The sequence below is a fragment of the Pristiophorus japonicus genome, chromosome 2, assembly GCF_044704955.1.
Source record: "Pristiophorus japonicus isolate sPriJap1 chromosome 2, sPriJap1.hap1, whole genome shotgun sequence".
Taxonomy (NCBI): domain Eukaryota; kingdom Metazoa; phylum Chordata; class Chondrichthyes; family Pristiophoridae; genus Pristiophorus; species Pristiophorus japonicus.
Genome location: NC_091978.1, coordinates 186,040,401 through 186,184,579, shown reverse-complemented (window position 1 = coordinate 186,184,579; position 144,179 = coordinate 186,040,401).

Sequence of the window (144,179 nt, the reverse complement as noted above, 5' to 3'; positions counted from 1 at the left end):
CCTTAATCTTCTAAATGCTACTACATTTTTAACAGTCTTTAACTTCTACCTTCTCTTAAAGCTAGTTCAAAAGTCGCTTACTAGCATCCTAGTATTGCGAGGAAGTTTAGTTTGGTTTCACCATGGGCTGCACGAAACCCAGGTGTCAGGAACCAGTGACACTGGCACAATTTGAAGCGCAATATAGCTATAGATACAATCTGTGTGGCATAAAGAAAACATCTGTAAGAAATAGGAGCAGGAGTTGGCCATTTGGCCCCTCGAGCCTGCTCCACCATTTAATACGATCTTGGCTGATCTGATCGTGGACTCAGCTCTACTTCCTTACCCGCTCCCCATAACCCTTTATTCCCTTATCGCTGAAATGTCTGTCTATCTCCGCCCTAAATATATTAAATGACCCAGCTTCCAGAGCTCTCTGGGGCAGAGAATTCCACAGATTTACAACTTTCTGAGAGAAGAAATTCTTCCTCATCTCAGTTTTAAATGGGCGACCCCTTATTCTGAGACTATGTCTCCTAGTTTTAGTTTCCCCTATGAGTGGAAATATCCTCTCTGCATCCACCTTGTTGAGTCCCCTCCTTATCTTATATGTTTTGATAAAATCACCTCTCATCCTTCTGAACTCCAATGAGTATAAGCCCAACCTACTCAACCTATCTTCATAAGTCAATCCCCTCATCTCCGGAATCAACCTTAATGCCCCACCAGCTAACACCATGGAAATCATGATGTTACTTTGCATACAATGTCTCCTTGACGTCAGTCTCACCCACCTTCTCTGAACAGCCTCCAATGCAAGTATAGTCTTCCTTAAATACTGAGACCAAAACTATATGCAGTACTCTAGGTGTGGCCTCACCAATACCCTGTACAGTTGAAGTAGGATGTCTCTGTTCTTATACTCTATCCCCCTTGCAATAAAGGCCTTCCTGATTACTTGCTGTACCTGCATAATAACTGCTTGTGTTTCATGTACAAGGACACCCAAGTCCCTCTGTGCTACAGCACTTTGCAATTTTTCTCCATTTAAAGTATAATTTGCTTTTCTATTTTTTTCTGCTAAAGTGGATAACCTCACATTTTCCCACATTGTACTCCAGCCCACCAAATTTTTGCCCACTCACTTAGTCTGTCTATATTCCTTTGCAGATTTTTTGTGTCCTCCTCACAATTTGCTTTCCCACCCGTCATTGCATCATTAGCAAATGTGGCTACATTACCCTCAGTCCCGTCATCCAAGTTATTAATATGGATTGTAAATAGTTGAGGCTCCAGCACCAATCCCTGCGACACCCCACTAGTTATTGTTTGCCAACCAGAATATGACCCGTTTAAGTAATGTTCATATCAGGAATACTACAGAAAAATATTTCCTGACACAATTTTATCAGCCACAAGTTGTGAGCTAAAAATAGGATTTTGCAACATACAGTATTGGAAATATTAATTGTTGTTCTGATTTAAAAGACATGGTTAGTTGCTTCGTACTTTTGCAAAAACTTCCTGCTAATTATAGCCCTGAGTTTTGATACTTCAGAGAAATAATTAATGGCTTAAGAAGGATTGAAAAGTTTCAACTTCCTTCATCATACTTATCTGTTTCAATTAGGCATTATATGACCCCAGGCCACCTAATTCTTCCCACACTATTGTACCTTTACTACAGGAGCCTCCAGCACCATCACTCATGTACTGCAGTATCAATCATTTGAGGTCCATGTTGGCTCCACACCAAAGGGTTGAGTCAAGATCTTGACCTTGCTCTTCTTTCATTCATCCTCCAACAGGAGACTGTTATCAGCTTCAAACAGTAAGTCACACATTAACACATGCTGCTTGTGACAGACATTTGGCAGAATTTTCCAGTTACAATCGACTTGAACAAGAATGGTGACACTGTGATGCAGTTTAATGCATAAATTTTGACAGTTAAAAATGTGCACTAAACTGGTCTGTGCATTTAACTCATCTACTATTGAAATAAATTGATAAGATTTAAGTGAGTGGATGTTTGCAACAGCAAATGGTCTGGCAATGTTTCTTTTGTTAACACTAATCACATGTTTTATATTACTATTTAGAGAGTATCAAACTATATTTTTTTAAAGTGCCATAAAAACATATAGCATGGTCCTATTTATTCGTTTCTCACTGAATTACTTCAATAGTGGATCAAAGCAATGAGATGTTTTAACTTATTTTCATAATCTTCCCTTTCATCCCTTTTCAATTGTTGCATCATAAACCTCAACTAACAGAATAGATAAGGGGAAACCAGTGGATGTGGTGTATTTGGACTTTTAGAAGGCATTTGATAAGGTGCCACACAAGAGGTTATTAAACAAAATTATGGCTCATGGGATTGGGGGTAATATACTCGCATGGATTGAGGATTGGTTAACAGACAGAAAACAGAGAGCGTAGGAATAAACAGGTCATTTTCAGGTTGACAGAGTGTAACTAATGGGGTGCCGCAAGGATCAGTGCTTTGGCCTCAGCTATTCACAATATATATCAATGATTTGAATGAGGGGACCAAATGTAATTCATCCAAGTTTGCTGATGATACAAAGCTAGGTGGGAATATAAGTTGTGAGGAGGATGCAAAGAGGCTTCAAGGGGATGTAGACAGGCAAAGTGAGTGGGAATGAACCTGGCAAATGGAATATAATCCGGAGAAATGTGAAGTTATTCACTTTGGTAGGAAAAATAGAAAAGCAGAGTATTTTTCAAATGCTGAGAGATTGGGAAATGTTGTTGTTCAGAGGGACCTGGGTCTCTTTCTACACAAAGCACTGAAAGTTAACACGCAGGTACAGCAAACAATTAAGAAAGCAAATGGTATGTTGGCCTTTATTACAAGAGGTTTGGAGTGCAAGAGTAAAGATGCCTTACTGCAATTTCTCAGGCCCTGGTGAGACCACATTTGAAGTATTGTGTACAGTTTTGGTCTTCTTATCCATACAAAGAGTGCAACGAAGGTTCACCAGACTGATTCCTGGGATGGGGGGATTGTCCTATGAGGAGAGGTTGAGTAGACTATATTCTATAGGATTTAGAAGAATGAGAGGTGATCTCATTAAAACATACACAAATCTTACAGGGCTTGACCGGGTAGATGCAGGGAGGATGTTTCCTCTGGCTGGGGATCTCAAACCAGGGGCCACAGACTCAGAATAAGGGGTCAGCCATTTAGGGCTGAAATGAGGAGCAATTTCTTCACAGAGGGTGGTGAATCTTTGGAATTCTCTACCTCAGAGGGTCATGGAAGCTCAGTCATTGAGCATATTCAAGACAGAGATTGATAAATTTTGGGATATTAAGGGAATCAAGGGAAATGGGGATAGTGCAGCAAAGTGGAATTGAGTTGGAAGATCAGCCATGATCTCATTGAATAGTGGAGCAGGCGAGAGGGGCAAAATGACCTACTCCTGCTCTTATTTCATACATACGAGAGTCCAGAATTTGAAGAGCACAGATATATCGGGAGTTTGGGGCTGGAGGAGAAATACAGAGATCGGGAGGGGTAAAGCCATGAAGCAATTTGAAAACAAGGATGAGAATTTTAAAATCGAGGCATTGTTTAAGAGGGAGCCAATGTAGCTCAGTGAGCACAGGGGTGATGGGTGAATGGTACTTGGTGCGAGTTAGGACACAGGTGGCAGAGTTTTGGATGCCCTCAAGATTACAGATTATACAATTTATAATGGGGAACAAAGAAATGGCAGGACAATTGAACAAATACTTTGATTCTGTCTTCACGAAGGAAGACACAAATAACCTTCTAGGGGACCAAAGGTCTAGTGAGAAGGAGGAACAGAAGGATATCCTTATTAGGTGGGAAATTGTGTTGGGATAATTGATGGGATTGAAGACCGATAAATCCCCGGGGCCCGATTGTCTGCATCCCAGAGTACTTAAGGAAGTGGACCTAGAAATAGTGGATGCATTGGTGATCATTTTCCAACAGTCTATCAACTCTGGATCAGTTCCTATGGATTGGAGGGTAGCTAATGTAACACCACTTTTTAAAAAAGGAGTGAGAGAGAAAACGGGTAATTATCGACCGGTTAGCCTGACACCAGTAGTGGGGAAAGTGTTGGAATCAATTTTTAAGGATGAAATAGCAGCGCATTTGGAAAGCAGTGACAGGATTGGTCCAAGTCAGCATGGATTTATGAAAGGGAAATCAAGCTTGACAAATCTTTTTGAATTTTTTGAGGATGTAACGAGTAGAGTGGACAAGGGAGAACCAGTGGATGTGGTGGATTTGGAATTTCAAAAGACCTTTGACAAGGTCCCGCACAAGAGATTGGTGTGCAAAATCAAAGCACATGGTATTGGGGGTAATGTACTGGTGTGGATAGAGAATTGGTTGGCAGACAGGAAGCAGGGAGTCGGGATAAACGGGTCCTTTGCGGAATGGGAGGCAGTGACTAGTGGAGTGCTGCAGGGCTCATTGCTGGGACCCCAGCTCTTTACAATATATATTAATGATTTGGATGAAGGAATTGAGTGTAATATCTCCAAGTGCAGATGACACTAAACTGGGTGGCGGTGTGAGCTGTGAGCAGGATGCGAAGAGGCTGCAGGGTGATTTGTCAGGTTAGGTGAGTGGGCAAATGCATGGCAGATGCAGTATAATGTGGATAAATGTGAGGTTATCCACTTTGGTGACAAAAACACAAAGGCAGAATATTGTCTGAATGGCAGCAGATTAGGAAAAGGGGAGGTGCAATGAGACCTAGGTTTCATGATTCATCAGTCATTGAAAGTTGGCGTGCAAGTACAGCAGGCGGTGAACAAGGCAAATGACATCTTGGCCTTCACAGCTAGGGGATTTGTGTATAGAAGCATGGAGGTCTTACTGCAGTTGTACAGTGCCTTGGTGAGGCCTCACCTGGAATATTGTGTTCAGTTTTGGTTTCCTAATCTGAGGAAGGACAATCTTGCTATTGAGGGAGTGCAGCGAAGGTTCACCAGACTGATTCCAGGGATGGCTGGACTGACATTTCAGGAGAGACTGGATCAACTGGGCTTTTATACACTGGAGTTTAGAAGGATGAGAGGGGATCTCATAGAAACATATAAGATTCTGACGTGACGGGACAGGTTAGATGCGGGAAGAATGTTCCCGATGTTGGGGAAGTCCAGAACCAGGGGACACAGTCTTAGGATAAGGGGTAGACCATTTAGAACTGAGATGAGGAGAAACTTCTTCACTCAGAGAGTTGTTAACCTGTGGAATTCCCTGCCGCAGAGAGTTGTTGATGGATATAAGGTGTTAGATGTGGCCCTTACGGCTAAAGGGATCAAGGGGTATGGAGCGAAAGCAGGAAAGGGGTACTGAGGGATTGATCAGCCATGATCTTATTGAATGGTGGTGCAGGCTCGAAGGGCCGAATGGCCTACTCCTGCACCTATTTTCTATGTTTCTATGTTTCTATGTTTCTAGAACATGGAAGATCAGCCAACAGTGCTTTGGAATAGTGAAGTCTGGTGGTAACAAAAGCATGGAGGAAGGTTTCAACAGCAGATGAGCTGAGACAGGAGTGGAGCTGGGTGATGTTACGTGGGCTGAAAAGGTGGTCTTAGTTATTCAATAGGTATGTGGTCAGAAGCTCATTTCAGGGTCAAATATGACACCACGGTTGCAAACAGTCTGTTTTAGCCACAGACAGATGCTAGGGGGAGGGATGGAGTTTGTGGATCTGGTCTGATTTGTGGCTTTGCTCTTCCCCTTATTTAGTTGGGGGAAATTTCTGTTCATCCAGAACTGGATGTAAGACAAGCAGTCTAATAATTTAGAGTCAGTGGACAAGTTGCAGCGAAGGTTCACCAGACTGATTTCCGGGATGGCAGGACTGACATCTGAGGAGAGACTGGAATAACTGGGCCTTTATACATTGGAGTTTAGAAGGATGAGAGGGGATCTCATAGAAACATATAAGATTTCTATGTCTTAGGACGGGACAGGTTAGATGCGGGTAGAATGTTCCCGATGTTGGGAAAGTCCATAACCAGGGGACACAGGCTTAGGATAAGGGATAGGCCATTTAGGACAGAGATGAGGAGAAACTTCTTCATTCAGAGAGTTGTTAACCTGTGGAATTCCCTGCCGCAGAGAGTTGTTGATGCCAGTTCATTGGATATACTCAAGAGGGAGTTAGATGTGGCCCTTACAGCTAAAGGGATCAAGGGGTATGGAGCGAAAGCAGGAAAGGGGAACTGAGGGATTGATCAGCCATGATCTTATTGAATGGTGGTGCAGGCTCGAAGGGCCGAATGGCCTACTCCTGCACCTATTTTCTATGTTTCTATGTTTCTATGTTTCTAGAACATGGAAGATCAGCCTTTGGAATAGTGAAGTCTGCTGGTAACAAAAGCATGGAGGAAGGTTTCAACAGCAGATGAGCTGAGACAGGAGTGGAGCTGGGTGATGTTACGTGGGCTGAAAAGGTGGTCTTAGTTATTCAATAGGTATGTGGTCAGAAGCTCATTTCAGGGTCAAATATGACCGCACGGTTGCAAACAATCTGTTTTAGCCGCAGACAGATGCTAGGGAGAGGGATGGAGTTTGTGGATCTGGTCTGATTTGTGGCTTTGCTCTTCCCCTTATTTAGTTGGGGGAAATTTCTGTTCATCCAGAACTGGATGTAAGACAAGCAGTCTAATAATTTAGAGTCAGTGGACGGGTTGCAGCGAAGGTTCACCAGAATGATTCCCGGGATGGCAGGACTGACATCTGAGGAGAGACTGGAATAACTGGGCCTTTATACATTGGAGTTTAGAAGGATGAGAGGGTATCTCTTAGAAACATATAAGATTTCTATGTCTTAGGACGGGACAGGTTAGATGCGGGGTAGAATGTTCCCGATGTTGGGAAAGTCCATAACCAGGGGACACAGGCTTCGGATAAGGGGTAGGACATTTAGGGCTGAGATGAGGAGAAACTTCTTCACTCAGAGAGTTGTTAACCTGTGGAATTCCCTGCCGCAGAGAGTTGTTGATGCCAGTTCATTGGATATACTCAAGAGGGAGTTAGATATGGCCATTATGGCTAAAGGGATCAAGGGGTATGGAGAGAAAGCAGGAAAGTGGTACTGAGGGAATGATCAGCCATGATCTTATTGAATGATGGTGCAGGCTCGAAGGGCCAAATGGCCTCATCCTGCACCTATTTTCTATGTTTCTATGTTCCTATGTCGAGAGAAGTGATGGTGCAGTAGATTTGGATGTCGTCAGCGTACATGTGGAAACTGACGCTGTGTTTTTGGATGATGGTGCTGAGGGGCAACATGTAGATAAGAAATAGGAGGAAGTGAAGGATAGATCCTTGAGGGACATGAGAGGTAACTATGCAGGAGCAGAAAGAGCAGTTATTGCAGGTGATTCTCGCTATGATTAGATAGATAAAAATGGAACCAAGTGAGTGCAGTCTCACTCAACTGGACGACGGTGAAGAGGCATTGGAGGAGGATGAAGGGGTCAATGGTGTCAAAGGCTGCAGACAGGTTGAGAAGAATAAGGATGGATAGTTTACCTTTGTCACAGTCACATAGGATGTAATTTTTTACTTTGATGAGAGCCTTTTTGGGACTGTGGCAGGAGGGAAACCAGATTGAAGGGATTCAAACATGGACTTCTGGGAGAGATGGGCACAAATTTGAAGGCAACAACATGTTCAAGGACATTGGTGAGGAAACAGAGATTAGAGATGAGGTGGTTGTTTGCAATGGCGGTTTATTTGAGGAGTCGGGTGATGACAGCAAATTTGAGTGACAGCAGAACAGTACCTGAGAAGAGAGAACCATTAAAAATAGTTGCTAACATGGGAGCCAGAAAAGAAAGTTAGGTAGTGAGCAGTTTGATGGGAATAGGGTTGAGGGAACATAACGTGCGTGTGATGAACAAGATGAGTGTGGATAGGCCAAGAGGGGAAATTGGAGAGAAATTGGCGAAAGATGCGAGTTCAGGGCTAGTGCAGAGGGAAACCTGAGAGGAAGTTTGGCCCAGTGGGCTAGGGGATGGATGGAAAGTGACTGAAGCAGCTGAACGGATGGTCTCAACCTTAGTGACAAAGAAGTCCATGAGCTCCTCGCACTTGTTGTTGAAGATGATCGTGGGGGAGACAGGGGAAAGAAGATGGTTTGCTGTACCGAAAAGAAGCTGGCAGTTATCTTCACATTCAAGAATGATCCTGAAATAGTGAGCAGTTTTTAGCAGACAAGAGCAGGACCCGGATAGTGCTTTTTGTGGTCCAGCCTGTTCTGTCAGTGAATGGCTCAACCAGTTGTCCACATTATCCGCACCAGTCTGCATCCCTCGAACTTAAGGGAGCACGGTTGAGGGCTGTACCAGGGGGAATGGCCAGGGTGAGAGAGAGAGATTGTTTTAATAGGGACTAGGGTATCAAAGGTGGTGGTGAGGATGCAGTTGAGCAAATCAGTAGCTGCAGAAATATTGTGGTGAATGGAGGGCCAAAGGCTAGACAGTTGGGGTATTGAAATTGAAGTTGTAAGTGAACTGGGAGAGAAGGGGAGGACACAGAAGAAAGTAAGGTTGGAAGAAGGAAAAGGGATGTTGGTGGAGAGCATTACAGGGAAGTGGTCAGAGATGGCCTTATCTGTGATTGACTCGATGGGAGTCACAATGCCACGTGTTATGGCAAGGTCAAGACCGTGAATATGCATTGAGGAATTTACGTGGAGGGAGAGATTAAGGGAGGATAGGGCTCAGTGAACTCAGAGGAGAGAGCATGATAAAGGTAAAGGACGGGTCAGACATTTTTATTAAAAGAAAGACTTGCATTTATATAGGGCCTTTCACAACTACCAGACAACCCAAAGTGCTTCACAGCCAATGAAATAGTTTGAAGAGTAGTCACTGTTGTAATGTAGGAAACTTGGCAGCCAATTTGCACACAGCAAGCTCCCACAAATGCTACATATGATAATGATCTGTTTTAGTTGTGTTATTTGGGAGATAAATATTGGCCAGGACACCAGCGATATCTCCCCTGCTCTTCCTCGAAACAGTCCCATGTGATATTTTATGGTCACGTGAGAGAGCAGACAAGACCTCAGTTTAATGTCTCATCTGAAAGACAGTACCTCTGACAGTGTAGTACTCCCTCAGCACTGCACTGGAATATCAGCCTGGATTTTATGCTCAAGTCTCTGGAGTTGGACTTGAACCTATAACCATCTGACTCCTAGAATCATAGAATGGTTACAGCACAGAAGGAGGCCATTCAGCCCGTCAAGCCCATGCTAGCTCTTTGCAAGAGCACTTAGCTAGTCCCAATCCTCAGCCCTTTCCCCGTAGCCCTGCATTTTTATTTCCTTCAGGTACTTATCCAATTCCCTTTTGAAAGCTGAGATTGAGTCTGCCTCCACCTCCCTTTCAGACAGTGCATTCAAGATCGTAACCGCTCGCTGCGTAAAAAAGTTTTTCCTCATGTCGCCTTTGGTTCTTTTGCCAACCATCTTAAATCTGTGTCCTTTGGTACTCGACCCTTTTGCCAATCGGAACAGTTTCTCTCTATCTACTCTGCCTAGACACATCATGATTTTAAACACCTCTGTCAAACCTCCTCTAAATCTTCTTTGTTCTAAGGAGAACAACCCCAGCTTCTCCTGTCTATCCATGTAACTGAAGTCCCTCATCTTTGGAACCATTCTTGTAAATCTTTTCTGCATCCTCTCTAAGGCCTTCACATCCTTCCTGAAGTGCAGTGCCCAGAATTGGACACAATACTCCAGTTGAGGTTGAACTAGTGCTTTATATAAATTCATCATAACTTCCACTCAGAGGCAAGGGTGTTATCAACTGAGCCACAACTGACACTTGATGAGAATTAATGTTCATTCTTATCGATTTTTGATGTTATCTATTCATTTTGAGGGTATTTACAGAAATGTTGACAAAAAGTTCTGCACAGCAATTTTGTTTTTTTTATTGGAAAACATCTTACATTCAGTCAATCATTCCAGAGCGAAAAATTTGACAGGCAGCTTATCAACACCTTTGGTTGACACATCTGCAGCGATTAAGTCTGATTGCTTTTCATTAAAAGGTGTGAGATGTTTTATTTATATGGGACATCATCATCATAAGCAGTCCCTCAGAATTGAGGAAGACTCTAAAAGTGAGTTCTCAGGTGACTGAACAGCCCAATGCGGGATTTACAATCTCTGTCATAGGTGGGGCAGACAGTCGTCGAAGGAAAGGGTAGTGGGGAACCCAGTTTTCCACAAGCTTCTTCCGCTGTCAATGCGCTTGAATTCTGTAGGCTCTCGGTGACGAGACTCGAGGTGCTCAGCGCCCGCTCGGATGCTCTTCCTCCATTTTGGGCGGTCTTGGGCCAGGGATTCCCAGGTGTCGGTGGGGATGTTGCACTTTATCAAGGAGGCTTTGAGGGTGTTCTTGAAATGTTTCTTCTGCCCACCTGGGGCTCACTTGCTACGTAGGAGTTCCAAGCAGAGCGCTTGCTTAGGAATTCTTGTGTCAGGCATGCAGACGATGTGGCCCACCCAACAGAGCTGGTCGTGCATTGGTCAGTGCTTCGATGCTGGGGATATTGGCCTGAGCAAGAACACCACTGACATTGGCGCGTCTATCCTCCCAGTGGATTTGCAGGATCTTGCGGAGGCAGCGTTGGTGGTACATCTCCAGTAATTTGAAATGTCTGCTGTATATGATCCACATCTCTGAGCTATATAGGAGGGTGGGTATCACTACTGCACTGTAGACCATAAGCTTGGTGCCAGATTTGAGGTCAGGTATGGCACAGAGGGTTAATGAACCAAGTGCATGAGTCTAGCCAACTGAATGGCCAATCATAAACTGAGAAAATATGTGCACTTAAAATGGATGTGCTTTAAACCAGCAGGGTTAATTGAAATGTTCAGATATTACATTTAGCATTTCTGTAGTTCAGATCTGGGATTCTGCCATCGGAATAAGAAAGCCAGTTTTAGTAATATAAAAGTGGGGAACCAGTGTAACGACATCAAATGCTCATGACCCAAACTGCAGGCACGTTAGATGTAAAAGCATCTTGTAACATTGAGTTTGTGGCAAAAAAAATGAGTTGTGGTCTGCTACAAGATGGGACAATGTGACCTGCTTCTCTGCACAGTCCTAAAGTAGATTCAAATTTCCTCTGCCATCCCCTCAATGGAGCCGTTGGCCCTTACTCTTTTTTCCAGCAGTTACACTGCTGATCAGATGGTAACTTGATTAGCTGCTGAGGCACTAAAGTATGGCAGAGAGGCACTATTGGCACAAATGCGTGACCTCATCTCTCTCATCGGGGAGGAGGAGAGCATGCCGGGAGATCTCACAGATACAGTAATCATGACCATCTTTAAAAAAGGGGGATATGTCCAACTGCAGCAACTACAGAGGAATCTCTCTGTTATCAGCCACTGGGAAGGTCATCGCTAGAATCCTCCTCAACCGTCTTCACCCTGTGGCTGAGGAGCTCCTCCCAGAGTCACAATGCAGATTCCGTCCATACGGGGCACAACGGACATGATCTTTACGGCACAACAACTGCAAGAGAAATACAGGGAACAGTACCAACCCTTGTACATGGCCTTCTTTGTCCTTACAAAGGCCTTTGACACTGTTAACCGAGAGTGACTGTAAGGGGAGCTTGGAGTGTGGGTTCGAAACCACACTCCCCTTGGGTTCTGTACGTGCGATTTATGAGGATGGGTGAGTAACGAGGCACCAGACACAGTGGGTAAGAGTACAAAATGGCTAATGTTGTTTATTTAGAATAGCAAACACAAAGATAGAGGGCATAGGAAGAGGTCGTAAATAGCAGTAATGGCAAAATCTCATTCAACAACCCGAATAATCTCGCAACAGAGAAGGGGAAAACAAGAGGTTAAAACATCCCACTCACACACAACCACACCTCCCACTCCCACCCTTCCTACCAATTCCTATCCTAAATTGAGTCTGTGAGGGGGTTTGGGCTTTACTCACAATCCTATCAACTCCAGGGTTCTGGGGGCACTTTTTCAGCTCGGGGTCCCTCTCGGGTGAGCTTTACGTTATTGTTCGGATTTCCTCCTCGATGTTCTTTTATCTGCCTCTCGGTTATCATCAGACTCCCGCTGTGAATCCAGGGTATTGAACCAGGTGTCCAGGTCTGCGCAGCTCTGCATGCCCCAGCCTGATGCTTCGGCTATTCTCACCCTGTCCAGTGTGTTCAGGGCTAACAGCAGCACCTGCTGCCACTTACTAACCAGGTTAGCTCGTGGGTGTTTAATCTTAACCAAAATCAAAGTTTGCAAAACTCTCTCAGTTCCTTTCCCCCCAGCAGCCAGCAGCCCTTTCAAGAACTGACCCCAACTGTTTTTCCTACAGCTCCAGCTGCATTCCCCCTCCAGCAGCCAGCCTCCACACACTTTTTCCAATCTCTGCTTTCCCAGTTCTTCTCCACCCACTTCTGCAAGTCTTTTCACACAACTGTTTTTTTCCACCTTTCTGCATGTTTTTCTCTCCACACCTTTCCTCCCCTGTGATCTCTGCCCACAACTGTTTTTTGGTGGTTCTGTGTCCTATATTTATATTCAATTCAGTTCTGGTCTTTTCACGCTCAAACCCAGTGGGTGGTCCATTGTGTAATTTGGGCGGGGAGATAGCTTTGAATATTTAATCAGAAGATGTCACAGGTACACGCAGGTGTCAGGACAAGGGTATTGTTACTGGGCACATTGGTGCCTAAAAGTCTGTAGGTCCTTTGTTATATTCCTGGGAATCAGTGGGCCATTCCTGCAATGATCCCAGGGCCATTGTCCATATTAATTAGGTAGATGATGGGCCACATTCATAGTTTGATTTGGGGGGGAAGTCATTTTCAAACTGGGCCGGGGAGTCCTTATTGGTTGAAGATTTCCCCGCTTCAGGCCCGACTCGACCCCTGATTGGCCTGCCAGAATGCACTTTTCCCCCATTGGCCAGTGCCTCTGTCTCACTTGTGAGCCAGACTCCACAATGTCTGTATCCGCCCACACGTTTTCCCAGCCTGCTTTTACTTGGCTAAAAATGTTCATTTATTGTATGGAACGATCCCATGTTAGTTTTCTTGTCCTTAGGGTGTTTCAAATGCGGCCGTGGATTTTCGACCCTTACAGGACTATGGAGCATCCTCCTCCATTTTGGCAGCCCCCAAAAGTTTGTCAGCATCCACCGCCTGCTCCACGACAACATGCAAGCCGTGATCCTGACCAACGGATCCACCATAGACCCAATCCACATCCGGACTGGGGTTAAGCACAGCTGCATCATCGTGCCAATGCTCTTTTCAATCTTCCTTGCTGCAGTGCTCCATCTCACACTCAACAAGTTCCCCGCTGGAGTGGAAGTAAACTACAGAACCAGTGGGAACCTATTCAACCTTTGTCATCTCCAGGCCAGATCCAAGACCATCCCATCCTCTGTCATCGAGCTATAGTACTCAGACGACACTTGCGTCGGCGCACATTCAGAGGCTGAACTCCAAGTCATAGTCAACATCTTCACTGAGGCATACAAAATTATTAGCCTTACACTAAACATCGGTAAGACAAAGATCCTCCACCTACATGACCCCGCCAAACAGCACTACCCCCCCAGTCATCAAAATCCACAGCGCGGTCCTGGACAACATGAACCACTTTCCATACCTCGGGAGTCTATTATCAGCAAAGGGCAGACATTGACGATGAGGTTCAACACTGCCTCCAGTGCACCAGCGCAGCCTTCGGCCACCTGAGAAAGAAAGTGTTCGAAGATCAGACCCTCAAATCTGGCACCAAGCTCATGGTCCACAGGGCTGTAGTGATACCCGCCCTCCTGTATGGCTCAGAGACGTGGGTGAACCATATACAGTAGACACCTCAAATCGCTGGAGAAATACCACCAACGATGTCTCCGCAAGATCCTGCAAATCTCCTGGGAGGACAGTTGCACCAACGTTAGTGTCCTCGATCAGGCCAACATCCCCAGCATCGAAGCACTGACCACACTCAACCAGCTCCATTGGCAGGCCACATTGTTCGCACGTCTGACAGAAGATTCCCAAAGCAAGCACTCTACTCGGAACTCCTTCATGGCAAGCGAGCCCCAGTGGGCAGAGGAAACATTTCAAGGACCCCCTCAAAGCCTCCTTGATAAAATGCAACATACCCACCAACACATGGTAGTCCCTGGCCAAAGACCGGGAGGGCGCTGAGCACCTCGAGTCTCGTCGCCGAGAGCATGCAGAAAGCAAGCGCAGGCAGTGGAAGGAGTGTGCAGCAAATCAGACTGCCCACTGACCCTTTCCTTCAACGACTGTCTGTCCAACCTGTGACAGAGACTGTAATTCTGTCCAGTCACCTAAGAACTCCCTTTTAGTATGGAAGCAAGTCTTCCTCGATTTTGAGGGACTGCCTATGATGATGATGATGATTAACTTTCTACCAGCTTCCTGGATAAATTACAATTTGAATCGTAGGATGGAACATAGAAACATGAGTAGGCCATTCAATCAAATCATGTTGATCTGTATCTCAACTTTATTTAACCACCTTTAATCTATAACCATTGATACCCTTAACTAACAAAAATGAACCTCTATTTTCTGCAGTATGTTCTGATCATCTCCCACAGGAAAAGCAACAAATTACCACTGAGACTTTGGGGCAGTGGACTAGCTCACATTTGGTGTTTCAACTTCCCCTGTGCTCCTTGCATTGGAATATTCTTCATGACCTCTATAATGGGGTCATCAATGTAAGTTAGTGCTCCTTGCTGCTCTAAACAATGCAACTGCTGCTTCTGGTGTTCACACTCTTCCTTGCTGCTGCTGCCCAAGTTTTCCACTGAGTTTTTTCCTCTGATTTTATTGGCTGTCTGTAGATTCTCCATCCTCTTTGCAGACCACAACTTTCTGAGACCTTCTTGTGGACAATTGTCTTCTCTATCTTCTTCAGAAATCACAAATCCTTCATCCTCCTCAGATATTATGACCTCCTCGTCCTCGCAGACCACAACATCTTTCACCCTCTTCACAAACCATAGCCTCCATCTTCCACACAGACAATGACCTTTCTTCTTCCTCGCCAACCCTGGACTTTTCCAACATTCCTCATCAACAACAACCCTCTCCATCCTCTCAGGAAACTGCCATCTCTGTTTTTCTCACACACCACAGCCATCTACAAGCTCTTTACAGACCAAAACGTTCTCCAACCTGCTTGCAGAACCTATACTTCTCTGGCTTACTTACAAACCTGGCCTCTTTGATGTCCTTACACGCTGTGGTTTTCTTCAATCTCACAAGGTAGCCCTGGAATTTTGTGACCTCTAGATCAAAGTATGGATTCCCTGACTTCCAATCTGCACTCATAACCTCATCCTCAGGCTGACTCTAGACCTGCCAACCTTCTGACTGTACCTTGAATCTCTGAATGTCCCTAGTCTCACCCCATCAAATCACCCATAGGCTCTGTCCACCAATTGCACAATTCCACCAACTGGACTTCCTTTTCTTTTTGTATCTAAGATTTTGCTATTGCCAATCTCTAATCTTATTAACCCTGCTCCAATGTGTGTAAATAATTACTGCTACCCTAGACTCTAGCACTTTCACCTCCTTATTCTTCGCCTCCTGACCTTGTTCTCTCCATCCTTACCACAACTATGCGGCAACAGTAATCCTCTTCAACCATTGCCCTAGGCTTTTTCCCTTGCTAGGCTGGCTCATAGCCTCTCTCTGCTACAATGCTTCATTGCACCCAGCTTGGCACATGCCACTGTCTTTACTCCATTAGTCATCCCATTTGTGTTATTTTCTTCTTCAGGCATTTTCACACCTGCCCAGCAACTCTGACGCTAATCACTCAAACCTCCTGCCTATCCCACTCTCCTTTGCTAACTCCATTGCATTTCCGCTTAAGCCTTCCAACTGATCCAGGAAACCTTCACATTGAACTCTCCCTTTCTCCCAAAGAGATTGTTCAGCAGTAATTATTACTTATTACGCTGTTAGAAATTCACTTACTCTTGAATGCAACAGCCCTAACTTTTTCAGGCATTTTTAATGTGGAACTAGTGGGCAAGTACAGCAAGTTCGCACCATTTCTGTAATTTTGCTGAGGATTGCAACAGCGCCCCCTGTGGAGGAGCAGGGTATCTCTGAAAGCAATTTCTGGATTTCCGCATTTAACTGCACATCTGCAGACGCCAGAAGTTGATGTCAGATTTACCTTATAATAACAGTGAGTGCTGATAAACACATAATCCCGGGTTATGTGTTTATGTGTATTTCTATATAATTCAGGATAGCCCCATTTTGGGAATTCAGGTAGGTTTCATCATGATTTTTCATCCATTAAATTTAGTCGACAAAATAATGCTCCACACCATGTGCAATTTGTTAAAATAACCTCAATAGTGTAGTTCAGTGGAGAATTTCATATAACCTGGGTGTTATCCAATGAATGCTGAAAGAGGTTGAATCTAATTCTTCTTCCTACTATTTTATCCATGGTCTTAATATGAGCAAACTAAATGCCCATGCAAGAACACCATTCACAATAACTTCCAGGCTTAAATATTTCCACCTTTTCAAATGCTGCTGGTTGTTTTTCATTTTACACTGTTGTTCTTTAATTCAATATTATTGCACTGATGAATTAATTGCACTTGAGCTCTTTTCTAATCATGCCACTGAATTTTAAGATTATGGACATTAAAATCTGCTTCACAGATTGAATTGAAGTGTCACCTTGGTGACAGCAGGTGTAGCTGATAATTCCAGCTAAATTTACCACCAGCTGTCTTTCTTAAACTAATAATTTATTATAGACTATTTTATTTTGTCTCTTTTGAAGCCACATTCATTTGGCAATATATTCTATAAGAAAATTATAACTTAATAAATCTAACACTGTTATAACATAAAGAAAACATTTTTTAAATCATGCGTTTCAGAAAAAATGTACAAACTGTAAGAGCACAGCTATTTTCCTTGGAACTAGGCACAGGAAGAGGCCACGAACAAACTGTTTTAAAGTAAAAACTTTTGGACAACCTGGGAGCTAAAAATGCAAAAGCCTGAGGCAAGTGGTGACTCATCACCCATTAAAAGCAATCTCTGATGTCAAGGACTATGCATAAGACAAAGAGATTGACTATCGATCAGAAGAGCCCCGGAGTTGATTGGCTGCAGGGGGGTAAAACAGTTCACCCCAGAGACTACAAGTCTGCAAGAACCCAGGACTACAAAGGACCCTACGAAATGCACATTTTTGGATAACAGGGCATTAAGGATAAGGAGTTATCTTTTGCACTGTCGACTCCGTGTGCAAATTAGTAGCCATTCAAACTCATCACCACAGCCAGTTAAACAAATCACCACATTGATCCAGATGCATTAATCGGACCCTGGCCCAGCGGGAAACTTATTCATACTATGGATATAAATATACGAACACAGAAACACAGAGGAAGGAATAGAAGCAGGAGGAAGAACAATGAAGAAGGACAAACAGAGACACAAGGACACAAAAGGAACAGCACTGTAGAGAATGGCCAGAAGAAGAACCAACCGGTCACGGAACCAATGACCACGAACCTACAATAGCTACAGCCAGGGCTGGTGATTGTATGTCTTAAGTCAATTTCTCTCAGAAGTCTAGTCCTGTAGTTTTAGTCATTTTTTGTTGCGTAATAAAACTGACACTGGGTTAAGCCTAAATTTTGTGTCACGTGTTGTCCTTTCCCACTTTATGTACTGAGGTCTAAGAATCAGAGTAGAGTGAAAAACAAACACCCTACAAAACTTATAAACATGTTTAACAACTTGCTAAATACCTTCAACATTCTGTGTATGAATAAAACAATCTTTACAAATATGATAATAAATCCCACAAAAGAGTACAGACTTTGTCATCTATTAAACTATTATCAGAATCTGAACATGAAGATCAATCAAACATTTGGGATGGGTCTAAATTTATGTCAGTTATCTATCTCTCGATCTATCTATCTCTCTCCCTCTCTCTCTCTCTATCTATCCATCAGCTGACACTCCAGTACAGTACTTAGGGAGTGCTGCACTGCTGGAGGTGCCCTTTCTGATGAGATGTTAAAGCCATGCCCTGTCTGCTCTCTCAGGTGGATGGAAAAGATCCAATGGCACTATTTCAAAGAAGATTCATTCCCTGAATCCCTCAATCAACCGAACAAAAACAGATTACCTGGTCATTATCACATTGCTGTTTCTAGGAACTTGCTGTCCGCAAATTGCCTGCTGTGTTTTCTACATTACAACAGTGACTACACTTGAAAAGTACTGCATTGACTATAATGCACTTGGCTTTTGCCCCAAACCCATTTGCCCCCTTTTCATAGTAAGACATGTAGTCGTTCTAGCAGGGTGCTGAGACCCGGTAAGAAGTTACCAAAGTAGTTCAAGAGTCCCAGGAACGACCGCAGCTCCGTCACGTTCTGTGGCCTCAGTGCATTCTCGATTGCCTTCGTCTTCGCGTTGGTGGGCCTGATGTCATCCGCCGCAATTCTCCTTCCCAAGAACTCCACTTCAGGCACCAGGAAAACGCACATCGAGCGTTTTAACCTGAGCCCCACGCGGTTGAACCGATTAAGAACCTCCTCCAGGTTCTGCAGATGCTCGACTGTGTTCCGACCTGTGACCAAGATATCGTCCTGGAAAACCATGGTGTGCGGGACTGACTTCAGTAAACTTTCCATGTTTCTCTGGAATATCGCCGCTGCTGATCGGATTCCAAACGGGCATCTGTTATAAACTAAAAGACCTTTGTGCGTATTGATGCAGGTGAGGGGCTTCGATGATTCCTCCAGTTCCTGCGTCATGTAGGCTGAAGTCAGATCCAGCTTCGTGAACATCTTCCCTCCCGCCGGCATTGCAAAGAGGTCATCGGCTTTTGGACATGGGTATTGGTCCTGCAGGGAGAAACGATTGATAGTTACTTAGTAATTGCCTCAGATTCTGACAGTTTCTGTCTCCCTTGAGGACTGGGACAATAGGACTGGCCTATTCGCTGAACTCGATCGGTGAGATGATGCCCTCTCTTTGAAGCCGGTCGAGCTCGATTTCTACCCTTTCTCTCATCATGTACGGTACTGCTCTCGCCTTGTGATGGATGGGTCGCGCCTCCAGAATTAGGTGGATCTGCACTTTTTCTCCTTGGAATTTCCCGATGCCTGATTCGAACAGCGAAGGAAATTTGTTTAAGACCTGTGCACACGAAATGTCGTCAGTGGGCGATAGCGCTCAGATGTCGTCCCCAGTTCCAGCATATCTTTCCCAGCCAGCTTCTGCTGAGCAGCGTGGGACCATCACCCGGTACCACCCAGAGTGGTAGCTTGTGCACCGCTCCATTGTAGGATACCTTTACAAGAATCAGTTCTTTCGTGTAAGTTCTTAGTTTCGTGCGAATTGGGGTTAAGACTGGCCTTGAGGCCTTGTTGCACCACAATCTTTCGAAAGTCTTTTTGCCCATGATGGACTGGCTCGCACCCATGTCCAGCTCCATTGACACCGGGAGTCCATTTAGTTCATCCTTCAGCATTATCGGGGGAAAATTTGTGGTGAATATGTGCACCCCATGTACCTCTGCCTCCTCTATCAGAGGTTCTGTTTTGTCATGATCCTCCGTGGATCTGTCCTCCTCTGCAACGTGGTGGTTTGCAGGTTTAGCAGGCTTTGCAGCTCGCCTGCACACTCGTTGGAAGTGTCCCATTGTTCCACAGCCCTTGCAAATGTATCCTTTGAATTGGCATGAATGGAAATGATGATCACCCCCGCAGCCCCAACAAGGTGTTAATGGCCTTGCATTCATCACCCTTGATGGTGGACTCTGAGACATCTGCGGACATGTAGCTGCAGGTATGTGTGACCTGCCCTGTCCATTACGATTCAAAAACAATATCACTTTGTTCACAGTACTTGTAGCAGCACTTGTGTGCTGAGAGATTTGCTTAGTATTGTCACTGATGACAATGAACGCCTGGGCTATCGCTATGGCCTTACTCAGGGTTGGGGTCTCTACTGTCAAAAGTTTGCGAAGTATGGTTCCATGGCCAATGCCAAGTAAGAAAAAGGTCTCTGAGCATGTGCTCCAAATGTCTTTCAGATTCACAATGTCCTGCAAGGCATCTTAGCTCGACGACATAACTCACCACTTTCTGGCCTTCAGACCTTTTGTAGGTGTAAAACTGGTACCTCGCCATCAGAGCGCTTTCCTTCGGGTTCAAATGCTCTCGGACCAGTGTGCACAAATCGTCGTATGATTTCTCCGTGGGTTTTGCTGGAGTGAGCAGATTCTTCATGAGGCCATACATTGGTGCCCCACAGAAGGTGAGGAGGATCGCTTTACATTTGGCAGCGCTCTCTTCCCCATCTAGCTAATTGGCCACGAAGCATTGGTCGAGTTACTCCACAAAAGTTTCACAATCATCTCCCTCCGAGAATTTCTCCAGGATGCCCACTGTTCTCTGCATCTTTGGGTTCGCTATCTGTATCTCGTCGCCAGTTGTAGTGTATGGAGAAAGAGTCAGACTGAACACTGTGAGCTCAAAGTAAAGTGTGACCATTGTCTTTTATTGCAGGTCTCCAGAGTGCATCTCCAACCTGTGAAGCACTCTTAAATTCCTGTGCTCCCAAGGAATTATGAGATCCCTTGGGACTCCAGGGAATGAGCCCTCTGGTGGCTGTACAGAGTAAATACATGTGCAAATACATAACATATCCATCTATGATTTAATCTGAGGAAGTTTCTCGCAGCTGATGCATTCAGTGAACACGTCTTCCAAGCATTACAAAAGGAAGAAATAGGACTGCTGGACAAACTCTGCAACCAACACGAGCTATGTCTGCACCATGTATGGCGGATTTTGGAAGGCATATTCCTCCTCTACTAAATGTGCTTATTGGGATATTGCAGGCATCTCCCTGCTTTTTTATTCATTTGAACACAAAACCTTATGGAACAGTCTGTGACTCCTGAGCTATTTAAAACTCAGGCTTTAGAACTTGCCAATCACACTTAAAAATAAGGAATTCAAGCATTTTATCTGGGTGCAAACTGCAGCAGAAAAAGAAAGGCCTAAAAATTTGAGTGCATCACAAAAGCTGCCAGTGCTACTGTGGCTGTGGATTAACTACCATCGGAAATGATGGCGAATGAAAAATTCGCATTAGGGACAAATAATTATTGGCCCAGTGCTAAACTGACAGTGTAACGCCGTCCGAGTGACATTCATCCTGGCACCAGGCCACATTGTGGCGTCCAGAAGCAATGTTGCAGTTTCGCACAGCCTCTGAAAGCAAAGCTGTAATTGTGCAAAGCATTGTGGCATATTAAAAGGGCAATGCATTGTCGTTAACTTAAAAGAGCAATGCTTTCTGCAATGGTGAAAATAAAGATGATTGAAAAATTTGCTGTTTTCAGTCCTGCAGCTCAATTGCATACATTAAAAAATTAACATTTGAAAAATTTCCCGAATTTCCTTCCACTACTCAAAAAAATGGGCAAAGTTCTTCAGTGCAACCACAAATGGCTTAGCAAACCAGGGAAGGGGCACCCAGGGTCTCGCACGCATCACTCCAACTTAGTGTAGCGGGTCAACACTGCAAGAGAGGTCCTGTACCCACAGGGACCAGGTGGGCTTCCAGTAAGAATGATGTGCGACCAGATCACCAAGGGTGTCACTGCCAGCAATGGCACCCCCGCGACCGGCTCCAGTGCCCAAAGAAGCTTCATGACATCAGACTAGTTGTCAAGGTCAGTAAATACATTTTCAAAAAGCTGTCTGCTGCCAACTGCACCAGTAGTCTCACACACAGCTCAATGCACGACTCCTCCCCACCCCCCTGTCAAGTCACTCACCTACCAACAATCTGTACCAATCACAAAGCACACCTCCCATTCCTAGCTTCACATCAACCTCTTGGAGGAGATGACGCTGGCCATTCTTGGCAGGAGTGTGGTTGAGCCCTTGGCCAGCAGCAGGACAGAAAAGTACAAGATGTTGGTATCCTCTTAAGTTATCCTCCTTTTGGCATGCACCTCTTGCTTTTCCGCCCTACCATTACCACAACTCCATCCTTTATTGCAAAATTTTGCCAGTCACAGGTGGCGTAAACACACACATTTTTAACCCTAAATTTTTTTAAATGCTAGGTCATTCCGAGCTGAAGCATGAAAATAACCTGCTCGCTCCAAAGCATATTCTAATCTAAAAGTTTCCTGACTGAATAATAATTAAGAGCTCTGGGGAATCTTTGAGCCTTTGTTGACATATCAACAATTAGAAAATGTTGACTTAAAGAGGCACAGATCCACCTTTACAGAATAATACATGTTATAATGTTCCTTTCATATGTATCGTTTGACTTACTATGAGTGAGACCATGGGGTGTAAGCTACTAATATTATAAAAACAATACTTACGCAGGTAATTCCTGTCTATCTCACTTTCTGTGCTATACCTTGGACGTCATATGTCACATCTTATGGTTATACTTCTGGTTTGTCAAGTTTGGGTAACACTCACACATGCAAATGATTATCATAAATTTCATACAAGTAAAGCAGCATAAAGTATCAGTAAAAAGACTCTGACAATTATAAAAAAATTGAAACAATCAAACTGCACAAATATTTTTTGCGTAATCGACTTTATTCTCAGTGACTGAATATTTCTAACGTCAAAATAAGTTTTTGTGAATATTGGCACGAGGGTCATCACACCCAGCACTCATATTTGCACACCATTTCCAGCAGTCGCTGAATAATATCCAGGAGCAGGAATCCTGCCCTGATAGTTCCCTTCCTAATCTAAGTGTACTGAATCCAGTTGTAGTGCCTACCTTGGCTGAGATCAGCAAACTCAAAGCACATGAGGATTGAACCTGCTGCTTTCCTCACCTGTTAGCTTGAGTTACTCACTTATTAAACTCCCTGACCTAATTTAGTTCCGGGGTGGGGGGAACGGTGGGGGCGGGGGCGGGGAGTGGGGTGGAGGGGGTGTGGGGAAGTGGCTGCCAGAGTAAGAGTATGGGGGAGAAATTGGGCTCCTTTGAGCCTCCCATTAGCGCGCTAGGGGGGGTGATAACAGGGCAAAAATGGGTTTGCGACCGAGCACGACGAGATCAATGACTCCCGCTAAATTCGGCGCGAATTTTGCTGCAGCGATACAGCGTTGTGCCACAATCTCCTGCGCCCAGAGATCATGACATCATCACCATACACATCGCCCCGGTAGTGCCACAGGCCCGAACTTGCGTTCCTCCCCCTGCAGCATCGCCGGGCAAAAACTCCGACAGCTGCAGGAGGTGTTCATTGGGGAGGAAGGGCCCTTTAAGGCCGATGCTTAAAGGTGAAGTGGCCGAGGTAAGTAAAAAAAAAATTTCAAGGGTCACTTTCCAATTTTTTCCCTCCTTTCCGACCCACGATCGATCAGCCCGGCACTCTGCTGCAGTGCATCAGGCTGATCGGGCTGGATTGCAGCTGACGTCAAGGAGAAGATTAATTCTTCTTTTGCAAAACCTGCAGCTATGGCCCTTCCCTTTAAGGGGGGGGAAGGAGCCTTTGAATGCAGCAGCGCTGCATGGCCCAGTGTGCAGAGCTGCACAGCTACCACCCTGCCTGCTACACCTTGCAGTCCAGGAAGGAAGTGGAGCGCTTGATTTAGCGCTTCACTTCCCTCCTAGAGCGCAAATGTTGTTTTTTTTTAAAGTTTGGTAACATTTGCGCCTGCTGCTAATTTTTCAAACTTGTAAAAATTAACACCCTGAGCGGGGTGCTCAGGAATTTCTCCCCCAAAATGTTTTGATTCTTTGATGAACAAATAAGATACATTTTTCAGTTTGTCCTAGAACAATGGCCTCCACACATTGTTCCAATATTTTAGAAAATATCGATATAAACCATTATGAAACTCGGGAGTGAAATTCTGTTGTGTCCCATTTCGGGTAGTAACATCCGGGAGGCGGGACATTTTGTGCCAGGTGCGGTAGTCCCGCACCACTCGAAAACTTTGGGTTACCGCCCCGAAAGGAAGTGGATAACGCAAAATAATGCACTCCACTTCCTTCTGGGGCAGCAGTGCAGCGGACGGTTTGGGAGCGGGATGCAGCACTATGCACTTTGCTGCATAATACTGCCTGTGCAGGAGAAGCTCTTAACCTCATTAAGGGGAAGGGCCCAAACACTGCAGAGATGAAATGAGCCTCCATGGACTACCGTGGAATGGGGATGCCATGCCAATAGCCCGACACGGACCCCGTGATCGATGCGCCAATGGGGCGCCGAACAAAAACGTCAGATTTGCTTTTTACATGGTCGCCATCTCCCCTTTAAGTAGCGCCCGCGAGTGGCCCAGTGTCCGGTTCACTTCCCCGAAGCTGTTTCTGGCATCGCCCGGCCCAGCTTCGGGGGGGGGGGGTTCCCCAACTTCTGTTCCGCGGCGATAACGGGGCCCTGCACATGATGATGATGTCGACATCGCCCGCACAGCGGTGTGAGGTGTAACAGGTTACTGCTGCAGCTAAACTTCCGCATAATTTAGCAGGTGTCATTAAAGGTGCCACGCCCTGGTGAAAATTCATTTGCACCTGGTTAGTCTCCTCCCCCAGGCCACTAACGGGAGGCACAAACTACCCAACTTTGGAGGCTTCGAGCTTTACATCGCCCTTTAGAATGAAGTTGAGAACAGGAGTAGAATTTATACCAAATCAAGAGCGTATTACTTGCAAAGATGTGATTTTAATGGTATTGTGCAGTATGCTGGTTCCACATGCGTGGACAACGTGGACCACTTCCCATATCTCAGGAGCCTCCTATCAACAAGAGCAGGCATCAACGACGAGATCCAACACCGCCTTCAGTGCACCAGTGCAGCCTTCGGCCGCCTGAGGAAAAGAGTGTTTGAAGATCAGGCCCTCAAAACTGCCACCAAGCTCATGGTCTTCAGGGCTGTAGTAATACACGCCCTCCTGTATGGCTCAGGGACATGGACCATGTACTGTAGACACCTCAAGTTGCTGGAGAAATACCACCAGCGATGTCTCCGCAAGATCCTACAAATCCCCTGGGAGGACAGGCGCGCCAACATCAGCGTCCTCATTCAGGCTAACATCCCCAGCATTGAAGCACTGACCACACTTGATCAGCTCCGCTGAGCAGGCCACATAGTCCACATGCCAGACACGAGACTCCCAAAGCAAGTGCTCTAGTCGGAGTTCCTTCATGGCAAACGAGCTAAAGGTGGGCAGCGGAAATGCTACAAGGACACCCTCAAAGCCTCCCTGATAAAGTGCAACATCCCTACTGACACCTGGGAGTCCCTGGCCCAAGACCGCCCTAAGTGGAGGAAGTGCATCCGAGAGGGCTCTGAGCACCTTGAGTATCGTCACCGAGAGCGTGCAGAAATCAAGCGCAGGCAGTGAAAAGAGCGTGCGGCAAACCTGTCCAACCCATCCCTTCCCTCAACGACTATCTGTCCCACCTGTGATAGAATCTGTGGCTCTCATATTGGACTGTTCAGCCACCAAAGAACTCACTTCAGGAATGGAAGCAAGTCTTCCTCAATTCCGAGGGACTGCCTATGATGATGAGGTTCCACATGCAACATTGCTTCACTATAATTTGTTTTTAATGCATTTACTATATCTTTTCCTATTTGCTACATATTCCAATTAATTGTGATCACACAAAGCTACTTGCATGATGAAAACATTACCCATTCAATTGAAACATTGTAATCTTTATTACTAATAATCATTTGAAATTTCACGTTCACATTATAACCATAATTGTAGCAATTATTAATGCCTCACAAATGGTCTGTGTACCACGTTGCGTGATATATTGACTGTGAAAGTTAACTAACAGGTTTTCGATCATTATGTGACAAAGCCTATCGGGCTTTTTTGCCTTATGCCATTTGCTTTTGTATTTCAGATTCCATATGTTCCATGGAACAAACATGCACTGCAAGACTGTGCCATCATTAGTTGGTCTTTGAAAAATAATGCTGCTTTCAATTAATTTTTATATGTAGAAAAACCTTGCTGCTAGTAAAAGTGAATCTTAATGTTCAACAAAGACCTTTTTTTAACTGGAGAATTCATTTTACAAAGATACTGCAAATCCAGCTTGGACATTTCGATAGAATTTTACAGGTTTGTGCTATTTCCTGAATGGGAGTATGTTGAGGCAATTAGCATAGATTCTTTTAAGGGAAAGCTAGATAAGTACATGAGTGAACAAGGAATAGAAGGATATGCTGATAGGGTGATATGAATTAGGGTGGGGGGAGGCTCGTGTGGAGCAAAAACACTGGCATAGACCAGTTGGGTCAAATGGCCTCTTTCTGTGCTGTAGATTCTGTGCAATTCTGTGTAATATTTTTGCTTAATTACCGATTATCCAGCCAACTGTTTCAGCTTACTCCAGGTCAACAGTACAGAGCTTCGTCACTTACAGTAGACTTTCAACATAGAGACGACACTATCACTAGTTATCAAGATCACTTGTGACCTCAATTGTTATTCCTGTCACACTCAGTCCTGCCTAGTACTGCAATATCAGGTACATATGCATCAAATAGGATGGCCAAAAACTTTCATCTCCTTTCCTACTGAACACCATGACATGGACACCTAGGTGCTGGATTTTTCCAATGCTCAGAAGAAGGGTTCGGAGGTGTAAAATTCTAAAAGATTGACAGCAGTGGCAGTATCCCACTCTAAACCCTCCTCGGTGTAAGTTTACCAAGTGCCGGGTCTGCCTGCATTTTACAGACCCGGCACTAAGGGGCGGGAGAGCCAATTGAAATAGTTAAGAGGGTGTTCAAATGTCGTTGAACAGCATTTTACCACTTCCTAACAATTTTTCCAAATTTTTACGAGGTTCCCCTCTCTTGGGGATCACGTCAGGTAAGTAGATCAGGTTTTCAAGGACTATCCATTGCTTTGAATAGCTGACAGCTGCAAAAGTGGTTTAAAAGTTACCATTTTACAGCTGTTCATTTTCCAGTGTTCGAAGCTGGAGCCTTCAGGATTTGGAATACACATTACAGCTTTAGGAAAGCAGGAAGTGTTTGAATTAAACTTTCTATCCAGTGTCACCTCCTTGGAGCAACTTCTCTCACCATTGACAGATCATATCTGTCATCTCAACTTCAGCTGCCATTTATTCCATCAGCATCGGTGCCCTTGAAAAAATCTCACCTTGCTCCTTAGAATACCAGCACAATCATCTCCAACACCAACATCACCAGGCACACCAGCTTCACTAACAAAAACACCAACCTCTTCCGCAATCACCTGATGCTGCAGAGGAAACAGGGCATCAGCACATGACCACATTGCTGCCCGGGACACCAGGGATGGTCTCACCATGGCCACATTTACTTCACTTGATGCTGTACAACCTGGCTGCGACATAGTTCTCCAGGTTGGCACCACCTCACTCCAACAACATAAAGCATCCAACAATGCCCAAGCTATTCCTTTCACACTCATCACCATTGCGGGGGTACCCTTTCATTTCACCATTCACTACAACTCATTGCACCACTTCGAAAGGATTACATGAATCTGTCCAAGAAGGCAAAATGTTGAAAATAAAGATTTCAACATTTGACAACAAATTACCAGAAACTTTACATGACATTGGATAAAAGACCCAAGTGCCCATCCTTGTGTGTTGTTAGTTGGCATGATTGGATAAAGATGAGGATGAGTGTGAGGGGTGGCTAATGAGATGGGGATGTGATTATATTGATAGAGAGAGAGGGATGAGTGGAGATGCAAGGTCAGTTGGTGTGAGTAAGGATGTGCAGGAGTAGGGTAGGATAGGCAGAGTAATGAGGATGTGATGAGAAGCACAGCAGGATGAGGTTGAGTGTGGCTTTGCAGTAATGTTTCGTGATCTACTGAGATCATTGAAAGCTTTGTGCCACTGCAGCCAAGTCTTCCTGATGACATCCCTGCTTGTGTCCTCCTATGCAATATGCAAGCAGGCTGTGTTGGTATCCTGGGGATATCTCTTCCGCCCATTGGAAGGGAAGAGAAACCTCCTGTGCGCTGTGACTCCCTCTATAAGCATATGGAGGGAGTCATAGGAGAGCCTGGGTGCAGCCATGCACCTTTGTGCAGTGCTCGTTAATGTTTGCAGAATCTCAATGCTGCAGAACTCTGACATCACAACTGTTAAAACGAATGTGGACATGGTCCCTTTAAGTAAACAGGCTGATGGTGCATCATCAAATGATGTCATCAGACCGGCTTCCTTTTAATTGCCCTGCTGAGGTTTTTTGCTTGTTTGTTTATTCCAGGATATAGTCAATGATGGCAAAACTGCATTTATTGCTATCACCTATTGTTCTCATTCATAGGCAGTCCCTCATAATCGAGGAAGACTTGCTTCCACTTTAAAAGTGAGTTCTCAGGTGACTGTACAGTGCAATAAGGGAATTATAGTCTCTGTCACAGGTAGAACAGACAATCTTTGAAGGAAAGGGTGGGTGGGGAGTCTGGTTTGCCGCACGCCAATTCCGCTGTCTGCACTGGATTTGTGCATGCTCTTGGCGACGAGACTCGAGGTACTCAATGCCCTCCTGGATGCTCTTCCTCCATTTAGGATGGTCTTTGGCCAAGGATTCCCAGGTGTTGGTGAGGATGTTGCACTTTATCAAGGAAGCTTTGAGGGTGTCCTTGAAACGTTTCCTCTTCCCACCTTGGGATCGCTTGCCGTATAGGAGTTCTGAGTAGAGCACTTGCTTTAGGAGTCTTGTGTCAGGCATGCGGACAATGTGGCCCACCCAACAGAGCTGGTCGAGTGTGGTCAGTGCTTCGATGCTGGAGATGTTGGCCTGATCGAGAACACTGACGTTGGTGCGTCTGTCCTCCCAGGCGATTTGCAGGACTTTGCGGAGACATCGTTGATGGTATTTCTCCAGCGATTTGAGGTGTCTACTGTATATGGTCCATGTCTCTGAGCCATACAGGAAGGCAGGTATCACGACAGCCCTGTAGACCATAAGCTTGGTGCCAGATTTGAGGGCTTAATCTTCAAACACTCTCTTCCTCAGGGGACCGAAGGCTGCGCTGGCGCACTAGAGGCGGTGTTGGACCTCATTGTCGATGTCTGCCCTTTCAGATAGTAGGCTCCCGAGGTATGGAAAGTGGTCCATCTTGTCCAAGGCCGCGCCGTGTTGTTCTAAGGAGGTGTGATGGGCTCCTTCTTGAGGGACTGCAGTCCTTGTGGTCTTCTGAATCCACAGTGGTGTTTGGTATGGAATTATAGAATTTTTATTCATGTCAAATGAAGCAACAGCAATATATGAACTCGGCCACAGTATACTGTAGGTAGGAACTCTCATGAAAATATTCTGTTGTCATCAATCAAACAGACTAGGAAGGTGATAGATCTGATCCTTGATCTGTGTTGTGTTACCCAATCTCAATTCAGGGCTACAATTGTCCTGGTGTCAGTGGAGAAGGTAGAAATACATGCAATTGCAAATGTACATGGCAATAAATTTGGTCGTATTTGCTGAACCAATAGAAGTAAAAATAAGTATGATGCTCGAATATCTATTAGTCGTGTCGCAAACATTAAGGAGGGTTAGATGTTGATCTATTGGATAGATTACATGCTAATAAAAACCTTGTTCTTGTGACATACAGTATTTATTGTTCATCCTTGGTTGCCCTGAGGGTATTAAAAATCTACATTGGCCCTGAAATTGTGACCGGAGGCTTCCCACAGACGAAAGCCTCCGACTGCAAACATTTCTACAAAAGTACCTGGTGGTCCCAGAGGTTCGGAGGCTTGCGGTCTTGGGCCTCTATGTAAAGGCCTTTGTAGGGGCCCACGTATCCCAGGAGCGTATGGGCTTCGTACACATCAATGGGATCAATCAGAGTAGGTGGATCCCCTTTCATACTTATGAGTTCCATATGTATGGAACCACCATAAGTACGAATGAGAATACCCCCAAAAACACACAAACACTGAAAATAACTAAAATAAAACATCACATATTTCAACTTAATAAAAATTGAATTTAATTAATTATTTACAACAAAAATTAAATTTTTGAAAAATAAATGTACATATTTTAAAGGGTCTAAAAATAAACTTATCTTATTTAACAGGATTTTAAACGTTTCAATTTTTTAAAAATCTATTTTTCTGTAAGTCTTATGCTGATAAAAGCAGACCTTATGCTTTAAGAATTTGAAGGACATTCGCTGGGCAGGAGTTGGGCAAAAAGACCAACTCTCCGCCCATCGAGGCCCGTTTAGTTTCGGAGGCGTGCGATCTGTCAAAAGCATTTTTTGACAGATAGGTTCCCTTCCCTGAGGATATTAGTGAGCCAGCTAGTCCACAGTTAACCAGATTTATTGAATTCAATTTCATAACATACAGTGCTGGGATTTGAACTCACAACCTGTGCATAAGTAAACTAGTTCAATAGTTATTAAGTTACCATATTCAGTGTGTGAGGCTCTAGAATTGCTACACATAATAAATACAGGCCTTGACCTTTCACCATCAATATATATTGCATTTCATTGGAGCTCGTGAGGTAATGATGAACTTTAAAAATAAATTCTGAAGAGACAGTGGTGGTCAACAAATAAATGCTGATTATGCTTATTGAGGCAAAAATGACTTTTTACAAATAGGAACAGAATGGGGATATCACAATTGAATCTCATGCTGTTCTCACCCAATAGCCACATACAGACTACCCAGCAGCGAGTTACTGTATTGAGTCCACGGCCTGGAATTCCCTGAACTGTTTCTGCGTAACTATAGCATAAGAGCGGAGTCTTGCAGTTTTTTTCTGAGGAAATTGATTTACGGCAGTTTTACACTGAGATATCTCTACAGATGATTTTCTTTGGTCATTTGTGCATCTCCTGAGTTTTGTCCACTAAAATCCCACTTGGCTCGTTAACGTAGATCCAACCACGTGCAACAGACCACAGAATGTGAGTTTCCTGCATATTCTGAGTGAGCATAAATTTACACACAAAATTTTTGGAGCACGACACAAAATCATTATTTTGTGTGTTTTATAGCGATCGTTTTAGTCTTTTAAATAACATTTCTTCTTACTGAGATCTGGTCTGTATTTTCTATACGTTCGAATACTTTTTATATATGGCAGCAGAATCTGTAACATTAAAAACAGAAATGTTTCCACAATTGTATTTTCTGGAACATGCTGTGTTTAATATGCATAAATGATGGTTTGATGGTTTCAAACTTTAATTTTCATAAAATCCATAAGATAAACATAGAAACATAGAAACATAGAAAATAGATGCAGGAGTCGGCCATTCGGCCCTTAAAGCCGACACCACCATTCAATAAGATCATGGCTGATCATTTCCTCAGTATCCCTTTCCTGCTTTCTCTCCATATCCCTTGATCTCTTTAGCCATAAGGGCCATATCTAACTCCCTCTTGAATATATCCAATGAACTGGCATCAACAAATCTCTGCTTTAGAGAAGTCCACAGGTTCACAACTCTCTGAGTGAAGACGTTTCTCCTCATCTCGGTCCTAAATGGCTTACCCCTTATCTTTAGACTGTGACCCCTGGTTCTGGACTTCCCCAACATCGGGAACATTCTTCCTGCATCTAACCTGTCCAGTCCCATCAGTATTTTATATGTTTCTATGAGATCCCCTGTCATTCTTCTAAACTCCAGTGAATGCAGACCCAGTCGATCCAGTCTCTCCTCACATGTCAGTCCTGCCATCCCGGGAATCAGTCTGATGAACCTTCGCTGCACTCCCTTAATAGCAAGAATGTCCTTCCTCAGATTAGGAGACCAAAACTGAACACAATATTCCAGGTGAGGCCTCACCAAGGCGCTGTACAACTGCAGAACAACATCCCTACTCCTATACTCAAATCCCCTAGCTATGAAGGCGAACATGCCATTTGCCTTCTTCATTGCCTGCTGTACCTGCATGCCAACTTTCAAAGACTGATGTACCATGACACCCAGGTCTCGTTGCACCTCCCCTTTTCCTAATCTGCCACCATTCAGATAATATTCTGCCTTCACATTTTTGCCACCAAAGTGGATAACCTCACATTTATCCACATTATACTGCATCTGCCATGCATTTGCCCACTCACCAAACCTATCCAAGTCACCCCGCAGCCTCTTAACATCCTCCTCACAGCTCACACCGCCATCCAGCTGAGTGTCATCTGCAAACTTGGAGATATTACACTCGATTCCTTCATCTAAATCATTGATGTATATTGTAAGTAGCTAGAGTCCCAGCATTGAGCCCTGCGGCACCTCAATAGTCACTGCCTGCCATTCTGAAAAGGACCCGTTTATCCCGACTCTCTGCTTCCTGTCTGTCAACCAGTTCTCTATCCACAAAAGTACATTACCCCCAATACCATGTGCTTTAAGTTTGCACAACAATCTCTTGTGTGGGACCTTGTCTAAAGCTTTTTGAAAGTCCAAATACACCACATCCACTGGTTTTCCTTTGTCCACTCTATAGTTACATCCTCAAAAAATTGTAGAAGATTTGTCAAGCATGATTTCTCTTTCATAAATCCATGCTGACTTGGACCGATCCTGTCACTGCTTTCTAAATGCGCAGGAGGACAAAGGGTTTGATTAGGGCAGGGAAAATAGAGTGCAAGAGGAAGCTTGCAGGGAACATTAAGGCGGACTGCAAAAGCTTCTATAGATATGTCAAGAGAAAAAGGTTAGTAAAGACAAATGTAGGTCCCCTGCAGTCAGAATCAGGGGAAGTCATAACGGGGAACAAAAAAATGGCAGACCAATTGAACAAGTACTTTGGTTCGGTATTCACTAAGGAGGACACAAAAAACCTTCCGGATATAAAAGGGGTCAGAGGGTCTGGTAAGAAGGAGGAACTGAGGGAAATCCTTATTGTTCGGGAAATTGTGTTGGGGAAATCGATCGGATTGAAGGCCAATAAATCCCCAGGGCCTGATGGACTGCATCCCAGAGTACTTAAGGAGGTGGCCTTGGAAATAGCGGATGCATTGACAGTCATTTTCCAACATTCCATAGATTCTGGATCAGTTCCTATGGAGTGGATGGTAGCCAATGTAACCCCACTTTTTAAAAAAGAAGGGAGAGAGAAAACAGGGAATTATAGACCGGTCAGCCTGACATCGGTAGTGGGTAAAATGATGGAATCAATTATTAAGGATGTCATTGCAGCGCATTTGGAAAGAGGTGACATGATAGGTCCAAGTCAGCATGGTTTTGTGAAAGGGAAATCATGCTTGACAAATCTTCTGGAATTTTTTGAGGATATTTCCAGTCGAGTGGACGAGGGAGAAACAGTTGATGTGGTGTATTTGGACTTTCAGAAGGCCTTCGACAAGGTCCCACATAAGAGATTAATGTGCAAAGTTAAAGCACATGGGATTGGGGGTAGTGTGGATTGAGAACTGCTTGTCAGACAGAAAGCAAAGAGTAGGAGTAAATGGGTACTTTTCAGAATGGCAGGCAGTGACTAGTAGGATACCGCAAGGTTCTGTGCTGCGGCCCCAGCTGTTTACATTGTACATTAATGATTTAGACGAGGGAATTAAATGTAGTATCTCCAAATTTGCGGATGACACTAAGTTGGGTGGCAGTGTGAGCTGCGAGGAGGTAGCTATGAGGCTGCAGAGTGACTTGGATAGGTTAGGTGAGTGGGCAAATGCATGGCAGATGAAGTATAATGTGGATAAATGTGAGGTTATCCACTTTGGTGGTAAAAACAGAGAGACAGACTATTATCTGAATGGTGACAAATTAGGAAAAGGGGAGGTGCAACGAGACCTGGGTGTCATGGTACATCAGTCATTGAAGGTTGGCATGCAGGTACAGCAGGTGGTTAAGAAAGCAAATGGCATGTTGGCCTTCATAGCGAGGGTAGTTGAGTACAGGGGCAGGGAGGTGTTACTACAGTTGTCCAGGTCCTTGGTGAGGCCACACCTGGAGTATTGTGTACAGTTTTGGTCTCCTACCTTGAGGAAGGGCATTCTTGCTATTGAGGGAATGCAGTGAAGGTTCACCAGACTGATTCCCGGGATGGCAGGACTGACATATCAAGAAAGAGTGGACCAACTGGGCTTGTATTCACTGGAGTTCAGAAGAATGAGAGGGGATCTCATAGAAACGTTTAAAATTCTGATGGGTTTAGACAGGTTAGATGCAGGAAGAATGTTCCCAATGTTGGGAAAGTCCAGAACTAGGGGTCACAGTCTAAGGATAAGGGGTAAGCCATTTAGGACCGAGATGAGGAGAAGCTTCTTCACCCAGAGAGTGGTGAACCTGTGGAATTCTCAACCAAAGGAAGTTGTTGAGGCCAATTCTCTAAATATATTCAAAAAGGAGTTAGATGTAGTCCTTACTACTAGGGCGATCAAGGAGTATTGTGAGAAAGCAGGAATGGGGTACTGAAGTTACATGTTCAGCCATGAACTCATTGAATGGCTGTGCAGGCTCGAAGAGCCGAATTGCCGACTCCTGCACCTATATCCTATGTTTCTATGTTTCTATGTTTCATCTTTAATAATTGGTTCCATCATTTTCCCCAATACCGATGTCAGGCTAACCGGTCTATAATTCCCCATTTTCTCTCTCCCTCCTTTTTTAAAAAGTGGTGTTACATTAGCTACCCTCCAGTCTATGGGAACTGATCCAGAGCCACTTAAAGAGGCACTTAAAGAAACAAGATGGCACACGTTCACGATTTCTTCGGGCCCCAATTGTCTATAATGATTTCCAATTTATTTCCCCAGTATCTATTTCTTAATCAAATTGTCTAAACATACAGAAAAAAGGGTGCTAAGTGTTAAGTATGAATAAAGAGTCTGACCAGATACTGTGAGCTCAAAGTAAAGTGTGACCTTCGTCTTTTATTGCAGGTCTCCAGACTGCCTCTCCAGCCTGTGAGATCTCCTTAAGTACAGGTGCTCCCAAGGGATTGTGGGATCCTTTGGGACTCCAGGGGATGAGCCCTCTGGTGGTTAAACAAGGTATTTACAGGTTTACATATATAACAATAAGGATGGACCTTTGGATGAATATTGTAACGAGATAATGTATAGCGCCCTCTAGCTGGTAGGGAGAGGTAGCTGCATTGAGCAAGAGGGTCTGTGAAGGAACGCCATCTTAAGCTCCACATGGCTGACTGAGATCTCCCAAATAAACAGAGTTAAGTTGAACTAAGAGTGTTCAAGAGTGTTCAAGAGACTATAAAATACAAATATCAGTTGAAAAGCTCTATGTATATAAATAGCAGTTTTTTTGGCACTGTAGTAAATTGGCAAACCCACTTTGTGACCCATCTAATTTCTCTATCTTCTGGTGGGGGAAATATTTTTATGGATTAATAGACCTGAAAGCAGTTATCCATTTAGCTGGCCCATATTATTTATGTCCTAGTTCTTTATGAAAGTGTGTTTTTGGAGAATCTCCGACACATTGCATAGAGTAGCAAAGTGAGTACATCTAACTTGCAAGCCTATTTGGATATTAATTTGTTGAGTCACAGCAGTCAATCCTGAAGTTGTTTATTTTTCACAAATGGGGGAAGGGATCAAAATTGCTTTTTGAGCATAAAATGGGCAATCATGAATCGCCAGCCTGTTTTACACACCAAAATCAATGGAAAAGAAAATCAGGCCGGGGTCAAATGGGCTGCCAATTCAATATTGCCCAAGGCCAATTTCAACACCGGGGCATCAAATTCCTTTATTGATGATTTGAATCCACATTTGCTTGTGCTGCTACCAAATGTTGAATTGAGCTTTCGCTGCTATTACACAAAAAATCATCTCAATACACAAATAAACAAAATTGCCTACAAAGTTCAGTTTGATTTAGATATTATATCCTACCTATTATTTCCAGTGCCTGTTTCTCTGTTTCTCTTTCCTTTGGATTCAAGAGATGCAATGAATGTTCAAAGTCTGTTTTTGCTTTGATAAAGGAATGCAGTAATTAGCCATTTAAATGTTTGTAAGATTAAGAATAACCACCCCATTAATTTCAAATAAATATTTTCAAAGACTCAACAGCAGGACACAAATTGCACCATGCTGTCCATGTGATTCTCTCCAATATATCACTTTTATAAATTTAAACCAGTTCTTTGATTTAAAAAGAGATACATATGAACAAAAATGCGAGCAGTTTTTCTCTTTTCAAGGAGTTTTAGAGCTCAATGTCTAATCCATCTGAGCACTACTTTTAGGTATTGTTTTCTCATCATCATCATCATAGGCAGTCCCTCGGAAGCGAGGAAGACTTGTTTCCAATCCTGAAGTGAGTTCTTTGGTGGCTGAACAGTCCAATACGAGAGCCACAGACTCTGTCACAGGTGGAACAGATCGTCGTTGAGGGAAGGGGTGGGTGGGATTCGTTTGCCGCATGCTCTTTCCGCTGCTTGCACTTGATTTCTGCATGCTCTCGGCGTTGAGACTCGGAGTGCGCAGCGCCCTCCCGGATGCACTTTCTCCATTTCGGGTGGTCTTGGGCCAGGAACTCCCAGGTGTCAGTGGGGATGTTACACTTTATCAGGGAGGCTTTGAGGGTGTCTTTGCAACGTTTCCGCTGCCCACCTTTGGCTCGTTTGCCATGAAGGAGCTCCGCATAGAGCACTTGCTTTGGGAGTCCCGTGTCTGGCATGCAAAATATGTGGCCTGCCCAGCGGAGCTGATCGAGTATGGTCAGTGGTTCAATGCTAGGGATGTTAGCCTTCGTGAGGATGCTAATATTGGTGCTCCTGTCCTCCCAGGGGATTTGTAGGATCTTGCGGAGACATCGGTGGTGATATATCTCCATCGACTTGAGGTGTCTACTGTATATGGTCCATGTCTCTGAGCCATACATGAGGGCTTGTATTATTACAGCCCTGTAGACCATGAGCTTGGTGGTAGATTTGAGGGCCTGGTCTTCAAACACTCTTTTCCTCAGGCGGCCGAAGGCTGCACTGGCGCACTGGAGGCGGTATTGAACCTCATTGTCAATGTTTGGTTTTGTTGATGCAACTGATTAAATTTTGACAAGAATGTACAGGTGCAGCGTCGAAAATCTGGAGTTCCGGAATCCAAAATGTAGCAGAATCCGGGACAATCGGTGGCAGGGTGGTCCGGAATCCGTAAAATGTTCCAGAATACGGACCCGCCGACCCTGCTGGCCTTGTGGTCCCACGGCTGCCCGAACTCGGGCCTCGCCTCGCCGATGCTCGTCTCACCTCGCCACCGATGCCCTTACCTCAACGCCTCTTCGCCAACCCACCCAAACATCTCCTCCGTGGGGCCCCGACCCTCCGTCCTCGGCGGGATACCCCCTTTCTGACGTTCCAAAATCTGGAAATACCTGAAGCTGGGCTCGCATGCTTCCGGATTCATGACATCAGAAAGACGAACGAAAGTCCGGAAAAGCCCAGAATCCGGAATGGCCTCGGTCCAGAGGGTTCCGGATTCTCGACACTGCACCTGTATTTATCATAATCAACACTTCTGTGTCTTCATCAGTTAACTCCACATTGCCAGCCACATAACCTTATCAGCCCTGAAATTCCGGTCAGAGGCTTCCCACAGGCAATTGCCTCCGACCGGAGAATTTTTACGAATCTACCTGGAGGTCATGGAGAGGCCCTGGATTCTGTTGTGGAGGCCTTCTCTTCCCGTGCTGCGAAGTGCACTCCCGTCCGGAGGGTTCCCATGCAGAAGATGCAGTCACATGTGACTGCTCAGCCAATCAGGTACAGTTTTCCACAGCTTTCTCATTAATAGCAATGAGAACTCCGTATCTACGAGTTCTCAGTGCTATTAATGGGAAAAAAAACAAACACACACTAATAAAAAATAGGCCTCACATAATTTAATTGAAATTAAAGTTAATAAATGCCTCAGAAAAAACAATATTTTTCTGATTTTTTAAAGTTTTGTAATTCAGGCTAAAAATAAATTTACCTTAGTGGGCAGAGTTTTTAACAATAAAATGTGTTTAATTCATTTAATTTTATTATGTTTATGTATGTTTTTAAACACTTGCACCTGTAAAATTAAGCTATGTGCCTGCTTTTTCAGGTGCAAGAATTTTGAGGACATTTGCTGGGCAAGATATGAGTAAATCCCGCAATCTTGCCCAAGCAAATGTCCTCGCTCCCGATCTGCGGATAATCTGTCAAGCTCCAGATCGGAAAAGCCGGTTTTCAGCGCATCCGATGTCTTCCCCGGTCCGTAGAAACTTCCTATGTACCCAGGGAGCTCAGGACTTCCAAGCCATCATGATTACAATTCTCTAATGGGTGACATTTCTTCCGGTATTTTTCTGCTGATATCTTTGAATGTACATGCCGTGAATATACATGCCGTGGAAAATTATGTAAGTAATGAAACTGTCTTCACTAATGTGCAAAAGATATAAATTGCAATTTCTTTGTTTCTCACTGTTTCTCTATATTTTCTGGCACCCTTAGTCCTTCTACTTTCAGACTCTGAATGTTCCTTACTCCTATTTCTTGTTGTTTTGCTTTGCTTCAATTTTTCTCACTTGCTACCTGTCCATTCTCGCATGTCACATTTCTCTTCTCAGAAACAGTTGTCCCTTGCTTCTGACAAGGACATACATCAGAAACAATTTTGAGGCTGAAATTCCGGCCTCACCATGAAGTGCGGGTGGACCCGACGAGGCCTCGCAAAAGCCAGTTTCCGGGTGCAATGCGCATGCACCGAAAACCGTCTTTTCTCTTGACAGATCCTCTGCATCCACACAAGAAGGATATTCACACGGCCGAGATTGAACTATTTGCCCAACTCATGCCCAGCAAATGTCCTTCAAACTCTTACGCCTGGTGAAAAGCAGGCGCATAGCCTACTTTTACCAAAGTAAGCATTTTAAAACATATAAAAATTAAATTTAAAAACACATTTTTACGTTAAAAACCCTGTCCGCTTAGGGAAGTTTAATTTAAACCGTATTAAAACACATAAAAAAAAAATTTAATATTTCTTTTCTCTAAAACATTTAATTTAACTTTAATTTCAATTAATTTGAAATATAGAAACATAGAAACATAGAAAATAGGTGCAGGAGTAGGCCATTCAGCCCTTCTAGCTTGCACCGCCATTCAATGAGTTCATGGCTGAACATGAAACTTCAGTACCCCCTTCCTGCTTTCTCGCCATACCCCTTGATCCCCCGAGTAGTAATATGTGTGGTGTTTTATTTATTATGTTGTGTTTGTGTGTTTTAGGGGTTTTTCTCGATAGTAATGGGAACTTGGAGAAACGGAGTTCCCATTATTATCAATGATAATACTGCATCGTGATTGGTTGTCCAGGCCCACGTGACTCCAGCTTGGACTTACGTACCTCGAAGACACGTCCCCATATGATGCGCAGCAAATGAATGCCTCCGACAGGGATTTGCGCGATCCTCTAGGACCACCAGGTAGATTCGTAGGTTTTTTCGGGTCGGAGGCGTTCGTATGAAGGAAGCCTCCGACCAGAATTTTAGCCCAATTAATCTGAATTTACTCTTTACAGGTACTAACATACCTGCTGTGTATGTCCAGTATTTTCTCTTCTTTTTTGAAATTTCCAGCTGTTGCATTTTTTCCCTTTAATTTTTCTTTGTCCCGCTTGGTATAAATCTTTTACTTTTCGTGGATTTTCCATTTTTACCTCACTTAGCAGAAATATACCATTATCCAGTGATAAAAATGGACTTAGCTGTGCTATCTGACAATTCAGTGCTATGATCGGAATTATCTTTTTTTTTCAACATGCATACTATTTGTATAACTTGGGATCCTGCTGCATTATCTGATATTTAAGTCAGCCTAGATTTTGATCATAGAGGGCTTAATCTTCTTGGTGACCTGTCTTAGGAAATAATATGAAGGAAGCGTTTGTGGTGGAACAAGGAAGCTTGTGGGCTCAGCAGTCAAGCATTCGGTTGAAAAGAGGTTCATATCACTAATCTAGGTAAGGAAACCATTTTTACAATTATGAAATATGATAAATGATCTCATTACTGATTAAATAAACTGACTAAATGAGTGTACGTACACTGATGTTAGGTTCATTGTGTGTGAATATTCTGTGATTAAGGATTTAAAAAAATATATTTTTCAGTGTCATTGAAATATGGCTGCAGGTTGGTATGTGTTCCTTTGCGCCATATGTTTTGAGGTATTCATGGCTGCTTGCTGGTATGCTTCTGTAAACAAATCAATGAAAACGAAGTTTAATTGATTTTCTTACAGAGGGATGATTTTACGAATGCACACTCCCAGTGGGGAGCCTGGCCCATCTGGAACACACATCAGGAAATGGTGGGGTGTGCACTCGTGTTTCCTGCCATGTGCTGCTGGCAGGCAAGACTCTGCAGCACAAGTGCACATTTATAACATTGTCCCGCAGATGCGCAGGATTATAATTTTACATGGAATGTTTTCCTGCTTATGAAAAAACATCCTTTTTGTCATTATTGATGCATTTTTGCACTTCTAATACTCAAATAGATATTACTGGTCTTACTAAAGGCTTTTCCAAAAATAGATAGGGTGTGGATATACACGACATGGTTAGAATTATTTTGAAAGATAAACCTATAATGACTACAGTTAAAAAGTAATTAATTCGCTGTGAAGTGCTTTGGGATTTCCTGAGGATATGATAGGCACAAGATGAATGCAAGCTTTTTCTTTCTTTCCAACTTACTTCAGGTGGTCAGTGATCCTTTTTGTTTATAAAGAGACAGATCATGAGGAAATGAAGCATTGGACAGAGGCTGGCAGTCTAAAGTTTTAGGGGCTGAAATTGGACTTTTTAGCAACGGCCGTTAGAGTAGGGCACAAAATAGAATTCGCCCGGGCGCAGAGCAAAAATTACCCCCCGCGGAATTGGGCCTGGGTTTTGCAGAGGCCCTACGAGCATCTCACTCCTGGTGGGAGCACACCCCTCGGTGGCGCGTGGCGTTGATGATGAGTGCATCGCCCACTTACCGTCCCGGAAGTTAAATTGCCACACACAACCTACCTTAGTGTCTGGCGATGACAATGACAGCTTGAGCTGCCGAGTTACAGTCGAGAACTGGATGCGTCAGCGTGATTTAAAGGCGACATCTTGGAAAGTTTTTTCTGTCAGCCATTACTTATTTCTGGTTTCCAACAGTTAAGCAGAGTGGCCTGTGGACCAATACCAGCGATTTTTTGCTCAAAGGTTCTTCTACCTCCTACCATTTCCCCAGTATCACTCACGGCACTTCGACATTCTACCATTTCTGTCTGGATGAGAAGGAGCAGGAGCAGCAACAGCCGTGACAGAGGAGGCAGCGAGTCCATTGCGATCCTGCAACGGAGGTCCACAACCATCTCATTAGAGCTCATTTCCACTGATTTCCATCCTACTTCCCGGTTCCTGTGGACGTCCCCATCACCACATCAAGTTTCCCTTCCCTACCGAAGCCCCAACACTGAAATCAGAGACATTTCTCATTAAACATTCCAATCACCATTTATGAAACAACAATAAAATGTATAACTGTGTATTTAAACATCACTCTTGTGCATTTCCTTATAGCCCCTTTCTCGTCCATCTATTCTACTACTTCACTGCAGTGTGTCCTCTGTGGCTGTAGCAGGGCTGGTGGAAGGCTGCTGTGTGTCAGGGCCAGAGACTACAGATGGCCTTGTAGGACGCCCTCAACCCGCTCTGGAACTGGAAGGTCCGGTTGCAGACAGCACCACCTCAGAGGGTGGCGGCAGTCTGGGCTGGATGGAGCAAAGATTGCTTGGCTGCTGCACCCTGTGATTCCCGGCCAACTGTGCTGGACCCAGCGGTGATGGCAGCAGTCAGGGCTTGCATGGCATTCAGCTGACACTGCATGACATCATCAAAGCTTTGTGTGGCATCAAGTTGAGCTGCATGAGATCAGTCTGAGCATCCATGCGAGCAACCATTGACACTATTGCAGCACCAAGATATCATGTTCCTTCCATCTGTGCTGCAATGGAAGCTGCCACATCACCTATGACACATGTCATGAGATTTGGAACTACACAGTCTGTCTGGGAGTCCACCATTGTCTGCACACCGGCAATGATGGGCTCCATGATGTGCGCATAGCTTTGTACAATGAGGGAGGTGGGCTCCTCCACACTCCTGACCACTTGCGACAGGCTCTCACGCACCCTTGCCATTGCAGTTATCATGTCAGAGTGCATGGCTATCACCCTTTTTGTGAACGCCTCGCCATCGAGGTCCTCATCTGAGTCCTGTGCAGCAGAACTCACATTCGAACTCGCCCTCTGGGGAGACAGCTCCTGAGGTTCCCTTTCCCCTTGACTGTGTTGCAGCCCACTAGGCCCGGTGCATCACCCAGTGCATACCCATGTACTAAGCTAACCTCTAAGGACCGTGTAGTGCCATTATCTAAGCTTGTGCCTGTGGGTGAGAGAAGCAATTATGTAGTGCTTGGCTCCTCCTCCTCCTCACCCTCAAGCCCCTCTTCTTCTCCCTTGTGACTGGGTTGGGGGGGCTCAGGTACAGGCTGCTCATCTGCTGGATAATTATCTGAAAGCATAAATGGCACAAGAGTCGCGTTAATGTAAGAGGCAGGTGGGCAGGAATAGAGTAAGGAAGGCAGACAGGAGGTGGAAAGTGATAAGGCCTTCTAGTTTAATAGGGAAGTGGGATGAGAAGAGGTGATAAAGATACCAATGTTGCCCTCCACGGGCTCAACGTCTTTGGCGGCAATGGGGTCCTCCACCTGCGGGCCAATGAGTTGCAGTACTGTAGGTCAGAAAGCTGCTGCAATTCAGCTCCCCCCTCACCCCACTACCACACCCCCCCCCCCCCCCCACCACCATGCAGTCCACTGCTGCTCCATCCTATTGTGTGCCATCTTGGCCTGCAAAAGAAAATAAGCTGTGTGAGTAAGATTCCAGTTACATACATGGAAGATATCCCTGACGTGGTTAACTAGCTGTGAATATAGGCAATGCGTGAAATGAGGCTGTGAGTAGGCACAGATGGTTGGTGGTTGCACGCTGGGTTAAGTGCTGGTTTGCAGAGTGTGCACAGACAAAGACTCAGAGGCTGATATGTAAGAATTGTGGAAACATGTACTCACTTTGACCACCCGAGTGAGGTTGTTTAATTTCTTGTGACACTGTCTAGGGATTCTATCCACAACCATGCTGGCCAACACCTCCGCAGTCACCTTTGCCCACATGGCTCTAAAATGCTGTGGAGTTGGCCTTCTCCCAGATGGAAGGAACAGTGTCTCCCTCCTTCTCTTCACTGCCTCCACCAATGTCTCTAGCGCCAGGTCGTTGAACCGAGTGGCCTTTGCATGAGCTCTTGGAGCAGCCATTGCAAACCTTATTTGTCGCTCTGTCAACTCAAGGAATGATGAGATTGACCAGGCGTTGCCTGAAACGACATCCCCTTTAAGAACAGGAATGAACAGCAGCCTCATTATCAGTGAATAAAAGGCAGCTGAAATTTGATGTAGCCCTGGTAATAGCACCCCTGCAGTGTCCCACTGAGACTATTAGCGCCTCAGATACTGCCTCGCTGCATTTCAGATGGAAAAGTGCCTAACTTTCCACAATTTTGCAGCCCATCTCACTGGGCGCTAAATGTTCAATCATGTATAATTTAGCACCACAAACCCAGCGCCACCAAATTTTGCCCCATAAATTTCAGCTGAAGGAGAGAATAAACAAAGAACTTGTATCAATAAGTGTAACTGTGGTTTATTTGCAGTCTTGTAGTAAGCGGGGGGGGGGGGGGGCGGGGGGAATAGTCTTCTACCCCATTTCGGGCAGATGATCCGAATTATTCAAATTATTACTGCCCGCTGGGAGACGGAGGAAATTGGGCTCTTAGTTTTCAACATCGCCTCCCACCGCTTTGGGGGGCTGTTGGAATTGGTGGAGGGGCAGTATAGGGGCGGGAGCGGGGCGGTGTCCATCAGCGCGATGCGGATGTACCGCATCATGCTAATATGTAGAAACGTCCCTCCGATTCACTTAAAGCAGCCAATGATGGCACAGCTGTGTTCAGCATAACTAAGTCTACATGTGACCTAACCAGCATTCCTCAAAGAGCTGCCAAAGATAGGTTTAAAAAAAAAATACTTCCTTATATGTGAAGCTGGGAAGAACACTTCTGCTCCCCCCGGCCCCACAGAAGTCCCAAAGAGCATACCTCAGAACCTCGCAATAGCCTCTCCAACTGCATCCCCCCACCACCCTGGGCCTACCTGAGGGCCACTGTTAGCGATGCAGTGGCCCAAAATTTTAATCCACTTCAGAGTGAGCGGCAAGGGGATGCCCAGCAGGCAACCACAGCTCGCCTGTCTAATTTAATTGAGACCTGAGGCCCAATATCGTGGCTACCCATTTCGGCACAGAGAACATTTCCCATATAACTCCCTACCTAACAGCACTGGGTTGCAGTGGTTCAAAATGAAGGCTCACCACCAGCTTCTCAAGCATAATTAGGGATGGGCAATAAATACTGCCTTGCAATGCCCATATCCCAAGAATGAATTAAAGAAATGAGGAGCTATTCGAGTTCTGATGAGAGATTACGCTTTGTTTGTCTCCTTTATATGTTGGCTAACCTATGCATTTCCAAGCATTTGTTTTAATGTCAAATTTACAGCATCTGTGGGCACACCAAAAGCTATCGGGCTTCAGCATATAGAGGTGAAGAAACTCCTAATCAGTTCTGTTATATTTCTATTTGCTACTGTCTCCAATCTTTTTAAGGGTTCTCAGTGCTGGTTATCCATCTTCAATTTTTTATTAGTTTTTGTTTCTGGGAATAGTGTAATAGTATCCTGATTCTCGATGCTATGATCCACTAGTTGTTAGACTTAATACATAAACCATGGGCATTAAGTTTTGTGATTCTGTACAGAAATTCCTGCTACCATCCTAGTGATATGTGTTTCTTTAGTGGCATCAATATTTTTGTAATATCTTACTTGGAAGGAAGATGGTCTTCTGCATAAATTGATTCTTTCTAAGTTCCTTTTGTCTAGCTTGATTGTGCTTCTGATTTTGAAGAAATTGTATATCATCTCAATGTTAATGCTTATTTTACAGAGTTCTCATTTTCTGTACTTTATGCAGAATGCTTCCAACAACAGTGGAACCATTAGGGTTGTTTTTTTGTCCAAATAGAATGGTATAATGTTATCCTCAAACTCCAGCAACTATAAAGAAATGAGGTGGAGAATAGCAAAGCTAACATGTAGGCCAAAATTCACCCGCCTTTCCTCTAGACGCGTCTGTTAGTAGCGGGGGACCTAATTGAAATAATTATCAGGTAGTTTACAGAGACTTAAGAGCCTTTTTTCAGTTACTTTTTAAATTTCCCTACACGGTCACAGGATTCACGCAGCTCGGGAAGCACATCTGTCAACCTGAGATGAGGGTTCTGTGGTCAATGCTCCAGCTGATTACTTGGCAGCATGAAATGTACAGTAAAAGCTCCCAACTGTCAGAAGATCACTTTTCTCAGGCAGAAACTGTTGGTCAGTCCAATTCCAACACAGATTCTGCAGGCTGCAAGTGTTTCAAGCAAAGTCTCCATCCAGTCTCACCTCATTGGAAGAACTCTATCACTATTGACAGAATGCTTCTGTCATCTCTACTTCACTTGCCATCTATTCCATCAACATGGGTGTCGTTTATACAATCAGTGGTAGGTCGGGTAGGACAATTGTTATTTTTGACAGTGGGTCGAGAACCCACTGTTATCTCGCTCTCACCCGCCTTTTACCTAGACGCAACATCAACCGCAACATCAGCAGCACCAACAATAACACCAACCTTCTCCGCAATCACCTGATGTTGCATAGGACACAGGGCATCAGCACACATGCATATTGCTGCTTGGAAGTCCAGTGATGACCTAATCATGGCCAGATTTAGTTAACTTGACACTACACCTAGCTGCTACATGATGTGCCAGGTTGGCACCACGCCGCAACAACAGCATATAGCAGTCCCACAATGACCAAGCCATTCCTTTCACATGCATCACCATTATGGGGCTGCCGCTTTGTGTCACCATTCACTACAACGCACTAAGCCACTTCCAAAGGTCCACACAAAACTGTCCAAGACCAGAAAGTGTAAAAAATAAAGATTTTTGTGTTTGACACCACATTAACAGAGACTTTACATAAACATTTCATAAAACACTCAAGTGGCTACCCTTGTGTGTTGTTAGTTGGTATGTTTGCACTTGGATGAGGGAAAGTGTGAGGGGTGGCTTGTGAAATGGGGATGTGATAATGCAGATAGAGAGGGAGGGATGGCTGAACGTGCAAGGTATAGAAACATAGAAACATAGAAAATAGGTGCAGGAGTAGGCCACTCGGCCCTTCGAGCCTGCACCACCATTCAATAAGATCATGGCTGATCATTCCCTCTGTACCCCTTTCCTGCTTTTTCTCGATACTCCTTGATCTCTTTAGCCGTAAGGGCCATATCTAACTCCCTCTTGAATATATATAACGAACTGGCATCAACAACTCTCTGCGGCAGGGAATTCCAAAGGTTAACAACACTCTGAGTGAAGAAGTTTCTCCTCATCTCAGTCCTAAATGGCCTACCCCTTATCCTAAGACTATGTCCCCTGGTTCTGGACTTCCCCAACATCGGGAACATTCTTCCCGCATCTAACCTGTCCAATCCTATCAGAATCTTATACGTTACTATGACATCCCCTCTCATCCTTCTAAACTCCATTGAACAAAGGCCCAGTTGATCCAGTCTTTCCTCACATGTCAGTCCTGCCATCCTGGGAATCAGTCTGGTGAACCTTCGCTGCACTCCCTCAATAGCAAGAACATCCTTCCTCAGATTAGGAGACCAAAACGGAACACAATATATTCCAGGTGAGGCCTCACCAAGGCCTTGTATACTGCAGTAAGATCTTCCTGCTCCTATATTCAAATCCCCTAGCTGTGAAGGCCAACATATCATTTGCCTTCTTCACTGCCTGCTGCACCTGCATGCCAACTTTCAATGTCTGATGAACCATGACACCCAGGTCTCGTTGCACCTCCCCTTTTCCTAATCTGCCACCATTCAGATAATATTCTGTCTTCGTGTTTTTGCCTCCAAAATGGATAACCTCACATTTATCCACATTATACTGCATCTGCCATGCATTTGCCCACTCACCGAACCTGTCCAAGTCACCCTGCAGCCTCTTAGCGTATGTTGGTGTGAGTAAGGATGTGCAGGAGTAGGATAGGGAAGGCAGACTGGTGGGACATGATGAGAGGCACAGAAGGATGCAGTTGAGTGTGGTTTTATACTAAAGTTTCCTAATCTAATGAGATCACTGAAATGTTTGTAGCACTGCACCCAGGTCTTCCTGACAGCATCCCTGCTTGTGACCTCTGCAATCTGCAACCAGGCTGTCTTGGTCTCTTGGGGAGGTCTGTTCTGCTGATCAGATGGTAAGAGGACTTTCCTGCATGATCAGACTCCCTCCATAAGCAAATTGAGGGAATCATCGGTGAACCTGGGTGTGTGGGAGCGAAAGCTTGTATTTTCCGAATACATCACTTTCAGCGCAGTCTAAGATGACACAAGCTGGGTTAAAAGTTTAAGCAGCTTTTCAGATGAGCAGGAGTGTAAATTGAAATTTAGAACAAAAAAGAAAATGTTTCCACAGAAACAGGTACTAGAAGGTGTGAAGCGTCATTCAGCCATTCAAATGCATCAATATGGTCAACTGTATGTTTATAGTAATACAATTCATGTCAAGAGTTGATTGTGGCAATGAGACCTGATTTCAGGACAATGGGAGCTGGTTGTTTGGTTTACATTGTCTGTTTGTTCGCATTTGTATGTACTTTTGATGTACCGGTGATAGTATGTATGGAATATAGAGTTCAAAGATCTGATTGATAATATGTATGAAATATAGGGCTGGATTTGGGGCTTTTGGGATTTCGAGGCGTTAATCATGGCAGGGCATTAAAGTTAGCGCCTGAAAATAGTTTGCACCTTCGACTGCAAGTTTCGGCGACAAAATAAGTTGGAGGAGCATTGGCGTTAAGGCAGGCATTGCACTACAGACTTTGTGTGCCCGAGCTGAAACTTGTGTCATTAAAGGAGGCGGCCATTTTGCGCATGCGCGGTTTTTTTTCCCAGTCGCCCCACTTTAGCCATTTCTGCAGAGATAGAGAAGCAGGAGGGAAGGCGCCTGAGCAATGAGGCTTGTGAAGCCATCGTCAATGCAGTGGAGAGGAGACAGTCTGCACTCCATCTTGCTGGGGGAGCCAGACCGCTTCCATCTTTGCACAGGAGGACACTGTTGCCCAGAACTGCCACACAGTGTCAAAAAAAGTTCAACGACCAAAGCAGGTTCATCAGGGTGAATACCATTTCCATTTATGTATGCCTCCATGACGTCTAACATGAATCTCACACTATGTGAAGCTTTTCATGCATATGGTCTCTTTCAACAGTCTGTGGGGTGGATTTTAGAATGCATAGGAAAGATAAAGGCTTATCTCTGCACCTATTGGCTTCTAGTACTCAAGTACTCTAGTACTCGAGTACTCAAGTACTCTAGTACTCAAGTACTTACATCCTTCCTCATTATACTCTCCCACTGCTGCTGTGCCTTTCAGAAAGATCACCTACAGCCCACTAACTTCTAACAATTTCTCACGAAGCACATGCAACATCCAAACAGATTGAACAGAAGCCACTAGAACATTCACATAGTCTCACCTATTGTACTATGGTAGGCATATGTGCCACAACAGCAAATAAACCCTTTCTGAACCCTTCCTATTTTTCTCTTTGCAGTTGAAGCACTCCCACAACAGGAGAGAGCAGCTATGTACAGGCGGGTGCTGCCTCAATTATTGTCACTCACTGATGTCGAGGTGTCGGCCCTCATTGGAATACCAGCTTGGGTAGTTGCCTGGGGCGATGCTAAGCCCCGTTCGGGTACTGAGGGTATGTGAATGGATAGAGACATTGAAGAGACTGCAGTGAGACATATAATGAAGTGGTGGCGGGCCTTCAAATGAACATGTGCAATGGCACCTTCCTCATGTCACCCTGCCCCCTCCCCTGCTGCTAGCCACTTGTCTGTTGTTTTCTGCTTGCAGATGACCAGCCACAAGTGCAGCATCCTCCAAGGGAGCCCCTTACATCTGGCCATGGGGGTGATGATGAGGGAGAGAAAGAGAATGTTCTACCTGAGCCTCAGAACCCACCAGTTGCCCCATTTGGCCTCACTACATCTGGGGATGATGAAGATTTTCCGGGGTTTGAGGAGTCGGAGGCTCTTGGCCCCAGTCGCCTTCAGCAACGCAGGTCAGCTCTCTGGAGGGTGTCGGCAAAGTCGGTCAATGACAGGCAGACATGGAACTGGACTTGGTGGAAATGTCCAGGAAAAACACAGGAATGCACTGTGAGCTTATGGATGCATTAGGATGAATCCGAGAGAGCATCGACATGCTTACTGTGACTGTTGCGTAGGCAGCGTCACAGATTGTCAATGCGACTTGGGAGTCCAGTGAGGCCACCATTGTCCACATACAGAGCCTGGTGGCCTTGAGCAGCAACAGAGTGTGTGGCGCATGCCAGCCTCGGGTGCACCACAGGCACAAGCTGTGCTTCAGCTTGGTGATGTCATGCGGTCGATTTCTGCAACCATACTCTCTGCGTTCCCCACTGTCCAACGGGGAAGGGAGGGTGCCGAATCAGACCAGTAAGTTGTGGAGACACATCATGCTCTGGATGCTGAGGCCCAGCCCCGTCGGAGAGACAGTGGCTCCCAGGAAATAGAAGGTGCTGTCCTTCCTCAGGATGACAGCATTCCGGCTCCCACCACTGACTCGCTAGCCATACACGGTTGACACCCCAGCCATCAGTGACTGCTCCCACCGATGATGAGGCGCAGCAGTGGTGGGAGCCGGAATGCTGTCATTCTGAGGAAGGATAGCACCTTCTATTTCCACAGACAGGCCTTCCAGGCCAAGAGTTGGTCCAGGGCATCCTCAGACGCTGTCTGCATTGTCTGGTCCCCTCAACACAGCAGCCCTCTAGCAGTCTTGCTGTAGGCACTGAGTCCTCATTGAGGAGGAGCAGCGGGCTGAGTGGGGGTTGAAGTGAAGGGGGGGACAAGTGTGGCTAAGAGCCATTAAGAGCTGTCACAAGTTTGTGCTTATAGATGATATAGAATTTTAAAAATTGTAAATAGTTATGTGGTAACAATTGACCCATCTTGAATTGTCTTGCTGCAGGAAACAGTTTACTGTTTATTCATCATCACAGGCAAACCCTCAAAATTAAGGAAGACTTGCTTCCACTCTAAAAGTGAGTTCTGAGGTGACTGTACAGTCCAATATGGGAATTACAGTCTCTGTCACAGATGGGACAGGCAGTCATTGAACGAAAGGGTGGGTGGGAGTCTGGTTTGCCTGTACTTGCTTTCTGCATGCTCTCGGCAACGAGACTTGAGGCGTTCAGGACCCTCCCAGATGCTCTTCCTCCACTTAGGGTGGTCTTTGGCCAAGGATTCCCAGGTGTCAATGGGGATGTTGCACTTTATCAAGGAGTGTCCTTGAAACATTTCCTCTGCCCACCTGGGGATTGCCTGCCATGTAGGAGTCCCGAATAGAGCGTTTGCGTTGAGAGTGTTGTGTCGGGCATGCGGACAATGTGGCCTGCCCAATGGAGCTGGTCAAGTATGATCAGTGCTTCGATGCTGGAGATGTTGGCCTGATCGAGAACACTGGTGTTGGTGAGTCTATCTTCCCAGGGGATTTGCAAGATCTTGGGGAGATATCATTGGTGGTATTTCTCCAGCGATTTGAGGTGTCTACTCTATATGGTCCACGTCTCTGTACTTACAGGAGGGCGGGTATCACTACAGCCCTGTAGACCATGAGCTTGGTACTAGACTTGAGGGCCTGATCTATGAACACTCTATTCCTCAGGCAACCGAAGACTGCGCTGTTTATTTACGTTTTGTTGACTGGACGAAGCAGATTCGTGTTTATTTATATTTTGTTGACTGCAGGAAGCAGTTTTGTGTTTGTTTACTTTTACTTTAACCATTGTATCGTTTGGGGTTTTGGGGGGGAACATTGTTAATTATTTATTTTTATATGTTTAAATGTTTGACCTTTGCCATAGGTGTCTTGTGTCTCATTGCAGAATTCAGTGTAGATTAGCCGGCATGGTGGTACAAAGTCACGAGTCAAAACTGCAACCTCACCTATCCCATTCACGCAAACTGGCCAATGATGAGCTGCCAATGTAAGGCTCTTGCTGTGGCCACATCTCCACACTGCCTCCCCTGTGGTTGTGGTGGCATCGCAATGGGTTCCTTGCCTGGCTCCTTTTTCTCATCTTCCTCTTCTTCCTGAGGTGGGCCTGCTATCCCCACTGGCAATGCTTGGCCCCTCATGATGGCTAAGTAGTGTAGCATGCAGCACACCACAATTAATTCGGACACCTAATGTGGGAAGTATTGAAGGCTGCCTCCAGAGTGGTCCAGGCATTTGAAGCGCTGCTTGAGCATGCCAATTGTCTGTTCGATGATGTTGCGGGTGGCTGCATGGCTCTCATTGTAGCGCTGCACGGATTCTATGGTGGTGTTCCGGAGAGGGGTCATGAGCAGGTGGCCAGGCCATAATGTTTGTCCCTGATCAGCCAGGCCTGCCCTTGTCTTTGTTGTTAAAACATTTGTGAGACACTGCTCTCACACAAGATGAAAGCATCACATGTACTCCCTGGATAGTGGGCATTTACTGTAAGGATGCAGTGTGTGCTCACATACCAGCTGTACGTTTAGGGAGTGGTATCCATTTATATTGTGTTCCAAACACAGATGGGACTGCACACAGGGAGGTTAAAGTAACAATGACCTCAGTCTTTATTAAGACACTCCAGAGTGAGGAACAGCCATTAGGGGCCGGCTTATATACAGTGCTCTCAAGGGATGCTGGGATCTCTTTGAACTTCAGCGGATGCGTTCGCTGGTGGCGGAACATGGGAGTGCATGCTTTACAGATACACAACATCATTCCCCCGCAAAGTCAAAGTGAAAACTATTTACAAGGTGAGGCGGTCGGGAGCCTTTCTTTCCCTGGTGGACCGTCTTGGTATAAATATCTGTTCTGGTGTGTTGGCTGTGCCCTCGCTGGGCTGGCGTGTTGTTGGCCCTGCAGGCCTGTTGGGTGAGCCTGGCCTTGCTGGGCTGTTGGGTGTGATTGGTTCGATTTCCTGGTCCCGGGTGGTGTCGTTGATCCTTTGGGTGTGTGTTGTAGGCTCGAAAAAGGTGGTATCTGCTGTGGGTTGTTCAGGGCAGTCTGAGAACCGCAGCCTCATTTGGTCCAGGTGCTTTCTGCAAATTTGTCCATTGTCTAGTTTGACTACAAACACCCTACTCCCTTCTTTAGCTATCACCGTGCCCGCGATCCACTTAGGACCAAGTCCATAGTTTAGCACATACACAGCGTCATTCAGATCAATTTCCCGTGGCACAGTGGCGCGACCATCATTTACATTTTGCTGCTGCCGCCTGCTCTCTACCTGATCATGCAGGTAGGGGTGAACCAGCGAGAGTCTGGTTTTAAGTGTCCTTTTCATGAGTAGCTCAGCCGGGGGCACCCCTGTGAGCAAGTGGGGTCTCGTGCGATAGCTGAGCAGTACTCGGGACAGGCGGGTTTGGAGTGAGCCTTCTGTTACTCGTTTAAAGCTCTGTTTGATTGTTTGTACTGCCCCTCTGCCTGCCCATTGGAGGCTGGTTTAAACGGGGCCGAGGTGACATGTTTGAACCCATTGCGGGTCATGAATTCTTTAAATTCGGCATTGGTGAAACATGACCCGTTGTCACTGACCAGTATGCCAGGCAGGCCTTGGGTGGCAAACATGGCCCTCAGGCTTTCAATGGTGGTGGTGGCGGTGCTTCCCGAGATTATTTCACATTCAATCCATTTTGAAAAAGCATCCACCACCACCAGGAACATTTTACCGAGAAACAGGCCCACATAGTCAACATGGATCCTCGACCATGGTCTGGAGCGCCAGGACCACAAACGTAGTAGTGCCTCTCTGGGCGCGTGGCTCAACTGAGCACGCACGCTGCATTGGCGTACATAGCACTCGAAGACAGAGTCGATACTGGGCCACTACACGTGGTATCTGCCTATCGCTTTCATCATTACTATCCCCGGTGTGTGCTGTGGAAATCCAAGATGAACGTCTCCCTCTCCTTTTTGGGTAGCAGTACGTGATTACCCACAACAGGCAGTCTGCCTGAATGGACAGCTCGTCCTTACGCCACTGGAATGGCTTGATTAGCTCTTGCATTTCAACGGGGTTGCTGGACCAGCTCCCATGCAGTACACAGTTTTTTTACTCGGGAAAACAGAGGATCTTGGCTGGTCCAAGTCCTAATCTGCCGGGCCGTGACAGGTGATTTTTCATTTTCAAACGCTTCCATGGCCATCAGCAAGTCTGTGGGCTGCGCCACCATCAACAAGTTTACAGGCTGTGCCATTTCCACCCCCGTGGTGGGCAATGGTAGCCGACTGAGAGCATCCGAACAGTTCTTGGCGCCTGGCCTGTGGCGGGTGGTATAGTTATATGCTGATAGAGCGAGTGCCCACCTTGGTATGCGGGCTGAGGCATTAGTATTTATCCCCTTGTTTTCAGCGAACAGAGATAGGAGGGGCTTGTGATCGGTTTCTAGCTCAAATTTGAGGCCAAACAGCTACCGATGCATTTTCTTTACCCCGAACACACACGCTAATGCCTCTTTCTCAATCATGCTATAGGCCCTCTCAGCCTTCGACAAGCTCCTGGAGGCATAGGCAACAGGTTGCAACTTTCCCGCATCGTTAGCTTGTTGTAATACACACCCGACTCCGTACGACGACGCATCACATGCTAGCACAAGTCTTTTATATGGGTTATGCAATACAAGCAGCTTGTTGGAGCATAAAATGTTTCTGGCTTTCTCAAAAGCAATTACTTGTTTTTTTCCCCCATACCCAGTTCTCACCTTTATGCAATAACACATGTAGGGGCTCTAAAAGGGTGCTTAACCCCAGTCGGAATTTACCAAAATAGTTGAGGATTCCCAGGAACGACCGCAGCTCCATGATGTTCTGTGGCCTGGGCGCGTTCCTGATAGCCTCTGTCTTTGCGTCTGTCCGCCACGATCTTTCTCCCCACAAACTCCACTTCTGTTGCCATGAAGACACATTTCGACCTCTTCAGCCGCAGCCCTACGCGATCTAGTCGCTGGAATACCTCCTCCAGGTTTTCTAGGTGCTCAACGATGTCCTGACCCATGACTAATATGTCTTCCAGAAAAATCACCATGCATGGTACCGACTTGAGTAGGCTCTCCATGTTTCTCTGGAAGATCGCTGCAGCCGACTGAATTACAAACGGGCATCTGTTGTAGATGAACAGTCCCTTGTGCATGTTGATGCAGGTGAAGCCCTTCGAAGACTCCTCCAGCTCCTGCGTCATGTAGGCCAAAGTCAGGTTGAGCTTGGTGAATATCTTGCCTCCTGCCAGCGTTGCAAATCGGTCGTCTGCCTTAGGTAACGGGTATTGGTCCTGTCGCGAGAAACAATTAATAGTTACTTTATAATCGCCGCAAATCCTGACCGTGCCATCACTTTTGAGTACTGGAACAATCAGGCTGGCCCACTCGCTGAATTCCACCGGGGAGATGATGCCCTCGCGTTGCAGCCTGTCCAGCTCGATTTCCTCTCTCTCGCTCATCACGTGAGGTACCGCTCGCCCCTTGTGAATGGGTCGTGCCTCTGGGACCAAGTGGATCCGCACCTTCGCCCTGGAAAAGTTTCCAATGCCTGGCTGAAAAAGGGAAGGAAATTTGTTCAGAACCTGGGTACATGAGGCCTCATCGACATGTGATAGCGCTCGGATGTCAACCCAGTTCCAGCAGATTTTGTCCAGCCAGCTCTTTCCAAGCAGTTTGGGGCCATAGTCCCGTACAATCCAGAGTGGCAGTTCGTGCACCGTGCCCTCTCTACGTGACCTTGACCATGGTGCTGCCCAGGACAGTTATGAGCTTTTTGTTGTATGTTCTCAGTTTCGTGTGGATGGGGCTCAGGGCTGGTCTGAGTGCCTTGTTGCACCACAGTCTCTCAAACATCTTTTTACTCATGATGGATTGGCTAGTGCCAGTGTCCAGTTCCATGGCTACAGGTAAGCCATTAAATTTTACACTTAGCATTATAGGTGAACATTTCGAAGAAAATGTGTGCAGCCCATGTACTTCAACATCTGCCTCCTCTCTCTGAGGCTAAAATTGCTTTGATCCACCATGGACCGATCTTCCTTTGTCACATGGTGTTTAGCAGGTTTTGCAGTACTTGCAGCTCATTTGCAAGCTCGTTGGAGGTGCCCCATTGGTCCACAGCTCTTGCAAACATACCCTTTGAAGCAGCATGAATAGATGAATGGAGGCCTCCACAACGCCAACAAGGTGTGAATTGCCTTGCATTCATCCTTTGTTGCGGACTCTGAGTCATCTGGGTCACCTGAGGCCTGCTGGCAGTTGCAGACTCGTGGTTTCTGCCCTGTACATTTCTGCTCGCAAGCACAGTTCCAGTTAATTTATGAACACTGCTAGCACTTGTGTGATGAGAGATTTGTTTGGTGTTATCACTGGTGGACATAAATGCCTGTGCTCTCACAATGGCCTTACTGAGGGTCGGTGTCTCTACAGTCAAAAGTTTTCATAGGATGATCTCTTGGCCAATGCCCAGTACAAAAAAGTCTCTGAGCATCTGCTCCAGGTAGCCATCAAAGTCACATTGTCCTACAAATCGCCTTAGCTCGGCGACGTAGCTCGCCACTTCCTGACCTTCAGGTCGCTGGCACGTGTCGAACCGATACTTCGCCATCAGCACGCTCTCCCTCCGGTTAAGATGCTCCCGTACCAGTGTACACAGCTCCTCATACGACTTATCTCCCAATGTGGTGTATCTTCTGGGTCCATACCAAATTGTGGTATTCAAGTCTAGTCTCAAGATCAGCCTCCCAGTCGAAGTAGCGAGGCTCTCTTGGCTGGTAGACGGTGGTTTTTTTCTCTCCATTCCAGATGGAGTGCTCGGTCCTTGTGCATTGCAAGCAGGTGCAGAAGAGGGGAGAGAGAGAGATGGCTTCCAACTGCCTTCTCTTATACCTGCAAGGCTGCTAAAAGTCCAACTGTCCTTCCCGCCTGAGGCTGTCCAACTGAAAAGCAAAAACCAAGTCATTGCCTGCCCCTTTGTCAAACTGAGCTGTCCCTTGATGGGTTGCTCCGATGAGTCTATGGTCAAACTCGCTTTCCTTTGTCTTTCAATGGCCTGAAACACCGGCCACCTTCATTAATGTCTCACTGATGGGTTCCCATTCCATGACAAAAGGCGCCCAATTAACCTGTTTTCAGCCATTCTCATTTCCGCCAAGCTGATGTGTATTCAGGTTAAAACATGTTTTGAATTGCCCAGGTTAGTTCTTCTGCTGTATAGTGAATGTGTCCCAGCAAAGTTCAAAACTTATAAGTCCAAAGGTTTACGCCGATGTTTTCACCGAATCTTACAAGTCAAAGGAAGGGTGCTTTCTGTCCAGGATATCCTGGATGGAATCATCTGCCTGTGGTACCTGTGACCACAACCCCAATTCTCATTTCAACATTTGACCCACACCTTACCTTCCCTCTGTTCTTGACCATCACAGCGTCCACTTGGCCACAATGGTTAAATAAAAGCCACCACAAAGCCAACTTTCCAATCCAACTTTATATATCTATCCATCCAATATTAGATCAAGAAATTAACTCGTCACCCTTTTGCATTTATCTAGTGACTGTCTTGTGTGTGCCTTTGCCTATCCTACTGATGTCACACAGCGCCACCCCAGTGGCTGCAGCATGGCTGGTGGAAGGCTGCTGACTTTCATAAGAACGTAACATGAGAAATAGGAACAGGAGTAGGCCATTTGGACCCTCGAGCCTGCTTCGCCTTTCAATAATATCATGGCTGATCTGATCATGGACTCAGCTCCACTTCCCTGCCCGCTCCCCATAACCCTTTACTCCCTTATCGCTCAAAAATCTGACTATCTCCGCCTTAAATATATTCAATGAGCCAACCCCCACAGCTCTCTCGGGCAGAGAATTCCTTAGATTTATAACCCTCTGAGAGAAGAAATTTCTCCTCATCTCAGTTTTAAATGGGCAGCCCCTTATTCTGAGATTATGTCCCCTAGTTTTAGTTTCCCCTATGAGTGGAAATATCCTCTCTGCATTCACCTTGATGAGTCCCCTAATTTTCTTATAAATTTCAATAAGATCATCTCTCATTCTTCTGAACTCCAATGTGTATCGACCCAATCGACTCAACCTATCCTCATAAGTCAACCCTCATCTCCGGAATCAACCTAGTGAAACCTTCTCTGAACAGCCTCCAATGCAAGTATATCCTTCCTTAAATACGGAGACCAAAACTGTATGCAATAATCCAGGTGTGGCCTCACCAATACCCTGTACAGTTGTAGCAGGCCTTCTCTGCATTTATACTCTATCTCCTTTGCAATAAAGGCCAACATTCCATTTGCCTTCTTGATTACTTGCTGTACCTGAACACTAACTTTTTATATTTCATGCAAACTTTAATGTATGTATGCTTGGGGTTACTAGCCACCAGGTGGCGCCACTGTCGGAGTTCATTGGGCTGTACGCACGTGTGTGCAGGCCAGGTGTATAAAGCAAGCAACCATGTAATGTGGGCACTTTGGGCCCGAATAAAGTTGAACCAGATTTGTACCTGAGTGAGTTTACAGTATTCAGTCTATCGAGTTATTACATACATAACACAAAAGGACCACCAGGTCTCTCTGGACGACAGCACTTTGCAATTTTTCTCCATTTAAATTATAATTTGCTTTTCTATTATTTCTGCCAAAGTGGATAATCTCATGTTTTCCCACATTATACTCCATCTGCCAAATTTGTACCCACTCTCTTAGCCTGTCTATATCCCTTTGCAGACTTTTTGTGTCCTCCTCACAATTTGCTTTCTAACCCATCTTTGTATCATCAGCAAACTTGGTTACATTACACTCGGTCCCTTCATCCAAGACATTTTTATAGATTGTAAATAGTTGAGGACCCTGCACCAATCCCTGTGGCACATCACTAGCCACTGTTTGCCAACCAGAAAATGACCATTTATCCTGACTCTCTGTTTTCTGTTAGCTAATTCTCTATCCATGCTAATATATTAGCCCCAATCCTTTGAGCTTTTATCTTGTGCAGTAACCTCTTATCTGGCACCTTATCGAATGCCTTCTGGATATCCAAATACATCACATCCACTGGTTCTCCCTTATCCACCCTGCTCGTTACATCCTCAAAGAACTCCAGCAAATTTGTCAAACATGATTTCCCTTTCATAAAACCATGTTGAATCATGCTTTTCCAAATGTCCTGCTACTGCTTCCTTAATAATAGACTCCAGCATTTTCCCAACTATAGATGTTAGGCTAACTGGTCTATAGTTTCCTGCTTTTTGTTTGCCTCCTTTTTTAAATACATTTGCAATTTTCCAATCCACTGGGAACTCCCCAAAATCCAAGGAATGTTGGTAGATTACAACCAATGCATCCACTATCTCTGCTGCCACTTCTCTTAAGACTCTACAATTTAAGCCATCAGGTCCAGGGGACTTGTCCGCCTTTAGTCCCATTATTTTACCTAGTACTACTTCATTAGTGATAGTGATAGTATTAAGTTCCTTCCTCCCTGTAGCCCCTTGATTATCCACTATTGGGATGTTTTTAGTGTCTTCTACAGTGAAGACCGATACAAAATATATTTTTAAAAACTCTGCCATTTCAGTGGGGTACACTGCAGATGGCCATGCTAGTCGACCTTGAGGAGCTACTGGCTGGGATTGTCACATCAATTTGTATTTGTTGTTCCTCCTTCTCCTCTTCTTCCTCCTTCCTCCTTCCTTCTTCCTTCCTCCCTTTTTCTTCCTCCACTGTGTGGGCAGGCTGCAATTCTTGGATGTGTGAAATGAGGAAGTCACAAGGGTGGAGTTGTGGTGATGGGAGTGCTGGAAATCAGGAAGTGCAAGGGGGTGAGGTATGGCTAGGAATGGGAGAGATGCCCTGTGTTTGGTGGAGATTGATGGTAGGTAAGTGATTGCTGGGGGTGGGGGGGGGGGGTGGTGGCGGTGGGATCGTGCATTGTGAAGTGTGGAGTTTTTAGAAGATGGCTCTTGAAGATGCATTCACTGACCTTGACCAGTGGTCTGAGGTCATGAAGCTTCTTTACGCACTGGAGCCAGGTGGTGGGGTAATACTGCTGGCAGTGACGACCTTGGTGATGTGCTCCCACATTTTTCTTTCTGAAGGGCCTCCTTCCCCCTTTGGGTAGTGGATATCTCTTGCAGTTTTGACCCTCTTCACAAAGCTGGAGTGCTGCATGTGAGACTCTGGGTGCTCCACCCTGGCTTGCTGAGCCATTTGTATTAGTGCGGAATCAATTTTCCCATTTTTTAGGTGAAAAAGTCAATTCAGCTTTAAGTGCCGAAGACAGCCATTTGGGTCTTATTTTTAATGTGTATTTATTTTTGTAGCCCTTTTAATTGCCCACAATTCCTTGCAATCTCTCCAGCCTTGCTCCCAGAGGCTGTAAGAGGCTGAAATACTGCACTTGGATGGGAGCTTCAGGTCAAATGCCTCCAGTTACCCCATCAGGAGGGCATTACATGGTAAGTTAGCACTGCGCTACAAATCTCCAGTCACCATCACAAATTTTGCCTGGTAGCACTGTGGTAATATAGGCAATTCTGCTGGTGGTAACAAATTTTTTCCCCTTGCTTTCTGTAAGGGGAAACATAGTTTACAGAATTTTTCACTTTTCACAATTCAGAATTTAGCTACTGCACGCCGCGCTGAGACATGGGACTTTCGTCTCTTTATGCTCCTGCTCCACTCCTGCTCCGCTGCTGTTCCCACCCAGGCCGGGTGTGCCTTCGCCGCCGTGGAGCGGGTGGAGCTAAATTACAGGACAAACAGGAATCTGTTCAACTTCCGCTGCCTCCAGGCCAGATCCAAGGCCGTCTCATCCTCTGTCATTGAACTACAATACGCAGACAATGCCTGCGTCTGCGCACACTTGGAGGCCGAACTCCAAGCCATCATCAACACCTTCACCGAGGTGTACGTGAGCAGGGGCCTTACGTTAAACATCCGTAAGACAAAGTTCCTCGACCAACCTGCCCCTGCCACACAGCACTGGCCTCCGGTTATCAAAATCCACGACGAGGCCTTGGACAATGTGAACCATTTTCCATACCTCAGGAGCCTACTATCAACATGTTCAGACATCGGCGACGAGGTCCAATACCGCCCTCAGTGTGTCAGTGCAGCCTTTGGTCGCCTGAGGAAGAGAGTGTTTGAAGACCAGGACCTCAAACCCAGCACCAAGCTCATGGTTTACAGAACAGTGGTGATATCCGCCCTCCTATATGGCTCAGAGACATGGACTATGTATCGCAGGCACCTCAAAACACTGGAGAAGTACCACCAATGCTGCCTCTGCAAGATCCTGCAAATCCATTGTCAGGATAGGCTCACCAACATCAGTGTTCTCGCTCAGGCCAATATCCCCAGCATCGAAGCACTGACCACGCTCGATCAGCTCCATTGGATGGGCCACATCGTCCACATGCCTGACACGAGACTCCCAAAACAAGCTCTCTACTTGGAGCTCAGTCATGGCAAACAAGCCACAGGTGGGCAGAGGAAACGCTTCAAGGACACCCTCAAAACCTCCTTAAAAAAATTTAACATCCCCACCGTCACCTGGGAATCCCTGGCCCAAGACTGCCCAACATGGAGGAAAAGCATCCAGGAAGGCACTGAGCAGCTCGAGTCTCTTCGCTGTGAGCAAGCTGAAGCCAAGCATCAACAACGGAAGGAGAACATGGCAACCCAGGCTCTCCACCCACTTGTTCCTTCAGCCACCATTTGCCCCACCTATGACAGAGACTGTAGGTCCCACATTGGACTTTTCAATCACCTGAGAACTCATTTTTAGTGTCATCCTCAACTCCGAGGGACTGCCTAAAATGATGACTGCACATAATGCCCATTTGAGTATTGTTTAGTCTTCATGTCTAAAAAAAATCAATGAGATTATCCAACAGTCTTAGAAAAATTGTAAAGTTTTGACATCATCTTGCTACTAATAACCGCAATGAAATTGCTTTTAATCTACTTTAAATAAGAAATGTAATAAAAGCGGAGAGAATTCCAGAATAACTGAGATGGGTGAAAATGTATTCAGTCATATAAGGGAACTGAAGTTCTTTTCATAGTGCACTAAAATCAATTTTACAGTAACTACTTCCTAAGCATAAAGCATTCATTGTCTAGAACTGGAGGGAACAAATGTTGAAGATGTTCAATATTTTTTAAATTTTCATGCTAAAAAACTATAAGAAAATGAGCATAAATAATACAACACATGCCATGATTTATTATTTATACTGATCTTTTCAACTGAAAAATGCTAACCTTGTCAGATTAGTGAAGTGCCACACAGATGCTGCTGCATAGGGTCTCTGAGGGTTAACCTTCAAAAGATGCAACTAATTAGAAAGATTTGCTTTTTGTTTCATGTAAATTATATATGACACATGATTAAAGATTTTCTTGGTAATTAGTAGTCAATTCGAGATTTCTTTTATATGCTGTGAAGATTGCTGGAAGGGATTACACCAAAAGCAATCTGTTAGGGTCATGCAATGCTGTTTTCCATCTGTCTTATTATGAGATGCCATAACGATCAAGTGTTTGATGAAGCTGTAATGTTTGTGTGCATAGATATATTTCAAATAATTATCGTTGAAAAAGAATAAAATAACAGAAGGTAACCTAGATCCAGAAACAATACAACAAATCAATTTTATGTTTAATTTAGTACAATTTCTTTTACATTTACTGTGTATATGATTCCCGTAACAACTCCAGGGGTAATGCAGGATATAACTATAAAAAAGTAAGTTTATATTATAACATTTTGCGTGTGAAGTGTTACCTATGTCTGACTGCACTACACCAAAAATGTCATGAATATTTAATCATTTGTCAACTACAAAAGCCTTCAAATTATAATTTGATATGTTGTATCGTTGATTAAGACAAGGATTGTCAGTTTGCCATTTATTTCTTCGAGGTGCATCGCTGATGATATCAGACATTAGTGACAGACCAGGATTAATATCTGACCTATGAGTGTGCTGGATGAAGATGAACAAGTTGGCTTCAGTTCAGAAATTGAAATAGACTGATCTAAACTGACACAGAACTATTGAACTTGAAGGTGGATTCAAACAAATGACTTAAATCAGTAGTCAAGACAAAAAGTAGGCAAAAGAACTTAGATATGAAGAATCCAGATCTGCTCAGACATTTCCAAATTCATCTAATTTACATCTACTGGTTCAAATAACACCAATAAATGGTTGAGGAAAGTGCAATGGAAGTAAATGTAAATGTTGCTGTATATATGTGTGTGTGCAAAGGGGAAGAATGTATAGGCACACCAGGAGGGAGACAAAACAACAAGGATTGCTTAGAAAACAAAAATAATTAGTCAATCCGCATCTCTATTAATTTTTCCAGTTAAAAAAATTCCATTGTTTAAAAGTGCCTACTCTTTTCATGCCATTCTGGGGTACATATATCACAACCGTAAAGGCAGTAGTGTTCATGTAGGCCAAACTTAATTCTTCGCACCAGTCTGATGCCTGCTGAAAGTTTTTGATGCCTCATTGTTGCACGATGTCTAAGCCCTCCATTCTCTGAGAAAGATTGGGGCTGTAATAGAAGACACTCAGGTCCCCCCTTCCACACAGAACTAAGTAGAAGAATACTGTAAACCATCATTGGGCCTTCCCCTTTAAGCGAGGGAAGCAGTCTGTGATGCTGGTAGTACTGCACTGCACATTCTTCAGCGCTCTGGTGCTACCGCCTGACTCACACATTTTAGCAACCTAACATAAGTGGTTCGCGCTTGATTTAGCATTTTACTTCCCTCTTGTAGCACTAAAGCTGAAGTGCCTGGGAACAAAATATTATCAGCTGCCGATACTTTTTGGAGATTTCGAAAATTATCGTCCCAAATGGGGTGCCACGGAACTTCTAGTCTTATATTCCAGGGAATACAAGCCTAGTTTATCGAATCTGTTCTCATAATGTAACCCTTGGAGCCCTAGTAACATTCTGGTGATGAATAGTGAATGAAACATGAAAAGATGTACAAAAATGATAGACAATTACTATCAATGATGGATGCTGATTGAATAAGTTGGTAAAGACCAGTGACTGAACTCAATGACAGAATCATCAGTTGATGACCAAAGTAAATAGATTCTGGTAAAAATCTAATTTCTCGGGTCAAACTTCTGTTTTGTGTATTGCAGCTAAATTTTTCACATGAGGAGTGAACCAAATCGTATCTGAATAAAAAAGACAGGTTTTCCTTAATTATTGGTTAATTATAAACTTGCTGCAGATTCGGAGTCTATTTAACTTTCTGGTTGGAATATTACCAGTGCTGTGAGTGCGAGTTTGGAGGCAGGTCAGCTGTCAAAATGGCCGTGATTGATAGCAGGGCGGAAGTCCGCTTTCAGCCGCCTTCAACCATTTCCCAAGTACCGGGACTGCTGCGGTTCACAGACCTGACACCAAGCGGCAGGGGAGCCAACTGAAATTGTTAACAGCTTGTTTAAAGATATTTAAAAAGCATTTTACCAGGTACTTACCATTTTTTAAGAGGTTCCTGGCACTTGGGGATCACGTCAGGTAAGTGTGTCGGGTTTTCAGCGAATCTCCATTGCTGTGAATAGTTGACAGCTGCACAAGTCGTATAAAAGCTACCATTTCACAGCTGTTCAATTTCCACTCTTAGAAGCTGGAGCCTTCAGGATTTGGAATACACTTTTCTGCTTTATGGAGGTTTGAAGTGTTTGGAGTGAACTCTCTATCCAGTGTCACCTCCTTGGAGCAACCTCTCTCACCATTGACAGATCGCTTCTGTCATCTCAACTTCAGCTGCCATCTATTCTAGCAGTATCTGTGCCATTGAAAAAATCACACTTTGGTGCTCAGAATCCCACCACGATCATCCCCAAAACCAGCATCACCAGGCACACCAGCATCACCAGGCACACCAGCATCACCAGGCATACCAGCATCACCAGCCGCGACAACGGCAGCACCAGCTTTCTCTGCAATCACCTGATGTTGCACAGAACACAGGGCATCAGCACCTGACCACATTGCTGCACAAGAGGCGAGGGATGGCCTCAGCAGGGCCACACATCACTTGCTGTTGTACACCCTGGCTTCCACATGATGTGCCAGGTTGGCACCACCCCACCCAACGCCATAAAGCATCCCTGCAATTCCCAAGGTGTTCCATTCACACTCATCACCATTGGGGGGGGGTGGTACCATTATGTCTCACCATTTACTGAAACTCATTAAGCCACTTCCAAAGCTGCACGCAGATCTGTCGAAGAAGACAAAGTGTTGAAAATAAGTGTTTGACAACACATCAACATAAATTTGACATAAGCCTTGGCTAAAAGACCCAAGTGCCTACCCTTGTGTGTTGTTAGTTGGTATGATTGGTCAAGTATGAGGGAGAGTGTGATGGATGGCTAGTGAGATGGGGATGTGATAATGTAGATATAGAGAGAGAGATGTGTGGAGGTGCAAGGTAAGTTGGTGTGAGTAAGGATGTGCAGGGGTAGGGTAGGGAAGGCAGAGTGATGGGGACATAATGAGTGGCACAGCAGGATGAGGTTGAGTGTGGCTTTGCAGTAACATCTCATGTTCTACTGAGATCATTGAAAGGTTTATGCCACTGCAGCCAGGTCTTCCTGACGACATTTCTGCTTGTGCCCTCCTGTGCAATATGCAACCAGGCTATGTTGGTCTCCTGGGGAGGTCTCCGCTGCCCATTTAAAGGGAAGAAGACCTCCCTGAGTGCTGTGACTCCCTCCATAAGCATATGGATGAAGTCACGGGAGAGTCAGGGTGCAGCCATGCACCTTTGTGCAGTGCAATCAATGTTTGCAGCACCTCAATGCTGTAGAACACTGACAGCACAAATGTCAACATCAACCTGGACTTTATCCACTTATGTACACTGGCTGATGACGCATCATAAAATTACATCATCCAACCCACTTCCTTTTAATTGGCTGGGAACTTCACTGAGTGGGGTTCACAAGGCCCATCATCTTAAAATTACGAGAGTGGGCTGCAGCCAGCAGCAGACTGAAACCTCGCTAATGTTGGCGGCCATCCCGGACTCGCCACAATTGGTGAAATCATGGCCATAGGGTGATAGAAGTGTGGCACTCTCTCACGCAAAAAGCAGTAGTTTTTGCTCAATTAATAATTTTAAATCTGAAATCAATAGAATTTGCTAGACAAAGACAATGACAAGGCTGTGGATGCAAGGCTGGTGGATGGAGTTAATATACAAATCAACCATGATCTCATTGAATGGCAAAACAGGCTCAGAGTGATGAATATTTCTATTATTCCTTGTATGACGTGCTTTGTAAACTGTCTAACATGCAGTCTATATACATAACCAAACCAGTCAATTTTCTCTCGACAATGGCCCAGAAATCGCGGCCTCCCCGGGTCTGTACAGAGTGTGCATGCGCTGAAAACCAGCTTTTCTGATCTGTTAAGTTCCAGCTTGACAGATCCTCTGCATCTCGGGAGCAAGGACATTTGCATGGGTGAGATTGCGGTAGTTACCCATATCTTGCACAGCAAATGTCCTGAAAACTTTTGCGCCTGATAAAAGCAGGCGCATAGCCTACTCTTACAGGCATAAGAGTTTTAAAACATACAAAAACATAACACAATTAAATTTTAAAAATACATTAAATTGTTAAAAATCCTGCCCACTATGATAAGTTATTTTAAACTATAATTAAAAAAACCTTTATAATATCGAAAAAAAAATTTCTAAGACATTTATTAACTTTAATTTCAATTCATTTTAATTATGTGAGGTGTGTTTTTTATTTTTTATTATGGTGTTTGATGTGTTTGTTTTTTTTCCTCATTAATAGCAATGAGAACTCGTAGATACAGAGTTTTCATTGCTATTAATGAGAAAGCTGTGGAATACTTTACCTGATTGGCTGAGCAGTCACACGTGACTGCATCTTCTGTGTTGGTACCTGGAGGACGAGAGCGCGCTTTGCAGCTCGGGAAGAGAAGGCCTCCTCACGGGAATCCCACGCTCCTCCTGGACCATCAGGTAAATTTGTAAAAATTCTCCGGTCAGAGACGTTCGTCCGAAAGAAGCCTCCGACCGGAATTTCAGGGCCAATATCAACGTAGGCCTTCTGCTGCTGCATCTGCTATCTTACCCCAATCTGATGATTAAATGCCCCTTTTCAGTGGTAGTATTTCATCTCATAAATCAGCATCCTGTGTATGAGCTGAGTATCCATACCTTAAAGGAAAATAGTACAGTCTTTGGCATTTTACTTGTTTATATTAAACTTTTCTTTTCAAATTATACTGCTTCACCAAAGCAGTTTATCGCTAATCTTCTTATGCATCTCTTCCACTATCCTGGCCAAGATTATTTACCCAGGCAATACCACAAAAAACAGATTAATTGGTTATTCACCTCATTGCTGTTTGTGCAACATTGCTGATGCAGATGGGCTCCCATGTTTGTCTACAGAAACCTAAACAGTCACAGAACAATGTATTTTCTGGTGCATTTAAATCATTTCAACATATATAATAAGCACTATACAAAAGCAAAATAATGTGGATGCCGGAATCTGAAATAAAAACAGAAACTGCTGGAAATCTCAGCGGGTTAGGCAGCATCTGTGGAGAGAAAAACAGAGTTAACGTTTTAGGTCGCCGACCCTTCGTCGACCCGAAACGCTAACTCTGTTTTTCTCTCCACAGATGCTGCCTGACCCGCTGAGATTGCCAGCATTATATAATTATATAAATGTAAGTATTGTAGTCCAGAAATGTTAATAGTATCATTGCACCCTGTGGTGGGGTAGAACTTCTGCTTGCTGCTTTGCTTCTGCAGTGACCCCAAACCAAATCCTGGGGATAGCAGCATTTCCATATTGAGGGTGGATGTCCATGCAATATAACAGGAGGCAGGATCTCTGGGCACACACTGCATCTGGGATTGATTGTCTTTCAAATCCTCAAAGGTGGGACCAAAACAGCAGCCCAGAGTGGCAACTGGGCCTGCTCTCAGCATATGTAGGTACCACTGGGCCTATCAGAAGCCGGATTCCTGGGGAGTGGGAAGAAATAGCACCTGCACCCTCTCAGAGAGAATTTATTGTGCACGCCGAACTAGTGGGGCTCTGGCGCATTTGAGTCATACCGCCTTTGGAATTCCGCCATTTCAAAGGAAAAGCAATTTTATCTTAATCATATTTGCCTTACTATTTCAATGGAAATCTGTTAAGCCAGCCATGCCAAAAAATGTATCTTCATTCACTGCGGGTGATTTAAACTCAGTCCTGAAGACACAATGGACAATGTGGGGGCTAATTTTAGGAGCCTGCACTGCTGGTTGGCAAGACTCCCCACTGGCAGCACAGACTCATAAAATTACTCCTCGTGTGATAAGTGTCATACCTGCAATATATTAAGCTGCAGAATATCATAGTTCTTTAATTATTACAAAAGTAAAACACTGCAGATGCTGGAAATTTGAAGTAAAAGCAGAAAATGTTGGAAACACTGAGCAGCTGTATCCGTTGGGGAAGAATAGCCTCACGAACATATGATCAATGATGGACAGGTGAAGACGATCTGGTCCATCGAGCCTGTCCCACAACCTTGATTTTAACTCCCCCTGCCTGATGGAAACTGGGCAGGAGGTGCAGTTAAAAGGAGGGGAAACACTTAACCTCCTGAGATCCCAGTGGCTACCCAACGGATCCCAATATTAACCTTCTTTGAGCAGGAGAGCATGACACCCACAGCAAGACATTGGGACCTGATCTGCAATTGTAGTTGGATGCCTGAGTGGGGGAGCAGTGACAGCTTCCCCATCAAGCCAGACCTGCCGGGAGGTGGTTTGTAGGGAAGATGAGGATCAGCAGGCAAGTTAATAATTTTTATTTTAGGTTTCCTTCTTGTCAAAGATAAGAAGGAGTGCTCCTCTGGACCTCACAAGTAAATCTTGGGCTTTCTTTAACACAAGCTTCCTTCCACCTCCCCGATAACCTTTGCCATAGCCCACTACAATCTGTAAGTTTCTTCAAAGAATCATTTTGAATTTTAAATAATGCTTGTATTCATTTTGCATAATCAGTTTTTTCGCAATTAGTACTCAGTTGTGTAGTAGTACTGCAGTGGAAGGAAACTCCTTAACAGTAAATAGCTAAAGCCTCTAATTTACTCCATGAAAATGCATTAGATGCATGAATGAGAAGTGTGTTCATTTTTTTCGTCTTTTCTTGAAAGCGAATGCTTGACATTTCATAAGTATTGACATTATTTTGATAAAACTGTTACATCATTTTATCAGATACCTAGAGATATACTGAGATGTATAAGTGATGATACGATTGTATTATTCTCTCAAAAGTGTATTGCAATTGTTCACACTGCAGCAAGTGCTATCGAACTACAGCTTTTGAAACAGGCTGCTTAGTTTAACTGAAAATTTCCTAAAACGGGCAATAATGCTCCTTTAAGGACTACTTCTTCTAATTACATTTCTACAGGAAACCACCTAAATGAATGAAACAAGAGATGTGAGGACCAATAATGTGACATTGAATGCCCAATGTACAATGGTGCTTTGGGCATCATGGCTCTGCATTGTCTGCCCACAATGTGCTCCATGCTCCATCACATGTGCTGACTTTGGGTTCTGTTGCTTAAATTTTAAAGTTAGTTTGATCAGCTTACAGCCCTTTTCCTCATTGCTGCTGGTGAACCTATGAATGGCTGACTGGTTCTACTTCTTTTTTCAGTTTCAGCTACAGCCTGGTTTCTGGTTAGTTTTTTACTCTCCTGGACTGAAGTACATTTCTCTGCCGCTTTTTGATTTTACGGTGGTCTTCAACTTCGGCATCATCTTACTGCCCGCAATCGATTCTGCACATCACCTGGATCTTCATTTTGATGGAAATAAAATTCATCTTCCGATTCTCTACCCTTCAAATAGCTTCTGGATTTAACTCGCCCGCTACACCTGTTTCCGAACTTGGACAACAGTTCATCAATGCTCCATGCCGATTCCACCCTGCCGACATCAACTTTATCCCACCTCGGGACCTCTGAATTTAACTCTGAACTCCCTACTATTGTCTCCTATCTATTCCCTGTACTACCAGGAAATATGTATCCTAATAATTGCTACATAACCATGTAGGTCTATGTAATCTGTGATTTTCCTGTGTCCATTTGTGTGTGCATTTTTGCTGCCACTCCAGACCTGACAAGATCACTTCTAATTCCACTTCTGTCTCCCCCCTTTCCTTTTCTCTCCATCCCTACCTGACCACTCTCTTCTGTCATCATGCCTCCTTTCATCTCTCCTCTCTCGGATACTCTGCCCTCCCAAATCCCTACCCCAATCCTTTATTACTCTTCTACCTTCCTACTCTCCTGCTGCAGTCCCAAGCTAGACTCCTTCTTAGATAAGCCCATAGCTTCCTTCTGTGCCTCTCTTGGCATCCTATGAAGTGCCCATTGAGGCACCCATCACTTTCTCCTTACGAGCAGCAAACCCAACCGTCCCATCCTACTCTCTCACCAACCTTCCCGCCCAGTGCACTCGCTGGGGGCTAATCTTGCCAATCTCCTCTCCATCCAACTCACCCCTCCACATGCTGACCCTGTGAAATCTGGCAGTGGATCAGCTATCACCGCCCCTCTCCACATTTCCCTCCAGAATGTCCGTTCACTTGTGAACAAGACCCTTGCCATCCATAAGCTTTTAGCGGATGATTACATCCCCATCATGGCCTTGATGGAAACCTTGCTGAGGGGCGATGACACCTTACCCCTAAATGAAGCATCACAGTCTGGCTGTACCTTCCACCATTTTCCCTGCCCATACTGTTGCAGTGTGGCTCTCATCACCAAATGACAACTTATTCTGTCGTCTACTCCTCTGGCACTTTCTCCTCCTTTGAGCAATTCACCTTTTTCCAACTCTCTCACATTTCATTTAAAATCCTTGTTTACTACTGCCCGCCAAGTACCAACATTTTTTTAATCATTGAAATATCTTCACTGCTTTCCTCCCTCAGCTTCTGCACTGAGCAACTTCTCATCCTCGGTAATTTCAACCTCCATCTCAATTGATCATGCTCTCTCTTCTCTGAGTTCACTGCCTTCCTATTATCCCTTAATCTCTCCATGTGAACTCCCCAACCCTTATTCACGGCCACCCTCTTGACCTTGCCTTTTCTCAAGGCCTCATTACTCCTAGCGTGTCAATCACAGTTAAGCAATCTCTGACTACATCCTTGAATCGCCCTCCACCCACATCCTCCTTCCCTCTCCCAATCCTATTTACTTTTATGTCTACCACTGGAAAAACCTCTCCCAACTCATTTTCAACTGCACTTTCAAAATCCCAACTGCCCAGCCTTTGGCCCTCCATTGACCATGATATTTCTGCAGATATCGATCTGCTCAACCACACCCATTAAAATCATACTCTTTCTCACCCTGGCCGTTTACTCCAGTACGACCCTCATCTCCACTTCCTTAATTCCAAGGGTTGCAGACTGGAACAGATATGGCAGTCTACTGGAGGAAACAAGATCTGGAAAATAGACTACAAGGAAGTTTGGCAGTGCTAAGTGGTATATACTTCAATGCAAGGAGTATAGGGGTTAAGGCAGATGAGCTGAGAACACAGATAGACACTTGGAAGTACGATGTAATAGCTGTTGTGTATCTGTAAAGCATGCATTCCCATGTTCTGCCACCAGTGAGTACATCCCCTGAAGTCCCAAGGGATCCCAGCATCTCTTGGGAGAACTGTATATAAGCCGGCCCCTAAGGCCTGTTCCTCACTCTGGAGTGTCTTAATAAAGACTGAGGTCACTGTTACTTTAACCTCCTTGTGTGCAGTCTCATCTGTGTTAGGAACTCAATAACTGGTGACGAGTATATGAATCCAATGCAAAGATACAGCAAACTGTTATGTAATGATGTGTGTCTCGGCCCAGTACCTTAAATGTAATGTAAGCACTATGACACACCACAGAGGGCGCTGTGGTGGAAAACCCTGGTAGTACCTGCAACAGGTGCTATATAAGGCTGACCACCACACCTGAGAGACATTCTGGAGCTGAACAATAAAGGACGAAGGTCACAGCAGTTAGATTTACACCAGATCGTGTGGAGTCAGTGATTTGTGTGGTACATACACCACACAAACTGTGGGCATCCTGGAGAAGTTCTCGGAAGGTGAGGACTGGGATGCCTATGTCAAATGGCTGGACCAGTACTTTGTAGCCAACGAGCTGGACAGAGAAGGAAGCGCTGCAAAAAGGAGAGCGGTCCTCCTCATGGTCTGCGGGGCACCGACCTACAGCCTCATGAAGAATCTTCTGGCTCCAGTGAAACCCACAGATAAGTCATATGAGGAGCTGTGTACACTGGTTTGGGAGCATCTTAACCCGAGGAGAGTGTGCTGATGGCGAGGTATCGGTTCTATGGGTGCCAGCGATCTGAAGGTCAGGAAGTGGCAAGCTACGTCGCCAAGCTAAGGCAACTTGCAGGACAATGTGAGTTTGATGGCTACCTGGAACAGATGCTCAGAGACGTTTCTGTACTGGGCACTGGCCACGAGACCATCCTATGAAAAATTTTGAGTGTAGAGACACCGACCTTCAGTAAGGCCATTGTGATAGCACAGGCGTTTATGTCCACCAGTGATAACACCAAACAAATCTCTCAGCACACAAGTGCTAGCAATGTTCATAAATAAAATGGAACTGTGTTTGCGAGCAGAAATGTACAGGGCAGAAACCATGAGTCTGCAACGGCCAGCAGGCCTCAGGTGACCCAGATGACTCAGAGTCCGCAACAAAGGATGAATGCAAGGCAAATCACAACTTGTTGGCGTTGTGGAGGCTTCCATTCAGACTATTCATGCTGCTTCAAAGGGTATGTTTGCAAGAGCTGTGGAACAATGGGGCATCTACAACAAGCTTGCAGACGAGCTGCAAGCTCTGCAAAACGTGCTAACCACCACGTGGCAGAGGAAGATCGGTCCATGGTGGATCAAAGCAATTTCGAGCATCAGAGAGAGGAGGCAGATGCTGAAGTACATGGAGTGCACAAATTTTCAACGAAATGTCCACCCATAATGCTAAATGTAAAATTGAATGGCTTACCCGTAGCCATGGAACTGGACACTCGCGCTAGCCAATCCATCATGTGTAAAAAGATGCTTGAGAGACTGTGGTGCAAGAAGGCACTCAGACCAGCCCTGAGCCCCATCCACGGGAAACTGAGAATGTACACCAAAGAGTTCATCACTGTCCTGGACAGCACCATGGTAAAGATCACCTACGAGGGCACGGTGCATGAACTGCCACTCTGCATTGTCTCGGGTGATGGCCCTACACTGCTTGGAAGGAGCTGGCTGGGCAAAATCCACTGTAACTGGGATGACATCCAAGCACTATCACATGTCGATGAGGCCTCATGTACCCAGTTCTTAACAAATTTCCTTCCCTTTTTGAGCCAGCCATTGGAAACTTTTCTGGGGCGAAGGTGCGGATCCACTTGGTCCCAGAGGCACGACCAATTCACCACAAGGCGCGAGTGGCACCTCACATGTTGAGGGAGAGAGTGGAAATCGAGCTGGACAGGCTGCAACACGAGGGCATCATCTTCCCAGTGGAATTCAGTGAGTGGGCCAGCCTAATTGTTCCAGTACTCAAAAGTGATGGCACAGTCAGGATTTGCAGCGATTATAAAGTAACTATTAATTGTTTCTCGCGACAGGACCAATATCCGTTACCTAAGGCAGACGACCGATTTGCAACGCTGGCAGGAGGCAAGATGTTCACCAAGCTCAACCTGACTTCAGCCTACATGACGCAGGAGCTGGAGGAGTCTTCGAAGGGCCTCACCTGCATCAACACGCACAAGGGTCTGTTCATCTACAACAGATGCCCGTTTGTAATTCAGTAGGCTGCAGCGATCTTCCAGAGAAACATGGAGAGCCTACTCAAGTCGGAACCATGCACGGTGGTTTTTCAGGACGACATATTGGTCATGGGTCGGGTCACTGCTGAGCACCTACAAAACCTGGAAGAGATCCTTCAGCGACTGGATCGCGTAGGGCTGTGGCTGAAGAGGTCGAAATGCGTCTTCATGGCAACAGAAGTGGAGTTTTTGGGGAGAAAGATCGCAGTGGATGGCATTCTGCCCATAGACGCCAAACAGAGGCTATCAGGAACGCGCCCAGGCCACAGAACGTCACGGAGTTGCGGTCGTTCCTGGGACTCCTCAACTATTTTGGTAACTTCCTACCGGGGTTAAGCACCCGCTTAGCGCCTCTACTTGTGTTATTGCATAAAGGTAAGAACTGGGTATGGGGAAAAAATCCAATAATTGCTTTTGAGAAAGCCAAAAACATTTTATGCTTCAACAAGCTGCTTGTATTGTATAACCCGTGTAAAAGACTTGTGCTCGCATTTGACATGTCGTTGTACTGAGTCGGGTGTGTATTACAAAAAACTAACGTTGCGGGGAAGTTGCAACCTGTCGCCTATGCCTCCAGGAGCTTGTCTAAGACCGAGAGGGCCTACAGCATGATTGAGAAAGAGACATTAGCGTGAGTGTTCGGGGTAAAGAAAATGCATCAGTACCTGTTTGGCCTCAAATTTGAGCTGGAAACCGATCACAAGCCCCTCATATCCCTGTTCGCTGAAAACAAGGGGATAAATACTAATGCCTCAGCCCGCATGCAAAGGCTGGCACTCATGTTATCCGCATATAACTATACCATCCTCCATAGCTCAGGCACCGAGAACTGTGCGGATGCTCTCAGTCGGCTACCATTGCTCACCACGGGGGTGGAAATGGCGCAGCCTGCAAACTTGTTGAAGGTGGCGCAGCCCGCAGACTTGTTGATGGTCATGGAAGCGTTTGAAAATGATAAATCACCTGTCACAGCCTGCCAGATTAGGACTTGGACCAGCCCAGTGTCCCTAATACAAAACTGTGTACTGCATGGGAACTGGGCCAGCATCCCCGTTGAAATGCAAGAGCTAATCAAGCCATTTCCATCGTCGTAAGGACGAGTTGTCCATTCAGGCTGACTGCCTTTTGTGCAGTAACCACGTAGTGCTACCCAAAAAGGGCAGGAAGATGTTTGTCTCGGATCTCCTCAGCACACACCTGGGTATAGTAATGATGAAAGTGATAGCCAGAACCCATGTGTGATGGCCCGGTATCGACTCTGAGTGAGGGTCCTGTGTACGGCAATGCAGCATGTGTGCTCAGTTGAGCAACGCGCCCAGAGAGGCACCACTAAGTTTGTGGTCCTGGCCCTCCAGACCATGGTCGAGGATCCATGTTGACTATGCGGGCCCGGTTCTCGGTAAAATATTCCTGGTGGTGGTGGATGCTTTTTCAAAATGGATTGAATGTGAAATAATGTCGGGAAACACCGCCACCACCACCATTGGAAGCCTGAGGGCCATGTTTGCCACCCACGGCCTGCCTGACATACTAGTCAGTGACAACGGGCCATTTTTCACCAGTGCCGAACTTAAAGAATTCATGACCCGCAATGGGATCAAACATGTCACATCAGCCCTGTTTAAACCAGCCTCCAATGGGCAGGCAGAGCGCGCAGTACAAACAATCAAACAGAGGCTTAAACCAGTCACAGAAGGTTCACTCCAAACTCGCCTGTCCCAAGTACTGCTCAGCTACCGCACGAGACCCCACTTGCTCACAGAGGTGCCCCCGGCTGAGCTACTCATGAAAAGGACACTTAAAACCAGACTCTCGCTGGTTCACTCCAACCTGCATGATCAGGTAGAGAGCAGGCGGCAGCAACAAAATGTAAATGATGGTCGCGCCACTGTGTCACGGGAAATTGATCTGAATGACCCTGTGTATGTGCTAAACTATGGACATGGTCCCAAGTGGATCGCGGGCACGGTGACAGCTAAAGGAGGGAATAGGGTGTTTGTTGTGAAACTAGACAATGGACAAATTTGCAGAAAGCACCTGGACCAAACGAGGCTGCGGTTCACAGACTGCCCTGAAGAACCCACAGCAGACACCACCTTTTTTGAGCCCACAATGCACACCCAAAGGATCAACGACACCACCCCGGACCAGGAAATTGAACCCATCACGCTCAACTGCCCAGCAAGGACAGGCTCACCCAGCAGCCCTGCAGGGCCAACAACAAGTCAGCCCAGCGAGGGCACAGCCAACACACCAGAACAGACATTTGTACCGAGGCGGTCCACCAGGGAAAGAAATGCTCCCGACCGCCTCACCTTGTAAATAGTTTTCACTTTGACTTTGCGGGGGTGGGGGAGTGATGTTGTGTATCTGTAAAGCATGCACTGCCATGTTCTGCCACCAGGGAGCGCATCCCCTGAAGTCCCAAGGGATCCCAGCATCCCTTGGGAGCACTGTCTATAAGTCTGCCCCTAAGGCCTGTTACTCACTCTGGAGTGTCTTAAAAAAGACTGAGGTCATTGTTACTTTAAGCTCCCTGTGTGCAGTCTCATCTGTGTTAGGAACACAATAATAGCTATTACTGAGACATGGCTGAAAGAAGGACAGGTATGGCAGCTCAACATTCCTGGTTATAGGGTTTCCTGACGGCATAGAGAGGGGGATAAAAAGGAAGGGGGGTGGGGCTCGTAGTATTGAGTAAAGAAACAATTACAGCTGAGAGGAGGGATGATATGTTGGAAGGAACATCAAATGAGGCCATATGGGTTGAATTGAAGAACAAAAAAGGGGCGACCACACCGCTGGAAGTGTTCTATAGACCCCCAAACAGTCAGAGGGAGATAGATGAGCAAATATGTAGGCAAATTACTGCAACTTGCAAAAACTATATGGCAGTAATAGTAGAGGATTTCAACTACCCTACTATTAACTGGGATAAAATTAGTGTGAAAGGTAGAGGGTGCGGAATTCCTAAAATGCATTTTGGAGAACTTTGTTAGCCATATGTAGCAAGTGAAACAAGGTTGGGGGCGGTTATGGACTTAGGTTTACAGAATGAAGCAGGGCAGGTGGAAGGGGTATCAGTGGGAGAGCATTTTGTTGCTAGTGATCATAATTTAATTAGATTTATGGCAGTTATGGAAAAGGACAAAGATAGACCAGGAATAAAAATTCTCAATTAGGGAAAAGCCAATTTTGATAAGCTGAGAGGTGATTTAGCCATAGTGGACTGGAAACAGCTACTTGAAGGTAAATCAGTGTCAGAGCAGTGGGAGGTATTCAAGGAGGAGATCTGGAGGGTTCAGGGCAAGTATGTTCCCTTAATGAAAAAGGGGGGACTAACAAACCTAGAGCCTCCTGGATGTTAAGGGACATACAGGGCAGGATAAAGAAAAAAGGAAGGCTTATGACAGATACCAAGGGCTCAATACTGCAGGTACTCTAGAGAAGTATAAAATGTGCAGGGGTGAAATTAAAAAGGCGATTAAGAAACCAAAGAGAGGACATGAAAAAGTTTTGGCAAGTAAAATCAAGGAAAACCCAAAGATGTTTTATAAATACATTAAGAGTAAGAGGATAACTAAAGAAAGAGTAGGGCATATTCAAGACAATGGGCCTGAATTTGATGAAGGCCTCCGCCTGCCCAAGTGCCAATGGCTGTCGAGGTCCCTGACAGATCTTTGGGTGGGGTTTTCATCACCTAGGTCCCTCGAAGGTCGGCGGGTGGCAAATCTGAAACATACATTACCAATCTTGGCGGCAGCCGGCGGGAGGTCTCATTCTCGGCGGAAGAGACACTTGCCACCTAAGTGCTGCCAAGGATGGAGTCGGGCCCAGGGAGGGTCAAAGAACTAAAAATAAAAAGCATCAAAAACAAAAAAAAAACATCAGATGACCTTCAGGAGACCCCATCCAGGTAAGTACCTGTAAAGAAATAATTTAAATAAACATCACTAACCTTTTTTACAGGATCTTGACACTTACTGTTGAGGACAGAGCTGCCTGCACTCAGCAATCCACCACCGTCCTGCAGCCGACTCCAGCTCACTCCCGCTCACATGAAAATGGCATCTCAGCTGGCGGGAGTCTACTTACATGCATCGGCCATCCGCTGACATCAGCGGGCGCTTCCAAGCGGATCTCCCCTCCTGCCCCTCCATGCCACGATGAATGTGGCACTGGGCAGTTCGACCAGAGGGATGTTGGCGGCACTGGGCAGCAGTGGACGGTAAGGCCTTCAATTTCGACCCCATAAAGCTAATCTGTGTGTGGAGACAGAAGATGTGGGTGTGGTTCTTAATGAATACTTTGCGTCCGTTTTCACAAAGGAAAGGGGCAATGTAGACATTGCAATCAGAGATGAGGAATGTGAAATATTAGATGATTTGAACATAGTGAGAGAGGAAGTATTAAGGGGTTTAGCAGCTTTGAAAGTGGATAAATCCCCAGGCTCGGATGAAATGTATCCCAGACTGTTAAGAAAAGAAAAAGAGGAAATAGCAGAGGCTCTGACCATCATTTTCCAAAGCTCTCTGGCTACGGGTGTGGTGCCGGAGGACTGGAGGACTGGAATTGGTACCTTTGTTTAAAAAAGGAGAAAGGGATAACGTGAGTAATTACAAGCCAGTCAGCCTCACCTCGGTGGTGGGAAAATTATTGGAGAAAATACTGAGGGACAGGATAAATCTTCATTTAGAAAGACACGGATTAATCAAAGATAGTCAGCATGTATTTGTTAATGAAAGGTCGTGTCTGACTAACTTGATTGAATTTTTCAAGAAGGTAGCCAGGAGGGTCGATGAAGGCAGTGCCTATGATGTAGGAAATTATTATTTAATTATTAAAATAGAAAAGCAAATTATTATTTAAATGGAGAAAAGTTGCCAAGTGCTACAGTACAGAGGGATCTGGGGGGGATCCTTGTGCATGAAACACAAAATGTTCGTATGCAGGTACAGCAAGTAATCAGGAAGGCAAATGGAATGTTGACCTTTATTGCAAGAGGATAGAGTATAAAATCAGAGAAGTCCTGCTACAACTGTACCGGTTATTGGTGAGGCCATACCTATAGTACTGTGTACAGTTTTGATCTCCGTATTTAAGGAAGGATGGACTTGCATTGGAGGCTGTTCAGGGAAGGTTCACTAGGTTGATTCCAGAGATGAGGGGTTTGACTTATGAAGGTAGGTTGAGTAGTTTGGGCCGAGATAGAAACATAGAAACATAGAAAATAGATGCAGGAGTAGGCTATTCGGCCCTTCGAGCCTGCACCGCCATTCAATAAGATCATGGCTAATCATTCCTTCAGTACCCCTTTCTTGCTTTGTCTCCATACCGCTTGATCCCCTTAACCGTAAGGGCCATATCTAACTCCCTCTTGAATATATCCAATGAACTGGCATCAACAACTGTCTACAGCAGGGAATTCCACAGGTCAACAACTCTCTGAGTGAAGAAGTTTCTCCTCATCTCAGTCCTAAATGGCCTATCCCTTATCCGTAGACTATGTCTACTAGTTCTGAACTTCCCCAACATCGGGAACATTCTTCCTGCATCTACCTGTCCAGTCCTGTCAGAATTTTATATGTTTCGATGAGATCCCCTCTCATCCTTCTAAATTCCAGTGAATACAGGCCCAGTCGATCCAGTCTCTCCTCATATTTCAGTCCAGCCATCCCGGGAATCGGTCTTGCTGAACCCTTGCTGCAATCCCTCAATAGCAAGAACGTCCTTCCTCAGATTAGGAGACCAAAACTGAACACAATATTCCAGGTGAGGCCTCACCAAGGCCCTGTACAACTGTAAGACCTCCCTGCTCCGATACTGAAATCCCCTAGCTATGAAGGCGAACATACCATTTGCCTTCTTTACCGCCTGCTGTACCTGCATGCCAACTTTCAATGACTGATGTACCATAACACCCAGGTCTCATTGCACCTCTCCTTTTCTAATCTGCCGCCATTCAGATAATATTCTGCCTTCAAGTTTTTGCCACCAAAGTGTATAACCTCATATTTATCCACATTATACTGCATCTGCCATGCATTTGCCCACTCACCTAACCTGTCCAAGTCACCCTGCAGCCTCTTAGTGTCCTTCTCACAGCTCATAACACCACCCAGCTTATTGTCATCTGAAAACTTGGAGATGTTACACTCAATTCCTTCATTTAATCATTAATGTATCGTGTAAATAACTGGGGTCCCAGCACTGAGCCCTGCTGCGCCCCACTAGGCACTGCCTGCCATTCTGAAAACGACCTGTTTATCCCTACTCTCTGCTTCCTGTCTGCCAACCAGTTCTCTATCCACTTCATTACCTTACCCGCAATACCATGTGCTTTAAATTTGCACACCAATCTCGTGTGTGGGACCTTGTCGAAAGCCTTTTGAAAGTCCAAATACACCACATCCACTCTATCAGTTACATCCTAAAAAAACTCGAGAAGATTTGTCAAGCATGATTTCCCTTTCATAGATCCATGCTGACTTAGACCAATCCTGTCACTGCTTTCCAAATGCGCTGCTATTTCATCTTTAATAATTGATTCCAACATTTTCCCCACGACTGATGTCAGGCTAACCAATCTATAATAACCCGTTTTCTCTCTCCCTCCTATTTTAAAAAGTGGTGTTACATTAGCTATCCTCCAGTCCATAGAAACCGATCCAGAGTCGATAGACTGTTGGAAAATTATCACCAATGCATCCACTATTTCTTGGGCCACTTCCTTAAATACTCTGGGATGCAGACAATCAGGCCCCGGGAATTTATCGGCCTTCAATCCCATCAATTTCCCTAACACAATTTTCCCCCAATAAGGATTTCCTTCAGTTCCTCCTTCTCACTAGACCCTTGGTCCCCGAGTATTTCCGGAAGGTTATTTGTGTCTTCCTTCGTGAAGACAGTGTCAAAGTATTTGTTCAACTGGTCTGCCATTTCTTTGTTCCCCATTATAAATTCACCTGAATCTGACTGCAAGGGACCTACGTTTGTCTTCACTAATCTTTTCCTCTTCACATATCTATAGAAGCTTTTGCAGTCAGTTTTTATGTTCCCAGCAAGCTTCCTCTCATACTCTATTTTCCGCCTCCTAATTAAATCCTTTATCCTCTCCTGCTGAATTATAAAATTCTCCCAGTCTTCAGGTTTGCTGCTTTTTCTCGCCAATTTATATGCCTCTTCCTTGGATTTAACACTATCCTTAATTTCCCTTATTAGCCATGGTTGAGTCACTTCCCCGTTTTATTTTTACTCCAGACAGATATGCACAATTGTTGAAGTTCATCCAAGTGATCTTTAAATGTTTGCCATTACCTATCCAATGCCAACTCTTTAAGTATCATTCGCCAGTCTATTCTAGCCAATTCACATCTAATACCATCGAAGTTACCTTTCCCCAAGTTCAGGACCCTAGTTTCTGAATTAACTGTGTCACTCTCCATCTTAATAAAGAATTCTACCATATTATGGTCACTCTACCCCAGAGGGCCTCATGCAACAAGATTGCTAATTAGTCCTTTCTCGTTACACATCACCCAGCCTAGGATGGCCAGCCCTCTAGTTCGTTCCTCGACATATTGGTCTAGAAAACCATCCTAAATACACTCCAGGAAATCCTCCTGCACCGCATTGCTATCAGTTTGGTTAGGCCAATCAATATGTTGGTTAAAGTCGCCCATGATAACTGCTGTACCTTTATTGCACGCATCCCTAATTTCTTGTTTGATGCTGTCCCCAACCTCTCTACTATTGTTTGCTGGTCTGTACACAACTCCCATTAATGTTTTTTGCCCTGTGATATTCCGTAGCTCCACCCATATGGATCATCCAAGCTAATGTCCTTCCTTACTATTGCGTTAATTTCCTGTTTAACCAGCAACGCCACCCCACCTCCTTTTCCTTTCTGTCTATCCTTCCTGAATGTTGAACACCCCTGGATGTTGAGTTCCCAGCCTTCGTCTCCCTGGAACCATGTCCCCGTGATGCAAATTATATCATATTCGTTACTTGCTGCCTTTGCAGTTAATTCATCAACCTTTTTATGAATACTCCTCGCATTGAGACACAGAGCCTGCAGGCTTGTCTTTTTAACATACTTTGCCCCTTTAGAATTTTGCTGTAATATGGCCCTTTTTGATTTTTGCCTTGGGTTTCGTTAAGATCCACTTTTACTTTTCTTCTTTTTATCTTTTGCTTCTGCCCCCATTCTACTTCCCTCTGTCTCCCTGCATAGGTTCCCATCCCTCTGCCATATTATTTTAACCCCTCTGCAACAGCACAAGCAAACACTACCCCTAGGACATTGGTTCCAGTCCTGCCCAGGTGCAGACCGTCCGGTTTGTACTGGTCCCACCTTCCCCAGAACCGGTTCCAATGTCCCAGGAATTTGAGTCCCTCCCTTCTGCACCACTCCTCAAGCCACGTATTCATCCGAGCTATCCTGCTATTCCTACTCTGACTAGCATGTGGCACTGGTAGGAATCCTGAGATTACTACTTTTGTGGTCCTACTTTTTCATTTAGCTCCTAGCTCCCTAAATTCATCTTGTAGGACCTCATCCCGTTTTTTTCTATATCGTTGGTACCTATATGCACCATGCCAACTGGCTGTTCACCCTCCCCATCCAAAATGTCCTACAGCCGCTCTGAGACATCCTTGACCCTTGCACCAAGGAGGCAACATACCACCCTGGAGTCTCGATTGCGGCCGCAGAAACGTCTATCTATTCCCCTTACAATAGAATCCCTTACCACGATAGCTCTTTGACTCTTTTTCCTGTCCTCCTGTGCAACAGAGCCACCCACGGTGCCATGAACTTGGCTGCTGCTGCTCTCCCCTGATGAGTCATCCCACTCAACAGTACCCAAAGCGGTGTATCTGTTTTGCAGGGGGTTGACCGCAGGGAACCCCTGCACTACTTTCCAACCACTGTTCTTCCTGTTGGTCACCAACCCCTATCTGACTGTGTACCCTTTACGTGCGGTTTGACTAACTCATTGAACATGCTTTTCATGACATCCTCAGTATCGCGGATGCTCCAGAGTAAATCCACCCGCAGCTTCAGTGCCACAATGTGGCATGTCAGGAGCTGCAGCCGGTGACACTTCCTGCACATGTAGCTGTCAGGGACACTGGGAGCGTTCCTGACTTCCCACATAGTACAGGAGGAGCATGACATGTGTCCAAGCTCTCCTGCCATGACTTAACCCCTAGATTAACTTAATTTGGCAACAATAATGATCAAGGTTACCGACTGATAAAGGAAAAGTAAAGAAAAACTACTCACCAATCACCAGCCAATCACTTACCCCCTTGGCTGTGACATCACCTTTCGATTTCTTTCTTCTTTTTTGCTTTCTATCCCTGCAGCTGCACCTGTTGGCCTCTCCGACGTCCCGCACTGCCTGCCGACTCGACACTGCCGCCGCTCTCAGTCGCTGGACCTTTATAGGCCTCTCCAACGTCCAGCACCACCTCCTTATTCGACACTGGCCTATAACTTGTGGGGACATCTGGGGCAGGGCATTAGGATCAGCACCTTTACCCTTCTGAATTCGCTTGCTTGTTACTTTTGGGGACACTCTATTCCCGATATCTCGCAACAACATTTTGTTCTTTACATTAGGAATAGTACCGACATCTTGCAACAACATTTTGTTCACAATTTTAATCTGTTCGTTACATTGATTGCCATGCAAACAATGTCTCTTTACATTCCATTGGTCGCAGGTCTCCTTTAAGAGACCCCTGCTGGCCTTACCCCAATCAAATCCTTTGTTCGACACCACGTGTTAGTCCCTCAGCATTGCACCTCGTGATATGGCTGCAGCCATCTTTTATTTCAGCCATGTTGCACCTCGCTGCAATAGGGATGCCATCTTGCCTCTGTGCAGTGGTGAGTCGGGAGGCTGATAAAAGGCCCGTGAGTTTGAAGAGGCAGCGGCAGTTGGTGCAGCGGTGAGTCGGGAGGCCTATAAAAGGCCCGCGAGTTTGAGAGTTAGCTGGAGTTGGTACAGCGGTGAGTTGGGAGGCCTATTAAAGGAAACATGAGTTCGAGGAGGCAGCAGGAGATGCTGCAGCAGTGAGTCGGGAAGCCTATAAAAGGCCCGCGAGTTCAAGAGGCAGCGGGAGTTGTTGCAGCAGTGAGTTGGGAGTCCCATAAAAGGCAAGCGAGTTCGAGAGGCAGCGGGAGTTGGTGCAGCGGTGAGTCAGGAGGCCGATAAAAGGCCCGCGAGTTCGATAAAGCTAGCTGGTGCAGAGGCAGAAGGTAAACAAAGAAGTAGAAAGAAATGGAATGGTGATGTCACAGCCAAGCGGATAAGTGATTGGCTGGTGGATTGGTGAGTATTTAATCTTTTTTTCATATTTTTCTTTCCTTATCAGTAGGTAACCTTTGACAAGTTAATCTCAGGGTTAAGTCATGGCAGGAGAGCCCAGACATGTGTCATGCTCCTCCTGTGCTATGTGGGAACTCAGGGATGCTTCTGACTACATGTGCAGGAAGCATTGCGGCACTGGAGCTGCGCATGATTCACTCTGGTAGTAGAGGATTCTATTGTAAGGAGACTAGATATGCGCTTCTGTGGCTGCAATCAAGATTCCAGGATGGTATGTTGCCTCCCTGGTGGAAGGGTCAAGGATGTCTCGGAGCGGATGCAGGACATTTTGGAAGGGGAGGGTGAACAGTCAGTCGTCGTGGTGCATATAGGTACCAACAATAAAGGTACAAAACGGGATGAGGTCTTTTAAGCTGAATTTAGGGAAACATAGAAACATAGAAACATAGAAAATAGGTGCAGGAGTAGACCATTCCGCCCCTCGGGCCTGCACCGCCATTCAATATGATCATGGCTGATCATGCAACTTCAGTACCCCATTCCTGCTTTCTCTCCATACCCCTTGATCCCTTTAGCCGTAAGGGCCACATCTAACTCCCTTTTCAATAGACCTAACGAGCTAGGAGTTATATGAAAAAGTAGGACCTCAAAGGTAGTAATCTCAGGATTCCTACCAGTGCTACGTGCTAGTCAGAGTAGGAATTGCAGGATAGCTAAGATGAATATGTGGCTTGTGGAGTGGTGCAGGTGGGAGGGATTCAAATTCCTGGGACATTGGAACCGGTTCTGGGGGAGATGGGACCAGTACAAACCGGCCGGTCTGCACCTGGGCAGGACTGGTACCAATGTACTCGGGGGAATGTATGCTAGTGCTGTTGGGGAGGGGTTAAACTAATATGGCAGGGGGATGGGAAGCTACGCAGGGAAACAGAGGGAAGTAAAATGTGGGTAGAAGCAAAAGACAGAAAGAAGAAAAGTAAATGTGGAGGGCAGATAAACCCAAGGCAAAAATCAAATTGGCCATTTTACAGCAAAAGTCTAAAGGGACAAAGTGTGTTAAAAAGACAAGCCTGAAGGCTCTGTGCCTCAATGCGAAGAGTATTCGTAATAAGGTGGACTAATTAACTGCGCAGGTAGCTATTAATGAATATGATATAATTGGGATTACGGAGACATGGCTCCAGGGTGACCAAGGCTGGACACTCAACATCCAGGGAGTATTCGACATTCAGGAAGAATAGACAGAAATGAAAAGGATGTGGGGTAGCATTGCTGTTTAAAAGAAGAAATTAACGCAATAGTAAGGAAGGACATTAGCTTGGATGATGTGGAATCTGTATGGGTAGAGCTGCGAAATACCAAAGGGCAAAAAACGCTAGTGGGAGTTGTGTACAGACCACCAAACAGTAGTAGAGAGGTTGGCGATGGCATCAAACAAGAAATTAGGGATGCGTGCAATAAAGGTACAGCAGTTATCATGCACGACTGTAATCTACATATAGATTGGGCTAACCAAACTGGTAGCAGTACGGTGGAGGAGGATTTCCTGGAGTGTATTAGGGATGGTTTTCTAGATCAATATGTCGAGGAACGAACTAGAGGACTGGCCATTTTAGATTGGGTGATGTGTAACGAGAAAGGACTAATCAGCAGTCTTGTTGTGTGAGGCCCCTTGGGGAAGAGTGACCAGAATATGGTAGAATTCTTTATTAAGATGCAGAGTGACACAGTTAATTCAGAGACTAGGGTCCTGAACTTAAGGAAAGGTAACTTTGATGGTATGAGACATGAATTGGCTAGAATAGACTGGCGAATGATACTTAAAGGGTTGACGGCGCATAGGCAATGGAAAACATTTAAAGGTCACATGGATAAACTTCAACAATTGTACATCCCTGTTCTGGTTAACAAGAGAAATTAGGGATAGTTTTAAATCCAAGGAAGAGACATATAAATTGGCCAGAAAAAACAGCAAACCTGAGGACTGGTAGAAATTTAAAATTCAGCAGAGGAGGACAAAGGATTTAATTAGAAGGGGGGAAATCGAGTATGAGAGGAAGCTTGCTGGGAACATAAAAACTGACTGCAAATGCTTCTAAAGGTATGTGAAGAGAAAAAGACGAGTGAAGACAAACGTAGGTCCCTTGCAGTCAGAATTAGGTGAATTTATAATGGGGAACAAAGAAATGGCAGACCAATTGAACAAATACCTTGGTTCTGTCTTCACGAAGGAAGACACAAATAACGTTCCGGAAATGCTACGGGACCGAGGGTCTAGCAAGAAGGAGGAACTGAAAGAAATCCTTATTCGTCAGGAAAGTGTTCAAGTGAAATTGATGGGATTGAAGGCCGATAAATCCCAGGGCCTGATAGTCTGCATCCCAGAATACTTAAGGAAGTGGCCCAGAAATAGTGGATGCATTGGTGATCATTTTCCAACAGTCTATCGACTCTGGATCAGTTCTTATGGACTGGAGGGTAGCTAATGTAACACCACTTTTAAAGAAAGGAGGGAGAGAAAAAACAGGGAATTATAGACCAGTTAGCCTGACATCAGTAGTGGGGAAAATGTTGGAATCAATTATTAAAGATGAAATAGCAGCTCATTTGGAAAACAGTTACAGGATTGGTCCAAGTCAGCATAGATTTATGAAAGGGAAATCATGCTTGACAAATCTAGAATTTTTTGAGGATGTGACACGTAGAGTGGACAAGGGACAACCAGTGGATGCCGTGTATTTGGACTTTCAAAAGGCTTTTGACAAGGTCCCACACAAGAGATTGGTGTGCAAAATTAAAGCACATGGTATTGGGGGTAATGTATTGATGTGGATAGAGAACTGGTTGGCAGACAGGAAGCAGAGAGTTGGGATAAATGGGTCCTTTTCAGAATGGCAGTCAGTGACTAGTGGGGTGCCGCAGGGCTCAGTGCTGGGAACCCAGCTATTTACAATATACATCAATGACTTAGATGAAGGAATTGAGAGCAATATCCCCAATTTGCAGATAACAGTAAGCTGGGTGGCAGTGTGAGCTGTGAGGATGATGCTAAGAGGCTGCAGGATGACATGGACAGATTAGCTGAGTGGGCAAATTCATGGCAGATGCAGTATAATGTGGATGAATTTGAGGTTAGCCGATTTGATGGCAAAAACATGAAGGCAGAATATTATCTGAATGGCGGCAGATTAGGAAAAGGGGAAGTGCAACGAGACCTGGGTGTCATGGTACATCAGTTATAGAAGGTTGGCATGCAGGTGTAGTCGGCGGTGAAGAAGGCAAATGGCATGTTGGCCTTCATAGCTAGGGGATTTCAATATACAGAAAGGTCTTGCTGCAGCTGTACAGGGCCTTGGTGAGGCCTCACCTGGAGTATTATGTTTAGTTTTGCCCTCCTAATCTGAGGAAGGACATTCTTGCTATTGAGGAAGTGCAGCGAAGGTTCATCAGACTGATACGCAGGATGGCAGGACTGACATTTGAGGAGAAAGTGGATAGACTGAGCTTGTATTCACTGGAGTTTAGAAAAATGAGAGGGGATCTCATCGAAACATATAAAATTCTAACAGGACTGGACAGGTTAGATGCAGGATGAATGTTCCTGATGTGGGGGAGTCCAGAACCAGGGGACATAGTCTAAGCCTAATGGGTAAGCCATTTAGAATTGAGATAAGGAGAAATTTCTTCACTCAGAGTTGTTAACCTGCGGACTTCTCTTTCGCAGAGAGTTGTTGATGCCAGTTCATTAGATATATTCAAGTGTGAGTTGGATATGGCCCTTTCGGCTAAAGGGATCAAAGGGTAGAGAGAGAAAGCAGGAATGGGGTACAGAGGTGAATGATCAGCCATGATCTTATTGAATGGCAGGCTTGAATGGCTGAATCACTTACTCCTGCACCTATTTTCTATGTTTCTATGTTTCTATTTCCTCGAGGTCGACTGCCTTGATCATTCTCTCCCACGATTCTGCCACAAAAGCTGGAACAGTGCCTGTGAATTCGATCTTCCTCCCCAGGAGTCCTGCCACTGGAGCCGGGAAGGAACTTTTAGATCGTTCTGGTTCGATCATTGCCACACAATCGTCATGGACAGTCTTTGCCTCAGGTGCTGCACTGGTCTGTTCTCTGGTGCCTGGCCCAAGCGAAGGTGAGGTTTTGCTCTGCCTCTGAGAATGGGGGACATCAATTGCTGGAGTGAAGAAGTCTTCCCATTTCCACTGTATCTTCCCCATCCACCTTCTTCCAAGTAGCATTGATCCATCACCTGCAACAGTCCACAGAGGTAACTTGTGCACCACGCCATTATTGATGACACTTACATCCGCACTACCAAGGACGGGGATCAGCTCCTTGGTGTCGGTGCACATCTTTTACTGTACTGGAACCAGCTCAGGTCGTTTTTCGTTCCATAGCCTCTCAAAGGTATCCTGGCTCATCATTAACTGGCTCGCTCCCGTGTCCATTTCCATGAAAACTGGAACGCCATTTATCTCAACTTCCATCTTCACTGGAGGACCATCGGTGGTGCAGGTATACACTCCATACACTTCTTCTTGGGGCTGTGCTGCCTCTCTGGCCAAACCATCATACTCCCCACTAGATTCAAAGTCATCTACCGACTCCTCTGCGAGACAGTGAGTCATATTTCTTTTACACATACGCTGGAGGTGGCCCTTCATGCCACAGGCTTTGCATACGTACTCAGCAAACTGACACTGGTGAGCCCTATGGTTTCCTCCGCAATGCCAGCATGGTGCTACTCGATTAGCACCCCTCGGCGGACTCTGAGTTCTAGAACCCTGAGGTCTGTGCTCTCTGCCCTGGGCAGAGCCACATTCTACAGTCTTGCCTGTGAAAGGCACCATTCTGTGTACAGTACTTGCCGGCTTTGAGTCCACAGGATGAATAATTTGCTTGGTACTGCAGGTCGAAGTCATGAACGCCTGACTGATGCTGATGGCCTTCTGCAGGTTGACTGTGGTGTCGGCAGATAATAGCTTGTGAAGGAGGCCCTTGTGGCCAATTCCCATAATGAAGATGTCTCGCAATGCTTTGTTGATGTGCATGCTGAAATCATACGATGTCGCAAGTCTCCTTAGGTTGGCAGCATATTTTGCAATCTCCTGGCCCTCAGGTCTGCGGTGAGTGTAGAATCTGTGCCTGGCCATGAGGATGCTCTGTTTTGGTTTTAGTTGGTCGTGAATTAGTTCAGTCAGCTCAACGTATGTCTTATCATTGGCCTTTGTGGGTGCCAGAAAATCCCTGACGAGGCAATAGACCTCGGGCCCACAACTGGTCAGCAGTATAGCCTTGCGCTTCTCCAACAATGTGTCCTTCTCCCCTGCCAGATCGTTTGCCACAAAATATTGCTCGAGCCTTTCCATGAAGGCATCCCAATCATCACCCTCTGCAAAATCTTTTAGTGTGACAAAGGTAGCCATAATTGCGTGAAAGTCCGTATTCTCATTGCCAGTTGTTATGTCTTTATGTCTGTAATGCAGTTATGAATGACTCCATGAGGCAATGTGTTGTACTCAAACTGTAGTGACCTTGGTCCTTTATTCATAACTCCAGAGTGAGGCACATGCATGGTGGGCAGCCTTTTATACTGAGCCCTGCACACCTATGCAGGTGAGCCTCAGGTCTCCCACCGCAGTGCCCTCTGGTGGACAGCCTCTGCCACAATTGCAGGAAACCTGGTTTCCACCAGTTGCACCCTCTTGTGGTGCCAGCATAGTATATACACAGTGTAAACCTTATTGATAGTACATCAGGTAACAAGTCTCCATCTTATGCAACTCTACAGTGTCTACACAGAGAGTATATCTATAGTCTGCATATATAACAATAACATCTGGTGTATAAATTGTATGCTGATTGATTTGGTTGTCATTTGAGTAAAATTCTATGTCACACCCTTATAAGTTGAGAACATTAAAGGATTTAATAATATTTGTTCCCAGAAATTGCATTATCAAAATTACATCAAAATGGTGGATTTCTGGCAGAAGATTTTGGAAAACAGGTCGTGATTCAGACACAATGAATTCTGCCCCTTTTGCACTGCATTAATAAACGTGGGCATAATAAGTATTTGACCTCAAAGGGGCTGTTCCATGGAATGACAGAATAATCACAGGATGACCTCATATGTGAAAATTCATAATTTTGACAAGCTTAGCACTTGATTTCACTCACACCTGTAGAAAGGAGACTGACAGACTCACCAACAGCTGATGCAAGTCAATGAATAAATACAAAGCACTCACTTGCTGACCTTCCCATCACCCCAACACTTGCTCTTTTATGAATAACAGTGTTTATTTCCATAACTCAGAGAGAGAGAAACATATCTAAAGAGAAGAATCACAGTGAGAAGGTAGTTTACTTTGGCTGCTCCAGTGAGTTTCCTCCTGCTCTGCAGAAGAATCCTGAGGAGTATGGATGTGACATTTACTGCCATTATGATCTCCTGCCTCAAAGACTTGCTTCACAGGTCTCCTGTCCCCGAACCCAAATAATCTATCCTTCTTGCTCTAAATTTCCATAAAATGAACATCCAAGCCTGGGTTACTGAAGTTGACTGCTCTTCTTTTGGGCTTCTCTGTCATGATTGCTGTCAAGATCACTTTCTTCTTCAGTGCTGCATATTTATAACTCTCTGCTGCATCAGGTCTCTGCCTCTCCTTAAATCTTTTCTGCACCACCCCTTACATGCTTCTGTGAGTCAGAGTGAATCCACTGTGTAACTCCCACCTCCCAACATGTTCCTCCTCTCACATCCCCCCCCCCCACCCCATATAACTATGGGTGAATTTACATAATGAATATTGAAATGAGCTGATCCCGCAATTCCAAGTGGAACCAGAGCTGCATCAGACTGGTGGCTGAAAGCCCGACCCTGCCACACTTCCAGCAGTGCAATGGTACCACCAGAATTTGTAGTATGTGTATAAATCTGATATACAGGTCACATGTACAACAACAAAAACAACAACTTGCATTTATATAGTGCCTTTAAAATAGTAAAATGTCCCAAGGCGCTTATATGCCTTGTATAACGCAAACACGTACTTTTCAACTCTTTGCTTTATTCCATTGAACAAATTCCAACAGCTTATATTTATATAGGACCTATAATATATAAAAATGCCCCAAGTTGCCAAACTGATGCCACAAGAAAGATTAGGACATAAGGATCTTGATTTTAACAAGGGTCTTAAAGAAGGAGATGGAGAGGTGGAGGGATTTAGGGAGGGAATTCTAGAGAGTGAATCATGTAATTATATAGCATAGAAGGAGGCCGTTCTTCCCATCGAGTCTGTGCAGGCTCTTTAAAAAAGCTATCCAATTAATCCAACTACCCTTCTCCTTCCCCATAGCCCTGCAGATTATTTTCCTTCAAGTATTCATCCAGTTCCCTTTTGAAAGTTATTATAGAATCTGCTTCCACTATCCTTTCAGGCAGTGCATTCCAGATCATAACAACTCGCTGTGTAAAAATGTATTTCCTCATGTCATCTCTGGTTCTTTTGCCAATTACCTTAAATTTGTCCTCTGGTTACTGACCCTTCAACCACTAGAAACAGTTTCTCCTATTTACTCTATCAAAACCATTCATGATATTGAACACCTCTATCAAATCTCCCCTTAACCTTCTCTGCTGTAAGGAGAACAATCCCAGCTTCTCTAGTCTCACCACATAACTGAAGTCCTTCATCCATGGTACCATTCTTGTAAATCTCCTCTACACCCTTTCTAAGGTTGTGACATCTTTCCGAAAGTGTGGTGCCAAGAATTGGGCACAATACTCTAACTAAGGCCTAATCAGCATCTTTTAATGGTTTAGCGTATATGCCTCTATTTATAAAGCTAAGGATCCCGAATGCCTTTTTAACAGACTTCTCAACTTGTCCTGCCAGCTTCAAAGACTTGTGTACTTACACCCCCAGGTCTCTCTGCTGCTGCACCCCCTTTAAAATTGTACCATTTAGTTTATATTGCCTCTCCAAATTCTTCCTATCAAAATGAATCACTTCATGCTTCCCTGCATTAAATTTCATGTGGCATGTGGCTGACCATTTCACGTCTGTCTACGTCGTCCTGAAGTCTGTTATCATTCTCCTCACTGTTTACCACATTTCTGAGTTTCGTCTCATCTGCAAACATAAGAACATAAGAAATAGGAGCATGAGTAGGCCATACTGCCCCTTGAGCCTGCTCCGCCATTTAACACGATCATGGCTGATCTGATCATGGACTCAGGTCCACTTCCCTGCCCGCTCTCCAATACCCCTTATTCCTTATCATTTAAGAAACTGTCTATTTTTGTCTTAAATTTATTCAATGTCCCAGCTTCCACAGCTCTCTGAGGCAGTGAATTCCACAGATGCACAACCCTCTGAGAGAAGAAATTTCTCCTCATCTCAGTTTTAAATGGTCGGCCCCTTATTCTAAGATTATGCCCTCTAGTTCTAGTCTCCCCTATAAGTGGAAACATCCTCTCTGCATCCACCTTGTCAAGCCCCCTCATTGGCCTTCCTGATCACTTGCTGTACCTGCATACTAACCTTTTGTGTTTCATGCACAAGTACCCCCAGGTCCTGCTGTACTGCAGCACTTGGGATTATGCCCTGTATACCCAAGTCTAGGACATGTCGATGCATCAAAAAGAGCAGTGGCCCCAATACTGAACCTTGGGGAACACCACAACTCACTTCCCTCCAGTCTGCTTTCTGTCCCTTAGCTAATTTCTTATCCACACAGCCCCTTTAATCCCAAGAGCTGTAATTTTGCTAACAAGGCTATTATGTGTTACCTTATCAAATGCCTTTTGAAAGTTCATATGTACAGCATTAATTACACCATCTTCATCAATCCTCTCTACTATATCATCAAAAAACTCAATCAAGTTAGTTAAACATGATTTGCATTTAACAGATCCGTGTTGGCTTTCATTTATTAACCCATATTTTGCCAAGTGCTGATTCATTTTGTCCAGGAGCAGCGTCTCTAAAAATTTCCCCACCACTGGCGTTAAGCTAACTGGCCTGTAGTTGTCAGGTTTATCACTCTCCCAATTTTTGTAAAGGAGTGTAACATGTTTAATCCTCCAGTCCGCTGCTCCCACTCTCATATCTAAAGAGGATTAGAAGATTATGACCACAGCCTCTGTAATTTCCACCCTTACTTCCCTCAGAAACCTAGGTTGCATCCCATTTGGATGGGTGACTGACTTTTCTAATTTGAGTACTGCCAACCTTTTAAGTTTCTCCTCTTTATCTATTTTTATTCAATACATTTTTTCTACTCCTCTTCTTTTATTGTGACTTTGGAGTAGGCCATACGGCCCATCGTGCCTGCTCCACCATTCAATAAGATCATGGCTGAACTTTCACATTAACCCCACTCTCCCACCCTTAGTGCCCCAAAATCTATCAATCTCAGTCTTGAATATACTCATTGGCTGAGCATCCACAGCCCTCTGGGACAGTGAAATCCAAAGATTCTATGTCAAGAGATTTTTCCTCATCTCAGTCCTTAATGGCTGACCCCATATCCTAAGACTATGAACCCTAGTTCTAGACTGTCCAGCCAGGGAAAATAGCTACTCAGCATCTCGAGGCATGTCAAGCCTTCGAAGAATTTTATATGTATCAATAAGATCACCTTTCATTCTTCTAAATTCCAGAGAATGTAGGCTGATTCTACCCAATGTGGAGGGGTTTGTTTTATTTTGAGGGAGTGGGCATCGTAAGGCTGAAGGAGGTTACAAAGATAGGGAGGGGTGAGGTCACACAGAGAATTAAACAAAGATGAAAATTTAAAATCTGAGGCATTGGGATACTAGAAACCAATATAGGTTAGCGAGGATAGGGGTAATGGGTGAGGGACTTGGCATGGGATAGGATATGGGCAGCAGTGTTTAAGATGAGCTGAAATTTATGAAGGATGCAGGATGGGAGGCTGGCAAGCAGCGTATTGGAGCAATCATGTCTGGAGGCAACAAAGGTATGAAAGATGGTTTAAATGGCAGACAATCTGAAGTAGGAATGGAAGTGCTCAATGCTATAAAGGTGGAATTAGCTGGTCTTTATGATGTAGAAGATATGAAGTCAGACATTCAGCTCAGGGTTGAACAGAACATTTAGGTTGCAAACTGTCTGGTTTAGCCTGAAACATTGGTCAAAGAAAGCGATGGAGTTTGTGGTGAAGGGCAAAGGTGATGATGGTTTTGGTCTCCCCAATGTTTTACCAGATGAAGTTATACCTCATCCAATACTGGATGTTGGACAAACAGCCTGACAGACAGAACACCTGGAGGGTGTCGTCATATTCTTTTTGAGAGCTTGAGGAACTATCGGCCAAGCCCCAAGCCAAGGAGGCCCATTGTCAGAGACAATAGACTAATGTGTTGTGCAGAGCTTATCAAATACCTCTCAGAGCGATTATAGATTTCATGTGAATCTCTCCTGGCTTCTGTACTTTGTTTCCAGTCCCTTGGTGAAGACTTAAATGATACATTCAATTACTGGCTCATGTCTTGTTTCACCATCACTCAGCTCCACTCCCATTTCTGCACATCTCTAACAGTTATGAGTTGTGGACTCCCTAGGGCCCCCTTCCAGATCACCAAAGGGTGAAGGCTCTCATTTGAAAACCCCTGTTCTGCACTTAACTCCTTCCATCAGCACTCCAATGTGGGCATTCCACAGTTGGATTGATGCACTGAATATTACTGATGACACATACATGCCTTTTCAGGGCATTAATAGGTGATTCAGCACCATTATTAGATATTTGTTTCTGCTTATCAACTTAGTTTTGCATTATTTAATTTATCTGAGCTCCAAAAATGCACAATAAATAAACCTGCATATGCTAAATAAGGAGAAAAAATAACTCTCATTTATTACCCAATCAGTTCATTATTTAACCCCTTTATGTTCAGAGTTTCTGGGAAAGGCAAAAGGGAAACATACCTCAACATTTCATAGAAACACAGAAATATAGAAAAAAGGAGCAGTAGTAGGCCATTCAGCCCTTCGAGTCTGTAACGCCATTCAATATAATCATGGCTGATCCTCTATCTCAAGATCATATTCCTGCTTTTTCCCCATACCCCTTGATGCCTTTTGTTTCTAGAAATCTATCTCTTAAATATATTCAGTGAATTTGCATCCACAGCCTTCTGTGCCAGAGAATTCCACAGGTTCACCACCCTCTGAGTGAAAACATTTCTCCTCATCTCGGTCCTAAATTTCCTACCCCATATCCTGAGACTGTGACCCCTTGTTCTAGACTTCCCAGCCAGGTGAAACATCCTCCCCGCATCCAGTCTATCCAACCCAGTCAGAATGTTATGTGTTTCAATGAGATCCCCTCTCATTCTTCTAAACGCTAGAGAATACAGGCCTAGTCAACCCAATCTCTACCTCATACGATAGTCCTGCTATCCCAGGAATCAGTCTGGTGAACAATCGCTGCACTCCCTCTATGGCAAGTATATTCTTTCTTAGGTAAGGAGACCAAATCTGCACAAAATACTCGAGGGGTGGTCTCACCAAGGCCCTGTATAACTGTAGTAAGACTTCATTGCTCCTGTACTTAAATCCTCTTGCAATGAAGGCCAATATACCATTTGCCTTCCTAACTGCTTGCTGCACCTACATGTGTGCTTTCAATAACTGGTGTAACTGGTCCCTCTGTACATCAACACTTCCCAAGCCATCACCATTTAAATAATACTTTTTCCTTATGTTTTTCCGAACAAAGTGGATAACTTCACACTTATCCACATTATACTGCATCTGCAATGCGTTTGCCCACTCACTCAACCTATCTAAATCGTCTTGCAGCGTCTTTGCATCCTCCTCACAACTCACAATCCCACCTAGTTTTGTGTCATCAACAAATGTGGAAATATTACATTTGCTTCCCTCATTCAAATCATTTATATATATTGCGAATAGCTGGGACCCAAGCACTGATCCCTGTGGTACACAACTAGTCACTGCCCGCCACCCCGAAAAAAAAAGTATATTCCTACTCTCTGTTTCCTGTCAGTCAACCAATTTCCAATCCATGGTAATACATTACCCTCAATCCCATGTGCTGTAACTTTGCACAATAACCTCTTATGTTGGACTTTATCAAAGGCCTTCTGAAAATCCAAATACACTACATCCATTGGTTCTCCCTTATCTATTCTATCATCCGCAAAAAACTCCAGTAGGTTCGTCAAACATGATTTTCCTTTCAAAAATCCATGCTCACTTTGTTTAATCCCGTTGATATTATCCAAGTGTGCCGTTATCACATTCTTTATAATAGGCTCCAACATTTTCCCTCCAACTGATGTTAGGCTAACCGGTCTAGAAACATAGAAACACAGAAACATAGAAAATAGGTACAGGAGCAAGCCATTCGGCCTTGCGAGCCTGCGCCACCATTCAATAAGATCATAGCTGATCATTTATCTCAGTACCCCTTTCCTGCTTTCTCTCCATATCCCTTGATTCCTTTAGCCGTAAGGGCCATATCCAACTCCATCTTGAATGTATCGAACGAACTGGCATCAACAACTCTGCGGAAGAGAATTCCACAGGTTAACAACTCTCTGAGTGAAGAAGTTTCTCCTCATCTCGGTCTTAAATGGCTTACCCCTTATCCTTAGACTGTGACCTCTGATTCTGGACTCCCCCAACATCGAGAACATTCTTCCTGCTTCTAACCTGTCCAGTACCGTCAGAATTTTATATGTTTCTATGACATCCCCTCTCATTCTTCTAAACTCCAGTGCATATAGGCCCAGTCAATCCAATCTCTCCTCATATGTCAGTCCTGCCATTCCGGGAATCAGTCTGGTGAACCTTCGCTGCACTTCCTCAATAGCAAGAATGTCCTTCCTCAGATTAGAACATAAGAACATAAGAATTAGGAAGAGGAGTAGGCCATCTAGTCCCTCGAGCCTGCTCCGCCATTCAACAAGATCATGGCTGATCTAACCGTGGACTCAGCTCCACTTACCCGCCCGCTCCCAGTAACCCTTAATTCCCTTATTGGTTAAAAATCTATCTATCTGTGATTTGAATGCATTCAATGAGCTAGCCTCAACTGCTTCCTTGGGCAGAGAATTCCAAGATTCACAACCCTCTGGGAGAAGAAATTCCTTCTCAACTCGGTTTTAAATTGGCTCCCCTGTATTTTGAGGCTGTGCCCCCTAGTTCTAGTCTCCGCGACCAGTGGAAACAACCTCTCTGCCTCTATCTTGTCTATCCCTTTCATTATTTTAAATGTTTCTATCAGATCACCCCTCATCCTTCTGAACTCCAAGGAGAAAAGACCCAGTCTACTCAATCTATCATCATAAGGTAACCGCCTCATCTCCGGAATCAGCCGAGTGAATCGTCTCTGTACCCCCTCCAAAACTAGTACATCCTTCCTTAAGGAAGGTGAACAAAACTGCACGCAGTACTCCAGGTGCGGCCTCACCAATACCCTGTACAGTTGCAGCAGGACCTCCTAGCTTTTGTATTCCATCCCTCTCGCAATGAAGGCCAACATTCCATTTGCTTTCCTGATTACCTGCTGCGCCTACAAACTAACTTTTGGGATTCATGCACAAGGATCCCCAGGTCCCTCTGCACCGCAGCATGTTGTAATTTCTCCCCATTTAAATAATATTCCCTTTTACTGTTTTTTTTTCCAAGGTGGATGACCTCACATTTTCGGGCATTGTATTCCATCTGCCAAACCTTAGCCCTTTCGCTTAACCTATCTAAATCACTTTGCAGCCTCTCTGTGTCCTCTACACAACCCGCTTTCCCACTAATCTTTGTGTCATCTGCAAATTGTGTTACACTACACTCTGTCCCCTCTTCCAGGTCATCTATGTATATTGTAAACAGTTGTGGTCCCAGCACCGATCCCTGTGGCACACCACTAACTACTGATTTCCAACCCGAAAAGGACCCATTTATCCCGACTCTCTGCTTTCTGTTCGCCAGCCAATTCTCGATCCATGCTAATACGTTTCCTGTGACTCCGCGTACCTTTATCTTCTGCAGTAACCTTTTGTGTGGCACCTTATCGAATGCCTTTTGGAAATCTAAATACACCACATCCATCGGTACACCTCTATCCACCATGCTCGTTATATCCTCAAAGAATTCCAGTAAGTTACTTAAACATGATTTCCCTTTCATGAATCCATGCTGCGTCTGCTTGATTGCATTATTCCTATCTAGATGTCCCGCTATTTTTTCCTTAATGATAGTTTCAAGCATTTTCCCCACTACAGATGTTAAACTAACCGGCCTATAGTTACCTGCCTTTTGCCTGCCCCCTTTTTTAAACAGAGGCGTTACATTAGCTGTTTTCCAATCTGCTGGTACCTCCCCAGAGTCCAGATAATTTTGGTAGATTATAACGAATGCATCTGTTTTAACTTCCGCCATCTCTTTTAATACCCTGGGATGCATTTCATCAGGACCAGGGGACTTGTCTACCTTGAGTCCCATTAGCCTGTCCAGCACTACCCCACTAGTGATTATCTCAAGGTCCTCCCTTCCCACATTCCCGTGACCAGCAATTTTTGGCATGATTTTTGTGTCTTCCACTGTGAAGACCGTAGCAAAATAATTGTTTCAGGTCTCAGCCATTTCCACATTTCCCATTATTAAATCCCCCTTCTCATCTTCTAGGGGACCAACATTTACTTTAGTCACTCTTTTCCGTTTTATATATCGGTAAAAGCTTTTACTATCTGTTTTTATGTTTTGCGCAAGTTTACCTTCGTAATCTATCTTTCCTTTCTTTATTGCTTTCTTAGTCATTCTTTGCTGTCATTTAAAATGTACCCAATCTTCTATTTTCCCACTAACCTTGGCCACCTTATACACATGGGTTTTTAATTTGATACTCTCCTTTATTTCCTTGGTTATCCACGGCTGGTTATCCCTTCTCTTACCGCCCTTCTTTTTCACTGGAATATATTTTTGTTGAGCACTATGAAAGAGCTCCTTAACAGTCCTCCACTGTTCCTCAATTGTGCCACCGTTTAGTCTGTGTTTCCAGTCTATTTTAGCCAACTCTGCCCTCATCCCACTGTAGTCCCCTTTGTTTAAGCATAGTACGCTCGTTTGAGACACTACTTCCTCACCCTCAATCTGTATTACAAATTCAACCATACTGTGATCACTCATTCCGAGAGGATCTTTTACTAGGAGATTGTTTATTATTTCTGTCTCATTACACAGGACCAGATCTAAGATAGCTTGCTCCCTTGTAGGTTCTGTAACATACTGTTCTAAGAAACAATCTCGTATGCATTCTATGAATTCCTCCTCAAGGTTACCCCGTGCGATTTGATTTGACCAATCGTTATGTAGTTTAAAATCCCCCATGATTATTGCCGTTCCTTTTTCACATGCCTCCATTATTCCCCTGATTATTGCCTGCCCCACCGTGAAGTTATTATTTGGGGGCCTATAAACTGCACCCACCAGTGACTTTTTCCCCTTACTATCTCTAATCTCCACCCACAATGATTCAACATTTTGTTCATTAGAGCCAATATCGTCTCTCACAACTGCCCTGATATCATCCTTTATTAATAGAGCTACCCCACCTCCTTTCCCTTCTTGTCTATCTTTCCGAATTGTCAGATACCCCTGTATGTTTAATTCCCAGTCTTGGCCACCTTGTAACCACGTTTCTGTAATGGCCAACAAATCATACCCATTTGTAATGATTTGTGCCGTCAACTCATTTATTTTATTTCGAATGCTGCGTGCGTTTAGGTAGAGTGTTTTAATACTAGTTTTTAAACCATGATTTTTAGTTTTGACCCCTCCTGCAGCCCCTTTATATTCATACATATTGTCTCTTCCTATCACTTTGTGGCTTACACTTACCCCAGTGCTACTCTGCTCTGTTGCCTCCTGCCTTTTGCATTCTTTCTTGGAGTCCTGTTCATCTGCGCTCTCACCCACTCTAACTAGCTCAGAGCCCTCTCCTGGGTTCCGAATACTCCTTGCATTGAGGCACCGAACTTTCATGCTTGCCTTTTTATTACACTTTGACCATTTAAAATTTTGCTGTACAGTGGCCCTTTTTGTTTTTTGCCTTGGGTTTCTCTGCCCTCCACTTTTACTTATCTTCTTTCTGTCTTTTGCTTTTGTCTCCATTTTGTTTCCCTCTGTCTCCCTGCATTGGTTCTCATCTCCCTGACATATTCGTTTAACTCCTCCCCAACAGCTCGAGCAAACACTCCCCCTAGGACATTGGTTCCGGTCCTGCCCAGGTGCAGACCGTTCAGTTTGTACTGGTCCCATCTCGCCTGGAACTGGTTCCAATGCCCCAGGAATTTGAATCCCTCTCTGCTGCACCATGCTCAAGCCACGTATTCATCTGAGCTATCCTGCGATTCCTACTCTGACTAGCTCGTGGCACTGGTAGCAATCCCGAGATTACTACTTTTGAGGTCCTACATTTTAATTTAGCTCCTAGCTCCTTAAATTCGTCTCGTAGGACCTCATCCCTTTTTTTACCTATATCATTGGTACCAATGTGCACCACGACAGCTGGCTGTTCACCCTCCATTTTCAGAATGTCCTGCACCTGCTCCGAGACATCCTTGACCCTTGCACCAGGGAGGCAACATACCATCCTGGAGTCTTGGTTGCGGCCGCAGAAACCGAAACTGAACACAATATTCCAGGTGAGGCATCACCAAGGCGCTGTACTGCTGCAGCAAGACATCCCTGCTCCTACATTCAAATACCCTCGCTATGAAGGCCAACATGCCATTTGCTTTCTTCACCGCCTGCTGCAGCTGCATTCCAACCTTCAATGACTGATGTACTATGACACCCAGGTCTCGTTGCAACTCTCCTTTTCCTAAGCTGCCACCATTCAGATAATATACTGCCTTCATGTTTTTGCCGCCAAAGTGGATACCCTCACATTTATCCACATTATACTGCATCTGCCATGCATTTGCCCACTTACCTAACCTGAACAAGTCACCTTGCAGCCTCTTAGCATCATCCTCACAGCTCACACTGCCAGCCAATTTAGTGTCATCCACAAACTTGGAGATATTACACTCTACTCCTTCATCTAAATCATTAATGTACATTGTAAAGAGCTGGTGTCCCAGCACTGAGCCTTTTGGCAGTCCACTAGTCACTGCCTGCCATTCTGACACTTCACTAGTCACTGCCTGCCATTTTGACACTCCACTCGTCACTGCCTGCCATTCTGACACTCCACTATTCACTGCCTGCCATTCTGATACTCCATTAGTCACTGCTTGCCATTCTGATTTTTGCCTTGGGTTTCTCTGCCCTCCACTTTTACTTCTCCTCTTTCTATCTTTTGCTTCTGCCCTCATTTTATTTCCCTCTGTCTCCATGCATAGGTCCCCATTCCCCTGCCTTATTAGTTTAACCCCTCTACAACAGCACTATCAAACACTCCCCCTAGGACATTGGTTCCAGTCCTGCCCAGGTCCTGTAGTTCCCCGTTTTCTCTCTCCCTCCTTTTTTAAATCGTGGGGTTACATTTGCCACCCTCCAATCTGCAGGAACTGTTACATAATCTATAGAATTTTGGAAGATGACAACCAATGCACTTACTATTTCCAGGGCTACCTCTTTTAATACTCTGGGATGCAGATCATCATGCCCTGGGGATTTATCGGCATTCAGTCCCAGTAGTTTCTCCAGCACTATTTTCTTACTAATAATCATTTCCTTTAATTCCTCTTGCCCACTAGACTCTTGGTTCCCTTGCATTTCTGGGACATTATTTGTGTCCTCTTTCATGAAGACAGAACCGAAGTATTTATTTAATTGTTCTGCCATTTCCTTGTTCCCTATTATAAATTCTCCCGTTTCTGTCTGTAAAGGACTCCATTTTTTTCTTTTTACGTACTTGTAGAAACCTTTGCAGTCGGTTTTTCTGTTCCTTGCAAGTTTACTCTCATACTCTATTTTTCCCTTCTTAATCAATCTCTTAGTCCTTTTTTGCTCAATTCTAAACTGCTCCCAATACTCAGGCTTGCTCCTTTTTTTGGCAACTTTGTATAACTCCTCTTTGGATCGCATACTATCCTAAATTTCTTTTGTTATCCATGGTTGGGCCACGTTTCCTTTTGCGTTTTTATGCCAGAAAGGAATGTGTAACTGATGCAATATTTCATATGTAAATGGCAATCCTGAGTCGTTCAAATATATTGATGTCTGGTTGTGTTAGCAACGTTCCTGGGTAGGCTTTTTTCTTTGTTTATAAAAGGTGTACATATTACATGCCAGCTTCTGTGATTCAAATACAGACATAATGTAGTCTCATAAGAACATAAAAACATAAGAAATAGGAACAGGGGTAGGCCATACGGCACCTCGATCCTGCTCCGCCATTCAATGAGATCATGGCTGATCTGATCATGAACCCAGCTCCATTTCCCCGCCCACTCCCCATAACCCTTATCGTTTACAAAACTGTATATTTTTGTCTTAAATTTATTTAATGTCCCAGCTTCCACAGCTCTCTGAGGCAGCGGATTCCACAGATTTACAACCTTCTGAGGGAAGAAATTTCTCCTCATCTCTTTTTTTAATGGGCGGCCCCTTATTCCCTCCAGTTCTAGTCTCCCCCATCAGGGGAAACATCCTCTCTGCATCCACCTTGTCAAGCCCCCTAAATCTTATACGTTTCAATCAGATCACCTCTCATTCCTCTGAATTCCAATGAGTAGAGGCCCAATCTACTCAACCTTTCCTCATAAGTCAACCGCCTCATCCCCGGAATCAATCTAGTGAACTGCCTCCAGAGCAAGTATATCCTTTCATAAATATGGAAACCAAACCTGCATGCAGTATTCCAGGTGTCGCCTGTTGTAGCAAGACTTCATCCCCTTTGCAATAAAGGCCGAGATAAAATAGTTTCATGCACAAGAACCCCCAGGTCCCGCTGTACTGCGGAACTTTGCAATCTTTCTCCATTTAAATAATAATTTGCCCTTTGATTTTTTTCTGCCAAAGTGCATGAGCTCATACTTTCTGACATTATACTCCATCTGCCAAATTTTTGCCCACTCACTTAGCCTGCAGATTCTTTGTGTCCTGCTCACACATTGCTTTTCCTCCCATCTTTGTATCATCAGCAAACTTGGCTATGTTACACTCAGTCCCTCCTTCCAAGTCGTTAACAGAACATCACAAAGAACTTTGCTTCCAAGATGCTTTATGTGTTAGGGGGAGAAATTTGATTTGTGGCTCAAACCAGCGGTAAGTCAGCGGGTCGATTCCACAGTATGCAGGTCGATGCCGGCCTGAGACCCAAGCCAGATTCGACCTAATTTGAATGGATGTCGTGCTAAACAGGTGCCCTGGTGCGATCCACCGATCAAGCTTGATGAATTCCATCCAGCTTCATAGAAACATAGAAACATAGAAAATAGGTGCAGAAGTAAGCCATTCGGCCTTTTGAGCCTGCATCGCCATTCAATATGGCTGATCATGCAACCTCAGTATCCCACCCCTGCCTTCTCCATACTCCATGATACCTTTAGCCATAAAGGCCACATCTAACTCCCTTTTGAATATGTCCAATGAACTGGATTCAATAACTTTCTGTGGCAAAGAATTCCACAGGTTCACAACTCTCTGGGTGAAAAAGTTTCTCCTCATCTCGGTCCTATATGGCTTACCCCTTATCTTTAAACTGTGACCCCTGGTTATGGACTTGCCCAACATCGGGAACACTCTACTTGCATCTAAGCTGTCCAGTCCCGTCTGAATTTTAGAAGTTTCTATGAGATCCCCTCTCATTCTTCTACATTCCAGTGAGTATAAGCCTAGCCAATCCAATTGTTCCCCATATGTCAGACTTATCATCCTGGGAATCAGTCTGGTGAACCTTCGCTGCATTCCCTCAATAGCAGGCTCATCCTTCCTCAGATTAGAACATAAGAACATAAGAACATAAGAATTAGGAACAGGAGTAGGCCATCTAGCCCCTTGAGCCTGCTCCGCCATTCAATAAGATCATGGCTGATCTGGCAGTGGACTCAGCTCTACTTACCCGCCCGCTCCCCGTAACCCTTAATTCCCTTATTGGTTAAAAATCTATCTATCTGTGACTTGAATAATTCAATGAGCTAGCCTCAACTGCTTCCTTGGGCAGAGAATTCCACAGATTCACAACTATCTGGGAGAAGAAATTCCTTCTCAACTCGGTTTTAAATTGGCTCCCCTGTATTTTGAGGGTTGTGCCCCCTAGTTCTAGTCTCCCCGACCAGTGGAAACAACCTCTCTGCCTCTATCTTGTCTGTCCCTTTCATTATTTTAAATGTTTCTATCAGATCACCCCTCATCCTTCTGAACTCCAATGAGTAAAGACCCAGTCTACTCAATCTATCATCATAAGGTAATCCCCTCATCTCCGGAATCAGCCGAGTGAATCGTCTCTGTACGCCCTCCAAAGCCAGTATATCCTTCCTTAAGTAAGGTGACCAAAACTGCACGCAGTACTCCAAGTGCGGCCTTACCAATACCCTATACAGTTGCAGCAGGACCTCCCTGCTTTTGTATTCCATCCCTCTCGCAATGAAGGCCAACATTCCATTCGCCTTCCTGATTACCTGCTGCACCTGCAAACTAACTTTTTGGGATTCATGCACAAGGAACTCAAAAGAGTTTCATGCACAAGGACCCCCAGGTCCCTCTGCATCTCAGCATGTTGTAATTTCTCCCCATTCAAATAATATTCCCTTTTACTGTTTTTTTTCCCAAGATGGATGACCTCACATTTTCCGACATTGTATTCCATCTGCCAAACCTTAGCCCATTCGCTTAACCTATCTAAATCTCTTTGCAGCCTCTCTGTGTCCTCTACACAACCCGCTTTCCCACTAATCTCTGTGTCATCTGCAAATTTTGTTATACTACACTCTGTCCCCTCTTCCAGGTCATCTATGTATATTTTGAACAGTTGTGGTTCCAGCACCGATCCCTGTGGCACACGACTAACCACCGATTTCCAACCCGAAAAGGACCCACTTATCCCGACTCTCTGCTTTCTGTTCGCCAGCCAATTCTCGATCCATGCTAATACATTTCCTCTGACTCCGCATACCTCTATCTTCTGCAGTAACCTTTTGTGTGGCACCTTATCGAATGCCTTTTGGAAATCTAAATACACCACATCCATCGGTACACCTCTATCCACCATGCTCGTTATATCCTCAAAGAATTCCAGTAAATTAGTTAAACATGATTTCCCCTTCATGAATCCATGCTGCGTCTGCTTGATTGCACGATTCCTATCTAGATGTCCCGCTATTTCTTCCTTAATGATAGTTTCAAGCATTTTCCCCACTACAGATGTTAAATTAACTGGCCTATAGTTACCTGCCTTTTGCCTGCCCCCTTTTTTAAACATAGGCGTTACATTAGCTGCTTTGCAATCCGCTGGTACCTCCCCAGAGTCCAGAGAATTTTGGTAGATTATAACGAATGCATCTGCTATAACTTCCGCCATCTCTTTTAATACCCTAGCTTGCATTTCATCAGGACCAGGGGACTTGTCTACCTTGAGTCCCATTAGCCTATCCAGCACTACCCCCCCTAGTGATAGTGATTGTCTCAAGGTCCTCCCTTCCCACATTCCTATGACCAGTAATTTTTGGTATGGTTTTTGTGTCTTCCACTGTGAAGACCGAAGCAAATTAGGAGTCCAAAACTGCACACAATACTCAAGGTGTGGTCTCACCGAGGCCCTGTACAACTGCATTATGACCTCCCTGCTCCTATATTCAAATTCCCTCACTATGAAGGCCAGCATGCCATTTGTCGTCTTTACTGCCTGCTGTACCTGCATGCCTACCTTCAATGACTGATGTACCATGACACCCAGGTCTCTTTGCACCTCCCCTTTTACTAATCTGTCACCTTCCAAATAATATTCTGCCTTCCTGTTTTTGCCATCAAAGTGGATAACCTCACATTTATCCACATTATACTGCATCTGCCATGCATTTGCCCACTCACCTAACATGTCCAATTCCTCCAGCAGCCCCTTCGCATCCTCCTCGCAGCTCGCACTGCTACCCAGCTTAGTGCCATATGCAAAGTTGGAGATATTACCTTCAATTCTTTCATCAAAATCATTAATGTATATTGTAAATAGCTCGGGTCCCAGCACTGAACCCTGTAGCATCCCACTAGTCACTGCCTGCCATTCTGAAAAGGACCCATTTATTCCCACTTTTTGCTTCCTGTCTGCCAACCAGTTCTCTATCCACGTCAATACATTCCCCCAATACCATGTGCTTTTATTTTGCACACTAATCTCTTGTGTGGGACCTTGTCAAAAGCCTGTTGAATGTCCAAATACACCACATCAACTGGTTCTCCCTTATCCGCTCTACTGGAAACATCCTCAAAAATCTCTAGAAGATTTGTCAAGCATGATTTCCTGTTCATAAACCCATGCTGACTTGCACCAATCCTGTCACTGCTTTCCAGATGCTCTGCTATTACATCTTCAATAATTAATTCCAGCATTTTCCCCACTCCGATGTCAGGCTAACTAGTCTATAATTTCCTGTTTTCTCTCTCCCTCCTTTTTTATAAAGTGGGGTTACAGTAGCTACCCTCCAATCCATAGGAACTGATCCACATTCCATGGAATGTTGGAAAATGACCACCAATGCATCTACTATTTCTATGGCCACTTCCTTAAGTACTCTGGGAAGCAGACTATCTGGCCCTGGGGATTTATCGGCCTTCTGTGCCTTCAATTTCCCTAACACCATTTCCTGACTAATAAGGATTTCCCTCAGTTCCCCCTTCTCGCTGGACCCTCGGTCCCCTAGTATTTTCGAGAGGTTACTCCTGAGTGAAGACAGAACAAAAGTATTTGTTCAATTTGTCTGCTATTTCCTTGTTCCCCATTATGAATTCACTTGATTCTGACTGCAAGGAATCTACATTAGTCTTCACTAATTTTTTTCTCTATAGAAGCTTTTGCAGTCAGTTTTTATGTTCCCTGCAAGCTTACTCTCATACTTTATTTTGTACCTCCTAATTAAACCCTTAGTCCTCCTCTGCTGAATTCTAAATTTCTCCCAGTCCTCAGGTTTGCTGCTTTATCTTGCCAATTTATATGCCTCTTCTTTGGATTTAACACTTTCCCTATTTCCCTTGTTAGCCACGGTTGAGCCACCTTCCCGTTTTTATTTTTACGTCACACAGGGATGTACAATTGTTGTAGTTCATCCATGTGATCTTTAAATGTCTGACTATCCACCATCAACCCTTTAAGTATCATTCTCCAGTCTATCCTAGCCAATTCATGTATCATACCGTCGAAGTTTCCTTTCTTTATGTTCAGGAACCTAGTCTCTGAATTAACTGTGTCACTCTCCACCTTAATGAAGAATTCTACCATATTATGGTCACTCTTCTCCAAGGGGCCCCGCATGACCAGATTGCTAATTAATCCTCTCTCATTACACAAGACCCAGTCTAGGATGGCCTGCTTTCTAGTTGGTTCCTCGACATATTGGTCTCGAAAACCATCCCTCATACACTCCTCCATATTGGGCTAACCAAACTGGTAGCAATAATCAATATGTAGATTAAAGTCACCCATGATAACTGCTATACCCTTATTGCACGCGTCCCTAATTTCCTGTTTGATGCCATCCCCAACCTCCCTACTACTGTTTGGTGGTCTGTACAAAACTTCCACTAATATTTTCGGCCCTTTGATGTTTCGCAGCTCTACCCATATAGATTCCACATCATCCCACTAATGTCCTTCCTTGCTATTGCGTTAATCTCCTCTTTAACCAGTAACGCTACCCCACCTACGTTTCCTTCCTTTCTGTCCTTCCTGAATATTGAATACCCCTGGATGTTGAGTTCCCAGCCTTGGTTACTCTGGAGCCATGTCTCCGTAATCACAATTATATCATATCCGTTAACATCTATCTGCGCAGTCAATTGATCCACTTTATTATGAATGCTCCTTGCATTGAGACTCAGAGCCTTCATGCTTGGTTTTTTTCAAACACTCTTTTTCCTTTTTGAGTTATGTTTTAATGTGGCCCTTTTTGATTTTTCTCTGCCCTCCATTCTTGCTTTTCTCCTTCCTACCTTTTGCTTCTGCCCCCTTTTTACTTCCCACTGTCTCCCTGCATAGATTCCCATCCCCATTTTAGTTTAAACCCTCTGCAACAGCACTAGCAAACACTCCCCCTGGGACATCAGTTCCGGTCCTGTCCAGGTGCAGACCATCTGGTTTGTACTGGTCCCACCTCCTCCAGAACCGGTTCCAATGTCCCAGGAATTTGAATCCCTCAACCTTGCACCATTCCTCAAGCCACGTATTCATCTGAGCTATCCTGTAATTTCTACTCTGCCTAGCATGTGGTACTGGTAGCAATCGTGAGATTACTATCTTTGAGGTCTTAATTTTTAAATTTAACTCCTAGCTCCCTACATTCAGCTTGTAGGTCCTCATCCCATTTTTTACCTATATCATTGGTACCTATATATACCACGACAGCTGGCTGTTCAATCTCCCCCTCCAGAATGTGCTGCAGCTGCTCCAAGACATCCTTGACCTTTGCACCAGGGAGGCAACATACCAGGTAGTCTGATTTGTGGCCTCAAAACCCCCTATCTATTTCCCTTTCAATCGATTCCCCTCTTTTTCCTGCCCTCCTGTGCAGTAGAGCCACCCCTGGTGCCATGGGCTTAGCTGCTGCTGCCTTCCCCTGATGAGTCATCTCCCCCAACAGTACCCAAGGTGGTGTATCTGTTTTGGAGAGATGACCGCAGAGGACTCCTGAACTACCTTCCTTCCACTGTTCTTCCTGATGGTCACCCATTCCCTATCTGGCTGTGTAACCTTTATCTGCGGTGTGACCAACTCACTAAACGTGCTATTCATGAAATCCTCAGCATCGTAGATGCTCCAGAGTGAGTCCATGTGCAGCTCCAGTGCTGCAATGCGGTCTGTCAGGAGCTGCAGCTGGATACACTTCCTGCACATGTAGTTGTCAGGGACACTTGTAGGGTCCCTGATTTCCCACATAGCACAGGAGGTGCATAACATGAGTCTGGGCTCTCCTGCCATGACTTAACCCTTAGATCAACTTAATTGGTAACAACACCAAAGGTTTCTTACTGATAAGAAAAGAAAAAGAAAAAAGATAAAGAAAAAGAAAAACTACTCACCAATCAACCAGCCAATCACTTACTCTCTTGGCTGTGACATCACACTTCGATTACTTTTTACTTCTTTCTTACTTTTTACCCTGCACCAGTTGTAGCTAGCTGCCTGAAGCTTGGTACAGGTGGAGGGGGACAGGTGAAGTATTGAGGGGTGAGGGCTAGTCTCAATCCCAAATTGTCAATGGCCTGCAGTATTTGTGTACTTCCCACGCACATCCCCCTTCCTGATTGAATTTCAACTCCTGGCCATGCATTTTTCTCCAGCGCAATACAAACGGGCCTTGAGTTGAATTTCTTCCCCTCTTTGTCTAAATGAGCTGACATCACACAATAATGTCATGTCAACTCAATCAAATATTTTCATGACACTCTCATTGCCTAGTGCAGGACACAGCAGGAGCACTAGAAGGTTGGGAGCAGTCAGAATATTTAGTAGTAGCTATTGGTTCTCTATTTTGCTCCCACTTTATTTTCAAGGCACAGCAACACCTTTAATACATTGGCATTTGGAGGCAGAAGAAGTGAGAGCCATTACCTAAATTTTTGGCTTAATGCCTGTTTCAGGCACAGATCATTGATGCCTCTTCTTCTGCCTTTACCAATATGGTAGACAGTGTTCTTCTGGTGCATAATATATATGCATGCCCATCCCACCATATAGAATGTTTAGGCAGCCAATTTGCACCTAATAAATGGGCACAGCACTAATGATTTTCTAGACCATTGTGTCTAATGCTGTAGTGTCAATTGAGGTCATCATCATTGGCAGTCCCTCGGAGTCGAGGATGACTTGCTTCCACTCTAAGAGTGAGTTCTCAGGTGACTGAAGAGTCCCATGCGGGATCTATAGTCTGTGACACAGGTGGCGCAGACGGTGAGTGCGTAAGATTTCTAAATCTCTGGTATTAAATTGATAGTAAGACTGATTCGTTTAAAACAATTTGAAATAGTTTATTAAACACACACACATGCACATCTATCAGCAGTCCTCAGCTATCCTACGGGTCGACTTAGTTACAACAGATACAATATTACAATAATGATTTATAAAAAGATATAAAAAGGTGTATGTCACTTTCCTCTGGCTGGCTGAGCACACAGCCTGCTGTTTCAGCTGGTCTTGAGAGGACAGTTTGCGGTGTGCTCAGGAGAGAAGAGAGAGAGCAATCTGTGCTTGGGTCTTTATAGTCCTTCAGTACATTGTTTCTCAGAAAGACCCAAGATTGGCTCTTAATTCCAGGGCCGTTTCTGATTGTTTTTCATACAACTCTTTTGGGGTAAACAAAATTAACATTAAATCAAGTGCCCCCCGATCTGGGGGACACGCCAAACACTTTTCACATGCCCTTTTTTTGTTTTGTTTTTTTTGGTGATTTTTGTGTTTTTTTGTTGTTGTTTTTTTTGGGCAGTAAAACCATAATTTACAAGTGCCCCTCTAAAAGGGGAGGGGGGACACTAAAACCGGCAGATAAAACAAATTAAACTTTAAAACATATAAAATCAAATTAAAATTTGGTTGCCGGGGGTAACGATGCACTCCAGTCCCTCCGGTGCCCACCTCTTGCGGAAGGACGCAAGCGTATCGGTGGACACCGTGTGCTCCATCTCCAAGGACACCCTGGACCGGATGTATGCACGGAAGAGAGGCAGTCAGGCTGAACGACCCCCTCGACCGCCCGCTGCCTGGACCGGCTGATGGCCCCCTTGGCCGTGCCCAGGAGCAGTCCTACAAGGAGGCCTTCGGACCTACCCGCTCCCCTCCGCACAGGATGCCCAAAGATCAGGAGTGTGGGACTAAAGTGCAACCAGAAATTGAGGAGCAGCCCCTTTAAATAATGGAACAGGGGCTGCAACCTCGTACATTCAATAAAAACGTGGAACAAGGACTCTTCCAGACCGCAGAAATTGCAGGCGGCCTGGGAGCCCGTGAACCGACTTAAAAATTTATTGCACGGTACTGCTCCGTGCACCACCCTCCAGGCCAAGTCCCCGATAAATACTGGGAGGACTCCCGCGAAGAGTGCACTCCATCGGGGACCGGCTTCTCATACATGTGTCTGTCTCGGGGCCCGGTGCCATCCCTTGATTAGGTTAATGGCTTTCCAATTAAAACAATATACAAACAGGACATACTGGAAATCTGTGAGCATCCATTTTGTTTCAACACTGCAGCCATTCCCTATAATCTACACTTTTAACATTTATATATATATAGAATCAATTTTGTCATTACTAAACACTTTTATTCTTATAGTTGAAGGAAAGGTTGGTTAGGGAGTCTGATTTGCTGAATTCTCCTTCCGCTGTCTACGCTTGGTTTCTGATTGCTCTCGGCGATGGGACTCAAGGTGCTCAGCGTCCTCCCGGATGCTCATCCTCCACTTTGGATGATCTTGGGCCAGGGATTCCCAGGTGTTGGTGGGGATGTTGCACTTTATCAAGGAGGCTTTGAGGGCGTCCTTGATGCATTTCCTCTGCCCACCTGGGGCTCGCTTGCCGTGTCAGAGCTCCGAGAAGAGCGCTTGCTTTGGGAGTCTCGTGTCAGGTATGCAGATGATGTGGCCCGCCCAATGGAGCTGATCGAGCGTGGTCAATGCTTCAATGCTGGGGAAGTTGGCCTGAACGAGATCACTAAAATTGGTGCATATATCCTGCCAATGGATTTTCAGGATCTTGCGGAGGAAGCACTGGTGCTACTTCTCCAGTGTTTTGAGGTGTCTGCTGTATATAGTCCATGTCTCTGAGCATCCAGGAGGACAGGTATCACTACTGCCCTCTAGACCATAAGCTTGGTGGCATTTTGAGGTCCTGGTCTTCAAACACTCTCTTCCTCAGATGACCGAAGGCTGCACTAGCACTCTGAAGATGGTATTGAACCTCATCATCAATGTCTGCCCTTGCTATCAGTAGGCTCCCAAGGTATGGAAAATGCTCAACATTGTCCAAGGCCTCGTCATGGATTTTGATAGCTGGGGGGGGGGGCAGTGCTCTGTGCCGGGGTCAGGTTGGTAGAGGACATTTGTCTTACGGATGTTTAGTGTAAGGCCCGTGCTCTCATAAGCCTTGGTTAAGTTTTGACGATGGCTAGGAGTTCGGCCTCTGATTGTGCGCAGACGCAAGCGTCATCTGCATACTGTAATTCAATAACAGAGAATGGAATGATCTTGGATCTGGCCTGGAGGCGACGGAGTTTGAACAGATTCCCATTTGTTCCCTAATTTAGCTCCACTCCATCGGGGAGCTTGCTAAGGATGAGATGAAGTATTGCATCAAGGAAGATCGAGAAGAGCGTTAGTGTGATGATGCAGCCTTGCTTGACCCCGGTCTGGATATGGATTGGGTCTGTGGTGGATCCGTTGATCAGGATCAAGGCTTGCATGTCATCGTGGAGCAGACGGAGGCTGGTGACAAACTTTTGAAGGCAGCCGATACGGAGGAGGACGCTCCATAATCCTTCACGGTTGACAGTGTCAAATGCCTTTATGAGGTCAAAGAAGGCCATGTACAAGGGTTTGTGCTGGTCCCTGCATTTCTCTTGTTGGTGTCGCGCCGTGAAGATCATGTCCGTTGTACCCCTTGGTGGACAGAATCTGCATTGCGACTCTGGGAGGAGCTCTTCAACCACAGGGAGAAGATGATTGAGATGAATTCTTAAGGAGGACTTTCCCTGTGGCCGACAACAGGGAGATTCCTCTGTAGTTACTGCAGTTGGACGTATCCCCTTTATTGAAGCTGGTTTCGATTACGGTATTTCTGAGATCTCCTGGCGTGCTCTCCTCCTTCCAGATAAGAGAAATGAGATCATGTATTCGTGCCAATAGTGCTTCTCCATCATGTTTTAGTGCTTTGGCGGTAATTCCATCTGCTCCTGATACCTTGTTATTCTTCAGCTGATGGATGGACTTTTTTAACTTCTGCCAGGCTGGGGTTGTGCTGAGACCATGGCGGGTAGCATGCTGCATGATGGAGTTGAGGACACTCGCGTCGAAGACAGAGTCTCAATTAAGGAGATCTTCGAAATGCTCCTTCCAACGGGCACTGACTGCCTCTCTGTCCTTGATGAGTACCTCACCATTCTTGGCCAACAGTGGAGTAGAGCCTTGGGTGCTTGCGCCATAGGTTATCTTTACTGCGCTGAAGAATCCATGCACGTTGTGGTTGTCGGCTAACTGCTGGATCTCCTGTGCTTTCTCCACCCACCATCTGATCTTTCGGTCACAGGTTTTTGGTTGGACCTCGGCCTTTAACCATCTGTAGAGCTGCTTTCTTGCTCTCGAGTTGGATTGCTGTTTTAATTTCAGAACTGCTTTGCGCTTGAGGCTTATTAGCTCCTGGTTCTCCTTCACTCTTTCTCTCCCAATCTCCTCCATTCCACTGTTTATGTTTCCCTGGCCCTCAATCGTGGGTGCATTTTTTTACCCCTAAGTGCAAATCCATGCTGCAAGGTCAGCTACCTGAGCCTACTACCCATCACTCAACCACGCCTGCTCTTTACCTCCATCAGTGAGCACCGGATCTCCGTTCAAAGCTACCTTGCAACTTACCGGACTTTTCTGCCGCCAGGACTTCGCTTCCCCACTGGATGTGACCGACTCAGCTATACTTTGCAGACACCTTTCGGCGTCCGGGGAGCTTTCGATCAACTCTCAGGTTTGCATTCTATCCTTTTTCTCCACCCCCCCACTGAGCTATTTCGGTCCTGTTGGCAATTGACCTATGTGTTTGATGTACGGCTAAGGATATTATCATCTGATTCGATGTCCTATTCTGGGATTGTTATGTATGTGTTCGGTTCCCTGTGAGTACTAGTGCTGAAGTTTTAAATTCTACCGGTCTGGGAGATTTTAGACATCAGAAGAAGAAGAATTCTAATGTTTGCTATATATAGTGATATTGCAAAAGACATTTTTAAATGCTTCTGCAATTTAGATATTGGTCCAGGAATTGCGGTTGGAGGCTTCCCGCGGGCGGATGCCTCCGACCTGAAAAATTTCTACGAATGTACCTGGTGGTCCCGGAGGAGCGTGGGATTCCAATGGGGAGGCCTTCTCTTCCTGCGCTGTGAAGCGCACTCCCATCCTCCAGGTTCCCACGCAGAAAGTGCGGTCACATGTAACTGCTCAACCAACCAGGTACAGTATTCCACAGTTTTCTCATTAATAACAATGAGCACTCTGTATCTACGAGTTCTCCTTGCTATTAATGAGAAAAACAAACACACTAAATACCATAATAAAAAATAAAAAACACACTTCACATAATTAAAATTAATTGAAATTAAAGTTAATAATTGCCGTAGAAAAAAATATACTTTTCCAATTTTTAAAAAAAAGTTTTGTAATTAGGGTTTAAAATAAACTTACCTTAGTGGGCAGGGTTTTTAACAATAAAATGTGTTTTTTTAATTTAATTTAATTATATTTTTGTATGTTTTAAAAGTCATACGGCTGTAAAAGCAATTGCTGGGCAAGATATGAGTAAATCCCGCAATCTTGCCCTTGCAAATGTCCTCACTCCTGAGATGCATGCGATCTGTCAAGCCTGACAGATCGGAAAAGCCGGTTTTCAGCGCAGGCGCATTGTGCGCTGAGAAGCAGCTTTTGCAATGCCTTCCCGGGTCCATACACATTCCGTACGGACCCAAGGAGGCTGGGATTTCCAGGCCATTAGGAGCAAACAGTGGAAATGTTGATGTCTGCTGGCAACTTAAGGTGGGGCAGGTGAGTTATATAGGGCCCAAGTTTCCACAGGATAAAAAACAGGCGCCCCCCCCCGAGCTGGGCGCCCGTTTTTCGTGCCTAAAATGGCGCCAGAAAAAAAACGCGCTATTCTCGAGCGCTTTGCAACTCCTTGTCTGTTTGGCGCGGCGCCCAGGGGGGCGGAGCCTACACTCGCGCCGATTTTGTAAGTGGGAGGGGGCGGGTACTATTTTAATTAGTTTTTTTCCTGCCGGCAACGCTGCGCGTGCGCGTTGGAGCGTTCGCGCATGCTCAGTGTGAAAAAAACATTGGCACTTGGCCATTTTTGTAGTTCTTTGTAGCTGTTTAATTTTTGAACATTTTTTTAATAAAAGCACATTGCCATCAGCACATCAGCACTTGCAGCCTTCTCACTGTCTCCTTCCCCTCCCCACCTTCCACGGCAACAAACCGCTGTTTCTTTCCCCTCCCTCCCCTCCGCGGCGGCAAACCGCTGTCTCCTTCCCCTCCCTCCCCTCCGCGGGAAAGAACGGGCGCCTCCTCTCCCCTCCCCCCCCCGCCGCGGGCAGAACGGGCACCTCCCCGCCCCCGCGGGAAAGAACGGGCGCCTCCTCTCCCCTCCCCCCCCCCCGCGGGCAGAACAGGCGCCTCCCCCCCACCGCGGGAAGAACGGGCGCCTCCCCCCCACCGCGGGAAGAACGGGCGCCTCCCCCCCACCGCGGGAAGAACGGGCGCCTCCCCCCCCCCGCGGGCAGAACAGGCGCCTCCCCCCCACCGCGGGAAAGAACGGGCGCCTCCCCCCCCCCGCGGGCAGAACAGGCGCCTCCCCCCCCCCGCGGGCAGAACAGGCGCCTCCCCCCCACCGCGGGAAGAACGGGCGCCTCCCCCCCACCGCGGGAAGAACGGGCGCCTCCCCCCCACCGCGGGAAGAACGGGCGCCTCCCCCCCCCCGCGGGCAGAACAGGCGCCTCCCCCCCACCGCGGGAAAGAACGGGCGCCTCCCCCCCCCCGCGGGCAGAACAGGCGCCTCCCCCCCACCGCGGGAAGAACGGGCGCCTCAGGCTGACTGCAGAATTCTCCGTGCCTGAAGCACTTTCACACAGGTAGGAAGATGGTTTATTTAATCTTTTCTTTGCTTATAAATGTTTATTCATGTTGGATTTATTTGCATAATATTTGTAGATGTATAAATAAGGATTTATTGTAGAATTTAATTAGTTCCCTTCCCCCCCTCCCCCCCCCCCCCCTCGTTCTGGACACCTAATTTGTAACCTGCGCCTGACTTTTTAATGTGTAGAACAGGTTTTTTCAGTTCTACAAAAATCTTCACTTGCTCCATTCTACTTTAGTTTGGAGTACGTTTTCACTGTGGAAACTTTGAAATCAGGCGTCAGTGGCCGGACACACCCCCTTTTGAAGAAAAATTCTGTTCCAAAGTGGAACTGTTCTACCTGACTAGAACTGTAGAAAAAAAAAGGTGGAGAATTGCGATTTCTAAGATAGTCCGTTCTCCACCAGTTGCTCCTAAAAATCAGGCGCAAATCATGTGGAAACTTGGGCCCATACATCTGACTTCCAGGTGTCTTGGGGCATTATACACCTGAGCTCTAGATTACATTCAAGCTTTAAATTCAAAGTCAGGTTTGAATTAACTGGATTTTATATCTTACTGAATCCAATGTCCGAATATATCAGACTGAATCCAATGTCCGAATACATCAGAACATTTATTCCTAACATAAAAAGCAAGTTATTTTTCTAATTAAAATATGATTTCACATAGAGTATTAGGTTTGGTACCTTAATGAGCTATTGCATTCTAATTTTGAGATTCTATGATAGTAAATGTCTTGTTAGGTATTACAATCAATTACCAAAGCTAATTCCCTTTTCCAACAATGATCAAATGTCATTTATTTTTTCAGGCTGGTGAGTAATGTCTTCACTAAAATTTTTACTTGATGACTTCAGTCTTTCCAAAAAGTCTGGGCGTGAATTTGATATTTGGTTGGATTGAGCAGTCAGTCTCTGTGCAGTGTCCTTAATTTCCTAGGATGCATCAGTAACATCCGGCCAGATGTATTAATGGAATTTTTTCTTTATCTCCTGGGACTTTCTGTCCAGTAGCTTTTCTTCAAATAATTTTGAAAAAGAAGAGGAAATATTTCCAAAGCATTACTGAGCTAAGATTTATATTGAATGTTTTATTTTAAGCAGAGAGACTTTGGCTGCAACTTTCCTTACCTCGGCGGGTCTGTGGCGGGCGATCTCGGTGGCGGTTCCCGACCCCGCGGCAAGCTCCATCCCACTCTGTGAAATTAAATTCCCTTAATGTGGCTTGTTAAGCCCACCCACCGCGTTTCCCACCAATTAGAGGAAGCAGATCTGGTGACATCATTTAATGACATGTCATCAGCTGGGTAAAGGGACCATGGACAACTTTGATTTGACATTTATGCTGTCAGTGTTCTACAGCTTTGAGCTTAACTCACCAACTGGAGGCCCCGACTTGCGTGAGAACACCAGTGGCAGGTTGGGGCTATAAAAGGAGTGGAGATGCGGCAGCCTGGAAGCAGTGTGGAGGCCATTCCAGGGAGCAGTGTGAGCTGGTGCAGGAGGGCGACGGCAGCAAAGAATGATGTCATCAAGGTCTAGGTCGGTGATTGGAGCGTGAACAAATACAGCATGAGCGGCGAGAGACTGTTGAGCGATGTGATGGGGCCCAGGAGAGGCGTGAGTTCGGGTCCAGGGGCCCAGGGGTAGCACGGGCCAGCCCACACTGTAATATGTGTGCGCACTGGGCCCATGCAGCAGAGCAGGTCTCCAGTCGTCTTGGATAACCCTTGCCACTGGACCAAGACCTAGCTCTGTCAAGCCCGTGTGGTAGCTGGTGTGTACCAGCCACCACACATTAAAACAATCCATGCACAGGCATCTTCCACTCTTCAGGATGTATTTCAGGATCTGGAATATTAGGTCCTTCATTGAAACACCTGTGAACTCATCCTTTTTTTGGTGTGGAAGCAAGTCATCCTCGTTTCGAGGGACTGCCTATGATGATGATGCTGCAAACACTGACAATCATGGGCTGCACCCAGTTTTTCCCATGACTCCCTCCATATGATTATGGAGGGAGTCACAGCAGGCAGGGAGATTCTCTTCCCTTCCCATGGGTGGAAGAGACCTTCTTAGGATTTCAACATAGCCTGGTTGCACATTGCACAGGAGGGCACAAGCAGGGATGAGGTCAGTAGGACCTGGGTGTAGTGCTGCAAAGATTTCAATGATCTCAGTAGATCACAAAATGTTTGTACAAAGCCACAATCAACCTCATCCTGCTGTGCCTTTCATCACATCCTCATCACTCTTCCTTCCGTAACCTACCCCTGCACATCCTTACTCATACCACCTTATGTTACACCTCCGCCCACCCCTCTCTATCTACATTATCACATCCCCATGTTACTAGCCACCCCTCACACTCACCTTCATCCTAGTCCAATCATACCAATTAACAACATATAAGGCTAGGCACTTGGGTGTTTTATGCAATGTTCATGCAAAGTTTCTGTTCATGTGATGTCAAACATTGAAACCTTTATTTCCAACACTTTGCCTTCTTGAACAGATATGTGTGCACCTTTGTAAGTGGCTTAGTGAGTTGCAGTGAATGGTGAGACATAATAGTACCCCCTGCAACGGTGATGAGTGTAAAAGGAATGGCTTGATTATTGTAGGGATACTTCATGGTGTTCATGTGGGGTGGTGCCAACCTGTTGCATCATGTGGCAACCAGGGTGTACAGCATCAAGTGAAGTAAATCTGCCCATGGTGAGGCCATCCCTAGCCTCCTGGGCAGCAATGTGATTGGGTGCTGATGCCCTCTGTCCTGTACAACGTCAGTTGATTGGAGAGAAGGTTGGTGTTTTTGTGGGTGCTGCTGGTGCGCCTGATGCTGCTGGTGTTGGGACTGATCGTGGTGGGATTCTGAGTACCAATGTGAGAGAGGATAAAGGGCATCCATGTCGATGGAATAGATAGCTGATGAAATAGAGATGACAGAAGCAATCTGTCAATGGTGAGAGAGTTAATGAGGTCAGACTGGATGGCGAATTGTGTAAAGACTTGCAGCATGGTGAATCTGCTGTGTAAATGCAGTGAGGATGAGCTTGTGGTTGAGGGAAGCTACCTCTGTAAGGTGGGAGCTTTAATTTGATATTTGAAGCTGTCAACTCATCAGCTGATTCAATCGCCACTGACCTCCCTCTTCAGCTTCACATATGTGGTTTAGCAGCAGTGTGAAATCCATGGGTGAGCTGTCGAATTCAAAAGGTAAGTTCAAAACCATTGTTAAGTGGCTATAAACAAGCTACTAATCATTTAAATTGGCAGCTCCGCCACTGCCTGTTGGATCTTCTCAGCGCTGAGAGACCCGACATCGGGAAAGGCAAGTGTGCACGATTTGACAGCAGGTTCCTGAGCTGCGGTCAATCAATTCACATTGAACTGCCGAACCGCCACCTATCCCATCCGCTGATCATCAGCAAAATTGTGGCCTATGTATTTGTCTGTGTGAGAGTGTGGGAAGAGTGTTCAAATTACACATGACCTATAGTTGATCTTTAAAAAGGCTATTAAGCCAAATGAGAGAAAGAGAGGCAGAGAGAGAGATGGGAATCGGAAGATGAGAGAGAAAAGTTGGGCTGAATTCTCATCCCATTGGCAGTTAATGGCAAAGAAGAACATCCACCTGCCTACATGACTCTGCTGCTAATTTGCTAGTTTCTCCCCCAGAGCACCTAATTAGCAATGTTGATGTGGCAATAGTCATTGGTATACTGGTGCGATGAAGAAAAGAAATAGCGTGGTGGTGCAGTATTTAAATACAGCAGCCAAATAAAGCGAGACGTATTTTTGTGACACCAGGAGCCATGATGACAGAAAGAGCAGCATCGCCAGGTGGAAGGGCGATTTAACCCCCAATTTAAATTTTGTCCACAAAAAATAAGCATGATGGGAATCATTTACACCCCGCCCCCACCACAAGAGGTCAGGAGGTGAACCACTTGTTATAGCGTACGCAGCCTCTGCGTTGGTCTTCTTGATGAAGTTAAGCTTCTGCTCAGTGATAACCCCCAAGATGTTTGATTGTGGGAAACCTGGTGATAGTGGTGCCATTGAAGGTCAAGGGGGTGATAGCTGAAAATTCTCTTGTTCAAGAAGGTCATTATTTTCCACTTATCATCCCAAGCCTGGATGTGATTCAAGTTTTCTGTCGGCAAGCGTGGGCGGCTTCATTATCGGAGGAGTTGTGAATGCAGCTGAATACTGTGGCATTGAGAGCAAACAGCCCCAATTCAGATCTTATGATGGAGAAAAGATCATTAATGAAGCAGCTGAAATTGGTTGGTCTGAAGATATTTCACTGAAGAATCCCTGCAGTGATTTCCTGGGGTTGTGATAATTGGCCTCTATTCAAGATAACCCTTTTTTTGTGTCAGGTATGCATCTAGCAATTAAAGCATTTTCCCTTTGAACTCAATTTACAGTTTTGCTACAGTTCCTTGTTGCTATACTGGGTCGAATGCTGACTTGATATCGAGGAGAGCTACTCTCACTTCTCAGCTGGCACCCAACCCTAGGATCTACATGATCAATTTTACCCAAAGCTGTTTTTTGGCATATTGCCAGAGCTACGCCCATTTTTCTAGGCCAGAACTACTCCAAAAATAAATATGCCAGATTGCCCCATTCTATTTTTCAAAATTGGCACCATGCAGCCTGTCCTGCAGCCTCAGGGGGGTGGAGCCTACTGTCTGCGCCGAAAACACTATGCCGCCCATTCTGCGCATGCGTGAAAAAAAAGGGATGTTTTTGACATGATTACTATGGGTGCCCAGGCGCAGTACAGCTGGTCTGCAATCATGCATTTTTAAAGAGCGAGTAGTGTGTGTGAGAACTTTGATTGCTGCGTGAGAACTTTAATCATCATTGGAAAAATCGGAACTGCAATACAAGATGCAACGCGGTGTAAGGACCAAGAATTTCTTACAGGATGATGTGGACAATATAGTTACTGTGATTGAAGGCAGATGGCAGGAGCTGGACACCAGCAGAGGTCACATAAAGGTTCCACCCAAAGAAATGAAGAAACGCTGGAACCAACTTGCAGAAGATTACTGTGCAATAGTGACCACCACGAGGTCTGGAGGCCAGTGCAAAAAGCAGTGGCAGGACTTTGGTCAAGTAGTTAGTGTAAGTAATATTTTAATTTTTCAATGGAATTGCAATTGTAAATGTGACTATCTATATATGTCCCACCCAGCAGAAAGACACTCTCTCTAAAAAGTTATATTTTCATCTTTGCAGAAGAAAGTGGCACACAACAAATGAGAAAGAACTCAAACAGGAGGAGGCCCGGCAAATCTGCAGTCACTGACATCCTTGGAAAAGAGGATCACTACTGTGATGGGTCCTGGAGAAAAGCAGCCACCACTGCACAAGCTGGGCCCACACTTGAGGGAGAGGATAAGTCCTGCAAATTCCACAGTCTGGCTTTCCTAAATGTTAAGTACTGCGCGGGCTAGCCATGCTTCAGTTCATGGGGATGTCTGTTAGCTACACTTCGGTTGATGCAATGTGCTATCATTCATCATGGTCCTTCAAATCAGCCTGCTGCCTGCGCTATGTGAGCCTACTTATGACACTCACCCTGCCCCCTTCTCTGCTGCTAACCATTTGTCTGTTCTGTTATATTTTGCAGAACGTTAGGCCAACCCTGATGATGCAGAAGAAGATTCAGATGAGGACGAGCCTGAAGAGGACAACATCTTCCAATCCTACCTTCCAGACCAAGAGCATGGGGGTGAGGGTGAGGGGGAGGGGATGGATGAAGTCCCCACTGTTGTACTCACTTTGGAGGAGGTGCAGGTGCCGCCCATTGAGGTGCTAGCCCCTTCCCTGAGTAGTGGCTTGAATGTTGGAGGGACATTCCATAGTTTTCCACCATCCGAGGCTGAGGATTCCAGTGGGGTGCAGCAAGGCACACCCAGGGCCCCACCGTCCCAAGCTGCGGGTCCCATGGGATGCTGTAAGCCACACCCAAGGTGAGGAGGGGAAGGAGAGCTTGACAACGCTCTCCTGAGGTGCAGGATCTAACAGATAGAAACATAGAAACATAGAAAATAGGTGCAGGAGTAGGCCACAAGATCATGGCTGATCACCCACCCCAGCACCTCCCCCCCAGGCCCCCTCCACACCCCCCCGACCCCCCCCAGCCGCAAGGAGCACATCCAACTCCCTCCCGAACACATCCAATGAACTGGCCTCAACAACTCTCCGCGGTAGGGAACCCCACAGGCCAACAACTCCCCGAGTGAAGAAGTCTCTCCCAATCCCAGCCCCAAACAGCCCACCGCCCATCCCAAGAGCGTGCCATCCCCCGGCTCCGGACCCACCCAACACCGGGAACACTCCCCCCGCACCCAACCCGCCCCGTCCCGTCAGAATCCTTCCCAAATGCCGAACACCCCCGGATGTCGAGCCCCCAGCCCCGGCCACCCCGGAGCTACGCCCCCGCGACGCTAACCACACCACATCCACCAACCGCCATCTGTGCAATCAACCTGTCCACCCCACTCCGAACACTCCCCGCACCGAGGCACAGAGCCCACAGGCCCGCCGCTCCAACACACTTCGCCCCTCCCAGACCTTCGCTGCAATGTGGCCCCTCCTGTCCCCCGCCCTGGGTTTCTCCGCCCCCCACCTCCACCACTCTCCCCTCCATCCCACGCCCCCGTCTACCCTCATCTTCCCTTTGCCTCCCAGCACAGGCTCCCATGTTGGGGGCGGTAACCTTCTGGGGCAGGGAATTTTAGCCCCCAGCGTGGAAGTCCTGCTCCCGCCGCAGAATTGGCCTTATCACCCCTCAATGGAAGCGGAGTGCAATTTCCCACACTCCACTTCCTTTGGGGGCAGTTACCGGGGCACGACTGGATGCTCCTGTGACAGTTGGAACTGGCGCTCTCCACTCTCCCCCCCACGACAGCTGGAACCGGCGCTCTCCACTCTCCCGTCCCATGACAGTCTGAACTGGTGCTGATGTGGTCCACATGATGGCAATGAGTGCGGAGAGCATTGACCTTACGTGATCACTCCTGGAAACCATCAGTGGGGTGGGTGATGAGTTATTGGGACTGTCAGGAGAAGTAACAACACTCTCACGAGAAATAGGAACGCTGTCCGGGAACATGAGGGAGGGAATATCTCAGTCAGCTGAAACCATGTTGGCGCACATGAGGGAGGGAATGTCGCAGGTATTTCAAACACTCTCAGTGAACATGAGGGATGGAATGTTGCAGGTAGTTGACACACTGTTGCTCAACATGAGGGAGGGCATGTCACAGGTAGGTGAGACTCTGTTGGCGAAATGAGGGTGGGAATGTAGGAGGTAGTTGAGAAACTGTCAGGGAAAATGAAGGAGGGAATTTTGGAGTTAGCTGCTGCAATAAGGAACACACCCAGACCCAATGCCCTTTGACAGAATCAACTGCCACTCCCACTCCAATCCCCAGATCAGCCGCTGAAGAGGCCCAAGCCAGGCCTTCCACATTACCACCTGTCCCCCACCCCTTAACATTATCCGTGATGGTCGAAAGAATAAGGTTGATACCAACCTGAGAAACGCTGCGCCACTGCCTGCGGGTAGGTGTGGTGGAGTCACCAAGATCAAGCGCAGCGGGCGGTTTTAGAATAAGATGGAGGAGAGATGGGTGCAGCGTTTCTGTGGTGGTGTTATAAGGTCAGGCTATAAAAGAGCTGTAGCGGCATACCACTTCAACCTCCAGCGCGAGCTGCTCCAAGTGTGCGCCAATTTTGAGATGGGCGACTGGGTGACGTCATCAAAACGCTGGTTGCCGTTTTGGAGCATGTGCAGGAACATCAGCAGGGCCCAGGTACAGAGGAGTGGGAAGGACAGGGTGGATGAGCTACTAGTGATCGTAGTGGAGGTGCGACAGATGAGGGTATGGGGCCCAGAAGAGCCGAGGGCCCAGGGGCAGCATGGGCCAGCCCACACTGAGATATGTGTGCACGCTAGGTCCATGCAGCAGAACAAGTCTCCAGTCGTCTTGGTTAATCCTTGCCACTGGACCAAGACCTAGCTCTGTCAAGCCCGTGTGGTGGCTGGTGTGCAATGGTCACCACACATTAAAAAAAAATCACGAGGCATCTTCCACCCCCTCAATTGGAGTTCAGGACTGGAACATCGGATCCTTCATCGAAACACCTGTGAACTCGTAGAAGCAAGTCATTCTCGTTCGAGGAACCGCCTATAATGATGATGTTATTATTATTGCTATTACTGTTGTAACTGTTCTCAATTAAAAGTTTTTTGTAAGTTATGTAAATTTACAAGCTTAATAGCTAGTAAGTGATCTTAAAGATTTTAAGTGATCTTAGAGTTTGTAAATGTTCTTAAAGTTTGTAAATGATCTTATGTGAAAACTTTAAGGTTTGATACAAGAATATGTTTATGTAAGTTAAGTACAAACAATTAAACTTTGAAATAAAATATATTTTAAATTATAACTTTAGCATTTCCATTATTTGTTCAATTATTAACATAACTTTTCAAGTATACAAGAATCATTTCCATCATTTGTTCAATTAACACAACACAACTTTATGGAACAGGTCCAAATAGTAAACATGGTCCATGTGGAATAGTTGCCGCTGAGCCTTCAGGCAGCAAAGCATTCATGGATGAACTGCTGGTGCAAGGCTCGCCCTCCTCCGCCATCGTGCTCCGGGTTCAGGTAGTTGTCCTTACATAGAAACATAGAAACATAGAAAATAGGTGCAGGAGTAGGCCATTCGGCCCTTCTAGCCTGCACCGCCATTCAATGAGTTCATGGCTGAACATGCAACTTCAGTACCCCATTCCTGCTTTCTCGCCATACCCCTTGATCCCCCTAGTAGTAAGACTTCATCTAACTCCTTTTTGAATATATTTAGTGAATTGGCCTCAACAACTTCCTGTGGTAGAGAATTCCACAGGTTCACCATTCTCTGGGTGAAGAAGTTTCTCCTCATCTCGGTCCTAAATGGCTTACCCCTTACCTTAGACTGTGTCCCCTGGTTCTGGATTTCCCCAACATTGGGAACATTCTTCCTGCATCTAACCTGTCTGAACCCATCAGAATTTTAAACGTTTCTATGAGGTCCCCTCTCATTCTTCTGAACTCCAGTGAATACAAGCCCAGTTGATCCAGTCTTTCTTGATAGGTCAGTCCCGCCATCCCGGGAATCAGTCTGGTGAACCTTCGCTGCACTCCCTCAATAGCAAGAATGTCCTTCCTCAGGTTAGGAGACCAAAACTGCACACAATACTCCAGGTGTGGCCTCACCAAGGCCGTGTACAACTGTAGCAACACCTCCCTGCCCCTGTACTCAAATCCCCTTGCTATGAAGGCCAACATGCCATTTGCTTTCTTAAACGCCTGCTGTACCTGCATGCCAACCTTCAATGACTGATGTACCATGACACCCAGGTCTCGTTGCACCTCCACTTTTCCTAATCTGTCACCATTCAGATAATAGTCTGTCTCTCTGTTTTTACCACCAAAGTGGATAACCTCACATTTATCCACATTATACTTCATCTGCCATGCATTTACTCAACTAACCTATCCAAATCGCTCTGCAGCCTCATAGCATCCTCCTCGCAGCTCACACTGCCGCCCTACTTAGTGTCATCCGCAAATTTGGAGATACTGCATTTAATCCCCTCGTCTAAATCATTAATGTACAGTGTAAACAGCTGGGGCCCCAGCACAGAACCTTCTGGTACCCTACTAGTCACTGCCTGCCATTCTGAAAAGTCCCCATTTACTCCTACCCTTTGCTTCCTGTCTAATAACCAGTTCTCAATCCATGTCAGCACACTACCCCCAATCCCATGTGCTTTAACTTTGCACATTCATCTCTTGTGTGGGACTTGTTGAAAGCCTTCTGAAAGTCCAAATACACCACATCAACTGGTTCTCCTTTGTCCACTCTACTGGAAACATCCTCAAAAAATTCCAGAAGCTTTGTCAAGCATGATTTCCCTTTCACAAATCCATGCTGACTTGGACCTATCATGCCATCTCTTTCCAAATGCGCTGCTATGACATCCTTAATAATTGATTCCATCATTTTACCCACTACCGATGTCAGGCTGACTGGTCTATAATTCCAAGTTTTCTCTCTCCCTCCTTTTTTAAAAAGTGGGGTTACATTGGCTACCCTCCACTCGATAGGAACTGATCCAGAGTCAATGGAATGTTGGAAAATGACTGTCAATGCATCCGCTATTTCCAAGGCCACCTCCTTAAGTACTCTGGGATGCAGTCCATCAGGCCCTGGGGATTTATCGGCCTTCAATCCCATCAATTTCCCCAACACAATTTCCCAACTAATAAGGATTTCCCTCAGTTCCTCCTCCTTATTAGACCCTCTGACCCCTTTTATATCCGGAAGGTTGTTTGTGTCCTCCTTAGTGAATACCGAACCAAAGTACTTGTTCAATTGGTCTGCCATTTCTCTGTTCCCTGTTATGACTTCCCCTGATTCTGACTGCAGGGGACCTACGTTTGTCTTTACTAATCTTTTTCTCTTTACATATCTTAAGAAACTTTTGCAATCTGTCTTAATGTTCCCTGCAAGCTTCTTCTCGTACTCCATTTTCCCTGCCCTAATCAAACCCTTTGTCCTCCTCTGCTGAGTTCTAAATTACTCCCAGTCCCCGGGTTCGCTGCTATTTCTGGCCAATTTGTATGGCTTTAATACTATCCCTGATTTCCCTTGATAGCCACGGTTGAGCCACCTTCCCTTTTTTATTTTTACGCCAGACAGGAATGTACAATTGTTGTAGTTCATCCATGCAATCTCTAAATGTCTGCCATTGCCCATCCACAGTCAACCCCTTAAGTATCATTCGCCAATCTATCCAAGCCAATTCATGCCTCATATCTTCAAAGTTACCCTTCTTTAAGTTCTGGACCATGGTCTCTGAATTAACTGTTTCATTCTCCATCTGAATGCAGAATTCCACCATATTATGGTCACTCTTCCCCAAGGGGCCTCGCACAACGAGATTGCTAATTAATCCTCTCTCATTACACAACACCCAGTCTAAGATGGCCTCCCCCCTAGTTGGTTCCTCGACATATTGGTCTGATAAACCATCCCTTATGCACTCTAGGAAATCCTCCTCCACCGTATTGCTTCCAGTTTGGTTAGCCCAATCTATGTGCATATTAAAGTCACCCATTATAACTGCTGCACCTTTTGTAGCATGCACCCCTAATTTCCTGTTTGATGCCCTCCCCAACATCACTACTACTGTTTGGAGGTCTGTACACAACTCCCACTAACGGTTTTTGCCCTTTGGTGTTCTGCAGCTCTACCCATATAGATTCCACATCATCCAAGCTAATGTCCTTCTTAACTATTGCATTAATCTCCTCCTTAACCAGCAATGCTACCCCACCTCCTTTTCCTTTTATTCTATCCTTCCTGAATGTTGAATACCCCTGGATGTTGAGTTCCCAGCCCTGATCATCCTGGAGCCACGTCTCTGTAATCCCAATCACATCATATTTGTCAACATCTATTTGCACAGTTAATTTATCCACCTTATTATGGATACTCCTTGCATTAAGACACAAAGCCTTCAGGCTTGTTTTTTTAACACCCTTTGTCCTTTTAGAATTTTGCTGTACAGTGGCCCTTTTTGTTCTTTGCCTTGTGTTTCTCTGCCCTCCACTTTTCCTCATCTCCTTTCTGTCTTTTGCTTTTGTCTCCTTTTTGTTTCCCTCTGTCTTCCTGCATTGGTTCCCATCCCCCTGCCATATTAGTTTAACTCCTCCCCAACAGCACTAGCAAACACTCCCCCTACGACATTGGTTCCAGTCCTGCCCAGGTGCAGACCATCCGCTTTGTACTGGTCCCACCTCCCCCAGAACCGGTTCCAATGCCCCAGGAATTTGAATCCCTCCCTGCTGCACCACTGCTCAAGCCACGTATTCATCTGTGCTATCCTGCAAATCTTACTCTGACTAGCCCGTGGCACTGGTAGCAATCCCGAGATTACTACTTTTGAGGTCCTTCTTTTTAATTTAGCTCCTAGCTCCTTAAATTCATTTCGTAGGACCTCATCCCATTTTTTACCTATGTCATTGGTACCAACGTGCACCACAACAACTTCTTCTCCTCGTGCACGTCATCTGCATCTTCCTCATCATTATCATTAGCCACTCTCACCTCAGGTTGGTCTTCTACTACCATCTGCTGCTGCCTCATGATGGTTAATTTATGCAGCATGAAGCACACAAGAGTCAACTGATCGACACTCTCAGGGGAGTATTGCAAGTAGACTCCGGAATGGTCCAGGCATCGGAAATGCTGTTTCAAGATGCCAATGGTCATCTCTCTTATGCTGCACATCGCAATGTGCGAAAAGCAATATTCCCGGTCAGTTTCCATCCGGGTTAAGCATAGGGACGTCATGTGCCAGTTGGTGAGGTCGTACTCCTTGTCTCCCAGTAGCCAGCTCTGCCCTTCTGGCTGCTGCTGAAACATGGCAGATATAATGCTCTCGCTGAGGATGAACACATCATGGATGCTCCACCAACATGTCTCCACAAGACCCTGCAAAACCCCTGGGAGGTCAGACACACCAACGTTAGTGTTCTCAATCAGGCCAACATCCCCAGCATTGAAGCACAAATCACACTCGACCAGCTCCATTGGGCGGGCCCCATTGTTCGCATGCCTGACACAACACTCCCAAAGCAAGCGCCCTACTCAGAACTCCGACACGGCAGGCGAGCCCCAGGTGGGCAGAAGAAATGTTTCAAGGACACCCTCAAAGCCTCCTTGATAAAGTGCAACATCTCCAGCAACACCTGGGAGTCCCTGGCCAAAAACCACCCTAAATGAGGGAAGAGCATCCAGGAGGGCGCTGAACACCTCGAGTCTCGTTGCCACCTAACCTTTCCTCCAACGACTGTCTGTGCCACCTGTGACAGAGACTGTAATTCCTGTATTGGACTGTTCAGTCACCTGAGAACTCACTTTTGGAGTGGAAACAAGTCTTCCTCGATTTCGAAGTACTGCCTGTGATGATGATGCTGATGATGATGGGTGTTCCAAGGGTATCTTGCATCAACTGACATGATCCGATGCATGTCATCACACACGAATTGCACATTAATGGAATGGAAGCCTTTTCTGTACCTGTACATCTCGGAGTCCTCCAAAGGAGCTCGCAAGGTGATATAGGTACAATCAATGCAGCCCTGTACCTTTGGGAAGCTAGCAATCCTGGAGAAGCCCACAGCCTTGTCACGCATTGCCTGGGCGGTCACGTGGAACTTTAGGTAGTCAATCCTACAGCCATATACTGCAGCAGTTACCTACCGAATGCAGACATATGTTACATGTTGAGAAATGGCACACACATCCCCAGTTGTAGTTTGTCATGATCCAGATGCATAGAATGAAAGTGCAGCAGTAACTTTCACTTCAACTGACAGATCTGTTACAATTTCTTTGCAAAAACTCAGCCTTCTGACACAGTCTGCATCACTCAGGTGCAGGTACGAATGCCTGTCTCGATATACCCAATGTGGGTAAGGCCTCCTGCCCAGCACTCTATGGGCTTTGAGGTTCCTCATGTGATGATGTTGACTCAATTGTCTCCTCCGCAGCACCATGATGCAAAAGGCTTGCACAAGGGATGGCATTGTCAGTATTGCCCCATGTTTAAATTTTACCTTTGCAAGAAGCTCAAAACGGCAGACAGGCAGACAGGACAAGGTTCTTTGTTCTCTCTCCCCACAAGTTTGTATGGACCACACCCAGGTCTGAGCAGGTGCAGTGATTGGGAACCCCACCCCACCGGACTACATTTGATGTGTAGTGCAATCCTTCCACAGCCTCCCACCTCCACAGCCTCCCACCTCCACAGCCAGGCTTCTTTTGCAGCCGAGCCCCGAGCCCTTGTGTCCGGGCACGGGACTGATTCTGCCGGCAGATGCTCCGACCCTCCAGCCCTGTTTGCAGACGTTCGGTGGTGGCGTGTCAGTTTAAAAAATATGAAAACTGACAGAATTCCATCAAACTTCCATTTACTGCATTATAAGGAAAAACAAATTAATAATTATTGTGCATATTTATGTCTTCTTGACTCCCTCCAAAACTTCACTGGCTGAAAAACAATGGCGTCTTTCACTAAATATATTCAAAAAGGAGTTAGATGTTGTCCTTACTACTAGGGGGATCAGGGGGTATGGCGAGAAAGCAGGAATGGGGTACTGAGGTTGCATGTTCAGCCATGAACTCATTGAATGGCGGTGCAAGCTCGAAGGGCCGAATGGCCTACTCCTGCACCTATTTTCTATGTTTCTATGTTTCTATGTCTTTCTGTGCCGATTTTTCAAAGTGCGCTGCGTTTTTCTTAACTCACCAGAAGATTTTTCGGGAGTGGTCACATACACCGACCTAGGAGAAATTCTTTGGGGGCACACTTCCATAATTGAAATAAACTGCGCAGACATCAGGTTACGCCCCTTATGATGCAAAAAAAAACGTACCTTAAAAAATCGTAACTAACTGAGTTACGCTGGTGCACATTCCTTGGGTAAACTTACATTTTTTAACTTACGCCAAAAAAAGCTGCGCATGCCAAAAAAACGGTGCAAATCACTGAGGAAAATTGAGCCCTATGTCTGTATTATGGCTGCAATGAAGGCTGAAGTCAAGTGATTGTGAAAGAACCTGAAATGAGCATCAATGAGTAAGTTATTAGTGAATAGGTGTTGCTTGATGGCATTGTTGATGAAGCCTTCCATCACTTTGATGGTAATTGGCTGGGCTCAGTTTATTCTCTTCTTGTGGAAAGAACATGCCTGGGCAATTTTCCATATTGTCAGGTAGATGTCGTAGAAACGGCTTGCTCTGGATCTTCAGCACCACACAAAGGATGTTGTTAGCACCCATAACTTTTTCTTTATCCAAATACATGAAACTTTTTTTTTTGGTTGGCACAAACCATCTGAATGTTGTGGGAACAGTAACCCTTTCTGTTGATAAGAGGGGGATCACAGCCGGCAGGTGTATTAAGGCCGATTCTTAAAATATATATATATATTCATTAATTTATGGGATCTGGTAAGGCCTGCATTTATTGCCCATCCCTTATTGCCCTTGCTTTGTATTCAGAGAATGGTAGATGAGTTTAAAATTGGCTTTGGCTGTTTCGGGGATTCTATACGCTGCTATTGAACTTGATGTCGGCAGAAGAGGCAATCTATTAATCACTGATGCAGCAATTGACCTTAAAATTCAAACTCGGCCATTCTGGGGTGATGTCAAGAAGCACTTTTCCACAAAATGGGTAGTGGAACCTGGAACTTCTCCCCAAAAAACTGTTGAGGCTAGGTCAATCAGAAATTTCAAAACTAAGATTGATACATTTTTGTTCGGTGCAGGTGCTAAGGGTTTGGAACCAAGGCGAGTAAATTAAGTTCAGATACAAATCAGCTATGATCGAATTGAATGGTGGAACAGGCTCAAGGGGCTGAATGGCCTACTCTTGCTCCTATGTTCCCATAATTGTATTTTGGCTGATGTGAGTTATGTTCTCTGTTGGTGTCTTGAAGGACCCAGTGATATAGAATTTAGTGCAGCAGTCACTTCCACTTCCACTGAGTGTGCTACCCAAATGTGGCTGACACAGGTCTGAGATTGCACCCCCTTCAATGTTCACTTTACTTGCACAGTGCATTTCATTGACATCCAGGTACGTTACATGCTGTTAGTACTTATGCTGCATTTGGTAATAACACTGACACAAGAACATAAGAAATAGGAGCAGGAGTCGGCCATTTGGTCCTCGGAGCCTGCTCTGCCATTCAATAAGATCATGGCTGATCTGATCATGGACTCAGCTCCACTTCCCTGCCCGCTCCTGTAAGATTCGGTGAAAACTCGACAGCAAAAACTTAATCTTTTGAACATTGCTTGGACACATCTTCTGTGACTGCAGGCAGCAGACAGCACTGACTTGGGACAGGTCCAAACATGTTTAACTTGAATACATATCAGCTGGGCGGGAATGAGAATGGCTGAAAGCAGGAACATCATGATTGATGGCTGCCTTTTGTCATTGAATGGGAACCCATCAGTGAGACATTAAATAAAGTGGCCGGGGTTTCAGGCCATCGAAAGACAAAGGAAAGCTATTTGATCACAGACTCGTCAGAGCCACACATCGAGGTATAACCCAGTTGACAAAGGAACAGACACAGACTTGAGTTTGCTTTTCAGTTGGACAGCCTCAGGGGAAAGGACAGTTGTATTTTTGGTGTGAAATAGATGCATTTTTGCAAGTATAAGAGAGGCAGTTTTGGCTGACATTTCACACTCTCTCCCCACTTCTACACCTGCTTGCAAGGACTGAGCATTCCTTCTGGGATGGAGAGAAGAAACACCAGAGAGCCTTGCTACTTTGAATGGGAAGCTGACCTTGAGACTGGACTTGAAGATCCAGAAGATACGCCTCATCGGGAGAAGCAGCAAGTTAGCTATAGGGGTAATTGGTGAGCATTTATCCCAGCCCATGCCTCTTTAAGACCACTGCATAGTGTGAAAGGGTGTCGTGTGTCCCACCAAGCCTTTGGGGTTTTAGTAGGGAGGTTTTTGCAAGGATCATAAGCGACGCACATTCTGTTGGACAGATTTCAATGGTGCAATTTTAAATATGAGCAGGGGTGTTTTAGACATGAGTACTTCACGTTATGGGCCTGTTTAGACAGGCCAGACTGTGTGTTGTACTGTCTTTCTTTGAATGACATTGCCAGGGTGCGTTTCTACTGGGTGCAGGTGTGTTTTAACTTGAATAAAACCGTTGTGACCGTGGAGACCAAAAAGATCTGTCTATGACTATTTTACTGTTCACGACTATAATTCCGGTGTCTAGAACTATTGTAAGAGGGGTGATTCAAAACCACCAGGGGCAAAACCAATTACATTCCTCATAACCCTTTATTCCCTTATCGCTCAAAAACCTGTCCATCTCCACCTTAAATATATTCAATGACCCAAAATCCACAGCTCTCTGGGGTAGATAATTCCACAGATTTACAACCCTCTGAGAGAAAAAATTCCTCCTCATCTCAGTTTTAAATGGTTGGCTCCTTATTCTCAGAAGATGCCCCCTAGTTCTAGTTTCCCCTATGAGTAGAAATATCTTCTCTGCATCCACCTTGTCGAGTCCCCTCATTATCTCATATGTTTCGATAAGATCACCTCTCATCCTTCTGAACTCCAATGAGTACAGGCCCAACCCACTCAACCAATCTTCATAAGTCAACCCCCTCATTTCTAGAATCAACCTAGTGAACCTTCTCTGAACAGCCTCCAATATAAGTGTATCCTTGCTTAAATACGGAGACCAAAACTGTATGAAGTACTCCAGGTGTTGCTTCAGCAATACCCTGTATGGTTGTAGCAAGACTTCTCTGCTTTTATACTCTACTCCCCTTGCAATAAAGACCAACATTCCATTTGCCTTCCTGATCACTTGCTGTACCTGCATACTAACATTTTGTGTTTCATGTACAAGGACCCCCAGGTCCCTCTGTACTGTAGCACTTTGCAATTTTTCTCTATTTAAATAATTATTTGTTTTTCTATTTCTTCTGCTAAAGTGGATAACCTCACATTTTCCCACATTATACTCCATCTGCCAAATTTTTGCCCACTCACTTAGCCTGTCTATATCCCTTTGCAGATTTTTTTGTGTCCTCTCATAATTTGCTTTCCCACCCATCTTTGTATCATCAGCAAACTTGGCAACATTACACTTCTTCTATAACCAGTTCCAATGGACATGAATAAGAACATAAGAACATAAGAGGCCGAAATTCATCAACTCACTGCCCACTGCCACCAACTGCCACCCACTGCCGCCGACATTGCTCTTGCAGATTCACCCAGTGCCACTTTCAGGGTGGCCTGAAGCGGGCGGGAGGGGCGAGCCACCGGAAACCACCAGCTGACAACAGCGGATGGCCGAGTAGCACAACTGACCTCCCACCCGCCAAACTCCCAGATTCCTGCAGGCGGGAGTCTGCGGGAGTCAGTGCCAGAACAGGGGTGGACCGATCACTGGCTGGAGGCTAGTCTGTCCCCGACGGTAAATCTGAAGAACCTGAAAAAAGGTTAATGAACATTTAAAAAAAACATTTCCACGGCGAATTACCTGGATCTGGTCCACTGAAGGTCTTCCGATAATTTTTTTATTTTTTACTGATAATTTTCTTTTTCAGGGCCGTGGGCCCGACTCCATCCTTGGCGGCACTTGAGCGGCTATCACCTCTGCCGCCGAGAGTGAGACCTCCCGCCCGCTGCCGCCCAGATTTGCGGCATACGTCGTCCATTTGCCGCCCGTCGACCTTCAAGCGACATCGGTGATGAATATCCTGCCGAAAGTACCGTCCGGTACATCGGCGGCACTGTGGGCGGCACAAGGGTGGCCGGAAGCCATCATCAAAGTCGATCCCATAGAATTAGGAGCAGGAGCAGGCCATTCGGCCCTTCGATTCTACTCCGCCATTTAATAAGATCATGGCTGATCTTCCACCTCAACTCCACTTTTCTGCACTATCCCCATATCCCTTGATTCCATTTTTCTTTAGGTGGTGCGAGAGATGTCTTAAAAAGTATAAAAGGCTTTGATAGGGAAAATGTAAAGAAGATGTTTCCACTTGGGGAGAGTCCAAAATTAAGGGCCATAAATATAAAAGTCACCAATAAATCCAAGAAGGAATTCAGGACAAATTTCTAGAATATGGAACTTGCTATCACAATGAGTAGTTGAGGCGTATAGCAGAGATGCATCCAAGGGAAAGCTAGATAAGTACATGAGGGAGACAAGTATAGAAGGATATGTTAAAAGTCTCAGATAAAGTGGGAGGAGGCTCATGTGGATCATAAACACCGGCATAGACCTGTTTCTATGCTGTAAAATTCAATGTAATGCTATCGATGGGAGTAAATTGGCATCAGTAAGCAAATCCAAAGAAACAACATCTTGTCCAAGATTCTGTCTGGTGAAAATTGGAAGGATAATGGAATTAACTGTTTTGCTCAGATAAAATGAACATAGTATAAGAATTTCACACCCATGACACTTTATCAGCAACTCAGTTACAGAGGTGTACTGTTTACTGGTACCACCCGCACACACTCTCCTTCTGCCACTGCTCCTTCTGCTATAAAATATCTGCCATTGACAGGCATAATGGATCATCCCTGCTGCAGAGTTCAACAAAAGATTTTTCCTCTTGGCCAAGGACATCCACCTTTTGCAGCAGGGGGCTGGATGTACTTGTCGCAACTCATGAGTGCATTAGCTATGATTACACAGAAATGGAAGTCCCCAGATACAAAAAAAAATTCCACTCACCAGTCCGTACTCAAAAATTCAAACTTCTATGCACAAAAGTACCAGACATTTCATGCACAAAAATAATTATGCCCATACATAATAAAATGGAAACTCCTCATGTAAACAAATCCAAATCTCCTCCCTCCTCCCTCCTCCTCCAAAGCTTAAAAAGTCAGAAGCTTCGGCATTAGCACTTTGAACTTTTCAGACCTGAAGAACTGATAAAGGCCAGTGCCTGATTGGTTCAGAAATGCTCCTCCATAATTGATTTCCATTGACAGTCATGTGATAGCTATTAGCAGGCCTCCAAACCCAGGACAATGAAAGAGCTGAAGAGGAGCGCACAGGCACGCAAAGATATAACGAACCAGCAGCGGCTTCACGTGTCAAATGAAAGGAACGTGGGGCTAGATTTAGCTTCGGGTCTCATCTTTGACATCCACCCTACAAGCAATATCTCCTGCTTTCGACAGCACTGGAATTCTGCTTGCTCTTTCCAATGTCACCAAATTTAAATGGGAGAAATGAAGGCAATTTGGGAATGAATTATACTCATTAGTAAATTTGTTAGAGTATGCCAAAGAATTAAAAAAATACTTACCCCTTCCCCTAAAATATTATATCAATATCTTTCAATTTACTTTACTAATACAGTAATGACTAATTGGACAGAAAACACACTAATACAGAATAATGTCATATACATTTTCTGTATATGAACTACTAAACCTTGGTGGAGTAAATAACTTACTGTAGGTCTCTTGAGAGAAAATAAACTACCCATGTGTTTCTAAAATCTGATTTTGTGCAACTATAGATTACTGCCATTTCTTACCAGTAGGTAGCTTTCTAACCTATACTAGCCTCTCTGGGTGGAAAGGATCACATTTTTATTTTATTCTTATTCTTTTGTGTTGTTGCTGTACCTGCAGTCTTCTGCACTTACAAAGTAAGGAGCCATTGTTCTGATCAATGCTCCAGCTGCCTGTACATTGCAGTGTGCGTGACTCACTGAACTCACATTTCTTTCTGTGGTCGTGCATTGACGTTTGCATTTTGGGTTGATGTGTTGATGTTAGACTGGTGGTGACAGACAAGTGTGAGCTGTCACATTGGTGGCAGGAGACCACTGAACATGAGGCACTTTGAATGATTCTTGAAGTTAAAATATAAAAACCTCATGTACTGCAAAGCACTTTGTCTGAATTAAGGAATTCTACAAAGGCTCATCATTGTTTGGAAGCTGCAGGGCTTATGATTGCTGAGTCAAATACCATAGTACTAGAAGTAATTAGATTTTTTTTTAAACCCAGCACTTACTATAAACTAATTAATCAGAATTGAGACCTTTTTTGGAAGAAATAGCCTAGACAATAATTATAGTATAACGATCACATGGCTAATGGTTTCAGATTTCTACTGCTAGAAGTGCTGGCATTGGAATAAATTATTTAAATTTGAAAGCTAAAGCCGAATTCAATAGTTATGCAGTATATAACAATTAACCTGAATTAAGTGAATTTTATTTTGGGAAAATTGTACATCTCATCATTTCTCAGATACCTCTTGGCTAAAGATTATGGTGGAGAAATTGGGCTACTTTGTGCCTCCCGTTAGCGCTCCCGGGGAGAAAATGTGTTTGCAACTGGGCGCGGCGCTGTTCACGACTTCCATCATATTGCGCAGGAGTTTCATGGCGCTGTTATGGCGTTGTGCCCCCATCTCCAGCGCCCAGAGATAATGATGTCATCACCGTACGCATCGCCCCATTAGAGCCCTAGTCCCGAAATTGGCTTTCTCCCCCTGAAGCAGCACGGGGTGATAACAGTGACAGCTTCGGGAGATGGGTACCTGCCTGGACCACCTTTCTTGCAATTCCATATTTGAATCTCTCCAATCTGGTTTCCGTACCTGTCACAGTATCGAAATGACTCTCAGCAAAGTCACAAGTGACATATTTTGTGACAGTGACAAAGAGAGACTATCCCCCCTCATCCTTCTTGACTTGTCTGCAGCAATTGACATAGTTGACCACTCTATCCTTCTCCAGCACCTCTCCACTGTCGTCTAGCTGGGCAGGACTGCACTTGCCTGGTTCCATTCTTATCTATCTAATCGTAGCCAGAGAATCACCTGCAATGGCTTCTCTTCCCACTCCCACATCTATCTTTGACCCTCTCCTATTTCTTATCTTTATGCTGCTCCTTGGCATCATCATCCAGAAACACAATGTCAATTTCCACATGTACACTGATGACACCCAGCTCTACCTCACGAACACTTCTCTCGACCCCGTCACAGTCTCTAAATCGCCAGACTGCTTGTCCGACATCTGGTTCTGGATGAGCAGAAATTGTCTTCAATTGAATAGTGGGAAGATCCAAGCCATTGTTTTCGGTCCCCACCACAAACTCCGTTCCCTAGCCTTGACTCCATGCCTCTTCCCACCTCCTGTCTGAGGTTGAACCACACTGTTAACCATACCATAATGGCGCTGTTATGGCATTGCGCCCCCATCTCCAGTGCCCAGTGATTATGATGTCATCACCGTGCGCATCGCCCCATTAGAGCCCCAGCCCCGAAATTGGCTTTCTCCCCCTGAAGCAGCGCGGGGTGATAACAGTGACAGCTTCAGGAGATGGATGCCTGCCTGGACCACCTTTCTTGCAACCTTGGTGTCATATTTGAAATGAACTTTCTACCACATATCCGCAGCATAACTAAGACCACCTATTTCCACCTCCGTATCATCGCCCGTCTCTTCCCTTTGCCTCAGCTCATCCGCTGCTGAAGCCCTGATCCATGCCTTTGTTATGTCTAGACTTGACTATTCCAAGGCACTCCTGACTGGCCTCCCACATTCTACCCTACATAAACTAGATTCGGCTGCCCGTATCCTAACTTGCACCAAGTCCTGCTCACCTATCATCCCTGTGCTCGCTGACCTACATTGGCTTCAGAATAAGCAATACCTCGATTTCAAAATTCTCATCCTCATTTTCAAATCCCTTCATGGCTTCGCCCCTCCCTTTCTCTGTAATCTCCTCCGAGATTACACACAACCCCCGAGGTGCCTGCGCTCCTCTAGTTCTGCCCTCCTGAGCATCCCTGATTGTAATCGCTCAACCATTGATGGCCGTGCCTTCTGTTGCCCAGGCCCCAAACTCTGGAACTCCATGACTAAACATCTCTGCCTCTCTACCTCTCTTTTCTCCTTTGAGATGCTTCTTAAAGATACCTCTCCTGTGTGAATTTCTACTTATGTGGCTTGGTGTCAGATTTTTATCGCATAATACTCCTGTGAAGCATCTTGGGATGTTTCACTACGTTAAAAGCGCTATATAAATACAAGTTGTTGTTGTTAAAGGACTGAGTGTCAGAAATAGCAGTAAAGAGTCAGTGGAAGTCAGTACCAGTGTTAGGAATTACCACAGGAACTCTCAAATAGGCTGCTGTGACTTTGGCGGATGTTTGGTGTAAATGCTAGATGGAGCCGTAAGTAGCATTTTGACCGAGCTTCTACTGAAGTTACAACAGCCGATCGGGAAAAGCCCCAAGAAGAGTCACCTTCCTCTGCCCTTATCAGCTTAACAGGCTAGAGAAGAATAAATAAATAAATAATGGAAACAAAGCAATATGAATTTTGAACGTATTTTTTCCTTCCACTTTCTCAAAATTCAAATAATAATGTTTGTAGGCATGTGTATAAGAGTAATGTTGTGGCTAAACTGTGTGCTACATGTCCTGTATCATCAACTTGTGCCACAGTCTGGAGTTATTTTGAGGCATAACTAAGAACAACTGCAAGCATGCATTATGATGGCATTGACAATGAGAATGTATCAGTATCGCTTTTCTCTGAATTGTGTGGCTCTAATACTTAAACATGCACAGCAAATTTGCTTAATGCCAGCAGACGTATATCCAAACATTCTACTTTCCCTAAATGCTAGTGCCAAGGTACCTTCTTGCGGCAACGAGGGATGGACAATAAATTGGTGGCCCAGTGGACCTAATTAAAATGAATGCAGAGTTTGCAGCGGCTCTCCCCTTTAACTGAAGGGGAGAGAAGTTGTGATGCGCCAGCCCAATGAGTGAGAGCCTTGGCTACTCTGCCCTGCCTCCACTTCTGCCCTGCTAGTGTTGCCCACTGTGCTGCGCTCCCACTGTTGCCTCCATGATGATCCACTTCCACCCCTGCTGGAAAAAACCCTCCGAGGAGCTGAACTTTGCTGGATGGTTCGCTGCATCCATTGCGGCGGCCAGAACACTTCAAAAATGATGGGTGTGCCCCGTTTGCAGCGGAGGGCAATTTCTGTCCCATTATCTCATGTGACTTCATGATTTAGTTTGATTTTAAGAATAACAAAACATGACATTCAGGATGTAAAATTTAATTTCTTACCTTTCACAAGATAGAAGACAGTTTAATAATTTTTACATTAAAATCATTAAAATAAGGTGGATGAATTAACTGTGCAAATAGATGTTAACAAATATGATGTGATTGGGATTACGGAGACGTGGCTCCAGGATGATCAGGGCTGGGAACTCAACATCCAGGGGTATTCAACATTCAGGAAGGATAGAATAAAAGGAAAAGGAGGTGGGGTAGCATTGCTGGTTAAAGAGGAGATTAATGCAATAGTTAGGAAAGACATTAGCTTGGATGATGTGGAATCTATATGGGTAGAGCTGCAGAACACCAAAGGGCAAAAAACGTTAGTGGAAGTTGTGTACAGACCTCCAAACAGTAGTAGTAATGTTGGGGAGGGCATCAAACAGGAAATTAAGGGTGCATGCAATAAAGGTGCAGCAGTTATAATGGGTGACTTTAATATGCACATAGATTGGGCAAGCCAAACTGGAAGCAATACGGTGGAGGAGGATTTCCTGGAGTGCATAAGGGATGGTTTTCTAGACCAATATGTCGAGGAACCAACGAGGGGGGAGGCCATCTTAGACTGGGTGTTGTGTAATGAGAGAGGATTAATCAGCAATCTCATTGTGCGAGGCCCCTTGGGGAAGAGTGACCATAATATGTTGGAATTCTGCATTAGGATGGAGAATGAAACAGTTAATTCAGAGACCAGCGTCCAGAACTTAAAGAAGGGTAACTTTGAAGGTATGAGGCGTGAATTGGCTAGGATAGACTAGCAAATGATACTAAAGGGGTTGACTGTGGATGGGCAATGGCAGACATTTAGAGACCGCATGGATGAATTACAACAATTGTACATTCCTGTCTGGCGTAAAAATAAAAAAGGGAAGGTGGCTCAACCGTGGCTATCTAGGGAAATCAGGGATAGTATTAAAGCCAAATAGTGGCATACAAATTGGCCAGAAATAGCAGCGAACCCGGGGACTGGGAGAAATTTAGAAATCAGCAGAGGAGGACAAAGGGTTTGATTCGGGCAGGGAAAATGGAGTACGAGAAGAAGCTTGCAGGGAACATTAAGGCGGATTGCAAAAGTTTCTATAGGTATGTAAAGAGAAAAAGGTTAGTAAAGACAAACGTAGGTCCCCTGCAGTCAGAATCAGGGGAAGTCATAACGGGGAACAAAGAAATGGCAGACCAATTGAACAAGTACTTTGGTTCGGTATTCACTAAGGAGGACACAAACAACCTTCCGGATATAAAAGGGGTCAGAGGGTCTAGTAAGGAGGAGGAACTGAGGGAAATCTTTATTAGTCGGGAAATTGTGATGGGGAAATTGATGGGATTGAAGGCCGATAAATCCCCAGGGCCTGATGGACTGCATCCCAGAGTACTTAAGGAGGTGGCCTTGGAAATAGCAGATGCATTGACAGTTAATTTCCAACATTCCATTGACTCTGGATCAGTTCCTATCGAGTGGAGGGTAGCCAATGTAACCCCACTTTTAAAAAAGGAGGGAGAGAGAAAACAGGGAATTATAGACCGGTCAGCCTGACCTCAGTAATGGGTAAAATGATGGAATCAATTATTAAGGATGTCATAGCAGCGCATTTGGAAAATGGTGACATGATAGGTCCAAGTCAGCATGGATTTGTGAAAGGGAAATCATGCTTGACAAATCTTCTGGAATTTTTTGAGGATGTTTCCAGTAAAGTGGACAAAGGAGAACCAGTTGATGTGGTATATTTGGACTTTCAGAAGGCTTTCGACAAGGTCCCACACAAGAGATTAATGTGCAAAGTTAAAGCACATGGGATTGGGGGTAGTGTGCTGACGTGGATTGAGAACTGGTTGTCAGACAGGAAGCAAAGAGTAGGAGTAAATGGGTTCTTTTCAGAATGGCAGGCAGTGACTAGTGGGGTACCGCAATGTTCTGTGCTGGGGCCCCAGCTGTTTACATTGTACATTAATGATTTAGACGAGGGGATTAAATGTAGTATCTCCAAATTTGCGGATGACACTATGTTGGGTGGCAGTGTGAGCTGCGAGGAGGATGCTATGAGGCTGCAGAGTGACTTGGATAGGTTAGGTGAGTGGGCAAATGAATGGCAGATGAAGTATAATGTGGATAAATGTGAGGTTATCCACTTTGGTGGTAAAAACAGAGAGACAGACTATTATCTGAATGGTGACAGATTAGGAAAAGGGAAGGTGCAACGAGACCTGGGTGTCATGGTACATCAGTCATTGAAGGTTGGCATGCAGGTACAACAGGCGGTTAAGAAAGCAAATGGCATGTTGGCCTTCATAGCGAGGGGATTTGAGTACAGGGGCAGGGAGGTGTTGCTACAGTTGTACAGGGCCTTGGTGAGGCCACACCTGGAGTATTGTGTACAGTTTTGGTCTCCTAACTTGAGGAAGGACATTCTTGCTATTGAGGGAGTGCAGCGAAGATTCACCAGACTGATTCCCGGGATGGTGGGACTGACCTATCAAGAAAGACTGGATCAACTGGGCTTGTATTCACTGGAGTTCAGAAGAATGAGAGGGGACCTCATAGAAACGTTTAAAATTCTGACGGGTTTAGACAGGTTAGATGAAGGAAGAACGTTCCCAATGTTGGGGAAGTCCAGAACCAGGGGTCACAGTCTAAGGATAAGGGGTAAGCCATTTAGGACCGAGATGAGGAGAAACTTCTTCACCCAGAGAATGGTGAACCTGTGGAATTCTCTATCACAGAAAGTAGTTGAGGCCAATTCACTAAATATATTCAAAAGGGAGTTAGATGAAGTCCTTACTACTCGGGGGATCAAGGGGTATGGCGAGAAAGCAGGAATGGGGTGCTGAAGTTTCATGTTCAGCCATGAACTCATTGAATGGCGGTGCAGGCTAGAAGGGCTGAATGGCCTGCTCCTGCACCTATTTTCTATGTTTCTATGTTTCTATAAATGAACATAGTGTTACAAGATAATTTAGTCCATTAAGCCCATTCCTTCTGCAAACCATATACAATTTGCTCCATTATAGACTTGACTTAACTTGTTTAATCTCCTGAGAGAAAACTCTCAAAACTTTCTCTCTGCCTCATAAAGATATTCTCACTGAAACTGCAGAATATTGTTTTGTCAGTGTTTGTTTTGGGTAGATGTACCAAACCACTGTTTACTTATCCATGCTGACCAGGAGGACCCTGGCCCTGGACTCCACGGGTCTGTAATTCCATCAATTAAAACCCTTCTCCCCGGAAATAATTTTAATATGCCTCTAACAGCTTAATTGTGGCTGCTTTTAAAAGAATTTACAAAAGAATTGGGCTTCATCTTCGGGTCTCCGGGCCATGATTGCAGAAGGAGATACACCCTTCAGTGAGCAGTGATGCCTCTGCTAACAGCTGATCCTGCTCCCGCTGACTGAGAGACTGGGAGCACAGCAACTTCCAACTTTGGGAGACCCCACCCCTGGTGTCACTCCCTCTGACATTGTAGGCCTTGTAAAGCTTGGGCAGAGACTACATCCCTTAAAAGGTCCTGGGCAATCCCTCATATTGAGTGGGTCCTGGTGCATGCAGGTCCTGGCGTAATTTCTGGTCGTTCTGCTATACTTCTGCTGAGAGTGCTGTGGGTCATGGGCTTGTCATAAATTACATTTTAGTAGTCATGGTGATTTAGAAATTACATGAGCGATATGTGAATGCTGAAGGCATGAGGATTATTTTCTAAGAGGAAATGCCCTCCCCACCCCAGAACATTTTGATTTTTGACTCCTCGGAGTAGAAATTGCCCCCCACCCAAAACGGGGTGCATGCACGCATCCTGTTTGAATGATTTTTACCGCAGCTGTCCTTGAGGTCACCTTTTGAACGAAATTCCGCTCTTTGTTGTCTTTTTTACTTGGATCCAGAAGTCACTCTTAATGGGGGCAGCGACAACACTTGAAGGGCAGATTTGCAGAGGTGGCATCACCTGAGGGCCGGAAATTTGGGGCGGTGCGAAGTGACCATTGCAATGACATCATCATGGTGTCACATCACCATGGTCCTCCACTTGATTTAAAGGAGAGAGCCTTCGTGATTTTAAAACTTCGGCCCACTGGGCCACCAAGGAAGATTTCGGCCAGGCCAGTGGCCTGGCACCCAAGAGGGGGTGCCAGGCTGCCTGTTGGTGGCACAGCCGAACCCTGGGGCATAATTGTCGGGCCGACATAGCAGTCGGCTGGAAAAATAAAACATGGCGCAATTAGCAGTGCATCCTCCGCTTTAAGGGAAGCCGTATCGCCATTGCAGAAGGCCACAGCCTCACTGGACCAGCGGAAAAAAACAGGTTTTGGCACCGCCGGGCGGGCCGCAGATTTTCAGAGGGGAATGTCGCCGTCGGAGGGGGGTAGATCGGCTGTGCGCAGCAGCAGAACGGTGGCTGGGGGGGGGGTGGATTGGGGCACCACCGGGAAACCCTGGGAGGGCAATTGGGCTATCAGTGGCCATTGCACGAAAGGTCGGCAGCCACACCACTCCACAGCATGGCCGCCGATTTGCGATGGTAACAGGCCTTAAGGAGAGGCGCAATTTCGGCCCCCTAGTTTGGTACATTTATTGGCATTTTGGAACA